Raw genomic sequence first — 124,398 nt, 5'->3', positions numbered from 1 at the left:
ATAAGGGACCCCTGTTCTGGCGATCAGTGATGGTCCCAGCAGTTGGACCTCCACCAATCAGCCAGTTATCCCCTATGCTATGGGGAAATCCTTATAGTCAATGGGGTCAGTTCAGCACAGTTTGGTTCCGTTATGAGACAGATCCATTCATCCAGAGGATTCCGTTTTCCGGCTTCTAAAATAGAACAGGAAAATGTAATCCCCAGTGCACATGTGAATAGAGCCTTACAGACTGAAGCAGAATGGGCAGAATGAAGAGCAGTTACAAAAAGTGTCTCTAGCTCTGGAGGACCTGTCTTGTATTAAACAGACAACCCACTCATTTGAATGGACTTTGTGTAATGCGTTGTTTCCCCTGTGGGGGTGCTGCAGGGTAATTTAGCACTGACTGCCAGGCTTCCCTACATATTACAGCTGACCACTGGAGGTCCCAGCAGGGGAATACTGTGATTAACTTATTAAGGTACCCTACTAACAAGTAGGAATTGTGTAAATCAGACAATCTGTTTTAATATGGAAAAAAAAAAACTTTTAAAGAAATCCCAAAATAATCAACAAATGACAGCATTATAAGTTTTTATTATTTTAAAATTTTATCTTGGAAACAAAGTATTACATATATTATAACCGAAGACCGTGACCCCAATGTCTACGAGGGACTGAATCCAGACACTGGTCTATTAAATAAAAATGTGCAATTATATATATATATATTTTATAAAAAGAGCACAATGTGAGGCTGACACACAAGTGAACACATAGACAGTACATGTATGATACATTCCTCTTCCTGACACACAGACACGGCATCTTCCTCTGAAAATTCACTACTTTTGGTATTTTTTGTAAAACAAGTTTTTGCTGACTCTTGAGCTTTTTTTTTGTTTACATTTTGGCTTTTACCTTAAAATGAGCACCAATGATCTGTATGTGAGAAGGAAGCAGCGTCTCTACACATAGACGTCATTTAATCCTGCAGCTGAAAACAATACATCCCTGTGTCTTGGGTCTTAGTGCTTCTTCCGTTACAATCTGCTAGTAGGCAGAAAGAGTGCAGATATTTCAGATGAAGTGTTCTCGTCACCTACACACAGTGAAGGCCAATGACTTGGAGTCAAACTAATATCTGTACTGTGCTGGACTAATTACATCATCAATGAGCCATGAGGCACTCAGCACCTGCTATCATGAAATAACGGTTTTCACTAGCTTAAGGTGACGGGCCTACAAAAAAAAATGTAATTAAAAAATAATTTAGCAGCTTCTTCAAGTCACACGTTGGATAAATGCACAACTTGAAGCTTCTGGGCCCCAAATCAGTAAACAGACCCCCAACAATCATGTCAACTCACACTATTGGTCTCCTCATTTGAGGCAGTGAGCATAGGTCCTGTGTTTGACTGCAACCACACAACCCACTATAGTTGTGTCTCCCATGATGGATGCCTTGACAAATCATGAAACTGTGGGTCCAGATACCTGGGCCCATGAAAGGCATCTGAGTGGTGCTAAAGTTAGTTCCACACCGATTAATTTACCTCCTACCCACTTTAGGATCTTCTAGAGAGGCTACAATACATGCAAAACTATCCACCAAAATCTACATGCCTCCATGCAGATTTTGATGCAGAATTGAAAATGGCTTAATATCTGCCAGCAATTCCACATCAAATTCTGCATTTAGACATGCGGCTTCTGGTGTGGATTTCCACCACGACAGATTCAGCTGTTTATTGTGCTGTGTGGCCTGTGTGAAAGGTCCCCTACAGTTTTATGCTGTTGGTTAAAAAGGGACGTACAACACAATATCCGTAAACACAAAGGTTGTACCACAATTCAAAGTTATCCCCTATCCACAGAATAGGAGATAACTTGCTGATCAGTCGGGGTCTCACTGCTGAGATCCCTACCGATCCAGAGAACAGGGGTCTCGTGTCCCCTGTTCTCACTGTGGGGTTACTGCACCCCCTGCAGTGAGGAGGAGACTGAATGAAGCGCTGGATAGAGGATAACTTGCAATTATGGTACGACCCTTTTAACTAAATTTTTACATTATTTTCCATGTGCCTGTAGAGAAGGTCCTAGATAACAGTAAAGTTATCACTGGGATAGTAGGAATCATCTGTACTGATCACAAGTGTTTCTTTAAAAAGGGGCCTTTCATACAAGTGGATTATTTCGGCAACACACAGCAGAATTTGTCACGCCACGCATGTGGATTTTGATGTCCCATTTTCAATTCTGTATCAAAATCCGCACATTAGGCACGTGGATTAGGTTGTGAAATTTTCCACACTACAGCGGTGTTGTGGAAATATCCCACCCGTGCGAAAAGTCGAAAGGAGTACAAAAAGTGAATAAATTTCCATAGGTCAGAAAACAGCGTTTTCTACTAAAACACAATTATCGTTAAGAATAAATTTCAATGTGATGATGTGTGTGTAGTTTCTGCCAAAAATCATGAATGGACTCCAGCCAGAGGGAAATTTCAGATTTTTTCCCTTCTTCACATTGCTGGAAACCAATCGTAGCAAAGAAATAAAATGTTTTAAAACGCACTGTATGTAATTGGCCTTGTAAGGGAGTGAGCAAACCGACACAACGGCAGCCAAGTCAACTTTTTATTGGCAATGCCCTTCCTCCTGATCTACTACCTTCAGCAAGTGGCTTTGTGGCCCATGGCAACCAATTTCCAGCTTTTACTTTTCTAGTGCAGTGCAAATGAAACGCAAGCTGAATTCTGATAGGTTGCCATGGTCCCTAAAGCAACCAATCAGCTGAACGAGTCCAAATGTTTAGTATGGTTCCGCTGGTTTAATACACATGGCCATTTGCGTTTCAGCCTTGTCACGGGCCATCATGCTTCATAATACAACATAGCATAAAGAAAAAATATATATACTGTGATAAAATAAATAATTTTTTTCTATGCTTTTGTCAATCTAGAATCTACTTCGGTAGAAAATTACTTGTGTATATTACAGAGAGTGGCATAGTAAATTATATATATATCTATATACTTATCCTGTGAAGATCCATAAAAAATAAAATCAGTTCTTTTCTTATTGTCCTAGATGCTACACAGTCTGCTTACGTCCTCGGGTGAAGTTCCCTCCTACATCACCACCCAGTTTTCGGACGAGGCCAGTAAAATCATTAGCACTGTAAACATTGTTAGAACGCATGACTGTAGCAAGTGTAATGCAAAATGGTCTAGAATGCAGACAGCACCACTGTGTAGTAGACAGCAAGAATGCTATGGGCCAAAGCTTACAATCTTTTTTTGGTTGCTGGAGATTGTAGGAAGTAAAGGTCGTGCTATAGAAAAAAAAAAGAGCAAACAAAAACTTTTTTATTTAAAAAAAGTTTTGCCATCAGGATAGGGTGAAGCTATGGGTAGTCATTACACTACGCACAGTAAGGCCGGTTTCAAGTGGTGATAAAGGGGCAGTAATGTATTAATGCTGCAACACTAGTCCCCTTATAGTTCTACTGAATTGATCTGAGTGGGTCCTATTATACCCAATTCAGTTGGACCACCAGGGGTACTTATGGTGGGCGGTAAGCACGGAGACTAAATGCATCCATATCGTGGCTCTCTGAAGTCGGTTGGTGCCTGACTGAAAAGCTAAATGGTAAAAAAAGGTCCCTCCATATCACAGGCAGCCAATTCTTAGGTCCTACTAAAAGTGTCCGAAGTAACTTCTGGCTGTAAATGAAGGACCATTAGCATTGAGTTATCATCAATATCAAAATCTTCACTTCGGCCTTTTTAGAACATTTAAAACGAGAGTCATTGGTGTTTCCATTTAGGGGTCATCAACAAATTGCTCAATGGGGCCCATGGAACATATCATCCATCAGTCCTGAGACCATGTTGGTTCCCAATCTTTCATATGGTAATCTCTATGGTAATTTTAAGACTTCATTGGCTGCAATGCTATGAATATTAGTGCAGCCTACTAAACGGCCGCCTCCACTGTGACTGGACATTTTAATTTCCGGCAGGGAATAAAGTTAGTTACTAAAAGGGGACTCTAGCAAGAATATATTACAGACCAGTCATATAGTTTAACATGGAGCCTCATGAAAAGTAACCATTGTTCATGGCAACCAATCAGATCTATGCTCTGGATTTCATAAGAAAATAATAAAAGCCTAAATCTGACTGGCTGGGGTGGGCAACGTCTCCATCTTTGTTTGTGCTGGCTTTTATCCGTGAAGCTCATTGTGTTTGCTGAATTGCAGAGTTCCTTATCCATACATCCCTTGCTGTTACAGGGTCTATGCACATCATATTAACCTTGCTTAACATGCAGCTTCCTTTACTGAAAAAGCCTCGTGTGGTGCAGAGTGCTACGACAGCAGAAAAGCAGGCCTAAGCTCTCACTCATGACCTGAAGGTTGTGAGTTAAATCCCTGCATGGTTCAGGTAGCCGGCTCAAGGTCAACTCAGCCTTCCATCATTTCGAGATTGGTAAGAGGGGTACCTAGTTTGGTGGGGGTAATAAATAAATTAGCGCTGCAGAATTAGTTGGCGCTGTACAGGCGCTTTTGTGGTCCTACCTGATAAAAAAAGGCATTATAATAAGTCATAGAATTGTGGAGTTGGAAGTCCAGGGCACTAGTCGTGAAAACCTACATTGGTTAGACACAGTAGATGGCTGATATGGGTCCCCTTGAAAAGAGGGCCACTCTCAAGCTTGCTCAACCCTCCCTTTTGAAGGTTTGGTTTTAAGCTGCTGCACCCCAATGCAAAATATTTACAAGGGAGCCCCGAGACAACACATATGCCATTTGTAGGAGTGCTGTCCTCTTATGTGAGAATTGAGGCCCCTCAGGCACTAGGGTCAAGGGGTTGTTACTACCTCTGGCCCCTTATAACTACTGTACTATCATCTCCAGCTTACTTATCGGTGCTTTGAACTCATGCAATGTTTCCCCATTTTAGACAGGTACCAGGAAGGAGTGAATCAAGGCCCTTATAACCCAAATGGAATTGGAAAAGTGCAATGTTGGGTCCAGTGCCAGGCCTTTCTGCCCACAGGATGAGAGGTCTAGTGCCATAACATCCTAATGCCCCTTATGAAGCAAAATAAAAATCAGGACTTACAAAAAACAGATGCAAATAAAACGTTGTGTTGCCCATAGCGATCAGTCAGATCACAGAAGGCCACCATAACACTGCACATGACAAAATCAGAAGGGAACATGTGGTCAATGGAATTTCTCAGTAGTGCAGCTTCGTGTTTGGGCCTGGAATTTCAAGCAATCAGATCTCAGCCTAGAAGATATCAAAAAACAGTTTCCTATACTGTATACTAAACACGCTTTGACTGGATGCTATGGGCAACTCTCACAATTTTCCGTTGCACTAGTTACCCCCCCCCCCCCCCCATTGGTTACAGAAAAAGGTTAAGCTATGCTCACATCGTGTTCGGAACCTCCATTCGGAGATTAATGTTACAGATCCGCCGTAAAATACTGAACAGTTGAATGGACACCATTATAGTCAACAGGGTCCGTTCGGCTCCATCATAATACAGATCCATTCGACCAGGAGATTCCCCATTCCTGCTCCCGTAAAAGAGTAGGATAACGGAACCCGGAACACACATGTGAACATAGCCGTTTCCAAATGTTATTCTTAGGGTGTCTTTTTAACATATACTGTTGTTGATATGCATGCGGTTTGCCTTCTTCCACTAGAACTCCACTTCAAACATTTATTTAAAAAAAATATTTGCTTTATCGATTATGTAATCCTGTACTTTTCTTCATTCACATGCAAAGCAGCTTTCAAAGTTCTGGCAGTTGTCCTTGGAATTAGATAGCGGCTTAGCTCCACCCTGTTGTCAGTCATGTGATCTAATATCTTCACTCTGTTATCTGAGCTCCCACAATACATTGCTGGTAAGTAGCAGAAAACCTGTTAGACTTCTGAATTTAAAGGGGTATTCCAGGCAAATATGAGTGAGGATTTATCTGAAGGACAGGTCATCACTAGTTTATCAGCTGGGGTCCGCCCCTCGAGACACCGACTGAACAGCTGTTCTAGCTCTTTCCGTCACTAGAAAAATATACAGGGAAGCAGATCACTCTGACCGCTGTGTAGTGGACAGTGCTGGTAATTGCAAGCACAGCTCCGCCGGTCACTACACCGGAGTGGGGAAATCAGCTTCCGCTCCGCACCCTGTGTATTTTGCCAGTGACAGCAGGCGCTGAACACCTGATCAGTCAGGATTCTGCAAACAAGTCATCAGTAGTATTTGCCCAGAAAACCCCTCTAACAATGGATGTGAATGAAGAAGAATAGTCAAAATGAGCACAAGAAAAATATATACTTACTCAATTTAAGTGAATTTTAACAGTGAAACGCTGTAAATGGCAGAATCTTACTTTTCTGACGTTGCATTTTTTTTTTTGATCCCTTTAAATTTGTTTTAGGGAAGCTAGGGACTGCCAGAACTAAAGTACAAATCCAAGCATTTTTTGCTATTCTGGGACCTGTTGTTTCATAGATGGTATAGTCACAGACTAGTCTTAGCAAAGCTGCAGAAGATCACAGAGCGCAAGTAAGCAGAACTCTATTCTAATCCTGTAAAAGCTAAATATTGCAGCAATTTTTTGTTCAATTATTTCAATGCATATGGCAGAACCAGAGAAACCATGAAAGTCATTTATTGAGAACTCCAAAGTTCAACAAATCCCTAGTTTAGGGTGAAAGCCTGAAGCCCGTTTCAGATGCACGGCATCGAAGAAGCGTTCAGATATGTAATAATAAGAAGAATTGGTATTTTTGTCATAACCTACGACATGTAGTTGGTTTTACATTTCAAAAGTGAAATAATACAACACTGAATAGCTTAAAAGTACAACAAAAACCTGAGATATTTCTGTTAAGAACTTTAAGCATATTCACCAGCAAAAGAAAAAAAAAAATCAAATGTCTTGTGAGGACCACAATAACAACATCAGAATGAAAGTCAATGGCATTAGGTGCTGAATTCATCGCCTGTGACCAACGAGATATTAAATGGGAAATTAAAAATAATATTAATGATAAGGCAACTGTCCTTGGAAGCAATTAATCAAGAGCCAAATTCTTCCTTCAGGACTCCTCATTCCTCCATTAACCCATTTGAAGCCAATATCAACAGAGATTTATTGCTGATGGTGGCCAAGTCTAGCACCCTATGAGTTAATAGGAAGAACTTGGAAGTAAAACAAAACCAAAAAAAAATGTACGTAACATAAATGTTTTTTAATGCCTGCTTCTAAATTTGTAGTAAAAAAAAAAAAGTACCCTCCTATATTTTTTAAAAATTTTTGCCATCCCCTCCCCCAAGCAAATCTGTCCTTTATACGCCCGCAATCCTAAATCCCTGCCTGCCCAGCCCACCCCCACCCCCCCCACAAAGAAAAAAAAAATTACAACTGCAACTTTCACAATGGCCACACTACTCTTAAAGTTTGTAAGATATCCAACATTCTCATTAGCACAACATATAGATTTCAGTCATCTGCGCGGAAAGCTGTTGCGTCGCACATTGGACCCTACATCCTTGTTTCTTCAGGCTTCTGTTCAAGCACCAACCAGTCCTCATCTAAACCTCTGGACCTCCCTCCTTGAAGACTGACGTACAAAACACCCCAAAGCTGGTCTGTCTTCTACCTGACAACACCTCGCTTTGCTACGAGTTATCAAGGGTCTGGCAGGTCCGAGGTATCCACTATGACTTTAATAAAAATAGTATCATCTTTAATGTACGTCCCACTCTCTAACACGGCTTGGGCGACAAATACAGGGCACCCAGAGGCGATGTTCATTTCCCCAGTGGGTTTTTTGAAGCTACTGCTGTTTGGGTCTGGCTTGAACGCATCTCCTAAATGTCGTCTTGATAGTCCCTGGTCCATGAGCATGAGACTGACTTTTTGTTTGAAGGGCCAAGGCAGCAGAGCGTCGTACTCTCCTCTCATGATCACAAAGAACAAGGACAAATGCGTGTTCTTCCCCATGCCGTCCCCGTTGAGATATACTCTTGCGCACATCTTATATCCAAAGTATCCAGTGTAAAAGGGCTGACTATACAAAGATAATGTCTTCCCCATAACAGCCTCCTGCTTTCGTCTCTTGTAATCCCGGATTTTCCAGATCAGGACCCCGTTGTAACTTGCTGTCTCCAGTACTTGGAACCGGAGGTCCATATCAGCCAGACGAATATCGTGAACACTCAGCATCTGATCATGTCTGTTAATTTGAGTTTCCAAGACACCTTAGAGAGAGGGGAAAAAAAACACTTATAACTTATTGAACCATGTCCAATGCAATATGGCCATAACATTCGCCCAATAACACACTGGAGCAGATTTACTAATCCTTTCTAATAGTAAGACAGTGTACACATAGACCAGGCAGTCTAAAATTCTGCCAAATTATTCACAGCGGCTCATGCTGGATGATGAATTTGGCACAATTTTAGACACTTTTGTCTCACAACATACCATCTATAGGTTGGCTTATTTAGTGCCTACATTTTGGTCCACTTTGTGGCTTTTAAGCCACGCCCTCTTGTTTTGGTGAATTTTCTTCATAAATATGTCTAAAACTTGATGCAAAATTATGCGCAAGAAATACACATTTTACGACAAGGCGTAGGCGCATTCATATTAGTTGATATGCACTAGTGTGCATATCTCAACTAAACATATCTGAAAGCATAAGTACCTCAAGATACCTTGTTGGGATGAAGTTCCAATTGCCTGCCGCGAGCGGAGAAGCACAATGATTCTCCGCTCGTGGACAGGTGCCAGCGCTTTCCATAGCAATGCTATGGGAAGCGTTGGCCGGCGTGATTCGCCGGTGGTTTACCGCCGGCGAATACACTGACGTGGACAGGGGGCCTTAGTCAAGTTAATCGATGGATAAGCTTCTCACCAGGGTTCCAAGTAACTGAAGTTTTACTGAAGGCTTCCAATTGGCCCAAACGAGTTTTTAATGACTCAAGGCCGCTTCTCACGCCATTATCCTCATCTCCAATTTGCCGCAGGCCCTGAATTTCCCCGTCCAACTCCTTCAGTTTCTCCGCTTGCGCTTCAATTACTCTCTGTACATGGGAGACAAAAAAAAAATTACAATCAGAAAAAGCAAGAAAGATTTCAATGATATAATAACTATCACAGTCCCACTGGTTGTTACTGAAACCAGTCGGTGAACTTGGAGACACCCCTGCACAGCTTAACGGAGCTCTTATATTGCAGAGGAAGATATATGGCTTGCCATAAAGACAATACTTCCCTAGACGAAAATCAACAAAACAAGGTCTGTGTAGACACTGAAGCAGGGAATGCTGGGAGATTTCAGCTCGAAAGCCTGCAAGATTGTAACTGCAGCTCTCTAGTATACAATGAAGGAAATAAGTATTTGATCCCTTGCTGATTTAGTAAGTTTGCCCACTGTCAAAGACATGAACAGTAGAGTTGAGAGAACATACTCTGGCGAGCTTGATGCTCGTTTGAGTATTAGCGTACTCGATGGTGCTTGTTACTCAAAAATTTGTTACAGCAAATCGTGTTCGACCCGCCCCAGCTTTTGGCTCCTCCCCCTGCGACGCAGCGCGCGCCATTTGAAAATTTTTTGTGAGAGAGAGAGAGAAGAAAAAAAAAGCTCAGGACCCTGCGTTCCACATACCAAAATGCTCGAGTCTCCCATTGTAGTCAATGGGGTTCGTTACTTGAGTAGATCTCTCGAATTTTACGAAAAGCTCGACTCGAATAACGCGGACCCAAGCATTTGGGTGCTCGCTCATCTCTAATGAACAGTCTATAATTTTTAGGGTAGGTTCATTTTAACAGTGATAGAATATCCCCCCAAAAATCCAGAAAATCACATTGTCTAAATGATATTTCTCTGTGCAAAATGCTAATAAATATATAAGTATTTGATCCCCTACCAACCAATAAGAGTTCAGGCTCCTCTAGACCAGTTAGACGATCTCGTTAATGAACTCGTTACCTGCATTAAAGACAGCTGACTTAGATGGTCATCTGTATAAAAGACTTCTATCCACAGACTCAATTAATCAGTCAGGCTCTAACCTGTACAACATGGGCAAGACCAAGGAGCTTTCTATGGATGTCAGGGACAAGATCATAGACCTGCACAAGGCTGGAATGGGCTACAAAACCATAAGTAAGGCACTGGGTGAGAAGGAGACAACTGTTGGTGGAATAGTAAGAAAATGGAAGACATACACAATGACTGTCAATCAGCATCAATCTGGGGCTCCATACAAAATCTCACCTCGTGGGGTATCCTTGGTCATGAGGAAGGTGAGAGATCAGCGTAAAACTACATGGGGGGGGACTTGTTAATGATCTCAAGGCAGCTAGGACCACAGTCACCAAGAAAACCATTGCTAACACATTACGCCGTAGTGGATTAAAATCCTGCAGTGCCCGCAAGGTACATGTGCAGGCCCGTCTGAAGTTTGCAAATCAACACCTGGATGATTCTGAGAGTGACTGGGAAAAGTTGCTGTGGTCAGATAAGACAAAAATTTAGCTCTTTGGCACTAACTCAACTCGCCGTGTTTGGAGGAAGAGAAATGCTGCCTATGACCCAAAGAACACCGTCCCCACTATCAAGCATGGAGGTGGAACCACTATGTTTTGGGGGCGTTTCTCTGCTAAGGGCACAGAACTACTTCACCGCATGACTGGGAGAATGGATGGAGCCATGTACCGTAAAATCCTGAGTGACAACCTCCTTCCCCCCACCAGGACATTAAATATGGGTCGTGGCTGGGTCTTCCAGCACGACAATGACCCAAAACATACAACCAAGTCAACAAAGGAGTGGCTCAAAATGAAGCCCATTAAGGTCATGGAGTGTCCTAGCCAGTCTCCAGACCTTAATCCCATAGAAAACATATGGAGGGAGCTGAAGAGCAGAGTTGCCAAGCGACAGCCTCGAAATTTCAATGATTTAGAGAGGATCTGCAAAGAGGAGTGGACCAAAATTCCTTCTGACATGTGCGCTAGCCTCATCATCAACTCCAAAAAACATCTGACTGCTGTGCTTGGCAACAAGGTATTAAGTCTTGTTTGCCAGAGGGATCAAATACTTATTTCTCTGTGCAAATAAATATATATCATTTAGACAATGTGATTTTCTGGATTTTTTTTTGATATTCTATCTCTCACTGGTAAAATTAACCTACCCTAAAAATTATAGACTGTAAGCCATGTACTAAATGATACCACTAGCAGAGTACTGAGTGCAGCTCTTGAGTATAATAGAATATGTAACGCAGGATCAGTACAGGATAAGTAATGTATGTACACTGTGACTCTACTAGCAGAATAGTGAGTGCAGCTCTGGAGTATAAGGGTCCTTTTACAGGGGACAATTATTGGGCGCTACAGCACAAGACCGTCATCCCAGCAACATTTGCTCCAACGCTTTCACAAGGGGACGAGGATTGCTCAGTCGATGGAGGCGGAGCTCCCTGGAGTTTGCTTCTCTCTGCCTGCCTCCATTCACAGTAAGCAGGCAGTCGTTCATCGATACATAGGCCAATCGTCGTTTGATTTTTATGTCTGTAGAAACTGAACAACAAACGTATTATCGTTCATCATTCAGTCACAGCTGGCATTTACAATGACTGATTGTTGTTCAGATTCCTGGGATCAGTACAGGCGAAGTAATGTCATATGTTTGTCTAGATTAATCATACATTATTCTACTGCACTGGTAGACTTGAGACTCCAGATGAACATTATTAAGGTTAAGAACCAAGCACAGCGGTTGGAGTCATCCATCCACAGCCTCTGTTGTAACTAATATTTATAACCTAAGTGCCTGAGAGGTACCAGCACCCAAACCACACTGGGTATTTCCTGCACGTCTGGCAGCCACAAGTAAACCACAGCTAAGCATTGCCAGCTACAAGATGGTGCTGTACAGAACAGCGATGGACCTGTGATACACGTGAAAATACAAAACTGCTCAATAGTATCTCTCGACAAGAAAGGTATCCTTAAATAAACACTCCCTATAGAAGATGAAGCCTTCCAGTAATACAGAAGCATTAATGGTATATACCAAACACTGATAACCATATCTTATTGATTGTTGGGGGGTCCGACTAATGGGATCTGCACCAATACCTAAAAAAGGGCACAATATCAGGATTACAATACAGCGCCATGGATTTGAACAGGGATTTGTTGGCGCTCTGAAAAAGTGCTAGGTCATGTCTGGTGCAGTTTAGCCAGCTGCCACTTTCACTAGCCTCAGTGGAGGTCCCAATGTTTGGACCATTACCAATTGGTAATGGAAGGTCTAATCAATGTGTTTAGGGTTTTCCCACTGCAAAGAATATACTGGCAGTGGGAACATATACTTATTATCTAATTCTGTCCTATGGCTCTTAGCCTGGTGCCAGGAATTACTACGGAAATATCAACCATTGGTTTACCAGGGGAGTGGGATATGGAATTAATTTTGCAGGTAAACTATGGTTTGTATACAGTAGCAATTCTCATACAAAGTAATTGGCCTTTACACAATTGGAGAAATAAAATGTGCCCCCCTACAAAATTAAAGCTCCTTTTAAACAAACACTGCAATACAAACTATGTGGCACGGAGATATGTGTCATAAATTGGGGACCAAGGGTCGGGGAGGTTTCGGCATTTCATATTATTCATCCTATTGAAGACCATTCCAGTCAACCTCTCCCTTGGCTGACAGAAGATTGTATACAACTGCATACACACAGACAATAATTAAGTGTCCTTTTAAGGCAAGATATATACCCCTCAGTATTATCTAGCCAAGCTGAATCCACTTATTAAATTCACATAGGCCTTATATGAAGAAATGCAAATCTTTTCAAAGAAATTGCCCATTTGAGATGCTTGTGAAACTGCTGTGTCAGAACAAGAAATGTTTGAGCCGTGCCTGTTCCTTGTTCTCTCTAATACTTCATCATAATGTTACAGCAAGAAAATGCAGTGAAGTAATAAATATTGTAACATTTCAGTTTTAATACTGAAATGTAAAGTGTTGGGGTTTGCTTTGGTAATACCGAAAAAGTCTATTAATTCTACATGAATGTGACCATTGTGGCTCTGGGATTATCATAAACATCAAACTGTTGGACGATACTTGTACTGCCTTGTTGACCCTGATCTGTCACCAAAACAACAAAGATCTGCATCAATACAAGGTTTACTGAACTAGTGGAAATCCTGGATGAGTGGGTACCAAATTGTAGGAATTCTACTGATTGGTTTCATTTTGTCCCTGGAGTTTCCATTCAAGGCCTTAGGCCTACCTTAAAGCTGCTTCCGAGGAGTGATGATCACCGCTAACTGCTTTGTGTTCAGAGAATGGTGGTGGTCTCAGGACTCCCACCAATCAAAGCTGTTTTGAAATGTCAAACATTTTGTAACAGTGCAGTTACTTTTTGAAGGTAATTTGAAGGGGGATTATATAGGTTTTTTATAGGGGTTTTATAGAGAAGTAATACATTTCCTTAGTGAGAAAACCCCCTTCAAAGATCCAGTCTTAAAGTTGCAATTAAAAGTAAAACTTCCAACAAAACTGTTGACTTGTTTTAACGATCTCCGGAGAAGAGATCTAAAAGATCTTAAAAATAAATACCATTGCTATTTTATATTAGATCCGGCTTTCACCCCAAACTGGATTATCTGTATTGAGATCACCTTCAAAAAGTAACTGCACTGTTACAAAATGTTTGCCATTTCAAAACAGCTTTAATTGGTGGGAGTCCTGAGACCACCACCATTCTCTGAAACAAAGCAGTTAGCGATGATCATCACTCCTCGGAAGCAGCTTTAAGGTAGGCCTAAGGCCTTGAATGGAAACTCCGGGGACAAAATGAAACCAATCCGTATGAGTTAGCTCTGTGTGGCAGTGCGATTTTGGAATTAAATTGTAATCTTATGTGTGGGAACTGTGTGGCAGCATTATGTGAGCTAATTAGGAGAGTATTATTTAAAAACTTCATGGTACTTCAGTACGACCTAGTAGTATTATCTTAGCGTTTTATGGCAATATGTGTTCTGAAATTAGTATAAAAACTATCTAAAATGGCAAACAGGAGGAGTCATCTTTGCTTATTGGTCAGTCCTCAATTTTCGATGAAACTTGTCCAGATTTGGTCATAGAATAATGATGGATCTGCCGGCAAAAAATTATGTCTGTCTTGAGCCAAAGATGTGACTAATGTTAGAAAGACTGGTTGCTAGTACGTGCTACTTGACACTTCATTGAAAAGACTGTGGTTTCTATGCATGGTAGCCAGATTAAACAGACTGATAAGATAAGTGTCGGTTTACACAGGCAAACGATGCCCAACACTTGTCCCTGTATGTCCTCACTCCTGTGCTGTTGCACCGGAGCTAGAAGCGCTGGCTCGCTCACAGAGCGGCCAGCAGGGGGGCGGGGCAGTACAGGAGATTTCACTCCTTGTACTCCCCCGCCCCTCTCCATTGACATAACATAGCGGCCGTTCAATACAAAACCGCTGCTATTTACCCTGAGCGATCAGATCATCATCTATCGTTTATGTTGCAAAAACGATGGACGATGAGCAGATCGCTGATCGCTCAGTGTAAATAGCAGCCGTTCCGTATTGAACGGCCGCTGTGTTAGGTCAATGGAGAGGGGCGGGGGAGCGCGGGGAGAGAACTCACCTCCAGCCTCCCTGCTTGCATCGTTTGCCCGACACTCGGCCCGTCTAAACGGGCCTTTACTCTGCTTTGAGCAGAGTGACATTTGCACATCTTTGTTTTTCATCTTAAAGCTCAAAGACAGCTAAGCACTAATGAAATCATTTTGTTTCACATCTCAACCTGCAGTTTTAAATTATTTGATTGTTTTATTATAAAAAAGACTGAAAAGGAAAAGATGGAAGTTTTAATGTTGGCCTAGTCAGATAGCTGCCACCTCAAAGACTGTACAAAATGTGTGTTATAGCTAGAGATGAGCGAGCGTACTCGGAAAAGCACTACTCGCTCGAGTAATTTGCTTTATCCGAGTATCGCTGTGCTCGTCCCTGAAGATTCGGGTGCCGGCACAGAGCGGGGAGCTGCAGGGGAGAGCGGGGAGGAACGGAGGGGAGATCTTTCTCTCCCTCTCTCCCGCCCGCTCTCCCCTGCTCCCCGCTGCGACCCACCTGTCAGCCGCAGCGGCACCCGAATCTTCAGGGACGAGCACAGCGATACTCGGATAAAGCAAATTACTCGAGCGAGTAGTGCTTTTCCGAGTACGCTCACTCATCTCTAGTTATAGCCAAACCCAAGAAAAAATGTTGCAAAAAGTTACTTTTAAACAATAAGAGCCATAAACGTTTAGATTAAGATTCTTGGACATAAGAATATTGTTTTTCATAAATAAAGTTCATCTCCTCGTCTGACAGATATGATGCATCAAAAACAAAATAAATTCTAGAAATAAATGAGAAAGAGATGCTGTTGCCATATACAGATTTTAGAGATTTTTTTCACAGTATTCATTATAAAAGAAAAAAAAACAGCAATTAAAACTAAATGGGATATTAAAACCAACCCAGGGATAATTACACCACTATGTTTGACTTTTACCTGTAACTGGTGAATCTTGGCTTCATTATTTCTTAACAGCTCTTTATGTCTTTGAATCTCTACTTCAAAATTACACATCTGGTTGTGTAATACATGGATACTTTTATTCTTTTCGGAGCTTTCGTTTTGTAATTTTGACACCTAGAGTAAAAAATACATTTTTTACAAACATTTTAATTTGTGATTTAGGCTGGGTTTACACGGTGCAGATTTGCTGCGGTTTGCCATTGTGTATCCGCACTGTGGCAAAACCGCTGCGTTTGGAGTGCAAACGTGTTTGGCCAAAAAGCTGTTCTCACAGGGCGGAATTTTTCCGCACTGCGGAAATACAGCTGCGGCGCGCTTTTAGAATATGCAGCATGTCAATTCTTTTAGATTTTCCACAGTGCTTTTTTCCCATAGCCTCCATGGACGCAGCAAAATCCGCACTTATATATGCTGCAAAAGTAAGAAAGCGCTGCAGGAAAAAAACGCTTGTGGACTTTCCGAGCTGAAAAAGCGGCCAAAATCCGCAAGCCAAAAAGAACCTTTGAAGCGGTTTTGCTGCAGAAGCGGTTCTTCTGCGGCAAAACCACCCCGGGTGAATCTAGCCTTACAGCTAAAAATCTGAATGTCATCAAGTTGCAACAGTTGGAAAAAAGAAATAGTTCCTTTTTGATGCCTTAAACAAACAGAAAATAGGGCTGTGGTCAGACCGGCAAATCCTGGGATTTCCAGTGATTCACAACTATCAAGTAAAAGGAAGCAGGCCCCATAATAACAAAAAGTCAACAAGGAAACAAAAATAACCTTCAGCGTTACAGTTACTATTCTATTTGTTTAACCTGTTACAAAAAAAACACGGGCAGCATCCATGCACGTCTCTTCTGTTCTATATTATTATTATACTTGGGTTTTTCTGATGCATTTTATGGATCGCTCATTTACTGTAAAGCACAAAGAAAAAAGAAAAATTACCTTGGTTTCCAAAAAACTACTCCAGTCTTTCATTAAATTCACATGCATAACAGCAGAGCTGGCCTCATGTGCTCTAATTTGCTGGTTTGTTCCCTAAAAAACAGGAAAAAAGCAGTAAAAGTTATAATAAAAAAACTAAAAAAAAGTGTTTATGCAGAAATAATGTTTTACACCAAAGTGAATAAGAAAGGCACTTTACTCAAAGTTTAGTTCCAAATGATAGAATAGAAGTAAAATACTAGTTATATTCTTGTACATAGAGTACTCTAGTAGTTATATTCTTGTACATAGGGGGCAGTATTATAGCAGTTATATTCTTGTACATAGGAACAGTATTATAGTAGTTATATTCTTGTACATAGGAGCAGTATTATAGTTGTTATATTCTTGTACATAGGGGGCAGTATTATAGCAGTTATATTCTTGTACATAGGAGGCAGTATTATAGTAGTTATATTCCTGTACATAGGGGCAGTATTATAGTAGTTATATTCTTGTACATAGGGAGCAGTATTATAGTAGTTATATTCTTGTACATAGGAGGTAGTATTATAGTAGTTATATTCTTGTACATAGGGGACAGTATTATAGTAGTTATATTCTTGTACATAGGAGGTAGTATTATAGTAGTTATATTATTGTACATAAGAGGAGTATTATAGTAGTTATATTCTTGTACATAGGGGGACAGTATTATAGTAGTTATATTCTTGTACATAGGGGGCAGCATTATAGTAGTTATATTCTTGTACATAGGAGCAGTATTATAGTAGTTATATTATTGTACATAAGAGGAGTATTATAGTAGTTATATTCTTGTACATAGGGGCAGTATTATAGTAGTTATATTCTTGTACATAGGGAGCAGTATTATAGTAGTTATATTCTTGTACATAGGAGGTAGTATTATAGTAGTTATATTATTGTACATAAGAGGAGTATTATAGTAGTTATATTCTTGTACATAGGGGGACAGTATTATAGTAGTTATATTCTTGTACATAGGGGGCAGCATTATAGTAGTTATATTCTTGTACATAGGAGCAGTATTATAGTAGTTATATTCTTGTACATAAGAGGGGTATTATAGTAGTTATATTCTTGTACATAGGGGGACAGTATTATAGTAGTTATATTCTTGTACATAGGGGGCAGTATTATAGTAGTTATATTCTTGTACATAGGGGGCAGTATTATAGTAGTTATATTCTTGTACATAGGGGGCAGTATTATAGTAGTTATATTCTTTTACATAGGAGCAGTATTATAGTAGTTATATTCTTGTACATAGAGAGTAGTATTATAGTAGTTATATTCTTGTACATAGGAGGTAGTATTATAGTACCGTATATACCGGCGTATAAGGCGACGGGGCGTATAAGACGACCCCCCAACTGTCACCTTATACGCCGGTATACAGTGGAGAAAAAAAAAAAATTTATTACTCACCTCCCACGGCGTTCTGTCGCGCTCCGGCAGGATGTCGCTCGCTCCGGCAGGCTGTCGCTCGCTCCTCGTCCCCGCCGCAGCATAGCTTTCTGAATGCGGGGCTTGAAATCCCCGCTTCCAGAAAGCTAATACACACGCCGGCAGCCATGACATCTTTGAATGGCTGTGATTGGCTAAAGCACACGTGGCTTCAGCCAATCACACTATTCAATGACATCATTGAATGGGTGTGATTGCTAACACGTGCGCCTTCAGCCAATCACAGCCATTCAATGATGTCATTGAATAGTGTGATTGGCTGAAGCCACGTGTGCTTTAGCCAATCACAGCCATTCAATGATGTCATGGCTGCCGGCGTGTGTATTAGCTTTCTGGAAGCGGGGATTTCAAGCCCCGCATTCAGAAAGCTATGCTGCGGCGGGGACGAGGAGCGAGCGACAGCCTGCCGGAGCGAGCGACATCCTGCCGGAGCGCGACAGAACGCCGTGGGAGGTGAGTAATAAATTTTTTTTTTTTACACTTTTTTTTTTTTGTATTACCGGCGCATAAGACGACCCCCGACTGCAGAGCAGATTTTTCGGGGTTCAAAAGTCGTCTTATACGCCGGTATATACGGTAGTTATATTCTTGTACATAGGAGACAGTAATTTAGTAGTTATATTCTTGTACATAGGAGGCAGTAATTTAGTAGTTATATTCTTGTATATAGGGGCCAGTATTATAGTAGTTATATTCTTGTACATAGGAGGTAGTATTATAGTAGTTATATTCTTGTACATAGGGGGGAGGATTATAGTAGTTATATTCTTGTACATAGGAGGCAGTATTATAGTAGTTATATTCTTGTACATAGGGGGCAGTATTATAGTAGTTATATTCTTGTACATAGGAGGCAGTATTATAGTAGTTATATTCTTGTACATAGGAGGCAGTATTATAGTAGTTATATTCTTGTACATAGGAGGCAGTATTATAGTAGTTATATTCTTGTACATAGGAGGCAGTATTATAGTAGTTATATTCTTGTACATAGGAGGCAGTATTATAGTAGTTATATTCTTGTACATAGGGGGGCAGTATTATAGTAGTAATATTCCTGTACATAGGAGCAGTATTATAGTAGTTATATTCTTGTACATAGGAGGCAATATGATAATAGTTATATTCTTGTACATAGGGATCAGTATTATAGTAGTTACATTCTTGTACATAGGGCAGTATTATAGTACTTATTATAGTATTCTTGTACATAGGGGTAGTATTATAATAGTTATATTCTTGTGCATAGAGTACTCTAGTAGTTATATTCTTATACATAGGAGGCAGTATTATAGCAGTTATATTCTTATACATAGGAGGCAGTATTATAGCAGTTATATTCTTGTACATAGGAGGTAGTATTATAGTAGTTATATTCTTGTACATAGGGGGCAGTATTGTAGTTATATTCTTCTACATAGGGGCAAAACTGTAAGACTTACATTTCTGAATTACATTGAAAGTACTATTCTTCATACATATGTTATGAAAACTATTACAAGAAAATACTGAATAACTCCCAGTGCTGCCCCCTGTTCTTTTAGTGTGTGCCGATATTACTGCCCTTCCCCAAGCAGCACAAATCGGTACAAGAAATTGCAGTATACCATGGCTTAATAGGTAAACTATTAATTGCCTATCAGCTCATTGCTATAAATGCAGCTTTGGATGTGACTAGATTATCAGAAAGATGGCAACTAAAGATCAATATTGGTTTCAAATTTTTGTTTCATTTACATTTTAAAATATCTAGCAACTTTAAGGGCCTTTTCGCAGCCTAAATAATGGGCCAGAACGTTCATTTACAAGATTGTCAAAGGGGATTAAGACATCTATATAGGAAATAGTTATTTACTGTTAGAGTAGACAAACTATAGAATGCCCCGACTCCGTAATGGCAGGTACCACCATATGTCAGCAGTTGACGAAGGGCTAGATGCTTATCTAGTAACAAATGCTACTGACTGCTATAATCATGGTAGCGATAAATGATGCATAACTGCTCACAACAGGCCGAACTTGATGTGTCTTGTTTCAGCTTATGCAACTATTATATATGTTCTCTATCTCTGAAACATCACAAACATCTTAAGTTTTGGGAGTATTTTAGGTGATGATTTATGCAAGTAATAGGTGAAAAATTCATTAAGCAGCCTTTAGTCCCAAAATATAAGGAAATGCAAGATTACTTACCTTAAAATTGCAGCCATAGCGTTTAAAACTGCAGGTACTGGGGGCATTCACACATTCTAATAGATGAGAATTCAACTGCAGAGGAAAGAAATTAAAAAATCATTTTGTAAGGAAAACATACAAGTAAGCAAACTAGCAAGCCAGTCGGTGGTTCATGCGGCCCGTACATTAGGGCAGCAGGAATCTACTTATATGTTCGCTATAAACTCAACCAAGTAGAAACGTTGAAAATTAAGCACCACTGTGATCCACTCGTTTACCTGGAGTCACTGCACTAAAGTGAATCAGCCAATTAATAAGTTTAATATACCCAGAAAGAACCTTTAATCAGTGTTTCCAGAAATTAGTATCCCTTTGGCTAGATCTCTACAATGGTTAGTTCTAAATTAAGAAAATATTATTTTTAAACTTGTAATTGCATCTAATGATGCGAGAGGACACTTCTTCATGTCTTAAACATAATGTTCTACAAAGGCTACCTGCAGACGGCCGGGTTGAATCGCGCTGCGAGATCTGACCCGTGCCCCTGCAGTAACCAGTGCAGCTCACCTGCTCCCGCGTCTCCTCCGCTCTTCTATGTGCCAGCGGCGCATGCGCAGAGCGGAGCCGGCGTGTCACTAGGGAGGTTTCGGTGCGGGCCTCTGCGAAACCCGCACAGAAATAGAACATGCCGCGATTTGTTTTCCGTGCTTGTCTTCACACAGACAAATCGCGGCTGTGTGCATAGGATTGCATTATGTAATTCAATCCTATGGCAGCGGGCATGGGTGGAAATTCTGCGAGAAATCCTGCTACGGAATTTCCACCCGTCTACAGGAGGCCAAAGGCTGGTTCTCAGAGGAGTGTGCAGAACATATTTGCTCCAAATCCTGCAAGCTTACAGGCGATTAGTGCATCTGACCATCTGATAAATCCCTTATGTACAGAAAAATGTACCTGTTCAGTGGACAAAATTAGCCACACAAAATATATATTTATTACATATACATTATATCTATTGGTCTGATCTTAATATAATCTCCGCAGGCGCACACCTGTAGTGGGTTTCTGATATAACCTATGCCAGTTTCTGGAGTAAATTATACTTAAAGAGAACCTGTCACCAGGTTCATGCTATCCAAACTACAGGCAGCATGAATCCAGGACAGATATACCCATTCGGCCCATGTAGGTTTTATTCTTAAACACTTCCGTGTTTCAGACAAAACACTTTTAAGTTTGACTGGGAGCTCCATTCCAGCTAAGTTCCGAGTCAAAGAGGCGGACTGCGCCAGGCTCTCTCTCCCACATCCCATACACAATCAGGTAGAGGATTGGTCACTGTTGATGCTGTGGGCGGGGAGCGCTGGTGTGGCCCACCCCTTCAACTTGAGAGCTCACCTGGAACGGAGCTCCCTGTCAAACTTCTAAGTGAGAGTCAAACACTCTCTTGGTGATCCGGTGAAAGAAAAAGAACCCCTATTAGAGCACGCATGACTGATCATGGTGGTGTTAAACAGCCAATTCCTGTTCGAAAAAATGAAGGCAGGAAATATTTGGTGCAAAAACAGCCGGGCATTTAAGAGAGAAAGTCTAAAAAGCAGAATGTAAAGTCGGCTATATTTTAAGCAGTTTGTAGTCTAAATTAACCATTCACATTCTAACATCTTATTAGTAGTTTAGAAAATGTAATCCGATGATTCAGCTAAGCCCTTTCGCTTATAATACCACCACCCTTGTCCATGAGTTGTCACTTCAATAGGGTTGAGCTGCAATATCAGGCACAATCAATGGGAAAGAGTAAAAAAAAAAAAGATCCTTTTTCCTAATGTCAGATAACACCTTCAAATGTCTAAACAGTGAGAATATAAAAGCCAGCTGTTTCTTCATCTTCTCTAAGAGTAGGGGAGGGCAAGAATTAGAGATGAACCCAATTCTGCAGATTTCAGTCAAGGAATGCGTTGACCGACGTGTTCTCATGCTCTCGGCTGCAGACAAGGACGACAGTCAGCTGGAGTGATGCTGCTGAGAATCTTGGATGTTTGCCTTCAGTCTTTTATAGCCCTCCAATGTGTACACAAGTCCATGATATAACACTATGGAAGTCATGCTCTGCATATCAATAGCAATGCACCTACCTCACTTCTCAATAAACTTTTTACACTGCATTTATGAGGACAGGACACTACGACTGATGGACAATCCATGTCTTCATGCTTCTGCAAAAGACAAAAAGCAACATTATATTAGACTACATAGAACAGATAAATTCATGATGAATCTCTCAGAAATCTGTTCTCGCTACTGCAGGCCTCAGACTGCAACTCACTCAAGGGTTTAGTGGAGCCAGGGTGCTGCCATCGCACTTTTTTTGACAGACGGGTCAGGCAGGACCTTTTAAATTGCACCCTAGTTCATTTTTTTAAATAATCCGTGACTGTTATGTTATGTGGTCTGTGGGTGCTAACCGGCCATTTTTCTTTCCATCACAGTCCTGTGACCCTGAAGTTCATAGCAAAGAAAACTCATACATTCTGTAATTCATGACCGATGGATAGTGAGTGTGTGTGTGCATGAAGAGCGCTCTCAATCATCCCTCATCCTTTCTCTTTCAGTTTAGCTGGCCAGTATATATGTGATATACCCAGAAAACTCCTGTACATAGATCTGAAGCAGGATCCGTAACACCCAGAAGGACTTGTCAGAACCTAGAGAACATTGTTATGACTAACAGGATACTTGTAAAAGTGACTTGAGGTGTGACTAACGTTCATAAAGGCACCAATTAATATATGCTTGGATAGTGTAATTGACATGAGCACAATATCAAGCCAAAAAGACATTGAGACTTCTCTGCAATACATAATGAAGTCTGGTGAGGCTGCTTTATTATCTCAGTCTATACAGTGATGGGAATGAGTGGTGCAGTGAAGCTAGAGAGACCCACGATGGCACTTTTCTATGACAAGCAAGATGCTAAAAAGAGGCCCCCTGATTTTTTTTTCTACAAAATTAAGCGGTGTTAAATTATTCTGTTGGTGCCCACAGCCTGTAGAGGGCCACAGGTGCTGATAGGCCAGTTTTAATGGTAGTCTTTAGGGTAAAATGACTATTACATTAGTGTCTCGTCATGGGACCTTAAGACCACCATCAAAAGGCTCTGGGTTATGGTTTGGGCACTGGCTGTGGACAGGTGTTGTCAGCATGGACGGCAAAAGAACCCACGAATGATATTAAGCAGTTATAGTGCACATGGGTGTCACTGGCTGGTAAACCTGCTGGGTTGAGCGCTTAAAGTATACTAACCAGGTACTAACTTGCACTATAAGACTAAATGGTAAGGGGTTCATAGAGGCACAGGCTGGCACTAGTCTTTGAGGGGTATATACGGTAGGTGTGGGGTCTGAATAGGTGTTGCTATAGACACTGAAAATAGCGGCAGAAGCAAGTGTCCAAGGATGTATTGGCAGCAAACTTTATAGTCTTCAGGAGAAATTGTCACAGTAGTCTGGGCTGGATGGAAAAGAAAAAAAATTGAGTGGAACAAGTTACCACAGGAGGTGGTGAGTTCTCTTTCAATGGAAGTGTTCAAACAAAGGCTGGACAAATATCTGTCTGGGATGATTTAGTGATCCTGCACTGAGCAGGGGGTTGGACCCGATGACCCTGGAGGTCCCTTTCAACTCTACCATTCTATGAAGGACAGTGAACATCTACAGTCAGAGAAGATGTTACTGGTGCATCATTGGATTTATTTACACAATGTATTTTGCAGGCTGTGGTATATCCTATTACTTAGCAACTAGTCATATGTGTTAATACATAGCAGCTTTGGGATACACAGATTTGTTTTAGGTTCCTCCTACAGAGCTAACAGGATGTGCAAGAAAGCATACAAACCAAGGAGGAAATGCAGAGGAATAAGAAAGTTCTGTTGTATCAGCAAGAGGAAGACTTGGAAAGCCAAATTATAATAATTGGAGATTGCCCTGGTTATCAAAGCTTAATGGCATTTTTATATAACAACTCTTGTATTGCAGGTCCGCACCGGCTATACCGTATGTGTTAGGTCTTTTTCACATCTGCGTTGGAACCTCCATCTGGAGGTTCCTTCACAGATCCAGACGAAAATACCAAAAGAAAAAAAAAAGCACTGCATGAAGCACATTTTCTTTTGTCCCAAACCCGAGCATCTAGGCGTAAGGCGGGTGGATCCCATTATAGTCAACCGTGGGGATTCCCCCTTCCTGCTCCCCGAACAGAGCAGAGAAAAACAAAAGTTGCAGAAACTAAATTTGTTTGTCTTATGACTTTACCTGCATTTCTACTAGCGGTACTTGACTTTTGCAGTACTGACAGGGAGTTTCTCTGTACTTGCATGTCTTTTCTATGTGGTCACTCAGATCCTTACGAATAACTCTTTCTTTGCAGTCCGCACGAGGACAAGAAAGTTCTTCAAACTGACAATCACTTTTTAAGTGTATCTAAAAAGAAATAAAAATCATGCAAGTAACATTACAAACCAGTTAATTTGACGGATCCTTCAAGTGGCACACAGTTTACCGGCTCTGTAAATGTTATTTTACTTAATTTCTACAAACTACATTAAAAGGGAATTCTCTCTCATTGAGAATGTGACACCTCCATGCCAACCCCAAGAATAAAAACAACACACAACTATACAAGCTGCTCAAATTGTGATTCATGGATCTGCACATGGTATGTAAATATTTTGTCCAAAAGCTTTCTAAAGGGCAGCTGGTTTCACAAAGCCGACCTCCCATTGACTCCATCTTTCCTAAATGCTTATAGAGAAAGGCCAACCAGTGACTCATAAGCTTTTCTAGAACTACAAATTTAGAGAAACCTTGGCAGTTGCTACTTGGCACTGGATGCACAAAATGTCTTGTTTAGTGTTAAATATGTGTGTTAAAAATGTGCTAAAACAATACTTATGTAAGCTCTTCATTAAAATGTATACAGGGGTTGTATGCAGGTCAGGTTGAAGACGTCTCCCATTGACATATCACTAAGCATAGAGTTTTGTGGCCAGACATAAGTTAAAGGAAATGGAAGTCTCCTTGTCTTGAGTGAAACCCTAACCCAGATAGGAGATGTGCAAAAAGCTACACTTGGTAAATCGCCAGTAATGCTACTTCTAAAACACACATGAATCCAAATACGGTGCAGTGTTTCTTTCATTACTTTACATTAATAATTCCTTAGTAATCCCAGATATATGGAAATGACTCATTGTCACATCTATAAATGTAGAAGCCCCAATTCTTGGTAATGTAACGGATCTGATTCTAGGGATAGGCTGATAACATTTGGAAAGGTTTAGGGTGTCATTGCTGTCGCTTAGTGTTTCATTGATGTACATTTACTTCCCTCTCCTGCTATCGAATGGACAGAAGATTGCAGTTTACAGGGTTGGATTCTGTTTGGAGACGGGTATCTGACCGCATATGACATTATGAAAAAAAATGAAAGAAGGAAGGGAGGAAAGTTGGTAGAAAGAAGGGAAAGAAGAGGAGATGGAAACACAGGGCAAGAGTCCAAAAGAAAGGTACTACAGAAGAAAGAAGGAAAGTAATTAAGGAAGAAAAGGGAGTAAAGAAACACAATAAATAAGATAGAGAGTGAGAAAATAAAAAGGAGGGAAAGAGAAAGGAAGGGAAGGACAGAGGAAAACAGAAAGGCTGAGAGGAAGGAAGGGAAGGACACAGGAAAACAGAAAGGCTGAGAGGAAGGAAGGGAAGGACACAGGAAAACAGAAAGGCTGAGAGGAAGGAAGGGAAGGACACAGGAAAACAGAAAGGCTGAGAAGAAGGAAGGGAAGGGAGAGAGGTTGGGAAGAACAGAAGAGAAAAAGAAGGAATTTTCCACCTCTGCGAAGGATTAAACCTTCCCAAAAAGACACCAATATGGTCACATAGGTGCAGGTGAGGGTAACTGAAAGAACCAGTAATACCAAGGCAGCAAGATTTACCGCAAAGCATTGATTTAAAGCTTACCAATAAAGTGCCTAGTGTTATTTGCTCTTTGCAGCCTCGGCTCTCATTCCTGCAATACATCTGAAGTGCAAGCACCTCTCTCCGACAACAGTTATCCTTAAACACCTGAAATTCAAGAGATTATGTTATTTATGTAGAATTCATTTTCTTTTACATGCTTTGTATAATCCGGAACAGTCATGCTTATCCCCTTGGCACTAATATACTTATCACCATGGGAAGTCAACTTGAGCATTTTCCTCAGCCCATCTAGAAATAATTCACTTAAAAAAAATGAAAATTAATTTGACAAATCATGAACCGGGTACTGAGCTGCAGAGGTTGGAGCCAAGAGTGAAACTTTTTTTCCAACTACAGGACAAATCACAACGCAAGACCAGCTTAAAATCTATCACACTGGGCCCCAAATTGAGAGTCAACTTCCACTGTAGAGCACAAAAAATTCCAAGTAGACACAAAACAGTACTAGCTTCCCAACAAATAGCTTTGACCAGTTATAGTCAACACCATATTACCCAGGAGCCACTAAAGTAAACTGTAATTAGTATGGCAACGTGACAGAAGCCATAGAAGGAATAGTCTTGGTGTGGTGTGTTTCTTCTCTTAAAAACAGTTTTTTAAATTTCTTGTTCTCATCGTCAATATTGATCGGACCAAATCAGCTGGGACTGAAACCCCATCTGTGCGAATTGAGGGACCTACCATGGGAATTACATGAACTAGGCTACCAAGAGGTGGTTCAAAAGCAGCTGGGTGTTTCCTCCACTAGCCACTTTCTATTCACTTGCATGTATATAACACATTCGGACGTAGTTCGTCTTTTTGTTGTTAAAATCTCAGGCAATCAAAATTTGGACTTATCAGTCCTTGATTGAAAAGAGATCAGACATGTATCCACCGAAAACAAGCACATGCACTCCTGGTACTGCCATGGAGAAAGCAGTTGTGAGAATCCCTTTGTAGGTAGTATGTATAGTTCGGTTGGCCTTTTCTAGGGAAGGCTCATATTTTAACGCTGACTATCATTATATACGGTCATATTAGAGTCCGGTTGAAAGATAGCTGTATTTATCAGTCAACATCTCTGGCTCAAGGCTCCCTTTGTTCAGAAAGTCTATAGATACATCAACCATACTCCAATGAGCTAAGATCAGATTTCGACAGAAATATCCTGTAGATACACATCCTGTTTCTTGTTTGGGACTTTCCAAACCTTCTCAACTCAAGCTTTTTCATACAAAACAATGCTGAAGATGTGAACTCTGTCTTGATATGCCGGCACTCCTGAATACACCATGTACGTGTTTTCTCAATCATCCACATGCTGTGACTGAAGAGTGAAATGATGGATATCACAAGGAATGATTCATGTATTCTCACCAATTTTTACAGGCAATTGGATGGCCCCATATTTCCTCCTAAATCCACTATGGGAAAATGACACAAACTTGTAGGAGGCCTTTATTAAAAAGTAAGACCTAAATAGTTGACATCATTAGTCATATCCAGGTCCGCTCCAAGGACACTTTTCATGTCCTTAGCAATTTCACTGCACTATTTCCCAGCACAGTCCTTCCTCTTACATTTCCTTGGTAGTTTCCTACTTTTAAACCTTCCTCTTTACCGTCATTTACTGGAACACTTTCCTCTCTTCCTGTTCTATTCCTTGTCAGCATCTTCCCCTTTCACTCCCTTATTTTTTATACTAAAGAGTTTTGCACCTGAAGTTATTTTCTATCAGAGAGCAATGACACAGAATATGAACTTGACCCACAAGGACTCTCATAAAATTGAAAGGGACACAGCAGAAGGTAAAGACAGTCTTAAGGGGAATCTGTTGCTTGAAAATTATGTCCAAACTACAGGCATCATGTTATAGAGCAGGAGCTGAGCAGATCGATCTATTGTTTTATAGGGAGTCTAATGGGCGGAGCTATTAGTGATTGACAGCCTGCTCCATATGTACAGTCATACACAGATAGCGGTCAATCACTGATAGCTCCGCCCATTGGACTATTCAGCTCAGAATGTGCAGAGATACAAAAAAATAAAATACAAGTTATACGGAATCTTGCTCATAAAATGATATATATAAATCTGCTCAGCTCCTTCTGCTCTATAACATCATGCCTACAGTTTGGCAAGCATGTTTGAGTACACAGATGTCCTTTAAAAACTGAAATTTTTAAATCCAACACTAATACAAGGCTCCCTAATCCCCTGCATAGATGTAGAGTTAAAATAACCATTTAGGATGTCTGCAGTCATCATAAGGGGAGCTTAGGACCTTTCTGCATATTGTATTATTATGATACTCAATGTATAAATACTATGTAGAAAACTCCTACGTTCCACCTAATGGTGGCCGAAAGCTGACAGAATTTATCGGGGGCTTAGTAGCTATGCATCAGAGAACTAGAACTCCAATGCTACTTATGACTTCAGTGGTATGCAGTAAACAGATATACCCCCACCCAAGCAGCAATAAGATGCAATCACTAAAAAGGACACATTTCAGGCAACTTGAAGGCTTGATAAATGCCCTTTCTACTTGACCACTGTAGCCGGTGGTTATTAGCACATGATGAAACATTACTGCATTTTTGGCAGTCATGCAAAATACATGTCATATGTCACAGGTGACGTACAAAACTGCTGTGATCCCCTGTAACATACTTTTCCTCACTGAAGAATTGTGTTTGAGGTTTTAGAATGTCTCATACTGTATTTCACTTTGTTAGTTATTCTGAGTCACAGCCTACAACTTGAAATGCATGATCCATTTTGAGACCTCCCAGAATTTACATTTATGTTTGAGGTGCTAATCTTAGCGCTGGAGTTCTAACTTTTTTGGCAACCTCTGTTCAGCCCGTCAGTTCACGCACACGTTTTCATCTCCTGGAACTCCTCTTTAAACTTTGCAAAAAATTGCATCAGCATGCGGTGATTAAAGAGTTAACCGTTCCTGCATAATTGTAGTTCTCCGTTCTACCCAGAGTCTGAATGAGTCGCATTTTCCATTAAACACTCCCACATTGGAGCCAGACACAAAAAAAAAAAATTCTACTACAGAAAAGAGAATAAATTACTTGAGTTGTTCCTAAGCAGTACTGCAGAGGTAAGCTCCACAATCCAAATCCTCAAGTGTCAGCATTTTCTACAATACCAGGGAATAAACATTATTCTTTGTCTATAAGGATTTGGATCCAACTTGAGAAGAGTTCTTCTGCCCATGCTGAGACTCTTTTGGATAGATTTTACTAATGTTCCATGGAAGAGCGATACCTTAATTGATTTTGCAGAATGCACGACCAACTAAATGGATCTGCATTCTGATGTACATCACCCCTTCAAGAAGCGGAAAAGGTGCATGCCCATCTAAATGCCCCATTTCCAAGAGGAGACTTTTAGAATTTGCACTTTGAAGTTGAGCGAGGTGTGGTTGCTGGTACCCACGACCAAACATTATAAGTTGTCATACGCCCTTATGGTAAGTAGGCCACGGCATTAAAGACATTTCCCTTTAAACAATTAGTGGGTCAGACATCAGCTGTTAGAAACTGGGTGGAAGAAATACGTCACAGACAAAGAACATGTTTTTACAATCCTTCATTCACGCAAGCAGAAGTCATGTTGCACAAGAATATTTTCTCGCAGTTTATAGGAAGTATGCAAACTCATTACCCAAACATTATATCTAAGGTTATTTATGAATCATAAGAACATGAAGGCGCTGACGTAATGATACAAGAATTATTCCCTAACCTTTCCAAGGCTTCAGTGGGGGGGAAGTATGGGGTTACTTAGCGTTCATTGATTTCAGTGGTGATGTGGCCATTCAAGGGTGGTAAGCTCTCCACAACCCCCAGAGACAGAATCAGCTCTTGTTTAATATGGACTACAACAATTGATGGATGTGAAAGCTGGACTGCGTAAAAAGCTGATAGAAGAAGGACTGATGCGTTTGAGCTGTGGTGCTGACAAAAGCTGCTGGGTATGCCCTGGACAGCAAAAGTAACTAACAGAGAAGTCCTGAACCGTATAAGACCTGATATATCACTGAAGGTCAAGATGGCCGGACTCAGACTCACATATGTTGGCCATGTAATGCCAGCAGAGTATCAGGTCAGTGGCTAAAGAAGACCTGGCCGCCAAAGGACATGATGGCTGATACTGTCAGAGCTGATACTGGCATGGATATCACACAACTGATAACAGAAGCAGTGCAAAACCAAAAAACATGGAGGGAGCTCGCCTTTAGGGCCGCCGAGGGGTGTAAACGACTAAACGACAATTTACCCATCACACATTATTCTGCTTCCAGAGAAACATTGGTGATGCTTTGTTCTACCCTTGTTTGAAAATTGTCACATGGGTTTTAAAAAAAAAAAACTGAACATGAGGTTTAAGAAGAAAATGATGATGTTCTTACCTTATCTTTAATAATAATTTCTTCACAAGCCGTACATTGTGAACTAGGGGAGCTGAAGGCAAAAACATCATATTAATAGAAGGGAGAAAAAAATTAACACGTTTAACATGATTTAGGCTTCCTACTATCCAGGGGAGACCTCAATGCATACAGACCTGTAATCAACATCATCTGTATGAAAAGGCTGTTCCTACACTGGGACATATAGGGCATGTATATACAAGTAGATGGTGTCCGTGCACCAAAGTGTGCAACTGTACTGAGACATCATCGTGTACTGGAGGAAATGGTGAAACACACCACCAATTCCCTATTCTGTCACTTACACCCCCCCCCCCCCATACAAAAGAAATATTCAATGTTTTAACAGTGTGTAACCTTGCAAGATAAATAATTAGCAACGCCCCCCCAGATATAAAAGGCTTCAAACAAGTCATACAGAAAATTCCCTTTAATCCAGCAGATGCCGGATTATTTTTGGTTTACAATTAAAAAGTACAAACCCTTAATGAAGATTACCAAGAAGAAAATGTAATCTGCTTCTCGTTAATCAGAACATATACTCTCTTCTTGATTACCAGGGATTCTGGACTAAACTAATTATATTGTACACTGTAACCAAATTTTTTGTATCTTCCATCAGTCTTGATCCTGTGCCGAAATCAGGGACTATGATGCTTTGCAGCAGTCCATTCTTCCATGCTAGTGTACGGGGAATGAGAGCTTATAACTGCTCAGAGTATGTTTAGCGCTTAGGCTGGGTTCTCGCAGGGCGAAATTCCGCTGGAAATCTTGCGGTTTTGCCGTGAGATTTCCGCTGGGAAAGCGCAGCTTCAAAACCTGCAGCACTTTGCTGCAGGTTTTGGAGTGGCTTGGCCACATGCTTTTCCGTTGCGGCTGGTGCTTCCATAGAGAGCAGCGAGGCCGCAATGGAAAAAAAAAAAATAGACATACTGCGACCGGGAAATCCGCGCCGCAGCGCCAACATTACCGTGACGGATTGGCTGTCCCATGAGGACGAGATTTTTTGATAAATCTCGTCCACATGCCTTGCAAATTTCGGGATTGGCGGCTGCAGGCGGATTTGCCGGAGTGAAAGTCCAGACGGAATTTCTGCGGCAAATCTGCCCTGTGTGAACCTAGCCTTAGGCTAAAGCAGGTGCACAGGTGTAAGTGGGCCTTCATCAGTAGTGGACACTTTTCTTAAAGCTCCTCCTCAGCTCCTTCTATCATCTATTCTGCATTTTTAATTTCAGCTCACCTTAATAAGGAGGTCATGCAGGTCTCGCAATACCGATGACCACATTCTGTCTGTCGAGGGTTACATAGCACCAGCCTGCACTTTTCACACTTGTACTTCTCTTCCACTAGTTTCAAAAACTTTTCTTTGTACCCTCCTTGCTCTGGCACGTAAATGGTGGTGGCGAGGCTGCGGTCAGGGTTGGCTCTCTGCTGTTGTGTTTGTGGTTCAAACCTTTTGCTGGCTTCCATGATATAACTGCTAAAATCTGGAACAAGGAGGGGGAAAAAAAACACTTTAGGCAATGTGTGAGAAACATCAATAATGCAGGTACATGCCAAGCAGATTGGCATTTTTTACAGCGGTCAACAATAGTCAGTGCCAGCGTCTGCAACAAGATTGTGCCGGAATATGCAGCAGAGTCTGCTGATGTGTGGAAAACTACGCACCAAATACGCATGGCTAACATGTGGATTTTGATGCGGAATTGGAAGTGGCTTAATTCTACCAGTGATTCTGCATCAAAAGTTTCATTTAGGATTATGGTGCAGATTTCCTTGACTGCAAATGGTGGTACGTGTGAAAGAGCCCTTAGATGATTTACTGGGTAGTTTACCAACACAGTTCAACTAGCTTTTATTTGGATACATTTGCCTAAAGCTGCATGTATACATATTTTCATCAACCAGAATGTTTGTAGGAATGATCCCATCAGCAATAAGCCAGACTAACTTGACTTATGAAGTAGAAATAAAAAAAATGCAGCAGAGTGGTATTGCTCAAAGTAGCAAATAATGAGCCAAATTCAGACGATCATGTCACACACTTTTACGCGAAAAAAAACCCAAACATCCTGACAGATCACATTTTTTTGCCAGACAATCTTCTGCATATAATTTTTAAATAATGGTTGGCTGAAATGACCAAAAATCGACCATTTTGCCCAACTTAAGGCCCATTTAGACACAATGATTATCGCTCAAAATTCGCTCAAAAGCTGTCTTTTGAGCGATAATCGTTGTGTGTAACTGCACTGACATTGTGCAGTTTTCGATAAGCCATCGCTCATCATTATCTCTCAGCGAGCTGAAAAACAATGATGAGCCTTATGTGGGATTCACAGCGGGATACAGCTGATACTATTGTTTCAGCTGTATCCTGCTCCCTGATAACAGGCTGGGTATGAAGAACTGAGCGGTCCAGCTGTGTTCTCCATACCCCACACGGAGCGCTCGGCTGTATAACAGCTGGGCGCTCCGTGTAGAAAACAGCTGGATGCAGAAGAGAAGCGGGGACACCCAGCTTGTTTTCTGTATTCTCCATTCCGAGCGCTTGGTTGTATAACAACCGGGCGCTCGGAGCGGAGAACAGCTGGATGTAGAAGAAAAGCGGGGACACCTCGCTTGTCTTCTGCATCCTCCGCTCGCAGCGCAAGGTGATCACCCATTTTGAGTGATCATCTTGCATGATAAATGACACAATGATTATCGCTCAAAAGACATCTTTTGAGCGATAATCTTTGTGTCTAAATGGGCCTTAAAGTGTATGTGCAACTTAATTAATGTGACATACTATATTCTGCAAAGGACGCACTTGTGTGCAACATATCCCAGGCCAAAGCAGGTAGTTTATTTGCCTTCAGTCATAGAAGAGAAAAGAAAATCACACCTTTAATTGTAAAATCATAGAGGTAATGTTGTTATTTCATGTCATTTCTTCTCCCCACCCCCACAACAAGTGCCATCGATAGACTACAAGTACTAAGCAACTTGCATAGTGTTTAGTAAAGGTAAAAATGCAAACATTTCAAAAATATTCCATCTTGCTGCATCATGGCAAAAAAAAATTGGGTTGCAATGACATATAAGTCGCTGACCATGTGACAAAAGTGTACTTCTAGGCCCAGCTAGAAAGGGGCAACCCCAATCCCAGCTAGCTTCACACATTTTCCATTGGTGGAGAATTCACCTGCTACCGATACAAAATATTAATTTACCGACTGATTGTAAACACCAGCTGGGCTGCTTTTGTTCCAGTCTGTGTTCCACTTTTGCGGGTGCAGAAGTAGGAGGACGAGTTTCCCGAGAACTTGCTGTGTGATCGTGTCATCTGGTCTTTCATCACGGTAAGAATGAAGTGATACTTTACATGAATGAACAAGCGTGACGCTACTAATTTCTGTGTAAGATTGTAAAACCTAAACCCGCTTGTCTTTCTCGGAATTCCATGTGCTAAAGTTTTGTCAACCTTGTGAAAATGTCACAGTACTGCGTTTACCCCACAGCCCGCCTCCTTGAAGGGTCCCCTTAATGTCATAGTGACAACAAAGTATCAGACCCGAGCAGGTGAAGAGTCATATCACGGCAATGAAACGTTACGCCATGCCTTGTGATTTCTTGTTTCCCTTTTGACATTTTTATAACGGAGGAAGCAATTTTTTTTTTTAGTCTGACTCAGACATGCAGAGTATATTTTTATTATGTTCATACTGTATGAGACTTATGTGGGCACTGAGGAAAAGATTGCTAATACAAGAAAAAAAATGACATTCAAAAGTCAATGAACTTCAAAAACACTATAGTTTTAGAAGCATGGAGACTTGCAGACTCAAGGAGAGTGAAGCGGGGGGGGGGGGGAACATGCAAGGGCTCGCTTCCACTAGCGTTAGAGTCAATTAATCATTAATATATAAAAATGTACAAGCCATCCCAGGTTAGGATCGGCCTTTTCTGTTCAAATGTCCATGTGAATGAAGAAGAACGGAAGACAACAATACCAGAAGGACAATGAAAACTACTAGAGATAGACAAACACAAGGCTCACTGGAACATTGCAATGTACGAGCCAACGGTTGTGTAAGGACAGGGTCTATCGAGTGGCTAATGCTTTCATCTCACCCCACCCAAACTAAAGATAGTAACCAAAGTCCACAAAATGGAACTATAGTATCATTACGTTACATATGTTGGCAGCAATACGCATACGCTGATAACTCGCCTTCAGCTAATAGCTGACATGACACACCAGGCTCACCCTTGTTTAAGTATAGGGGTGTGCAAACTGCTCAGAAGGGCTCATGCCCTGGAGTGTGTTTTCATCACGTATTACACACGCAATGCATGGCCGGGTGACATGCGGTGAATAAAGTCAATGAAAGCAAATGGACTATCATTGATCCATTCACATGAGCGGCGCAAGGAACAGACCGCAACATGCTTTATTGCTCGGCGTACTACACAACGTGAGCCCTATCCTTTTTTTATGGGCAACGCTGTCCATACGCAATTCATTGCATATGGGTGGCGATCATACACAACCCAGCTATAAAACAGAGCAGGGAATTTTTTAAAAAAAGCCCGTCACACTGTGTCTGACAGCGTGCGTGAGATGCCTATATACACGTGGACCTGAGCCCCAAGGCTGGGTTTACACATTTCTATGTATACCCAGTAGAGATGAGCGAGCATACTCGCTAAGGCAAACTACTCGAGCAAGTAGTGCCTTAGTCGAGTATCTGCCCGCTCGTCTCTAAAGATTCGGCTGCCGGCGCGGGTGACAGGTGGGTTGCGGCAGGGAGCAGGGGGTAGCGGGGGGGGGGGGGGGGGGGGGGGAAAGGGATCTCCTCTCCGTTCCTCCCTGCTCTCCCCCGCTGCTCCCCACCTCCCGCCGGCAGCCGAATCTTTAGAGACGAGCGGGCAGATACTTGACTAAGGCACTACTCGCTCGAGTAGTTAGCCTTAGCGAGTATACTCGCTCATCTCTAATACCCAGCCTTTCCAATACCAGGATCTCACCGCAATTGCAATGAAGGAATTTCCCTGCGAACTTCGCCGCCATTTCTGCAACAAATAGAGCATGGTGGATTTCACAATCTGCAGCGACCTTTCTCTTGCTGTGGATTTTTTCTGCTGTAAGTAAATGCCGTTTGCCAAAACTCCATTCACTTACATTATACTCTTATTACTCTACATTACTACGGCATTTCGACATGAAATCCACAACATATCCGTAATATGTGAACTTAGAGTAGACAATCCTCTGTGAGCTAAACACAGCAGCACAAATCTCCCTCTTTCTGGACTCCGGGATGATAGTTGTTACACTGATACCTTGGAACAAACCCACAGTTGTGAGCAGCATGTGTACAAGAATATTTTCAGTTACTGACAGAAATCAAAGATATGGCAAATAGTGAAGAATTGAGATGAATTGGGGAAGCTTTACTAATTGCATTTTGCCTTGAACAGGCCATAAAATGCTCCAAAATTTGGGGCATCTCTATTGCATAATGTCTCATCAAAAAAAGAATAATCCACTGTGCCTTTCTCAACAAGGGGCACAGCTTCAATGTGACAACCTCCAGTAAACTTTTGGCACAAACTAAGACAACCAATTAGACAAAAGTGTCTAAAGATGTGCCAGACACTGTGATAAATGTGGGGCATTTTTTAAATCAAGATTTATCACTTGCAGCTATCAGGGTTCATTCACAAGGGCTAGTTTGGTTGCTGTAAAGAAATGCACAAAAATCACAGAGAAAATGCAAGAAAATTATAGTAGTTACGGTACAAGAATATAACTATGGCAATACTGCTCCCTGTAAAGTTATTTAAATGTAATTTGGGTGTAGTGATCTGTTTCAGGTAAATTTAGTTGACTTGTTTCAGGTCTATATTCTTTTTCCACTTTCAGATTACACAAACATATAAAAAGAACTTCAGATAACAAATCAATTTCGTAATCCACACCCCCATTGGAAGGAATCATTGTTTCCACTAATGCTCCATTTCCATTAAGGTTCCACCAAAGCTGCATTACCAACATCTCTCTACTAAACAAGAATCTCCACCATTCATTGGCTGTAGTCTCTCGTGATTGATGCAGCCACAGCCAATCAAAAGGAAAACAATTTGGTAGATGTATGGAGGCTCTAGTACCCTGTTCTACCGCCTCTAGCTTGGATACAAGATGTGATACAGACAGGCATAGAGGCTCTAGTACCCTGTTGGGCAACCTCTAGCTTGGATACAAGATGTGATACGGGGGGACATGGAGGCTCTAGTATCCTGTTGTACCGCCTCTAGCTTGGATATAAGATGTGATATGAGAGGACATAAAGGCTCTAGTACCCTGTTGTACCTCCTCTGGCTTGGATACAAGATGTGATACAGGCGGGCATGGAGGCTCTAGTACCCTGTTGGGCCGCCTCTAGCTTGGATACAAGATGTGATATGGGAGGACATGGAGGCTCTAGTACCCTGTTGGGCCACCTCTACCTTGGATACAAAATATGATACAGGCGGGCATGGAGGTTCCAGTACCCTATTGTACCGCCTCTAGCTTGGATATAAGATGTGATACGAGCGGGCATGAAGGCTCTAGTACGCTGTTGTACCACCTCTAGCTTGGATACAAGATGTGATACGGGCAGGCTTGGAGGCATACAGGTTCTGTATGGTATAATGTGGCATAACAGTCCACATTTACTGTAATTGAGCCTCTAGATTGTGCAAACTTGTAGGTTGGCAAAGTTTGTGTCCCAGATGGTCCCATACATGTTTATTGGTGATAAATTTGTTGATTGGGCAGCCACAGAAGTGTGCCAATGTTGTGTGGCATTCCTGTGACCCCCTTGTGTGTGCGGCCGAGCATTATCCTGCTAGGAAATGCCTTTTGGAAGCCGCCATAAGAGGAACACAAGTGGCTGCAGGATGTCCTGAAGATCTTGCTGAGCTGTCATTGTCCCTCGTACCACTAATAGGAGTGACTGACTGTTGTATGTAATGCCCTCCCCAGACCATCACACCAGCAGGGGGCAGTGTGCCGTTCCACAGTAAAGGCAGGATTGAGGCGCTCACCCCGAGGGCTCCAACATGAACACGGTCGTCATCAGCGGCCAAACTGGATTCATCACTGAAGACTACCCGGTTCCACTCCATAGCAGTCCAGATTTGTCGTTCATGAGACCACTGCAAACGGAGGGGACGATGGATGGGTGTCAAAGGCAATACGCATAATGGTGGAATCAGGGATGAAGTACACAGCATAAATTAACATGCTGTGAATTTACAATCCACACTGTGTGTCAATTCTGTGGATTTTGTGTGGAGTTTTTCCACATCATGTAAATGACATTTTTAAAGGTCATCCATGGAGCTTATACTATAAATGATTTGGATGTTCCGTGCAGAAAATCTGCAGCATTTCCATCCTGTGGATTTACCCTTAAGGAGTAAAGCTTGTAGCACTATGAACGCCAAGTGTTTTACAAGTATTAGTAATTGGTGGATGGCAACCTATTACAGCTTGTATTATATTCCAAAACCGCAGCACTCATTCTGCTGCTGGAGTCACTGTGTACATACATTACTTATCATGTAAAGATACTCCAGAGCTGCACTCACTATTCTGCTGGTGGGTTACTGTGTACTTACATTACATTACTTATCCTGTACTGGTCCTGAGTTACATCCTGTATTATACCCCAGAGCTGCACTCACTATTCTGCTGGTGGACTCACTGTGTACTTACATTACATTACTTATCCTGTACTGATCCTGAGTTACATCCTGTGTTATACTCTAGAGCTGCACTCACTATTCTGCTGGTGGCGTCAAATTACATTACTTATCCTGTACCGATGCTGAGTTACATGCTGTATTATATACTCCAGAGCTGCACTCACTATTCTACTGGTAGAGTCACTAGGTGCAGAGAAAAGAAATTGGTCAGCTCACCTCCTCTATAAGGGGAAAATCCAGGGTCATGTGTGCTATTTGTCCGAAGCCTTAGACGCAGCCGTAAGTCCTGATCAGCAATTGTAGACATCATACATGACAGAGTGTCAGCTCTACGTACAAAATCTGCTTTATTTCCGTCATAGACAGGACATCACAGAGCACATAAGATGCATTTCTACCAACAAGCGGTCTTGATCGCATCGGATACACTTAGACCAATACATGGAATTAATAACATTCCAAACCCTAACAATTACCGCCCACTGACTAAACAGATAAACCACTCCTCATAATAGGTGCGTCCGCTGCACAACACAGCCTATTGACAACAGAAGTACATTTTAGAAAAGAACACCACTGTATCACAGTTTTAGGCTGGGTTCACACAGGGCGGATTCCCGTCGGAAATCTCGCGGTTTGGCTGCTTGCTTTTCCGTTGCGGCCGGCGCTCCCATAGAGGAGAGCGCGGCCGCGACGAAAACAAACCAAAAAAAAAGGTAAATAGACATGCTGCATATTCTGAAACCGCAGCCACGGTTTCAGCCGGACTTACCGCAGCGGATTGGCCGTCCCGTGTGGACGAGGTTTCTGAGAAATCCCGTCCACATGGCTGGCTAATCCCGAGATTAGCGGCCGCGGGCGGATTTGCCGCGCAGCAAAGCCGCGGCGAATCCACCCTGTGTGAACCCAGCCTTAGAATTGCAGGCATGGTCATTGTTGCTGGATATAAGAAAGCATGAATTTTGATCTCATGATCAATTTTAGTGATAGCTCATATTTTATAAAAGCTTTATCATATTATTCTTCTAAGGCGGTGGAATTTGCTGCGAAGTGTCTGCACCAGATCCACATCAAAATCCGCACCATTTGCAGCAGATTTTGACCCAGAACTTGGGGTTACATTCACCCTATGATTTGAAGAGGTTGAATCCACAGCATGTAGATTTGTGGCACTGATTCCATTTCTGCAGCGTGTGGATGGATTTTGATAGTCTCATCCTCACTGCGGCTATTGTAAATACTGCGGATTTACTATGCGGAGAGTCCAGATGAAAGGTCCATGGCAAATCCACCCCATGTGAACATAGCCTTTATGAATCCACCCCGTGTGAACATAGCCTTTATGAATCAACCCCGTGTGAACATAGCCTTTATGAATCCACCCCGTGTGAACATAGCCTTTATGAATCAACCCCGTGTGAACATAGCCTTTATGAATCCACCCCATGTGAACATAGCCTTTATGAATCCACCCCGTGTGAACATAGCCTTTATGAATCCACCCCGTGTGAACATAGCCTTTATGAATCCACCCCGTGTGAACATAGCCTTTATGTTCACATATACACTATAGAGAAGGCCTAGAGCAATCATCTCTATCCAGTGCTGTATTGTGGATACAAATATCTCCTTCTCAACTCTGATCCTAAAGTTTCGTGAAAACAAGCGGAGATCATATCTAGCCGTTTACCAGAACACGATTGTATGGGGCTTCCTGTGAAGGATCTTCAATGGAATTTGTGATTGAAAATGGGAAGCCCCAAATTTACTAAGATCTGAGGATGATGTGAATTTCTGTGGTTGTTTTAATCGGCAGTGATTCAGGATCGGAATGATCAAAGTGCAATTAGTGGTTTTGTATTAAGATTGATATAAAACGGTACAAACTCTGAGCTGTCAAGCGGTTCCTTTGCTCCTCCTAGAAACATATGAAGAAATCATGATCTAAGTGAATAGGAGGTGACTTACATACTTTGACCCTGTAAGGGCGGCTTTACACGGGACAATTATTGGCCTAAAAAAAATCAAATGGAGCAATTTTCAGCAGTAGTATTTCAAATCCCCAGATAGCCCTTATAATTCCTGAATGACCAGTGTAAGAATGTGTCAGGAGTCGAGATGAGCGTGCATACTCGTTAAGGGCAGATACTCGAGCGAGTATCGTCTTTTTAGAGTACCTGCCTGCTCGTCAGAAAAGATTCGGGTGCTCTTTAATGAAAAGTGAATACATATGCTAGAACACCCCACTATTAGTGTATCTTGACGCCACCAGGAAGTCCTGGTGGAGACAAGACAGACAGCCAGGTGACGCCCCTTGAAACTCATCGGCTGCAGGTTCTTGCTGGTAAGTATAATAATCATGTGCCCTGTTAATCGAGTGTTATGCTTCTACTTTGTCGTCCCTCGCGCTGTCATCTCTGCTCATGCATCCACTGTATTGCTTGTGGGCTGCCCTGGACGATTAGGGTTAGGGATGATGCACCTTTTAGGCTTCCATTATTCAGTTTGTAACATGGAACTATAAAACAATAATCATGTAAGGCTACAAGGTACATCATCCCTAACCGTCCATGGCAGCCAACAAAAAATGGATAGTGTCAAACCCCTAGTTTCCTGGTGGCGTCAAGATACACTAATACCGGACACCCCTTCATGGAGGATAGAGGAAAGTACTAGTAGCCAGCCAGCTGCCTGCTCCACCACTTCAACACATTTTATGTCATAGTGGCGGTCAAAGGCTTTGTTGTCAAACACCCACCTAACAGCTTAGCTGAGCTCCTCCAATACATCGGATAACAATATAGAGCCTAGTATAAAAAAGACACTTCCCAGAATGCAATTCACCAGAGTAATCCCTGAACAGATACTGGACAAGAGGAGAATACTGGGATATTTCAGCATTGATCAGAATAGTGAGTGCAGCTCTGGAGTATAATACAGGATGTAATTCAGGATTAGGACAAATGATGTACAATGTATGTATACAGTGGTTCCAATTTTTATGTACATTATTTATATCAAATGGAATATGAGATTTAAATACCGCAAAAATGTAAAGTAGACATACATTTGATTTCTAAGAAGTTTAATGAAGCGTTTATTAGTACTTGGGAATCTTTTACAACGCTTGTATGTATTAGGTTTCATTTACTATACGGATGATAAAAGGTTTCACTTTATAAGAAATGAAGTATTCCAGGGGGTGAGGTTACTTTCTGTTTACTAGAGCATGAATTACTAGCATAGTCCGCCCAGCAGTGATGTCAAAGAGGTGTTCCTGTCTTTGGTTTTTCATGTCCAAAAATGGGAAAACCTGGCGCCCTGCTCCCATCATCTGTAGGAAAAAGCCAAGCACGTTGGCCAAGCGCAGTTTCCATAGCTCTCAAAATGAATGGGAGCAACGGAAACAGTGTAGCGAGCTGTGCCACGTAGTTTCTGTAGCTCCCATTCACTTCAATGAAAGTCATGGAAACAATGCTTGGGTCTTTCCATAGGTTCCAGCTAGGTGGCCAGTAGCCACAGCAGCGGTTTCCCATCTCGGTTATGAAATGGTAAAGAGACCCCCCCACAAAAGATGGCTGCACGGCTTCTCTAACTACCTAATACACACTACATGCTGCTCTGAGGGTCCGCTGCGGCTCATGCGAGCCAATCAAAGCAGTGTGTGGTGTCTTAGACAACAATACACTACCAATACTGAGTGAGCTCTTAGAGTAGCTTCACGCACAGCGTAAAAGTTGTGGAACTTCCACAGCAGATTATGCTGAATTAAATCTGCAGCATTTACAGTACAAGCCATGTGGAGAAGATAACATAAGTACAGCACCAGAATCAAGCTCAGTACACAAATACAGGACCATGTCCAAGATCAATGAAGGGATAAACTGCAGTCAAGTCAGCCCCTGCTAGTTAGTAATAGCCATAATGTCCATCTGTAAAATAAATAAAGTCATAATGTCCCCCATATTAGCTGTAATGTCACCTTTCATAATAGCAATAATGTCCCCTTTAGTAGAAATAATGTCCCCTGCACTAACCATAATGACCCCCATGTTAGAATAATAAACTTACCTTCCTCACGGTCCAATGACGCCTTCCGTCCTCTGCTTGGCTTCTCCTGGTTGATATCCTAAGAAACAATACAGATGACACAATGGCATCATCACGCCACCTGCATTACGTAGAAGACGCCAGGCAGCGGTGCAGGGAGTCCAGCGTGGCTTCTGCGCTGATGTTGCAACTGTTAATTGTATCCATAAAGCCCAGACAAACAGAGCGGCCTACTGGGTATCAGTCCAGTCAGGCAGATTGCCAGCCTGGCCTTGTGGCGCCCCCTTCATTACAGTGGAGCGATGCACCCTGTGCAGTCGTACATCCCAAAGACTGGCACTGGGTACAGCCAACTACAGAAATGCAGTATAATAAATTTCTGAAGTCTGTTCTCCAGGCTTCAGAGTTTGAAGGAGCTGTCAGCTGGATAATCCCTTCTTTATAGTAGGGTCCACTAATGATAAGCTTATCACATAGCACTCAGCTCCTCGGACCCCCCAGTGATCAGCTGTAATCTATGTGAGAACCATCAGCAAGTGGTTCATTTTCCTATAGTGCTTCCACAAGGGAAATAAAGTGTTGCACAGTTCTCAGTGACATGAATTGGCTGTAAGGCTGTGTTCACACTTGGCCTTTTTGCCATTTTTTTTTAATGCGTTTCTAAACTGTAATAAAAAAATGCATTAAAAAAAAAACACAAACTGCCTGCATTTTTTTTTATAAACAATAAAATAAGCATCTGGTTTTCTTGATGTTTTTTTGCAGCTGTTCACAAGACCATTGTCATGGTGTATGGCGCATGGGGCAGGAAGTTCTGTACATTGAATTCCTGTGTACGGGAAAAAGTTGAGGTTTTTCCATGAATTCAGACAACACATTCTCCATTCCAATGAAACGTGCAATACGACAAACACAGCTTTGCAATAAATGGGAGACTTCATGTTGCCATGCAACCTTAGTAGAGATGAGTGAGCGTACTCGGCCACACCCCTTTTTCGCCCGAGCGCCGCCATTTTCGAGTACTTCCATACTTGGGCGAAAAGATTCGGGGGGTGCCGTGGGCGAGTGGGGGGGGGGGGAGAGGGAGAGAGAGAGGGCTCCCCCCTGTTCCCCACTGCTACCCCCTGCTCCACCACGCCTCCCCCCGCCCCCCCCCGAATCTTTTCACCCGAGTACGGAAGTACTCGAAAATCGCGGTGCTCGATCAAGTAATTACTCGAAACGAGCAGGTTCGCTCATCTCTAAACCTTAGCCTTATCCCCCAATCCGACTGATAAGTAGCATTGCAGAATTCTAGAAGCCACACACTGCCACTGCTCCTTAATATTGTTTGGCTCCCACTTATAACCAGCATATCAGGGCATTTGAGGGTCCCCATTTCTGTATAAGCCACATTAGGATTAGGAGCCACCATTGAACTCAATAGATTACCCACTGTTTCTAATGGGACTTCATAATCGGCACCTTCCACCTGAAGGGAACCAGAATTCCATGTCAAGCACCCCTACTGATTTTGGACAACCTCTTTAAGACACAAAGGCCCAATGACCAAAAATGAAAGCTATATAAAATGGTCCGATCTCCATTTTAGGCAGGATATAAACTGCAATGAGATAATAAGCCAGGAGACCAGAAGCCTTCTGCTGGCACCGCATATGGAGAAGGATACAAATAGGTTAAGAATCACCGTTCTCAGATGTAATAATTTCTCACTTGCTACTAATTGAGTGCAGCGCTCAAGTACATCCTTATTTAAAACCGTCGCTCTTTAACATATTGAAATGGTTTGTGACTTGAGGCAAGAAAAAAAAAAAAGGAAATTAAGCGGTCTCCATATAAGAGCTGTTGATATGTGCCGCCATTTTCATTCTTTGTAATAGAAGGATTCCATTGCACCAGGTATGGATGCTTCCCTGCTCTGCCAGCTTCTCGCTTACCCCACCTTGAATAGGGGGAAGCACACCACGGAGGCCAAGGAGGTCATGTCTGTAGCGCCAAAGTGTGAAATCCCTGCAATTGTTTTCTTATGGAAAAAGGTTATAGCGCAAAACAAATTCACCGTTGAGTGATCACACCCTCTCCCCCCCCTCCTGCCCCCCCCGATTTTGACACTTCATTTGTTAACGGTGTCCAAAAGGTAGAAGGTGGCTTCATCAGTAAACACTAAAGATCCCATGAAACCATCAGTTTCCATTGGACTTTGCATCCCCTCACAGAAATAACGTCGCCTCGTCACCCGGTTTCAGGGTCTGTAACAAAAGCAGTCGGCAGGGATAACAACGCAACTGCTCTCCACACAGTCGGCCGCGGGACGTCCAGTTCTCTGCTCGCTGCGACGGTGGATTTCTGACGACTTTGTGTGAGACTTGCACGGACGCACTCCGCTGTTTCCACGCTTACTGGTGGACGGTCGGATAATTTTCACTTACAGATGCAACTTTTTTCCTTAAAATTGGAATATCCCTTCTGAATTGTGCGGCTGCTGGGTGGATCTTCACCAAACATTGTTATCAGCGTGCAGCGTCATTTTCGAATAGACTGGTAGACGTGAAAATCACGGACACAAATCTCTCTTCTGCCTTCACTGGCCGCCGTCTCGTCTCATATTCCTCTAGCGACGACTACAGCAGAATAAAACTTTTTGGGCCATGTTTAGCAAAATTGTATAACATAAGATGTCCTTGTTGCCCATAGCAACCAATCAGAGCGCTGCTTTTGTTTTACCTCAGCAGCTTGAGAAGTGAAAGCTGCGCTGTGATTAGTTGCTATGGGCAACAGGAACATTGCATGTTACACAATTTTGCTAAGTGAAAATTTTTGAGTTTCTGTTTCCATACATAGCAAATGTATGTATCATTCCGACAGTTATGGGGGTTTCCAAACGGGAAATTGGTATATTGTACCATCCCTGCTCCCTTCTAACCAAGTCTTTCTTCCTAAATAAATAACCCCTTGAGTTGTATTCTTTGGTTTGGTCAAAAATGTAACTTTGTCCTGTTCCGTTTTTGGACAACCAACAAGGCCGCCGATGCAGTTCAACCTGCGATCATCTACCAGATTCCGGTAAAGCTTGTTGTTCAGCAATGTAGGGAAAAGACATAACTTGGCAGCTTTGACATTCAGGATTCTGAGAAAGTTGGGTGATGACCCCTATAGGAGCTGTAATGGTAGTAGACGATGCCTGCCTCAATGATTACATTTGCTGCGCAGCACTGGGGTCAGGGGTGTAGTTATAGGGGATTAGAGGTAGCAGTCACTACTGGGACCAGTATTATATATGGCACATAGTAGGCTGGTACCCGGTTAGAGATTTTACAGTGGAGCCCAAGAGCTTCTAGTTAAAGAGACTCTGTGACCATCTTTTTGCAGTCCTCTCTGAGAGCACCATAAGGCAGCACCTGTCACACTGATTACAGTGATATGTCTATTGTATGCATCTGTGCAGTCGTTTTGGAGAAACTTGCAGTTTATTAGTAACACCCAGACACAGAACTAGTCCTGCATAGCTGTGGGGTGGGTGAAGCTAACCTGCAGCTCATGGATATCTAGGACTGCTTTAAGTAGTCCTCTATGCATGCGCTGGTACTGATAAATGTCATGTTTCTCCAAAACTGCTGCACAGATCCACACAGCAGACATATCACTGTAATCAGTGTGACAGGCACTACCTCGTGCTGCCCTCAGAGAGGTGGTGACAGTCTCTTTAGGCCTCGGACTGGGGTAAGAAGGTCTTATATAACTTGTAGGCACCAGATATTCTATAAACCAGGTACATACTGTACACGGCACAGTAATCACCATGGACCAAAACCACAATCATTATTAGAACTACCATATAATATTACATATATAAAACGTTTCCATAAAATCTATCTATACAGCAAATGTCTCAGACTCCGGTCTAAACTGAGCACTTACCTACAGGCTAGATGTTTTTCTCTCCCCACACTAGGTAGGTACTTATAGACTGAGGGATCATGCAGCATATCACTTGAGAAGAGAAGCCTACTCACCACATACAGAACATAACCGCAATTTTTGGATTCGCTGTGATCCACAACATTCATCCACCAAGAACACTTTCATTTACAGTCAAAAGGTAAGTCGCCACTTTCCAAGCACCCGAAATGCTGGGCAATCTCCATGTCCCCTGCAACGTGCACAACTGACATGCTCTTCCTCATCCATCTGCAATACTATATGTGAGGTCTAGGGGGATTACCGGAATGAGAGATTACAGTTTATTTCATTTCCTTTGTGTCCATATAAGAAAGACTTCCTCTGCGGAAAGTTTTCAAGAGTTTAATCTGTAATATTAAATGACTAAAGTGTTTTTTTTTCTGTATCAAATTGAAAGCGAAATGCTTATTTCTTTTCAAACTTGCACAATAATAATTTACGGCCGTGAATTGGAAAGTAGCCATAGTGATTTACCTTGTGTGAGCAGCAGAGGGCGCAATATCTGCTTATTCTGTATAAAGTCTCACAATGCAAGTAGCAAATGCTTGCTAGAAAAACCCAGAATTTCTCGCGCTCTGGGAATCATTCTCCTACAGGGCGACTGTTGTTTGATTTCATTAACCGTTGTAGGTATAAATAAATCTGTTGCTTGGCTGAATGAAATTACAGCCAGGGGAACAGCTCCCCTAGTGGCCAAAAGAAATCGCAAACCTGGTCAGAGCACATTTTAAACCATAAAAAAAAGTTTTAATGCAGAATCATTTATTTTACATAATCGGCTTGACTAATTGTCTTACACCAGTATTTCCATGGACAGATTAGTCGTCACTGTACAGGAGGGGCTGGTATTATATTGTATTGCAAGTAATTAGTGTATTTAAGGTCACTTGCACCCGAGTGTATTTTTAATCTTTATTTGGTCCATATTTTGTGGATTGTAATATGGAGCAAATATAAATCTCTGAGTCCATTTAAATGGGCATATGTTTCATAGCTGGGTTTTAAAAAAGCAACATGCACTAGTTTTTTATGAAAAATACACCCATTAAGGCTCCTTCACATGGGCATATACAGTCTGTGAATATAGATCGCATTCACAGGCAGAAACACGGAGTCTCTGCGTATTTCCGTTGATTTCTTGCATACACAGCGAATACACAGTATTTTTGAAAGCCCATTTATGTACCAATATACGATATGCTGTGTTTTTTTCACGTGACCGAAAATCTCGTGAAAGATACACCGCTGTGAACGAACCCATTGAAAATAATGTACGCATGCAATCCCGTAGAAGTACATTATAAGCAGTAAGGCGCTGCACTCGGCCATGAACACACTTGTGTGATAACTGCCCATGATCTATCACCATGGAGTCCTAGCCTATGATAGAATATGATGTCATACAGCAGCACACAGGATGCATACGACTCCATAATACAGAAGCGTAGGGACTATGTGCGCCACAGAACAGGGTCTGCCATGTGCAGGAGCAGTCTGCAAAGCAGCACAACTACTCCACTAGTCAGCAGAATACAACACTTAGGCCTCATGTCCACAGCCGGATCTGATTTATGGAATCTGCAAATCAAGTCGCCCATAGGGATATATGGGTGTCTGCAAATTCATTAAAGCATGCAGATCTGTTATGTGGACTTTTCGGTTCGGAAAACGAACTGCAGCATGCTCTATTTTGCTGCGGATCTCGCACGGATGGCTTCCATTGAAGTAAATGGAAGCCGTCCGATTTGCGGATGGGCTGCAGATACTGCGGGAAAGCAGAGGTTAAAAAGAAAAAAAAAAAATTAGTGTGCGTGCCTTCCGTACAAATCCGAAATTAAAAAGAAAGAAGATCCAGACAGGACGCAGGACACCCGCACAGGTGTTCTCGGCCGCGGGCAGGTGGGGTTCCGCTGTGGGCTCCCGCATGCTGATTCCGGCCCGCCCATGAACATGAGGCTTTGGGCTGCCTTCACATGGGGGCAAGAAAATTGTGTGAGATTTGTGCGTTGTGAGACACACCAATATGAACCCCATTCTTTTGAGGGGAGTCATGCACATGAGTGATGTTTTCCTCTATGGCACCGCGATGCCATGCAGGGAACACATCTCAGTATGTTGTATCTTGCTGTGTGATCGGTGGGGCCGGCAGCAGCACCACACCACGTGCCAGTCGTACACAATATGGGGTCTCTCATTGAAGACAATGGGAGAAACTTCTTCGCCGCGGCTGATCGCTACATCCCCGAAGCGATGCAAGGCTGTTTTGACATAGATATGCCTCACACCCTCAGGGAATTCACATAGTGGTGAGCGATTCATGGCCCATTATCGCCCATGTGAAGTTAGCCCCTCGGCACCATTCCTCCACCAAGCAATGGCCAATATGGCAACTCCCTAATACACTAAATACCACCACTTACATCGCACTTCTAACGACTTCACAAAATAATAGCCAAGTTGTTCTGAATCAAGCAGATTTATAGGAAAATATCCCCAGGACTCTGTACTCGGCTTTTCTTGCATTAATTATAATCAATTATACCTTTATAATATTACCCTGACAACACATTAAGCAGCCAATGGTAGCCAGCAAACGCAAGAACGTTCTGGAACAGGTCCCCTCGCCCACCCTCCAAACACTGCAGCGATTGCGCACCCATTGTGAAGACTATAATAAAGCGTCGCTCAGCCCTCTCTCTGCCTTTCTTTCGAGGTTATTATGAACAAGTGTAATCTGTGGTCTTGACTATCGGCCAAGACATTATGTCACTTTCCTCTTCTGCAAAGTCGATGTGAAAAATAAACATCGTGACAAAATTAATTTAATTTATAAGACATTTTTGGGAACTTTATCAGGACTGTTCCCTACTGCAGTCTTAAAGGGGTTGTCCCACGAAAGCAAGTGGGGTTATACACTTCTGTATGGCCATATTAATGCACTTTGTAATATACATCGTGCATTAAATATGAGCCATACAGAAGTTATTCACTTACCTGTTCCGTTGCTGGCGTCCCCGTCTCCATGGAGCCGTCTAATTTCAGCGTCTAATCGCCCGATTAGACGCGCTTGCGCAGTCCGGTCTTCTCCCTTCTGAATGGGGCCGCTCGTGCCGGAGAGCTGCTCCTCGTAGCTCCGCCCCGTCACGTGTGCCGATTCCAGCCAATCAGGAGGCTGGAATCGGTAATGGAACGCACAGAGCCCACGGTGCACCATGGGAGAAGACCTGCGGTCCACCGTGGGTGAAGATCCCGGCGGCCATCTTTGCAAGGTAAGTAAGAAGTCACCGGAGCGCGGGGATTCGGGTAAGTACTATCCGTTTGTTTTTTTTTTAAACCCCTGCATCGGGTTTGTCTCGCGCCGAACGGGGGGGCTATTGAAAAAAAAACAAAACCGTTTCGGCGCGGGACAACCCCTTTAACGCTTATTTGTGAGGCATGCCTCTTAATAATGTAACCACGTTTCTGGCCAGATGCTTCAAGGTGGCATGAATTTGCCCAATAATTTACACTAGGTGCGGTCATAAATTATAGTAAATTTAGCAGTACTTTGGAGGCCACACCCACCCCTCTAAGACCAGCCCACTAGTCAGGAAAGTGGCACGTAGCAAAGCGTGTGTGTGTCAATATTTGCTACTTTTTACTGACACAATTCTAGCACACAATCAGTGATAAATTCTCCCTATTTGTTTATATATTCACAATTCTACTGAGATACAGTAATGCTGGGCTCCAGGATTAGCGGCCGCAGGCGGATTTGCCACAGCGGAATTCCGTGGTAAATCCGCCCTGTGTAAACCCAGCCTAAAACCGCTACTAGCATTGACTTCTACTATCGCCGATTTCAAGTAAGGCCGTTTTTTTTCATCCCAAATTTTGTCTCTAGTAACATTGGTTGCCTCTAATAACACCGGTGTGCACTGGCCAACGTGACTTTGCTGTTGAACCCACGTGCTCTCCTGTTCAGCATCTCCTCCTCCTACTGCTAATGCAACCCACCTTTCTCCATTGTCGGCGATGGATAATACACTAGTTCAGTACTGTACAATTGCACTCTAATGTAACAGCACAGAGAACACAGTGATAACGCTGAGAATAGATAATGATGTCACCTGCAGTCCTATGTAACACCACAGAGAACATAGTGCCGAGCACAGATGATGTACTGCAGTACAGCAGATGTCACCTTCACTCCAATTGCACTCCAATGTAACAGCACAGAGAACACAGTGATAACGCTGAGGACAGACAATGTACTGTAGTACAGCAGATGTCACCTGCAGTCCTATGTAACAGCACAGAAAACACAGTGATAACGCTGATGACAGATAATGATGTCCCCTGCACTCCAATGTAACAGCACAGAGAACACAGTGATAACGCTGAGAATAGATAATGATGTCACCTGCAGTCCTATGTAACACCACAGAGAACACAGTGCCGAGCACAGATGATGTACTGCAGTACAGCAGATGTCACCTGCACTCCATTGTAACAGGACACAGAGAACACAGTGATAACGCTGAGGACAGATGATGTACTGTAGCACAGCAGATGTCACCTGCAGCCCTATGTAACAGCACAAAGAACACAGTGACAACGCTATGGACAGATAATGATGTCACATGCAGTCCTATGTAACAGCACAGATAACACACAGTAACGTTCAACAACATGTTAAATGTTAATTTATTCTTTACAGTAGTCTTTTATATTCATTTATTATTGTTTTTGGTATTAAAGACCACATTTATTCTCCATTAAATGTGGTTTGGTGTGTTTTTGGATTGTCTAGAACAAATTAATTGGATTTACATTGATTCCTATGGAAATAATTACCTCAAGTAGCAACGGTTTCAGGTAAAGCCGATTGCTTTCGGAAGGGTTACCAACGTTAGTAGAGGTTTTACTGTAATTGCTTCTTCACACTGAATAGCAACATCCTCATTTATATCCAGAGGATGAAAATTAAGACAGACCCAATACATCTCACAGCTGAGGGTTTGCTACAACTGTATCCAGTCCAGACAATTTTCAGTGAGCTAAATACACTCATTGTCAAAAAATAAATAAATTCCCTCCCCAAGAAGGAGTTGTCGAAATGGAATGAAACTTTCTGTGTGATAGTAATATTGATATAAGTGGTTACAAGATCAGAGCAAAGTGTGACTTATCGCTCCACATTTGCTGTAACAGTCTCTAGATCGTACAAACTCATAAGCTGTGGAAGTTGGCATCCCAGACGGTCCCATAATTGTTCTATTGGTGATAAATCTGCTGACTGGGCAGTCTCAGAAGTGTGACAATGTTGTGGAGACATTCCTGTGACCCCCTTGTGTGCGCGGCCGAGCATTATCCTGCTGGGAAATGCCTCTTGGAAGCCGCCATGAGAGGAACACATGTGGCTGTAGGATGTCCTGAACATATCGCTGAGCTGTCATTGTCCCTCATACCGCTACTAGGGGTGACCGACTGTTATATACAATGGCCCACCAGACCATCACACCAGCAGGGAGGGCAGGATTGAGGTGCTCACCCCAACACCTCCTAACAGTCTAGTCAGAATGGCGCAGGTGGCGGCAATTCGTAGATACAACCATCCAGCTTCTCACATCCCAATAATGCGCCCCTCTCAGACTCTGGTAATGGGGTGAAATCTCTGATTGTGTCGTAGAGACGTCTAGTAGTCAACAAGCTCTACACAAGTGGAAGAAGAGGTCACTACACACAAGGAGCCTCCAAGAGCCTTTTTATAGGCCAAGGGTGGAACCGCTTTTAGGGCCTCAGGTGGCAAGACTGTTCATCTAATCACACCACAACTCTAATCATTTGTATATCAGCCTGAGGGCTGTCACACACGGCCGTAGGCGTTTTTACATGCACCTGCCGGCACCGTAAAACAGCGTGAACAGGCACACAAGTCTAACATGTGTGCCCGTTCGGACGACCCAGACCTGGCGCATATACACCGAGGCAGCAATGCCGCTGGGCGGGGAGAGACAGCTTAGCTCTGCTAAGTAGTCTCCTTCCCGGCACACCTCCTCTCTCTCCTCTCCGCCGGCTGTTTGCAATGGTACGGGGGCAGAGCTAAGTTCCCGCCCCTTGTCCACAGCCAGAAACGGGAGGGGGCAGAGTGGGGAGTGGCTTAGCAGTCACGCTGCTAAACTCCCTCCCACCTCCCTTCTCCAGCCGCTGTCATTGGCTCCCATAGGAGCGGGCGACATATTCCAGGCAGAAAGATAGTTCCAGGACTATCTTTGCAGCCCGGCACTATATTGGCTGGCTGGACGCTTTTACGCTGCGTGAAAACACCTATGTGATCTGATGCATTGGAATACAATACATCAGATGGTAGCGTATATTGGCCGACCGTGAAAACGGCGGTCGATATATGCTGGTGTGAATAAGCCCTGAGATGTAACTGCATGCCAAGTTCTGCAGCAAAACAACAACAACAACAAATCTAGGGGCTTGATTTTTTTGGGCAAAGCATATACATCAGCGGTACTTTCTTATAATGTATTAGTATAGAGTCCACAGGGGAACAACTGCTCAGCTATGAGGTATTAGAGTGCATTCACACCGGTTGGAACTTCTGTGGATTTTTGGCATTAGACTCAGATATGGAAAAATGTGTAGCATTCAGAGGCGAGGCTTTGTGGACGGGATTTTAAAGTGTGACTAAACCTTTTAAAACTCCAATATGCAATAGTCAAGAGAGCACAGCACTCAGATGTCACTGCTACTGTACAGACCCCATAGAAGTCAATAGAGCCCTATGCGGCTTGCAATGACAGTGAAAAGGCAGTGCCAAAATGAGTGCTTCTTTCCATTTGTTTTAGCAATCAGTGCGGGTATCAATCCCTGGACCCCACTGATCAAATCTTCTGACATGTGATATGTCAAATATAGCCACCTTTTATTATTACATGCAGTTTTTGGGGGGCAAAAATGCTATTAAAAATTGTGTAAAGAAAGCCTTAGGGGAAATCGGTCACCATACTTATGCCATCCTATATAAACTAGTGAGAGACATCATAATTGAAACGCGGGGTCACTTACTTTGATACACGTAGTCCGCTCTATGTAATACATTAATGTCTGTCCCTACCACTGCGGATTAGCAGCTTTCTTCTACACAGTTTAGGAAGGAAACTTGTCAATCATTTGTGGGTGGACAGGGGCAACTAGAGCTCATGAAAACTGCGGACGAAAACACGAATTTTACAAAACGCATTCGTTCACGTTTCCGATTTGCTACAGATTTTAATGCAGATCAATGGCATGTGACGCACCCAACAAAGTAAGTGACCCCTCACTGCAATCAGTCTTTCTGTCACTAGTTTAATTGGCCCTCAAATAGGGCAGCACAAATTCGCTGTCAGACTGACTTTAAGAACATTTCCAGGAAACAGCCACATATAAAAGGTGCGTTTAGACGTAATGATTATTGTAAAAAAAAAAAAAAAAGGCGTTAAAACAAGCAAAAGTAAACAATAATTGTTCGCTTTAAACACAAATCAACGACCATCGTTCAGTATCAGCAGGACTAAATCATCGGCGGCTCGTTATGTTTGAACACTCCCTGCTCAGTCTGTAACATAGGAATGACCGATTCTCAACGACGATCTGCCTGTCTGAAGAGGCTGCAGGAGTGCTAACGAGTTAGCGGCTCGTCTTAAAGGGGTATTAGGTATATTCCTGCTGGCAGAAGCTGGAGCCTTGCTGTTCAGAATTGCCATAACATCCCAGCATTGGAGTAGCCCTTTAAACATCTTTTGTGACAGTCGTTGGGCAGACTAGAGGATAGTGCACTCCTGTCATATCTGGTTCATTTACCAATGGCCGGACCTTTCCCCGTTTACTCATAAACCTTTGTGCTTCTTTTTAAAAAGCAATGATAACTTTTACCATTGTGCAACTACTAGTTTTGTGTCTCCTACTTAAAGGGATTGTCCAGGACCTTTCCTTTCAGGATAGGGCATCAATAGTTGATCGGCGGGGGTCTGCCGCTAAGGATCCCTACTGAGCTGTGCTTGCAGTACCAAACCAGCCTGCTGCAATAAGGACAGAGCCATCTTTCAGCACCGTCTGTACTGACAGCAGGTTGATCGTAGGTGACCCTGAGCAATGGACCCCCACCGATCGATAGGAAAAGTCCCAAAAGTGTCGGACAACGCCGTTAAGGGACAAAAGAACTTGTAGTTATACAACCCATAGCAATGAAGATACCTAAGCAAGATCCCACCTTGCACCTGAGGTCTGTATTATGATGCTCTGCAGCAGCAGAGGCATGTATTATGTTCTGCAGCACCTTAGGTGTGTATGATGAAGTTCTGCAGCAGCTGAGGCACAGTAGGGTATAACATGGCATTTACACGCCTGAGAAAAATGTGCACGTTTTGTGAGCTTGCGAGGTGCACAGAACTTGTATGCTGTGATAATCCATTTAATGGGCTCATGTACATGCTGCTATTCTTTGATTTTGCTCTATCAATATGAGCAGAAATCGCTCAGGTCCCATATTCATGCAAGAATAGGACTTGCAATATGCGGTCTCCTGCACCTCGCACAACACACGGACGGGGTGCTGTGCAATGCCTTCTGCGCCCGGGAATCTCGGGTACAACTCGCTCTCAGCCGTGTAAATAAGGCCTAATATACAGTGCAGCTGCTGAGAACCTCATCTTAAATAGACAGAGAACGCTACATGTCAGTCAGCGATTACCACAGCAGAAAGGACTCCCCATACAAGTCCGATGAGATCAGCTGCACCGAGGTAGCATCAGTCGCCTCATCAGGGCGGAGGTTTATACAAGTATTTCCATTAATATGCATTATAGTGAGAATTGTAGTATACGTTGTATTATAGTGATTTAATACAGTATGGCATCTACCGGTATTAGGCCAGATTCACATGAGCATATTTGCGCATAAAAAATTTGCGTATGCAATATGTAGAAAATAGAACCCATTGATTACAATGGGTTCATTCACACAAGCATATTTTGCCATGCTCAGTCGCCCAATACAATATGCAGCATGCTCCATTTTCTGTGCATTTGCGCAGGGAAACAGAACATTGGTTTTTCTTTCCAATAATTTTTATTGGGTTTTATAATAAACAGAGAATAAAAGAAAGTCGACATATTGTTGCGTTAGAACTCATGAAACTTCTGTGCAAGTATGCAACACCCATCCCGCTGAAACATGCGCAAATACGCTTAGGCCACTCACACACGTGTTCAGTTAAACACCACTTTCGTGCAGTTGTCAGCTCCGGCAGAACATCACTTTAACGAATGGCTGTGATTGGTTCATCGAGCTCTGGCTCTGATTGGTTCTCAAGTGCCACGGCTCAGCCAATCAAAGCAATCCCTTGCTGGAGGCGGGATTCTCAAACCCTGTTACCAGCAAGTGATGTTCTGTCGGTGCTGACAACTGCACGGAAGCCAGAACAGAACTATGGAGACCAGTGAGAGGGACACGGACGCGCCTGCTAGGTGAAAATTGCCTTTTTTTCACATAATTTGGCTAGGGCTTATATTTCAACCCCCCCACATCTCCCCACCCCAAAAATCAGGGTAGTGTTTAACTTAGGGGTAGGTCTTACTTTTGGGGAAACACATTATTATAGTGCCAGACAGCAGTGTATTATAGCATAGATTACAGTATGTTACATGCGAAATGTAGAGAATCTTCGTGTCCCAGTCTTGGTACAGAATGGAAAAAGATTTTGAACAGGTAAGGTCCCCTGTCCACGGGAGAGGCGGAATAACGCTAGCAATATTCCGATGCCCAGCAGCAGGGGGGGAGAACTGTCAGTTCTCTGCGGTAAGCCTATCTGACACATAGGCTCACCGCAGAGAATCGCGGCACGCGAAGATCTGAGTCCCGTGAGCGGAGAATCGCTATGATTCTCTGCTCGTGGACAGAGGGCTGCGCTTTCCATAACGCCATGGAAAGCGCGCACTGAGTTACCTGCGGTCGGATTATCGCCGCGGGTAACACAATGCACAATCACCCGTGGACAGGAGCCCTAAAGGAACATTTGAGTTGTGTAACTTCATTTTGTTTTTTGTGTACTTTTATAATATTTACACAAAGCCAAAACCAAGGTCTGGCTTCTATCCTGGAGAAATCAGCATTCTTCTACCAAAGGCCAACTCACTTGAGTCAATCCAGGGCCCTCAGATCCGACTCCCGGGTCCTGCAGGCTACAGCATACAATTCACATACTACATAAATAGCAGTCAGCTTTCAGGTAAAAGAGTCCAGGAAGAACCTCAGGTAGTAAAAATGCTCCCATAACAGATTCCCCAATATATTCTGCAGAGGATGCCTTCAGTTTGAATGTTAGATAGGCCTAGTTCTGCATGGAACGAAGGATGTATCACTGTATAAGTAGGTAGCATTTACCTTTCAGGAGTTTGGGAGAGCTGGGTGCCAACATTTGTAAAGGCAGCCATATAGTCCCCCAGCTGTCATAGGAACAAGTAGAACTAAGAATAGTTTTTATGGAATTTCTAATTTAACCTAGGTTAACCTCTGTAGAAAGGTTCATGTTCTGCGCCTGATGTTATATACTCATCACTGTGTACAATAGTTGAAAAGCTTATGCCACTGGTTCTTCTTTACATGGTTTCCCTTGGTAGGGGGAGCTAGATTTCTGGACTTTCCCTTCATAGTCAGAGTCTCATCTTTGTGCTTCTCTGCAGTAGATAACACATTCTCAATTCCGGCCGCTTCTACAAAGACAAGCAGATTCTCAGGCCACAAATATCATCCAAGCATCAAATCTCCAGATTCCCGAATAAGTGTTCAGCGGCCCTTCTCATCCCAGCTAAGCAGCAATACGACAACTGGGTAATGTATTGACGCATACTGGGCTCAATGTGCCGTTCAGCTCTCTAGGAAAGCCGAGTAACAAAGAGTTACATTAGTGTCCAACTTGTTGTCACCCAGCTTTCTTAAAAACAGCTAAAAAGGACAACTTTCTTAAAAAGCCTCCACCAGAATATACCCATAAAAGACCTGTTAGTGTACAATGTGAAGTTTGAAGTAATTATAGAGTTACACTGCACATACATTTACTGCCAATGTTCACAAAGGAAGTTTCCCTTTAAAAAAATACAAAAAAATAAAATAAAAAAAAATAAAAATACACCTGCAGTTTGACCCAAGGCATCAAAAAAAGTCATCTCTGAATATGAAAGGCTTCTATGTACCCATTGTGCCGTGTCACATTCTCCTCTTCCCCGGTTATTCCCATTTACTTATTGCTCTACCTGGGTGGAAGACTTCCACGAAGCTCTGTCAGGCCAGTTTTAGACCAGCCCATTGTAACACGTCCAGGACATCGGTGTGTAATACAGGTGTGTTACAGGTGACACTGCAGCCCGTATGTCATCATTACTTGGTCTGTAGTGGTCTCAGTACTTGCTGGTGTTGGTTTTATTCTTTTACTGGACCAATAATTATCTGCATTTGCCCGCTAGAAAATAATACCAATGAATGCAAATACAAAAGTAGAACATACTACATTTTTACATCCCAACCGTGGAAAACTGCGGCTATGTGAATAGACAAATATGGAACTAATGGAAACCTATTAAGGTGTGTAAACGATGGACCAAATACAGTGTAAAGATATGCTCATCTGAATGCGGCCTCATTCTATTCACACCCGTTAAAATGCCAGGTTTTGGTCATGCTGAAGAAAAAATAATCAAAGATGGAACATTTCAGACATTTTTCTACCTTCAATGTGACCGATTATCTGTACAATTCCAATGAAAAACAAACTCAAAATCTTTTTAAGGGTGGTGGGAAAAAAACCAAACTCAAAACTACAATAATGTGGTTGCATAAATATACACACCCTAAAACTAAATACTTTTTGATGTACCCTTCATGGCAGCATTCAGTGTTTTGGGTCGGCGTCTATCAGCATGGCACATCTTGATTTGGCAATCTTTGCCCACTCTTTCTTGCAAAAGTGCTCCAAATCTATGAGATTGCGAGGGTATCACATGTGTAGCGCACTCTGCAGGTCACCCACAGATCTTCAATGTGAATCAGGTCTGGGCTCCAGTTGGACCATTCTAAAACTGCAATATTCGTTTGACGAAGCCATTATTTTGGTGGTTTGGGCGTATACTTTGGGTTGTTGTCATGTGGAAGGTGAAACCGATCTTCAGCTTTTTAGCCGAGGCCTGAAGGTTTTGTGCCAAAATGGCCTGATATTTGAAACTGTTCATAATCCCCTCCACCTTGACTAAAGCCCCAGTTCCAGTAGCAGAGAAACAGCCTCAAAGCCTAACGCTGCCCCCACCATCCTCAATACGGTTTGGAGGTCTTATGGTGATGCGCAGCGTTGGCTTTGTGATAAACATACCTTTTGGCCAAGAAGTCCAACCTTGGTCTCATCAGACCATAACCTGTGCTCCCGCATACTTCTGGCAGACCTGATGGAGGTTTTGGCACAACATAGCCGGGGCTTGGATGTCTTTGTTAGAGAAGGCTTCCATCTTGCCCCCCTCCCCCACAGCCCAGACATATGAAGAATACAGGAGATGGTTGTCACATGCACTACACAACCAGTACTTGTCAGGAACTCCTGCAGCTCCTTTACTGTTGCTGTAGGCCTCTTGGCAGCCTCCCGCATCAATTTTCTTCTGGTCTTTTTAGCAATTTTTGAGGGACGACCAGTTCTTGGTAATGTCTCTGTTGTGCTGAATGTAATCCACTTCTTGATGACGTCTTCACTGTGTCCCATGATATATGTAATGTCTTGGACATGTTTTAGTCCCCTTCTCCTGACTGTTACCTTTAAACAATCATCCCTTTGATGCGCTATAAGCTCTTTACGGCCTTTGCTGAAAAATGCAACTAAAGCCCAATTTAAAAGCAAAGATGATCGCTCATAATTCGTTAAAAAGATAATTTAATTGACAGTTTGAGCAACCATTTTGCATAAACTTCTAATGGGCACTAATGCCCATTAGTAGCTTAAAACCTTCATTTGCATGTAAATAATGCTTCCTTCGCTGTATGCATATAACAGCAGGTGGTATGGTATCTGCATACTGCGCCATTGTTCTGCCACAGGACTGCAGCTGAATACAATGTTATCAGCGCTCCTGTGGAGAAAAACAGTGTGTGGTTCCTGCTATCAGTTCTCCAGCCCAACAATGGATTTTAAATAACATAAAATCATTGTTCATCCATAAAATCAAAAGATGGTAGCATTTACATGCAACGATTATTGCTCAAAAGCCATCCTTTGAGCGAATCATTGTGTCAAAATGGGGCTTAAGAAAATTTCAGGAAAATCCTATTAGAAGAACTGCACCTTATACACGGTAAATCAGAATCACTGTAAGGCCAGCAGCACACAGGTGAGCCCGATTCCGCATGCGAGATACCACAGCAGAATCTGGCTGTGACCCCGGCCGGCAACCCTGCGTACCTGCATTATGTGTAAAGCAGACAGCCGTGGAGGCTCGCAGGCGATAATGCGCAGTACAATTTTTTTTTTTAACAAATATTTGTATTTCCCGTGTCGTTCCTAGTCGATGACGGGGGTACCCACGGCCCATACACAATGCTATTTGCGTACGGGCTGCGGGTTGGACGGTCTCCATTGACTTCAAAGTAGGCTGTCCACACGGAGTCCGCAGCAAAATAGAACATGCTGCAATTCCTCCACTCACGGAATACGCAATTGGTATCTGTGAGTGTGGAGGAAAAAGCGAAAGTACATCCCTTTCAATACGTGCGATTTGCTGTGGATACTCTGTGCGGATTCCATAATAAGAATCCGGTCGTGTGAAGCCGGCCTAAATAATGGCAGCGGAGTGCTGACTACTGTTTAACATGAGTTTAAATGTAACATAGTAACATAGTAACATAGTATGTAAGGCCGAATGAAGACATTGTCCATCTAGTCCAGCCTGTCTATCCTACTGTGTTGATCCAGAGGAAGGCAAAAAACCCCAAGGCCAGAAGTCAATTAGCCCTTTTGGGGAAAAAAATTCCTTCCCGACTCCCTAATGGCAATCAGACTGTTCCCTGGATCAACCCCTAATAGTTCCTACCTGCCTATATACCAGGATTGACACTTAACCTAATATTTATATCCTGTAATATCCTTCTTCTCCAGAAAGACATCAAGTCCCCTTTTAAACTCCTCTATGGATTTTGCCACCACCACTTCCTCCGGTAGAGAGTTCCACAGTCTAACTGCTCTTACAGTAAAGAACCCCTTTCTGTGTTGGTGATGAAACCTACTTTCCTCTAATCGTAGCGGATGTCCTCTTGTTACCGTCGTGGTCCTGGGTGTAAACAGATCGCGGGAGAGATCCATGTGTTGTCCCCTCATGTACTTATACATGGTTATTTGGTCGCCTCTTAACCTTCTTTTTTCTAGAGTAAATAGTCCCAATTTGGATAGCCTCTCTGGGTATTCCAGTCCCGTCATTCCATGTATTAGTTTAGTCGCTCTTCTTTGAACCCCCTCAAGCACTGTGACATCTTTCCTGAGCACCGGTGTCCAGAATTGTACGCAGTATTCCATGTGAGGTCTGACAAGTGCCTTATATAGTGGGAGGATAATGTTCTCGTCCTTCGCCCCTATTCCTCTTTTGATGCACCCCAAGACTTTATTTGCCTTTGCAGCGGCTGACTGGCATTGGTTACTCCAGTTTAGTCTATTATCCACTAATACCCCCAGATCCTTTTCCATATCACTTTTCCCTAGTGGTACCCCATTAAGTGAATATTCGTGACATCCGTTCCTCTTGCCCATGTGCATAGTCTTACATTTTTCAACATTGAACTTCATTTGCCATTTTCCTGCCCAAGCCCCCAGCTTATCCAGGTCCGTTTGTAGCCGCACATTGTCCTTCGTTGCATTAATTACATTGTATAATTTTGTGTCATCTGCAAATATTGATATTTTGCTGTGCAGCCCCTCTATCAGGTCATTAATAAATATGTTGAACAGAGTGGGGCCTAATACTGAACCCTGTGATTGGCTAATCCTGAACACAACCACATCCCCAGATATAAGAGGGTGCGAACACTTATACAACCACATTATTTTAGTTTATTTTTATTTTTCTACCCTAAAAAAATTTCAGTTTGTTTTCCAGTGGAATTATACAGGTAACGGGTCACACTGAGGGTGGGAATACATCTGAAATTATATATTTTTGTCGGATTTTTCAACATGACAAAAACCTGGCATTATAACAGGGGTGTGTAGACTTTTTATATCCGCTGTACCTGTAAGGATAGGGAAAGGATATGACTAGTTTATTTGTGGTAAGGCTTATACAGGTACACATTTAGGGAAGAGGGTTTCTGTGTGGTCAGAAAAAAAGAAAATTCTGCACACAAGGCGCTCCGAGAAGGGAATTCCCCAGAAAATTACAAGTAAAATGTTCCTTGAAATTCAGCAAATCTTAAGGAAGAAAAAAAATAAATAAAATTCTCCTACCTTAACAAAAAACACCTAAAACTTGGGACAATCACCAGTAAATAATACAAGATTACTAGGATCTCAGTATTCCCTAAGGCTGGATTCAAACAAACAGATGCATATTTGCGCCTCTCAATGCAGAATGGGCATTGTGTATTGGCACTAACAACTGCATGCAAATACGGTTGTGTGAAACTGGCCTAAAGCAAAAAAATTCAAGACATGTTGGTAGAGACTACATTCACCTGCCATTGAGGAGCCTGATAAAGGAGAAGGTAACGCATAATAAAAATTTCCATGTACTCTGATTGCCATTAGTGTTTCTTCTGTTTTCCTCACCAACTCCAATGGAATTGCATTGACTCATCTGATCCACACTCCGACCCATGTAACCCCTAGTCTAAAAGACATCACTGCATCCATTCAATGATCAAGAACAAAGTAATAAAGCAGAAGATCAAGTCTAGAATTACCTGTGTAGAAGGTACCTCTACCCTCAGAACACCATCCCCTCCACTTAAAAGGATAGAAACTGTGATGTGGTTCACCAAAGTTGGCAATACATAGCTCCATGAAAAAGTTAGGCTGAGAATCGTACACACATGGGGGGGTGGGTAGAAAAGCTTCTCAAATTGGAAGCGATGGACATCCAACAAGAACATTTGTTGATATTTCCATGGGTAATATCAAGTGCTTCCAATTACCAAGGTAGAACAATTTAAACCACTTTCATAAAGGTTTCAATGTCTGAATTGGGCCAGGTTCACTATTAAACAAGCTTTAACAGAACTGTCCACTTAGTACCATCCTATAAGGTACATAGAGGTAACAGAGCAGGGTTTTAAGAGCAGAGGTGGCTACATAAAGTGGTCACATTCTGGAAGATTGCTACAGTCCATGCAGCACACTAATGGTTGATTTCAGTGGACACCAAGATCATTGTAATGAGGTTGTCCAAAGTGGCCACAGACCTTGATCAGCTATAGAAGGGGGATGGTGTCTACTTCTGGTACCCATACAGAGATCAAAGATGTTGGACCATATATACCACCCATATAAGGTGTAAAGATGAGTAGCATGAAATAAGTGGGCAGGGCAGCTGAAGGGAAATCAAACTCATCATTTGCTGCCCTGGCAAGATCATCACAAAATGCAGACTGTACTCCGCCTATGGTACAGCAGACACAGGACATCCTGAAATAGCCAATGCTGCAGGTAGACTGCAGGGGGACAGGTGAGATGTGCTCTATTACTGGATCATTCCTGCTTGTACAAAGGACGATTGCCTAATACACTTCTACTATGAGTCTATGACAGTTTCTTCATATGAAGATGCAGGTTCATGTTTAGTCCGTCTTTAGAGGAAGCTTTTGTAGCCATATAGTTATTCTGGCCACAGAAAGGTTTTACAGCTTCATCAAGGGAATTGTAACAATCATAACTGTGTTTATCAAGTCTGGCTAAAAGTAAAAAAGTGTCATAATTGCAACCAGATTCCTTCTTTACTTTCCACAATGCCTCTGAAGAATGAAAGCTGGAATGTGACTGCATGCTTTGTGGAATAATTCCCCCTCCCAAAAAGTTGAAATACGAAAGCAATCCCATTTTTTTTTTGTTCCCATCTAGCCAAAGAGTTCGGACCAACTTCCCAATATGGTCTTTTGTGCCAAATCCAGCCTTGCATGGCACATCAAAGTTACGGGATGGCTCCATACAACTACAGATATTACACAGAGCCATAATACAGAAGCGATGGAGGGTATGGGGCTATAGTATACCAGCATGTGCCGCCATTTCCACACTCAGGTTTTAATTTGGATTTGAAAGGAATTCAACAAAATAATTGTGCTGTATTATGGAGTTGTACTTCGTTTTTAGGGGAGAATATCTCCATAATATGATGTCGCATACAGGTACCATATAGCAGCAATTGCTCCATATTACAAGGATCTAGTAACTATGTTCAGGACTAGAGATAAGCGAGCATACTCGCTAAGGACAATTACTCGAGCGAGCATTGTCCTTGGCGAGTACCTGCCCACTCGGAAGAAAAGGTTCGGGTGACGGCGGGGGGCGGGAGCGGCGGGGGAGAGCAGGGGGGAACGGAGGGGAGATCTCTCCCCCTCTCTCCGCCTTGCTCACTCCCACAACTCACCGCTCACCCGCGCCGGCACCCGAACCTTTTCTTCCGAGCTGGCAGGTACTCGCTAAGGTCAATGCTCGATCGAGTAATTGTCCTTAGCGAGTATGCTCGCTCATCTCTACTCAAAAGCCATCTTTTGAGTGATCATCTTTGTATCTAAATTCACCTTTATATTCCAAGACATCCTAGACTTTCGGGTGCTGACGGGGAGCGGCGGGGGAGAGCAGGGGGGAACAGAGGGGAGTTCTCCCTCTCCCCCACCCCGCTCACTCCCGCAACTCACCGCTCACCCGCATCTTTTCTTCCGAGCGGGCAGGTACTCGCTAAGGGCAATGCTCGCTCGAGTAATTGTCCTTAGGGAGTATGCTCGCTCATCTCTATTCAGGACCCATTCACACAACTCCACTGCGCGTTAACCCCAAGACTCCCTTAAAAAAGCCGTATTCAAAATCCATGGGCACCACTTGAATGCTTAGAATGTTACAAGGATGTGATGTTCCTTTGCATGCCCATTACTTAGGTATTCTCCATCCTCAATAGCTTCCAAACAAATGTCTTAGGCTACCTATACAGAGGTGAGCACCATACCTGGCTGAAAAACTCGGCCAGATATCGCACTTGGCAAACTGCGTTTTACCCACAGATGTGAGGGGATTTACATACAAAAACGCCTCGCATCCCTCCTGTGAAATTCCGATCCTCATGCGCGATAGAGGTCTCAATTAGAAACCTCGAATCGCACACGCAAGCACATCGAACGGCATGCAAGAGCCATGCAATGCATGGAAGGTCCTATTGAGATCAATGGCCGAGGCATTCCGAGGAACGGGAAAAGATAGAGTATGTCACAACTTTTTCCCCTCACCGGATCGCTCGTGTATGTGACTCCGTTCAAAAGAATGAAGTCCATATTCACGCTAGATATGTGAATCTCGCAACGCACAAATCTCGCACGAGTTTCTCGGCCGTGTGAAACCGGCTTTAGTCCCTGAATAAGGTGCTGTGGCAGCTTCACACATTGCAGATTTTGGTGCAGATCTACAGTAGATTCAGCCTTTTAATTGAAATGGTGAAATCTGCTGCCGATCTGCCCTAAACCTGTGACTTGTGAACACACCCCACTCAAAATTCCCTAAGAAATCCACAGTATGTAGAATTACTCTAGAATGCGTCCCTTCAGTTAAGAACATTCACATGTCAAGTCTGTTTATCACAAAAGACAGTTTTAATGCAGCTAAAGTCCACTGACGTCTTCGGCTTGTTGACTCGAACTGTTTCCCTCTTTAAGTGCTACTGCTCCTTTAATAAAAATCCCCTAACATTTCTGTGAGGCACATGTCCATTGCAACAGAGTAATCCCAGCCAGAGAGCACGAAAAGGAAGCTAAACCTTCTTGCAGGCTAGAAACGATCAGCAGTAGGTGCCAGAAATTCTACGGGTGGCAATTTTAAACTGCACCCCCCCCCCCCCCCAGTCACACCCAAGGGGGATCACAGGAGGGACCCCCGCCAGCTTTCTGGTGTCACCCCCAAATAAATAACAGTTCAAAACACACACCTTTCAACAATTAAGTTTTAGGGCTAATGCCCACGGACGGATTATGACCGCGGAATTCACGGCCAAATGCCCGTTGCAAATTCAGCAGCAATTACCTCCATAGGCATGCTGTGGTAAATGATTCTCCCCTGCCTACGAGCGGAAATCAACGGTAATTTTCCGCTTGCTGGGGAGAATCGCAGTATGTTCTATTCTGTGCGGAAAATCGCACAAACAGGTTCCATTGCAGTAAATGGAAGCCGCTCGTTACACGCGATTCTACGCAGTGGGCACTGCGGAAGTACCGTGACAATCCGTGTCACAGCCCAGCTCCGGCGCATCATGCCCCGCACTGCATGGCTGAGACGCTTGCGGCAGATCTAGAGAGGTGAGTATGGGGTCTCTGTGGGGCGCCAGGTCTGATTCTGCTGCAAGATTTCGCAGTCAGCATCAAACCCGGCCGTGGGCCTGAGCGTTTAAAGGACATTTCACACAAAATGGAATATGCAGTCCTGACCACAATCCACCCTGCAGATCATGATGCGGTATTGCTGGCAGGATCAATTCTGCAGGTTAGCAGTGCGGATTGTGGTGCTGAATACTGCACAGGAGGGCATAATTCCGTAACGCAGGTTTTAAGCCATTTTCAATTCCACATCAAAATTTGCAGGTAGCCGGCAAATTTCAGGTATCTAAGCCCTCTAGGGTGCCTTCACACTTGTGAAGAAATCGTGTGATTCTAGAGTGAGTGAAGACGCAGAATTATGGAACCAATGATTTTCAACGGTTTCATTCCCATTTGCGATGTTTTCACTCCTGCGATATGGCGTTAAAAAATGTTTAAAAAATAAATAAAAATTGTAGCATGTCTTATCTTTCTGAGTTTTGCTCTTTTTTATCTCCCATTTTTCCTATGAAGCCTCCTTTTTATCGCATCGCAAATTACAAACCTGCGATTTTTGTTTGATGCGAGTTAACATTAGAAACTCCGACTGTCTATCGCGAGAAAATCGCAAGCGGCAGCGATGCGTTCACAAGAAAAAGCATTGCTGATAAATTGCATTTTTGGCGTGATTTTCCTGCGGCGATATCACGATCGCCAGTGTGAAGGAGCCCTTAAAGGGAATCCGTGAGCTCGGAGCAGCACCATAAACTGAGATATGGCGCTGTGCGGTGATGATGAGCTAGGCAATGTATCTTTTATACTTACCTGCTCCTCTGTTCCTGCGCTGTTCCCCAAATCTTTGTTTTCAGAGCACAGTGCGTGCACGCTCTCCCTCCCCTTGAGTTCAATGGTAGAGCGTGAGCACAGCGGTCCAAAAAAAAGGAAAAAAATCAGTTATATTTTCAGACGACGCGCAATCTTCACTGGAGGACAGCGTGGGGGTACATATATAAAAATAACACCCTCTTCCACTAAATCGTCTTCACAAACAGCACCAGAACTGAGTTTAGTAAGTAGCAGGTTCCCTTTAAGGATTAAGATTTTAGTTGGCCGCACATGGAAACATTTTATTGCTACATTAATCACTTGCTACAATAGTTTACAGGTGAATTGCACCTTTAAAATGTCATCCATGGACAGGTGTGGTTATTGTGCGCCAAATCCTGGTAAGCACCTTTAGGGTGTGGGCAGACGAGCGTAGGCGTATTTACGTTCGCACGAGCGCAACGTATAATCGCCCGAGCGATCGTTTTTCACCGATCACGACCAGAGCTAGAAAGCGTATTTTCGTTTGTTCCTACTTTGCAAACGGTCTTTTCGGCGATCGAATATGCGTTGGCGCGTATTTCGGTCGCATATGTTCCGTTTTTTTTCGAATTGCCGTTTTTACGCGCCGTAAAATCGCCCATGTGAACGAATACATTCGAAACCATTGCCTCAGATGGTCACGTATATACGTTTGGTCGCAAAAACGCGCCGTTTATGCGCTCGTCTGCCCGCACCCTTACTTTGAAGTGGTCAGGAGTTGGAGGTCCAGGACCTCATCTAAAGGTAATGAGAGATGGAGTTCCCCTTTAAGTATCCAATGACTGGTATAAAGACAACTTCCATGAAATCCAGGATCCAGTATTAAAAAATGTAAAAATTAACCATTAAAATCTTTCCCACCCTCATCTGAATATGTCTTTAGAATGATATGAATGGCTATATATATCTACACATACATATAAACAAGTGTGATAGCAAGTCTGCAAAAATGGCAGAAAAATAGAATAATCTGGTCTCTATTTAAGGCGCTTTCAAACAGGTGTATTTGCAAGTGCAATTCACAGAGAATAGAACCAATAGGTTCGTCCTCATGCGCATATTTTCCTGCGCATTTTGGTCGTGCAAAAAATGCAACATGCTCCGTTTTCCTGCGTATTTGTGCACAAAAAGTCCCCATAGAAGTCATTGGGGATGTTCAGATGCGCGCGCAATACGCTAGGAGATACGTGAAAAATAACACATCTGGAACTCAGACTAATTAGCCATTTCTATTGGTTCGCCTTTGTTTGCAGCGTGCAAACGAACATGCTTTGCGGGCACAAAGAGAACAGTAAAATACACTGATATGCATGCAAAAAGCACTGTTCATTACGCAAATACACATGCGCTTATGTGAAAGGGGTCTTAGTGCGTTTTGTGCGTCTCGCAATGCATAGGAAAATAGGCCATGTAAATACATCCTTACTTTATCAGAAAGGGGGAGAGAGAGGCCCATAGGAGTGCTCGTTCACCACTGCAGCGCCCCCAGAGGACTCTGAGGTACTGCACACCTCTAGATCAGTACTTGGTTTTTCCCAGAAAGAAAGCCCTGTAATTTAGTTTAATTTACTTCTTGTTGCATTTTCATATACGTCTTTTTTTTCAATAAAGGCCTTTTAATGACTGTCTTCATACTTTGTCTATATAGTACTTGTTCTGTATAATACTAGGTATTCTATACAATGCTTAGGGAAAGTATAGAACATATTTGTACTCACATTCTATAGATTGCCTAGAAATTCTATACAAAGAAAACCTCCAGAAAATGGCAACAGAACATCAGACAGGCAGAGGTGCCATGCAGCTTCCTAGTCCTCTATGGGGGGATCCGTACAGGTCTGGGTATACGAGCCCACAGACTTCGTAAAAAAAAATATAGACCACCACTACCCAGACTAAAGTTTGCCCATTGAGCACAGGCTCAAGACCAATGATGCCAAACCTTGCCCTGCCCCGGCAGAAGGCAACTATACACACCTTAATGAATGAAGCAGCTCTGTGAATGTTTCCCAACAATAGGTGCAACGCTTCCAAGGAGCAGACTCCATGTTCACAGTAGAGACCAAAGGGGAAAAAAAAGTAATGCAGTAAACCAAGGGGCGATCAACCCTGCACATCTTATTGAGGATATTGGAGTGCTGCTTTTATCCCTAGTCGGTATATATGGTGAAGATGTCCGTTTCAATCATTGGCTGACCACAGAGGAGCGCCCTATTTTAGAAAAGTTATAACTTTTTACAAACTTGGCAAAAAAAACCCAAAACACATGGAAGAAATAAAGACCACACAATGGTAGATGTCCCGACCTTGAATGTGACATGTGGCCCTTTGATGTAGTCAAAAGCCATAGTAGAGGCTCCTATAGCATCTAGCTGACCACCGCAGATGATCAATACACGCAGAGTTAGGCCTCATGTCCACGGGGAAAATAAGAATTAAAATCCGCAGCGTTTTTTCCGCACGCGGATCCGCGCCCCATAGGAATGCATTGACCACCCGCGGGTAAATACCCGCGGATGGTAATTAAAAAATTTCTGCAGCATAAAAAAATGGCCATGCTCCATTTTAGTGCGGATCACGCGTGCGGGAGCTCATAGAGCAATTAGCTGAATTGATCTCCCGCATGAAAAATAAAAGACAATTACAATGCATCCGCAGCCCAAATCCGCGTTACAAATCCGCAGCGGATCTGATTTTCCCCGTGGACATGAGGCCTAAGGCCTGCTCACACGAGCCTTATTTCATTGCATATTACGCACGCAATATCGCAATATACGCAGTTAATGGAGTCAATGAAAGTACATTGATTTTCATTGATCCATTCAGACTTGCGTATATACATTGCATATAAAGCGTGCGTAAAAAAAAGAATGTAGCATGTTCTATTTACAATATATTACGCGAGATATAGAGAACAGTAGGATTCTAGGTGCGTATGAAACGCTGTACATACACAATTACATTTTATTCGCAAAGTCACTAAGTGGCAAAGTGAGAAATTAAAAAAAATATATGAACCCAGTAAGCCTGCGCAAGAAAACGTGCGTAAGATACACTGCCATGCGCACTCCAAAATCGCAGCCATACCAGCTCACACAGTGGTAAACCGCTGCGTTCTACGTATTTGTATCAGAGGCCGGTGTAAAGAATGTGGAGGCAAAAATTCCAGAAGATCTAAAAAGAAACATCCGGACAAACGTTACTCAAGACGAGGGAACAGTCTGTAGGTCTGACGAAGGTTACGGAGAATGACACAATGCTGGTAGTAAGCATTGCGCAAGAGCAGCAGGAACGCGCGATCATGGAATTACCTCACATGGTCAGCACATGACGTCTGGAGAGACGTACGCAGCTGACAGGCCTCCAGTGACCTCAGACATTCAGAAGCCTATGTGAGGCCAGCAACAATCTGCAGCTGTGCGAGCACCACAATAGTGTCATGCAACAGTTCAAGCACCCAAACAATGCCAATCATAATACACAGGTATAGGTGTGTTCTATATTACAGGTTCACTCAACAGCTTTGGGGCAGAATCAGAGAAAACTTCACAATGCAATGAATAAAAATAAACAAGTTTAAATCTCAATGTAGCATATTCTAGACAACACGTTTATCGAGGGTGGGTCAGGAAGACGGTATGAATCACAAAGTAGCAATTATGTTACAGTATGTCTTTATGTGTAATATGTGTGTTTATAGAAGTGGAGGAATCTATGTAGTTGGATATGGGTGTGTGTATAAATGCAGGCATGTATGGGTAGGTGTGTATGAGCGCAGGACTATACAAATATAGGTGTGGATGGATATACATATAGAAGATATGTGTGAGTGCATGAATATATACCAATAGAGGGGAGTGTGGATGAATGCATGTATAAACATCGGTATATATATATTTAGGAGTATAAGGGCCGGCTCACAGGAGCGTATGCATGTTCTACCGCTGCGTATGGAAGTGATTTTGCACTGTGCATGAACGTGTATCTCACGCACGTTGCGCAGTCTGACTTTTTTTTTTAATCTCCCGCTCTACATTACATATAGGTATGAGTACAGATGTGTGCAAGCATGTATGCAGATATACGTAGGTACGTGTGCAGATTTGCATGAGTACAGATGTGTAAGCATGTGTGCAGATATTACATATAGGTATGAGTATAAATATGTGTAAGCATGTAAGAGATATTACATATGGGTATGTGTGCAGATATACATAAGTACAGATATGTAAGCATGTGTGCAGATATTACATATAGGCATTAGTACAGCTGTGTGCAAGCATGTATGCAGATATTACATATAGGTATGAGTACAGATGTGTGTAAGCAGATATTACATATAGGTATGTGTGCAGATATGCATAAGTACAGATATATAAGATATCTGCTTACACACATCTGTACTAATGCCTATATGCAATATCTGCATACACACATCTGTACTAATGCCTATATGCAATATTACATATAGGTATGTGTGCAGATATGCATAAGTACAGATATACAAGATATTACATATAGGCATTAGTACAGATATGTGTGCAAGCATGTATGCAGATATTACATATAGGTATGTGTGCAGATATGCATAAGTACAGATATGCAAGCATGTGTGCAGATATTACATATAGGCATAAGTACAGATGTGTGCAAGCATGTATGTAGATATTACATCTAGGTATGTGTGCAGATATGCATAAGTACAGATATATAAGCACGTGTGCAGATATTACATATAGGCATTAGTACAGTTATGTGTGCAAGCATGTATGCAGATATTACATATACAGATATGCAATCATGTGTGCAGATATTACATACAGGTATGAGTACAGATGTGTCAAAGCATGTAAGCAGATATTACATATAGGTATGTGTGCAGATATGCAGGAGTACAGATATGTAAGCATGTGTGCAGATATTACATAAAGGCATAAGTACAGATGTGTGCAGACAGTATAGATTACATGCAGAAGTTTGTGATGCCTATAGATGACTTCTGCAGGTGCCATAGAACCCCGATCACCGGACGGGTAGATACTGTGATGAGAGGATACGAATGACCTCGGTGTGCATGAGGAGTATACTGGTGGCGAGTACTGAGCTGCAGGAGTACAGCGGAGAGTCCACTGTCCTCCATTACATCAGCCATACTGAGCAGACAAACTTCTGCTTCCCCCCTAGGCCCGCTCAGCCGGCGCTGGCCCTTTAAGCCCTTGGTCCTCCCACACCAGCAGGCAGAGAACGGGGTGCTAGCGGGGGAGGGGAGCCCGGACCCCTGAAGTACTTACTAGTATTCACCCGCCGCTGCCAGGAGGAGAAGGAGCACGCCCGGCTCTCTGCTCACAGCAAATGGACTAGAGCCGACATTGGGGAGGTGAATCGGGCCCGGCATGAGGCGAGGAAAGCCCCTCACGAGGCGTCCTCCGAGCGCCGCCCCGCTTCTGGAAAGTCCCTACCAGCACTTCCTCTGCCGCATGGAAATCCCCGAGTGAGCGAGTGTGAAAGAGCAGCTCTGCCGTGCCACCCCGCCATGTGTGCGGCCGGGAGGTACACAGCACCGCTGCTGGCCAATGTGCGGCTCACACAGGGTTAATCTACAGGAGTCAGGGGGCTTTAAATCTACAGTGTGAGATCAAAACAATCACAATCTGCCCGATTATTGGCAATTATTGCATTGTTTTCTATGAAAAAAAAATTGCATCCAAGTTTGATGTTTCTTTAATGTAAAGTATTGCAGCAGCCTGATTCTTATTCCTCCTGGTGTGGCGATCCCGTGTACAGCGATGTGCCGCGCTGCGGTTACCGCTCGGGACACGAGACCATTGCAGAAGAAGTAGGCGGTGTACAAGCGGGATATTGGCCCGATGTTCGCGATATCGCACTCGCCTGTGTGAACGCTGCCATGGGGTGCGTGCACCGGACCAGAGGCCCAATGTCCACGGGCGGATCTGATTTGCGGAATCCGCGCCCGTCACCCGCACGGAAGATCCGCAAATCAAGCTGCCCATTGGGATACATGGGTGTCCCCAAATAAAATAAAGCATGCGGATTTGATTTGCGGACCTTTTGGTCCGGAAAAAAAAAAATTGCAGCACGCTCCAATTCAGTGGAAGAACTGCACAGACAGCTTCCATTGAAGTCAATGGGATCCGTCTGATCCGCAGCCCGTCCACAACTGAATTGCGGATCCCATGGGAAAGCAGGGGTTTAAAAAAAAAACAAAAAAAAACTCCACTGCGGCCGACACATCCGCAGTGAAGAAGAGAGGAGCGGACGGGTAAGTAGAATCCCGCAGGGTCCGTGGCCATGGCGCCTTACAGCCCGAAAAATAAGACAAAAATGGCACTTGTTCATTTGAATGGACGCAGGCACATGTTTGACTGTTGGACCTGTGCGGGGTCCCTACATCGGACCGCTCCGGACGTCCATGTGCTATCTAGTGAAAGTCGCTCCTGATAGTAATGCTCAACTTTAAATCCCTCCATGTGTCTGGAGTTATGGCCCTTTTACATGGGCTGCGAATCTCCTGATCCGACGGTATGAGCTTAGCGACATCACCACCAACTCGGCGAGCCCATATAGACCGCGCGATTCTCGTGCACAGGTCGTTCAGCGTATGACAATCCTACCTGAAACGCTGAACGATCACTGCTTACACCACATGAGCCGCCGCTGATTCCTATCATCAAAAGGTTTGCATGGATGATAAATGGTAACATAAAAAATGCGACGACTCCTGCAAAAAAAACTCCATCCATTCACAGCAATGTTGACAAAAAAAGATAAGTTAATGGCATTGCAGAAGGGCCCACACAGCCGATCGGTCGGGCAGCGGACCCCGGCTGATCAACTATTGATGACCTATCCCGAGGATAGGTCATCAATAGTATTTCCATGGAAAACCCCTTTAAGGCAGACAGGCCTCGTCACTAAGGGGTTAAAGACCTATTCTCTATATGTACTGAATAGCTTCAGTGGGCTCTCTAAAGCCCCCCCCCCCCCCCCCCCCCCCCGCCTGTGCTATAATGTATGAGCTGCTTTATCTGTAATGTATACAGGGCAATTCAATAAGTAACTGTGCCACCTGAGCTGCTGCTGTCCATATATAATGTATAGGCACTTACATCAATAATGCACATCATGAAGCCTTTTTTTGGAGATTTATTTCCTATACCTTTTTTTTTTTTTTTTGTTCCAAAGTTAAAGAAATCTAGTCAAGTACATTTACTGAGGTGAGTGTTCATGGAATCCTAGAAGGGTAGCGTTGGAAGGGACCTCCATCTGGTCCATATAATGATCCTGCACTGGTCCGGGGGCTCAGTGTATATTACTAACACCACAGGTAAAATAAATGGTATTCGATTTGTGAATCTAAAATGTAACCGATCCTGTATTATATTCCAGAGCTGCACTCACTATTCTGCTGATGAAGTACATGTATGATGTATCCTGTAATGTTGTGATAACAGCCAGTATTATGGCCCTTTTCCATGGGACGATTATCAGATTCCTGCGCTCCTGCAAATCTGCAGATTTCACCTCTTTAATTTGAATTAAATTGGAAATGAGAAATCTGCTGAAGACCTGCACCAAGTTAATGACTTGTGAATATACCACTCCAGAGCTGCACTCGCTATTCTGTTGTTGGAATCACTGTGCACAAACATTACTTATCCAGTACTGTACTTCAGAGCTGTACTCCTTATTCTGCTGGTGGAATTGCTGCATTCATACATTATTATCCTATAGTTATGGTAAGTTACATCCTGTCTTAGGCTGCATTCCCACGAACGTATATCGGCTCAGTTTTCACGCCGAGCCAATATACGTCGTCCTCATCTGCAGGAGGGGGAGGATGGAAGAGCCAGGAGTAGGAACTGAGCTCCCGCCTCCTCTTTGCCTCCTCTCCGCCCCTCTGCACTATTTGCAATAAAAGGAGGCAGGATGGGGGTGGGGCTAAGTGCTGAGAATTAGCCCCGCCCTGCCTCTCCCCATTGCACATAGTGCAGAGGGGTGGAGAGGAGGCAGAGAGGGGGCGGGAGCTCAGTTCCTGCTCCTGGCTCTTCCAGCCTCCTCCCCCCCCCCCCTGCACATGAGGACGACGTATATCGGCTCAGCGTGAAAACCGTGCCGCTATACGTTCGTGGGAATGCAGCCTTAAGGGTGGTTTAGATGGAAGGATAATCACTCAAGAGATGTCTATCAAGTGACTTTTGAGCGATCACCGTTGTGTAATTTACAGCGCAAGATGATCGCTCAAGATGAGCGATCACCTTGCGCTGCCAGTGGAGGCTGCAGAAGACAAGCGGGGTGTCCCTGCTTGTCTTCTGCATCCAGATGTTTTCTGGATGGGTGAGTGCGATATCGGGCCGTGAAACTCATGCGATGTCTCCGCAGAAGCGAGGTGTTTTGGTCTTAAAACCGCCTTGCATGACTCTGGAAAGTAGCAATTCTCTGCTGTGGCCGAAGAGGGTCGTGAAGTATTTCCCATTGTTTTCAATGGGTACATATCACATCACACTATCGTGCACCTCGCATGCCGTGCCCGCCGTGCCCCATGGAAAACAATGATGCAAGGGAATGCCCAAAGATAGGACAGGACGTGATTTTTTTTTTCTTGTACCGCGTTGCGGGAAAGCAAAAGAAAAATTGCTCATGTACATGACCCCATATGGCGGTTCACAGTCATATGAGATTTGTGCGTCTCGCAAGGCACAAAGTTCAAGCAATTTTCTCATGTGTGAAAACGGCCTGAATATTCTGGCATCACAAAAAAATCCACCCCTGAATTCTCATGTCTAATTGTTGGGTATTTGCAATTGTAACAAATGTTAGATATGTGGATTTTGGTGTAGAATTTGTCACTTATGTGAAAGCCCCCGACGTATCCTGTGCTACGCCTGTATTATATCCCAGAGCTGCACTCACTATTGTGTTTCCCCCAAAATAAGACAGTGTCTTATATTAATTTTTGTTCAAAAAGATTTAACTTTTTTATATGTATAGCTGCCTGGACACTATTTAAATTGACTTTTTTAATTAAGTGTTAGCAAGGCTTAATTTTGGAGTAGGGCTTATATTTCAAGCATCCTGAAAAAGCCTGAAAAATCATTTTGCATCCTCAAAAATTCTGGAAAATCATGCTATTTGCTGGAGCCACTGGGGAGTTGCTAATTTTATTTCACACATTTTAGGCGCACAAATATGCAATTTTTTTCTTATTATACGCCACAATTGCCAATTTTTTAAAAAGTGAGCAGACCCTTAATGTAAGGGTGCCTTTAGACGACCGTATATCGGCCGGGTGCTGATATACGGTGTCCCTCTCTGCAGGGGGAGGAGGCTGGAAGAGCTGGGAGCAGTGCACTGAGCTCCCACCCCCTCTCCACCCCTCGCCACTATTTGCAATTGGAGGGGGTGGGACGGGGATGGAGCTAAGTTCCTGAACTTAGCTCCGCCCTGTCTCGCCCCTCCTGTTGCAAATAGTGGAGAGGGGGCGGGAGCTCAGTGCACTCCTTCCGGCTCTTCCAGCCTCCTCCGCTGCAGAGAGGGACGCCGTATATCGGCACCCGGCCGATATACGGTCGTCTGAAGGCGCCCTAAGGGTCAGGTCCTCTAGCAAAAGTAAGCCCACAGTTGGCATAATTTCATTTTCTGGCACACGGACAACCAAAGACATGCCAAATTTATTAAGGTATGCACCTCTTAAATGTGCCCATCTTAAGGGGCTTTTATTGGAACAATTATTGTTCGGATTCCTGTGAGACTCTGGATGATTATCGTTCAGTATCAATGAATGTAGAGAACTGAACGACGGATCATTCCATGTAAATAGGCGGTAGTTCACTTATGAATGACTGCCTGTTTACTGCGCATGGGGGCGGGCGGGCCAGAACGATCCCCGCCCGCTACACCTCCATTCAGCAGTGATGATCCCCTCGGTGTAAAAGCACGAGAACAATTATTGCTGGGACGACGTGTGGGTTATCTGTTACCCGACAGATCGCCCGTGTAAAAGCATTCTTACTGACATATGCTTCCAATTAAGTCTGGCGTATAAATGGAGTATTCCCACCTCCGCGGATTATTCCCTATCCACAGGGGGTCCAACCACTGGAACCGCCAATGATCCCGTGATATTGCCCCCAGCATGTCCTGAAGTTTAGGCAGCTTTGGCCAGGCATGCGTGCCTCACTCCATTCATCTCAATGGGGTGGCTGGAGATTGCCTAGTGCTTGAACTCAGCTGTCTCTGCATGCCCCATTGAAATGGGTGGAGCGGTGGTCTGCATGTGCAACCACAGCTGTCAATACTTTGGAATGGCTGTGGTAATTTTTCTGAATTGGTGGGGGTTAGAGAAGTTAGACTCCAACCAACCAGCAAGTTAGCCCATCTAACTTGCTTAGATGGGACAACCCCCTTAATAAATCATTCCACCGTGTTTATACTGTACACTATATATATCACCTTGTACGGCTCGTCAGAGACAAGCCATATTATAATGTATTCACCAATCTGCAGCTTCAGAACTGAAATCTCCCAGTATTCCCTGCTTGTTCAGTATCTGCACAAAAGTTACTACGATGATTTGCCTCGTGGGAAATGTCAACTTTACCCCAGGCCCTACACAATCCTACATAGGAAAAACTTACTGCCTCTCTGTATTGTAGGACCTCAGGTTGTGGTGACATAACATATATGATGTGTGTGGAGCATATGCCACTGTACCTATATTATTTCATTGGCTAGTAATGGCAAATATATGCATATAGGTGGGAACCAGAAAAATTGTGATTATTTTTTGTTTTTTATTTAAAAAGTGATCTGGCTGCTTTGTCAGGCTGCATTAGATTCACTTCCCGCTTATTTTGGAACCCTTCAGTCACTGCAAAGCATTTTTTCTATGACAACATTAATCATGTATTTCTCCGGAAATGAAAATGATGGGATCAATGACAAGGAATCACAAGAACAGCCCCAGTCAGCAGAGTAATTCTGGGGTAAAATATGAATCCGTTTCCCACATGTAAAATGTATAGGTTTCTGAATAGCTCAGGGGTCAACAAAGTTGTCAGACTTTGACCCGGTTTAAAAACATTCAGGCTTTGTCATATAAAAGATTCTCCTGGATCTAGTAAGGCCGCCTTCACACACTGAAGATTCTAATACCTATAAAAAAAAAACTGGAAAGACATTTATGTCTACTTCATGGATAGAAACCCAGATGTGGCTAAAGATAACGCATATATATACTACAGAGTGTAAAACAGGACCTTTAGGTGTTTTAGATGGAATGATAACACCGGGCAACAATTTTGAACAAAATTTTTGTTGACTTTGGTTTTTCAGGTGATTTAGACTAAAATAGGCATGCCGATTTCAAAAATCCAGTTAGTTTTCTTCTATCACGCCAGTTTTTCTCTACAGCTTATCTTAATGTGATTACTCAAGCCTGGGTCAAGTGGAGCACTAGTGTTTAGAGATGAGCGAGCATACTCGCTAAGGGCAATTACTCGATCGAGCATTGTCCTTAGCGAGTACCTGCCCGCTCGGAAGAAAAGGTTCGGGTTCTGACGCGGATGAAAAGTGAGTTGTGGCAGTGAGCGGGGGGGGGGGGGGGGGGGAGAGGGAGAGAGAGATCTCCCTGCTCTACCCCGCCGGCAGCCGAATCTTTTCTTCCGAGTGGGCAGGTACTCGCTAAGGGCAATGTTCGATCGAGTAATTGTCCTTAGCGAATATGCTCGCTCATCTCTTCTAGTGTTCTATTGGCCAAGAGCGAACCTCCCTCAAGTGGGGAGCGGTGGAGGATGACCTTGGCGACAGGTTATTTGTCTAGGCTATTCAGTTACACATCTGATGGTGTGGTGAAGAGTTGTGTGCCGCTCTATATAGTGAATTAGCTAAATTATTTTTATTATTTCCTTACCCTCAGTTGGCTGCATCTGCTGTTTCTCACCTAAGTGCCTAAACAGCCCCGATTCCTTTTGCTATATTTATGGCAATTTCATTATTCCAAGCCAAAGGGCAAACGCTGCATTTGTCAAGAAAGCCTATTCTGCATATTAGATAAGTCTTGGGCCCTCACAAGGTGTGCAAGCAGTGTGTTGAGAATTTATGCATGTGGACGAAAGGAAGATGTGATACGTTGCCATTTGGTATACCTATGGTTTGGCAAGAGCTAAGAGAGAATTCCAGTGACTGTTACTTTTGTATAGTGAAAACTTCAGGATATAACAAAAAAAATAAAATCGAGTATCCTAGTCTACCATCAGCTATATGTTCAGTGTCTCATTCAGATGAAAGCACAGTGCCAGTTTTCGTTTAAATACCCTCTCTAGAAGAACATGATTATGGTGAAGAACAAAGTGACAGCAATGATGAAGATTTTGAAATTGAAGATGACTTAGTTCATAGGGGATCAAAAAAAGGCTTCAGAACTTCTAGCATCAAGACTGCATGAGACAAACTTGCTTGAAAAAGGAGCGAAGGTATCCTGCCATAGCATACATGGTTTAATGGAGGAATTGGGGAATCCAATCTATAGCTCAACTGAATAGCAACTCTACATCAATAGCTGAAAGCGGAGCTTAAAGTGTGTCCTCCTCCACAATGGCAATTTAGTCCCGATTGTCCATTCAGTTTCTCTTTGTGAAGAATATGGAGACATAAGCAGAGTCATTAAGTTGCTACAATATCACAAACACCATTGGATCATCTGTGATGACCCTAACAGTATGCTTCCTTATTGGCCAGCAACATGGATACACCAAGTATCCCTGTTATCTGTACATGTGGGACTGCAGACCTCATGAAATACATTGGGTGGAAAGGTATTGGCCTCCAAGATCTGACCTCAAACCTGGTGATTCAAACATTCTTCATGAGCCACTTGTTGACAGAAAGAACATTGTATTCCCACCCCTGCACATGAAACCGGGTCTGGTGAAACAATTTGTTAAATCTTTGCCAATTTGGCATTTTTCTAACCTGTCATGTGAAAATAATAAAAGCCGGTGTGCTGGATGGTCCACAAATTCGCCAACTCAAAGATGAACATTTCATCGGGACAATGTCAGAGCTCCAAAATAATGCTTGGTTATCATTCAAAGACATTGTCAAGGAATTTCTTGAAACTGAACCAGCAAAAAATTGCATAAAAATTGTCAAAAAAAACTCTTGAAGAGCTAAAAAATGCTTGGTTGCAGCATGAGCATCAAGGTGCATTTTCTGCACAGTCATCTTGATAACTTCCTGGAAAACCTTGGAGCGGTCAGTGATGAGCAAGGTGAATAATTCCACCAAGATTTGAAGGTCATGGAGGGAAGGTATCAGGGTAGATGGGATGTACATATGATGGCCGACTATTGTTGGAGCATCAGGTGAGACTGACCACAGATTGAACACTGCACGAAAAGCTATAAGCGTAAATTTGTACCTTAACTGCTACTACTTGCACATAATTTGACGTACAAAAACAATCTATCCTTTGTATGGACAAGATGACTTTAAACATTACATTCAGGTAACTTTTTGATTTTCCACTGTATGTACATTTTGTATGGTTTGAGAAAGTTGGAAGGTATCCTGTACCTTTAACAAGTTGATGTTATGAAAAAAAAACATTTTGAGATTCAGAAGCCAAAAGTTAGTAACAAAAACAAATTTAAGATCCAAGTCAATGAAAATTGTGTTCCCCAGTGTAATCATTCGGTCTAAACGCAAGCCAAGGATTGAACGATGCATGATAATCGTTCACTTTTCATTCATCATTCATTTTATACAGGCGTCAAAATCATCGTTGGCTCATTCACTTATTGTTCAGTCTTTCTCATTCAGTTATACAGAAAATGTGAAAAACTGAAGGATTCTCGTTTGAACAAGCCAACGATGTATCTGTCTGTATAAATAGGCTGCATGAGAGCGAACAAGCTAGCGATGATGTCACTTGCTCGTTCAAACGGGAATTGGCTCGTCTGAAAGGAGCCTTACTCTTAAACTGAGAACTTTGTTCCTGCATTCTTGCTACAGGACAGGAGGTCAGCCAGCCAGAGCAAACCAAGATATACAGTATATTTGAGAGTGTGTGCTTCATTTAACCCTTTGCAGTCCAATTTTGGATTCAGGGTTTCCTAGGGGGCTTTCTCTTTCTGCCATTATACAATGGCGCCATCTGCTGGCTAGAGCTAGTACTGCTTTATGGGACATGCTGGAGAGGCCCCGACAACAGAGTTGCCAGTAATATAAAGTAAGAATACCCTGCCGGATGTCTTCCAACATCGGAGCTGTACAGGCTATAATCAGAATGTCTTCAGATGTCAGACAGTGGATTGGAAAGGGTTAACCCCCCTCTTGACTACGGTATTTCAAATATTATCAGAGCAAAATGTAAGGCCAATGAGACATTTAGGAGCAGAGGCCACATGGGATTTAGTTGTTAATATGGCTGTTTTTTCCTGCTATTAAGAGGGTGCTGGTGTTACTCATCTATTCTGAGAAGTCATTTAAGGCTAGAGCACTTTCCAGAACATTTGCCGGGGGAATCGGGTGACTTGGAGACAGCTCTGGATTGGCTGGCGGGAAGATCTGGAGCACCTAAGTGGAGAAGCAGGACCCCTGCATCCAGAAATTTATTGAAGATTGGATGTTTCCCCACCCTTACTTCCCCAAAGTAGGCTTCAGTTGCAGTATTGGTTTAAGCAGGTTGTCGCCCGCTTCACATAGGTGAGCATTGATTCAATATGACTAATTGTCTGGATATGTTTTATATGCTACTGATTTATATTTACTGAATGCTAATTAAGGTTGGGTAACCCTTTAAATAAATACTGACGCCTTTTGTAATCCAAATTATGTGTTTTATTACTGATTGGTATTTTATTAGTATTGTGTCATGATGCATGGGATCCCATGATCCTTGCGTAACACAGACATATATTTCTGTTCTCATTTTGGTGAGCGCCACTTTTTCATCAAGATGCCAAAAATCACAGAACAATTCTAGGCGAGTGGCATCTAAGGATATGTTCATACATGGGTAATTGCCGACAGAAATTCAAGGCTGCAACTATAAGGATCTCAGACCATCAGGAAGAATCCACGTGGGATTATAATCAGCGACATAGAGCTGTCTTTTTTGACTTTTGTTAGGCTTTGGGCTATTTTCCTGCCTAAATTGGGCCTTGCCTTGCCACCTTTCCAAGGCAGAATTGGTGGACAACTAGCAACTCCAGCTGATTGTCTCTGCCCTTTGGCCAATGGGTCATTGTTACTGTGGCAGATCTTTTTTCATCTGCCCAGCGACAAGGGTGTCATGGGTTTGCAGTGATGTTGTCGCAGCTGTTTTGGTATTGACGGGTCAGCTGGAGGGATAATGGGTGTCTGCAGCAAGACTCTGGATTCATCGCTGTGATCACCTGTTTCTTGTGCCCTACTCACCATGGATCGTTTGGTGGCGGAGCTACATCACCGAGCGAAGTGAAGATTGCCTGAAAAACCTAGGAATTGTATCCAGTGACCTGCCATCCTCATTTCCTGTGGTTGTTCCTGTTACCATGTCGACTGCTATTGCTTCCTTTCGTGCCCCTCGGTGTGACCCTGTGGTGTTAACTCCTTAGTGACCGCTCCATAATGTTTTTATGTCTTGGCTAAGTGGACTTTAATCCCCAGGCCTGTAAAAACATGCTCGCCCTGGGGATTAAAGCCGCGGGGCTTGTGGTTGTGACAGCTCCCTGCTGTTGGCTGCTGGAGATAGCCAAGAGGGGAGGCCGCGATATGCGATTGCCGTTATCCAATGGATAATCACATCGGGAGCCATCAAGAAGCCCTAGGTCCAGCAGCTAGTTGACAGGCCTGTCTGGGCTGCCACCTCCTCTGACTCGGGTAAAAGGTTCAGGGTTTTCCTGGCCAGTCTTCCCACCAGCATCCTGTGACGTCTTCTCTGCTTCTGCAGCCTTTAGCGGAGCCACCTTCTGGGTTTCCTTTCGCAGACTGTGGACCACGTGATGTTATCCATTCAGTCGACTCCTGTATTGACATCCTTGTCTCAGGGGCTTTCCTCTTTACAAGCCACTGTGAAGCCTCCTACTGTGTCTGTCCCCATGTTTACGTCTGTCACTGCGCAGCAAGGTATCCTAATGATACCTGGCTGTGGTAGCCCCCAGCTGACCATGGATAGTGACTGTGAGGATTCTTGTTCATTGTGTGCTGCTTCTACAGCTAGAGAGGTGGTGGAGACATGCTACAAGGAGATATTGCCATGTGACATTTCTCCATTTGGGTTTCCACCTGTCTTCATCTGTTAAAGAAAAGATCCAGCTTAGAAACAGTTGTTATAAGCTGGCAACAAAGATGATAAAACAGAGGAAGACAGGAAATGTACATGTACGTTTAATAATGGTTACAGGCGTTTTGTATTTTCAGTAGCGTTATGGGGAAGAAGTTTTCCAAAAAATCTTCAGGACTGTTACAGCATTTATACCTGGCACTAGAAGCTTATAAATATTATGGTGGGTTTGGGTGGTTTACGCGAGTTTCTGCTTTGAACTGTGTTTTGTTTTTTTTTTAACTTTGTTGGGGTGTGAAGGATGCCGGCCGGTGGCTTAACACTGCTGCAGAAGCGTTATGCTTGGAGGACTAAGCCCGCAACGTTGGGTGTTGCTTGCTTTAGTTTTGTTTAAAAAAAAAAAAAAGGCACCTACATTGCGTTTGATGAATCACAATGTCGGTGGCCCAACTTGTGTAAATACAAGCATGAATGCTTCTTTTAAGAAGGGACCTACCCCCTGGCTAAGTCTTACGAAAAAGCAAGCATGCTAAAAGCATCGACTCCAATAAACCTGGAGAGAATGCAGCCCTACCTGGGCAAATATCCAAACAAGGGAGATGGCGGAACTTCTGAGTAAGGCTTTGGGGGTTGGTCTCTCTATTCCTCCACTAACTGGATATGGTTGTAAATGGGTGGAGAATCTGTTATGTGTGTCTTTGCATTTGCACGTGGTTGGAGAGAAAGTTGGTAAAGAATTGGCACTTGACAGGATTGCTGGTCCTTTTCCAGGAACCAGCTTTAGGGATTTCCAATTATCCTCTTTGTGTATGGTGCTGAAAAAAGTCTTATAGATAAACTGATCATCTTTCTTTTCCTCTTAACAATGAGATTGATAGCTCCTTATCGTCTGTCAAGTATGCTAGTTTTGATCAGACAGCGTCATTGGTTTAGAGTTTTGGTGTGGGTGCGCTGATGACTAAAACCGATATTCAGTCGGCTTCTCGTTTGTTGCCTATTCACCCCTTAATGGTTACTATTATTTTGACAAATGTTTGCCTATGAGCTGTTCATGGTCTTGTTTTATGTCGAAGCTTTTCCCTCTTTTCTCGAGTGGGTGGTCTCAGTTCTACGTATGCGTGGAGCTGTAACTACTATCTGGATGATTTCTTGTTTGTTGGTCCTGGTGATTCTTCGGTTTGTTCTGAGTTGTTAGATATGTTTGCCTCTGAGTCTTTTGGTGCTCCTCTGGCGCAGGATAAGGCGGATGCTCCTACTTGTATGGAGTACCTAGCTTTAACGATTGATTCAGTAGCCCGTAAGTTTCACCTTCCTATTGAAAGAGTTCAAAAAGTTAAGTCATCCATTGCTAGTGTTTTGGGGAAGCGGAAGATGTGCATGAAATTCAGTCAGTTTTATGTTTGCTTGCCTTTTGTGCTAGAATCATGCCTATGGGTAGGATTTTCTGCAGGCGGTTGTCTGGTTTAGTAGCAAGGGACTAGGAATCCTTCTTTTCATGTCCGGCTATGTAAAGATAGCAGAGAAGACTTGTTGGTGCGGTTGGAAATCTTTGCTAAATGTAATGGTAGATTATATTGGCAAGAGGAATTTAGTTCTGCGGATCAGCTTCCCTTGTTTGCTGATGCTGCTGGTTCTCGTTGCTGCAGAGGGATTTGGGATAAACATTGGTGTGCTGCCGGTGGCATCCTTCATGGGTGGCTAATGGGGTCACTTCTAACCTGGTGTTATTAGAGCGGTTTCCAATTGTCCTGGCTCTAGGTCTCTGGGGTCAGGCTTCTGCCATTAAGCACATTCATTGTGTTCAATGTTAACTGCTTGTCTTCCAAGAGTGACATGGGGTGAAATTGCTTAAGCATTTGGTCTTGCTGTACTTAAATCTCAATATTTTAGCTCAAAGTGAAACACCTTCTTAGTTGGGCTAACACGATTGCCAATTTTCTCCCACTATTTCAGTTTGTGAATTTCCAGGAGGGGGCGCCTTGGGGAGATTTGGAAGGAGAGGAGTGTCCAGAGCACCTCGGGGGCATAATCTGGTTTTAGGAATGGAATAGTTTCAGTGGTCCGCAGCTGCTTCTACTTGGACAGGCTATGTGGCGACCTGGTCTAGTTGATGGGATTTTGTATATGACAATGGATGGCCTCCTTTTGTTGGCACAGAGCCATATACACTCGCCTTTGTTTGCAATTATTTAGAGAGCGCCTGACTTATGCATCTGTGCCAAAGGTGCTTGCGGGTGTTTTTCTTTCTGAAGCTTTGTAATGTTCAGCCTTTTACTGATTCTTTTTTGATTAAACAGATGTTGAAGGGTTATCGGAAGGGTAATCATTTCCCTGATGCAAGGTGCCCAATCTAACCTCCTCTGCTATTACAGCTTTGCAGAGTGCCAAGTGGGGTTTGTAAGAACTCGTTTAAAGACATGTTCTCTGTGGCATTCTGATGCGTGTTTCATGGGGCATTTAGAATTAGTGAGCTTCTTTCCAAAAACAAGTGGGTTCAGGGTGCCTGTCCACGGGCGTGAATCACGCCGTCTGAAGCTTTCCATAGCATTGCTATGGAAAGCGCCGGCCCTTTGTCCACAAGTGGGGAATCATTGCGATTCTCCGCTCGCGGTGGGCAATTCGCAGCATGCTGCGAATTGCCCCGATTCTCCACAGTCAACCTATCTATTAGATTAGGCTGACCGGCGGAGATTCGCCTGCAGCTCCTGCTCACGGGCAGCGGCTCCCGTGGGATACCGCAACGCCCGTGGACAGGGGGCCTAAGTCGGGCCTTGTATTGTCTCATTTGCACCTTCATTCTAAATATGTTTATTTTCCATCCCAACTCCAAGACAGATAGGGCTGGTAGAGGCACGTGGCTGCGGATAGGTGAGGTGATGGGCCGTGAGATTTGTCTGGTATGTATGATGTCCAAGAATTTAGGGGTGAGACCAGTAAGCGGTTATCATTTCTTAGTTCATGAAGATTTGTCTCCTTTTAATGCAATACCAATTTAGGGTAGTGTTGTCTAGATGGCTCAATTATTTGGGTCTGTTTTTCTGGATTGGGGCTGCCACTACAGCCTCTGGGGCAGGTTTGACTGCAGCAATGATCAGAAGATGGGTAGATGGTCCGCTTGCCAATATAAACTGTATGCTAGACCTGATCTGCTCTGTTACTCATATTTTCCCCATTTGTGTCAGTTTACAGGTAGCACCATATGGATCCTTGGCCATTCCTTCATCCACTGGGCACAATGGAGGGCTGATGAAAGACTGTATGCTGTCATCTTGTATCTGGATGTGGTCGCAGTCCGAATTTTTAATTTTGTTACATTTTTTGGTCTGGTATCAGAGGGCTTCGCTATGAAGGTTTGCTGGAAGCAGTTTTACAAATGAGTGATATGTGTCATTATTTTTCATTTAGGAGGAAATGAAATAGAAAAATGGGCACCATCGCTCTAGTATTTAAGCTTAAGAAGATCTTGGTCCACATCCGCCTTGTCTTCTCTGAAATCGTAACTAGGTGAATTTGGTTATCCTGCCTCACATTGAATTATTTGGACTGTATGAGGAAAAAGGTCAACAGATTAATGTCCAGATTTCTGTCACCTATTTGGGGACTTTCTTTTAGACATGTGGATTTGGGGGGGGGGGGGGGGGGTGAGCCCTGCCTGTACATAAGGATGGCGTGCATTTATCTGCCATTGGTTTGGATAGATTTAGCTGGATCTTCAAGCCCTGATTGTTTGCTATTTATCTGAGCTTTAATAAAGGGCTGTGGCCAATACTACCTCCATTTATGTTCCGTTTTATTTTTATAGGTCCAAGGTTCGGTTTATTTAGCTGTGTATGATCTATAACCAGCAGATGTACAGTTTGAAGGGCTACGGATCCACAGAAGGATTAATCCCATTCTCATTCAAGAGGGCTAATCCTCAGCTTTTCTATTTGAAACTCATAGAAATTAGGGGCATTCTCCTTATTTCTAAGTTAGCTACTAATATCAAAATACATACACCTGATTATACCATAATGATTAGATTACCATATAAAGAACATTCTGAACACTGTAATGCCTCCTGCTCACAGGCAGATATTTGCTGCGGAATTCGCTGTGGGCATCCGTATCGCCGATCCGCAGCAAATACCACCCATAGTATACTATGGGAAATTGATTCTTCCTGCACACTTGCGGAAACCAATTGCAGTTTCCGCAATCGGAGGAAAAATCGTAGTATGATGCAAGAAAAGCAGAGGTTTAAAAAGAAAAATCTGTACTGCGCATGTCTGACGGCGAGCCGTGTGGACCATCCTTAGTACAGCTGAAAACTAAAAGTAACAGGTACACGCGGACACTGGTGCGCACAGGGCCGGGTCCTGCGTGCGAGCTCCGGCTCTGCTGTGTACAGGAGGCCGTAATGACATATTCAGCACACATAATGGTGTACAGTTTACTTCACAAATCCTCCCTTGAATGCAACATCCTCAGATAAAAACCTTTTTGTATGCTTTTGGACATCTGATCCTGTGATCTTATGGATTGATGCCATAAGGATATATATTTCGCCATCTGATGAATCAGAATGTTCATTTACTGTAATTAGACATGTTGGGGATTTTCAGAATGCAACAAAGATGTAATTAGTAATTACTGATTATCTAACCTGAACAATCAGATATCTAATCATTTATTGTGTTTGTCTGGGAACTCGGTACTTCAGTCCTTGTATTTCTACTCTGGGAAGAAATTAACAATGTTTCTTTTAAAATTACAGTAAATGGGACTGAGGCCGAATAGTGAGGCTTGTGTAGTGTCACGTAATCCTGCCCGAGTCAGACTTGGCAGAATCCAGTCAAAGACACAGATTCTGCGGAAGTCCCAAGTCAACAAGTGACACAACCCCGACTCTTCACCCATCACATAGTGTTGGGGAAAGACATCTCTGAAACGTTTGTGCTAATGATCCAGGACTGGATCAGCGGAAACTGCTTTATACTGACTTGTCTATGAGGTGTACTGGACTGCGCCTTTGTTTATCCGCTGCAGTCAGATGGATGCTGGGGCACATCCATGATTATATATATATAATTATACACACGCCAGTCTTCTGGCATAAAGTCACACTTATGGTGCATATGCCAAAATTGTGACTTTTTAGACTTTTTTTTTTTTTTAATGCCAGATTCCGACACTTTTCCAAACCGTGGACAGGGCTAGCTTTCGGGGGTGTAGCTGTTCACAGCCCATCATATTTCTACAGCTGAAAGCACTGCGGATTTGTTGCAGAAAAGTTCTGCCACATGTGAAGGAGATTTTAGAAATCACATATGGTAATGTAAAGAGTTAAATTCGAGGCAAAGCCACTCAAGTTTAGATATTGCTATTATGGATTTTCCCTTCTCTGATCATACCCTGAGGGTGTTGAAGGGACGCTCTCGCCAGGTTCATGCTGACTCAGCCACGGGCAGCATGATCCCCAGCCAGATATATACATTGTACCCATATATGTGTTCTTTTGAAACGTTGCAGCATTTCAGAATAAACATACTTTGAAGATGCAGTCAGAACGGAGCGTCAGGTACCAGGGACAACACCTCGCTGACCTCTCCCCGCCTGGATCGTGTAAAATGACAGCTCACTGCTATAGATAAAAGGGGGGATTGCCAACCCTCTATATGGTCCAGGGGGGAGAGGCTGCTGCAGCACCCCATGACTTGGCGCTCAGTTCTGACTGTATCTTCCCAGGATGCTTGTTCTGAAATGCTGCAGCATTCTTCCCATAGTTTGGGCAACGAGAACCTGATGATATGTTCCCTTTAATGAGCCAATCAGTACTTGAAAGTGATTTCTGAGTTATTACTTTTATATAGTTTTGGGTCACTAAATTTAAGAACTTGTTCAAATCTGGACTAACGCTTTAGGCCAGTTTTAGACATCGTGAACGAGTTGCAGAGTTTTTGCGCATCAAAAGTGCACACCGTGTAAAGGAAAATCTCAGTGACTTTGGGTCTTTACAAACCCTATTCACAAGGCTGAGATTCTCACTCGAGATTTGTGAATTGCAAGACGCACAAATCTCGCATGAATATGAACCCCATTCTTTTGAATGGGGTCATACACAGGAGTCATTATTTTTTCTGCATCACGATGCGGGGAAAAAAAATCATGGTAGTCCTATATTTCGGCGTGCCCTCACACTGCATCTCCCGTAGTTTTCAATGGGGTCGGAGGCAGCATAGCACCACATACTAGCTGCACGCGGTGTAATGCAAAGTTTCCCTATTGAAAAAAAAAGCAAGAAACTCTGTGATCCTCCGCCACGGCTTACATATACTTTGATGCAAAAACTCCTTACGTCCGCAGCGAGCGCGATATTGGGCCTTGATTCTTGACTCAATATCACACTTGTCAGTATGAAGTAAACCTAACAGTGGAAAATCCACAGCTAAAACCATATCAACTCCGCACCAAAATCACTGCAGAAATGCAGCTGATTTACTCCTGCTGTAGGTGAAGGTAGCCTGCAGGACCTAGGGACTTGTGGGTTGGCAAAAGTCACCTGCAGCACATAAACAGCCGGTAGGGCGAGACCGGCGGACAAACACGGGAATCTGGGAACCTGATAGCTGACATAGTAGAAGTCAAGACTCCTTCCCAAACTATCGCTATCCTTCCATAGCTCAGGGAGGTGGGGGCCTAACCTGCTGGCGCCAATTCTGGGTTCCTCAGATCACTTTTATTCTCATGAGTGCACTTATCTGAAACAATAATTGAGGCTGGATTAAGGGTTGTAATTAGAGCCGGTTCCCCGATCACACCATCTCCGTGTTATTTAAAGAAATATGTTTCTATTAAACTTACAACTGTCTGTGAGGAGGAACGACTAAAATAACAGCAAGCAATACCAGGCACACTGTATCCCGTGTCACACTGCACATATATAACACACACTTAGGGCTCACTCACACCAGAATATCTGGATCCCAGTCCATTAAATATGCAGTGTGTGTGTGTGTGTGTGTGTGTGTGTGTGTGTGTGTGTGTGTATAAAAAAGAGATATAATATATGTGTGTGTATATAATATAATGCATGTTTGATATATAATAATAATAATCTTTATTTGTATAGCGCCAACATATTCCGCAGCGCTTACACAGACATGGGGGATACAGAAAGACAAAAGTACAAATATTACAGAACCACAGTTACATAGTAATCAGTTGGTGGAAACAGTAGGGGTCAGGGTCCAGCTTCACAGAGCTTACATACTACAAGTAATGGGGGGATACAGAAGCGATTGCAGTCAATAGGTCAGGGAGCATGTTAGGTGGAGTACAGAGCGGTTTGTTTAGGAAATGCGGTATGCCTCCCTGAAGAGGTGCGGTTTTAGGGCACGCCTGAAGTTCTGCGAGTTCTGGATTGCTCGGGTAGCCTTTGGTAGTGCATTCCAGAGGACCGGTGCTGCTCTGGAGAAGTCTTGGAGGCGGGAATGAGAAGTTCGAGTTAAAGGGATGCGCAGTCTAGTTTCGTTAGCAGAGCGGAGAGCCCGGGCTGGGTGATGGATTGAGATGAGGGAGGCAATATAGGGGGGCACTGTGCTGTGGAGGGCTTTGTGGATGAAGGTAGCGAGTTTGAATTGAATTCTGTATTTAACGGGCAGCCAGTGCAGTGACTGGCACAGGGCAGAGGTGTCCGATCAGCGGCTGGACAGGAAGATGAGCCTGGCTGCCGCATTCAGGATGGATTGGAGAGGGTAGAGTCTGGTGCAGGGGAGGCCGATCAGCAACGAGTTGCAATAATCGAGCCGTGAGTGGATGAGGGCAATAATAAGCGTTTTTAGCATGTCTACAGTGAGAAAAGAGTGGATTCTTGCGATATTCTTGAGTGGCAGCTGACCTGTTCGGGCAAGAGATTGGATGTAGGGGGTAAATGATAGATCAGAGTTGAATATGACCCCAAGGCAGCGGGCATGCTGTCTGGGAGTTATGGTGGCACCACACACTGAGATGGAGATGTCAGGATGAGGTCGGTTAGTGGAGGGTGGAAATACCAGTAGGTCAGTTTTAGAGAGGTTCAGTTTTAGGTAGAGAGCGGACATAGTGTTAGAGACAGCGGACAGACAGTTGGTGATGTTTTGGAGTAAAGGTGCAGAGATGTCACGGGAAGAGGTGTATAGCTGGGTGTCGTCAGCATACAGGTGGTATTGGAGGCCAAATCTCCTGATGGTTCGTCCAATAGGGGCTGTGTAGATGAAGAAGAGGAGGGGGCCAAGGACCAAGCCCTGGGGTACGCCCCCTCCTTTAAATTTCACCCCCCCCCCTCCTTTTGGTCACTAGGTTTGCAATGCTAAAGTCAGCTGGCTAGTCAATTGGAACCTGATTAGCCACTCCCAGCTGTTTCCTAGTCGTACCTTTAACTTTCACTATAATATCAGTGTAAGCGTGTATGCCATGCGTGTGGCTGCCACGCGAATATGTGCTGTATTAAGTGTGGGCTGGATGAAGTGTGATGCAGTTTGACCATGGCAGTTCGATAGGGTAGGAGACAGGTAGGCTACAAACTCTGCCTAAAAACTACTAGAGTGCCTAGTTTACTCCCGCCTTGTAAGCTATCTATCAGAGAACTCTCTCCTCAACCCCCTACAGTCCGGCTTCCGACCCCAACACTCGACAGAAACTGCCCTTACAAGGGTATCCAATGACCTGCTGACAGCCAAATCGAGGGGCGATTACTCCCTACTGATCCTCCTCAACCTCTGTGCAGCATTTCACACTGTTGACCACAAACTCCTTCTCGGTATGCTTCGCTCCATCGGCCTAAAGGACACTGCTCTCTCCGGGTTCTCCTCCTACCTCTCTGACCGCTCTTTCAGCGTCTCCTTTGCTGGCTCTACCTCTCCTCCTCTTCCTCTTGCTGTTGGAGTATTGTACATAGGAGCAGTATTATAGTAGTTATATTCTTGTACATAAGGGGCAGTATTATAGTAGTTATATTCTTGTACATAAGGGGCAGTATTATAGTAGTTATATTCTTGTACATAGGGGGCAGTATTATAGTAGTTATATTCTTGTACATAGGGGGCAGTATTATACTAGTTATATTCTTGTACATAGAAGGCAGTATTATAGTAGTTATATTCTTGTACATAGGGGCAGTATTATAGTAGTTATATTCTTGTACTTAGGGGGCAGTATTATAGTAGTTATATTCTTGTACTTAGGGGGCAGTATTATAGTAGTTATATTTTTGTACATAGGGGGCAGTATTATAGTAGTTATATTCTTGTACATAGGGGGCAGTATTATAGTAGTTATATTCTTGTACTTAGGAGGCAGTATTATAGTAGTTATATTCTTGTACATAGGAGCAGTATTATAGTAGTTATATTCTTGTACATAGGGGGCAGTATTAGAGTAGTTAAATTCTTGTACATACGGGGGGCAGTATTCTAGTAGTTATATTCTTGTACGTAGGGGGCAGTATTATAGCAGTTATATTCTTGTACATAGGAGGCAGTATTATAGTAGTTATATTCTTGTACATAGGAGGCAGGGTTATAGTAGTTATATTCTTGTACATAGGAGGCAGGGTTATAGTAGTTATATTCTTGTACATAGGAGGCAGGGTTATAGTAGTTATATTCTTGTACATAGGAGGCAGGGTTATAGTAGTTATATTCTTGTACATAGGAGGCAGGGTTATAGTAGTTATATTCTTGTACATAGGAGGCAGGGTTATAGTAGTTATATTCTTGTACATAGGAGGCAGGGTTATAGTAGTTATATTCTTGTACATAGGAGGCAGGGTTATAGTAGTTATATTCTTGTACATAGGAGGCAGGGTTATAGTAGTTATATTCTTGTACATAGGAGGCAGGGTTATAGTAGTTATATTCTTGTACATAGGAGGCAGGGTTATAGTAGTTATATTCTTGTACATAGGAAGCAGTATTTATAGTAGTTATATTCTTGTACATAGGGGGCAGTATTATAGTAGTTATATTCTTGTGCATAGGGGGCAGTATTATAGTAGTTATATTCTTGTACATAGGGGCAGTATTCTCGTAGTTATATTCTTGTACGTAGGGGGCAGTATTATAGTAGTTATATTCTTGTACGTAGGGGGCAGTATTATAGTAGTTATATTCTTGTACGTAGGCGGCAGTATTATAGTAGTTATATTCTTGTACATAGGGGGCAGTATTATAGTAGTTATATTCTTTTACATAGATGGCAGTATTATTGTAGTTATATTCTTGTACATAGGGGGCAGTAATATAGTAGTTATATTCTTGTACGTAGGCGGCAGTATTATAGTAGTTATATTCTTGTACATAGGGAGCAATATTATAGTAGTTATATTCTTGTACATAGGGGGCAGTATTATAGTAGTTATTCTTGTACATAGGGGGCAGTATTATAGTAGTTATATTCTTGTACATAGGGGGCAGTATTATAGTAGTTGTATTCTTGTACACAGGAGGCAGGATTATACTAGTTATATTCTTGTACATAGGGAGCAGTATTATACTAGTTATATTCTTGTACATAGGGAGCAGTATTATAGTAGTTATATTCTTGTACATAGAGGGCAGTATTATACTAGTTATATTCTTGTACATAGAGGGCAGTATTATACTAGTTATATTCTTGTACATAGAGGGCAGTATTATACTAGTTATATTCTTGTACATAGAGGGCAGTATTATACTAGTTATATTCTTGTACATAGAAGGCAGTATTATACTAGTTATATTCTTGAACATAGGGTCAGTATTATAGTAGTTATATTCTTGTACATAGGGGCAGTATTATAGTAGTTATGTTCTTGTACATAGTGAACAGTATTATAGTAGTTATATTCTTGTACATAGGGGGCAGTATTATAGTAGTTATATTCTTGTACACAGGAGGTAGTATTATAGTAGTTATATTCCTGTACATAGGGTGCAGTATTATAGTAGTTATATTCTTGTACATAGAGGGCAGTATTATAGTAGTTATATTCTTGTACATAGAGGGCAGTATTATAGTAGTTATATTCTTGTACATAGAGGGCAGTATTATAGTAGTTATATTCTTGTACATAGAGGGCAGTATTATACTAGTTATATTCTTGTACATAGGGGGCAGTATTATAGTAGTTATGTTCTTGTACATAGGGGGCAGTGTTATAGTAGTTATATTCTTATACACAGGAGGCAGTATTATAGTAGTTATATTCTTGTACATAGGGGGGCAGGATTATAGTAGTTATATTCTTGTACTAATACTTTACAGTACATAAAGTATTACAATAATCGTTTCATTGTTTTACCTTTCCATTTCTATAATTCATTTACTCGCTTCAGATCGTCTATATGTATTGCAAAGGAAGCAAGAAATATGTGGTATAACCCTTTGCAATCCAGTGTCAGACCTCTTCCGACATTGAGATTTCCCTGTATAACTCCCATGTCGGAGTTATGTCCGAGCTCTCTTCTGCACAGCGTAATATTCATATGCAGAAGAGAACTACATCGGAGCTGTCTTCTGCATAGTGTTAAAAATGTTTGTTATACACATTGTATGCAGTTATGGAATGCCTCTGTATGGCACTGTATAACAGAAATAGATAGAATTCTCTAATTAGAGAAATTAGAAATGAATCGTCTTATTATATAAATGTATGCTATATCAGTATACACATATTTAAAGGATTATTACATATGTGTATCTTCCTGATGTGAAACACTTATAACTCATGTTGTTTAATTTTCAAAAATTGCTTATAAAGTCCTCGTTACAGTTAATTTTTATGTGTTTCTGTTGAGCAATTCCAAGGAATCCACAACATGCTGTCCCGCCCAAAATAAATAGGAACTGGGGGAGTGTGTGGGTTGTAGAGAAATTGGATCGAAAAGGGTTAATTCTAGGAATTCAAGGCCAAATAGTCCAGAAATCATGATCAGTTTGTAATGTGCCAAAATATGCTGAATATCTGATTAGTAGGAAATTGTCTTTGGGGGTGAGCAGCACTGGATCATTGGTGTTTTGTGACAAATCAATATACAGAACTAGAAGTAGTCAGACAACATTAGAGAAGGGCAGAGGATTACAGCTCTGTGGTTAAAGCTGTTCTCTGATAAGCCGGTTTCCTATCTTCCTTCCTTCGTCCTTACGGTGCACATTTCGCAGCACTTTATTGACTAATAATCCCCTGACGTTGCCTTCTATTAGGGGAATTCCGTTAATTGCCATTTTATTCCTTCCCAAACACTTAACTCTCGGGTAAATAAACGGATGGGGTGAAATCTGTGGCAAGTAACGTCTCTTATTAATAGTAAACATTATTTTGGGTATAAGAGGCTCCAAGGAATTTGCTGTGATCTTCACTCTCATGGAGTCCGTGGAGTTCCCCTCGCACTCACACATACAAGATTAGATGGCAACAAGTGAAGTACAGTTAAAGCATTATGGGTAAAACCATGCAGCAAGTTATCTATGTGTTGCCCTTTTTATAGAACAGAAGATACAGTAAAAGCTGACGTTTGATAATCCAGAAAGTCTGATTATCCAGAACAGAACTGCAATATCATATAAATGCTAACTGAAGATCATAGGCGAGTTTTGCTCACGCATCTCGGGCAGTTTTCATATGACCCAGAAAATCCTGCATGAATATAACCCCAATCTTTTGAATGCTGTCATACACATGAGCGATGTTTTTCCGCATTGCGGGAAACTGACCGTGAGGCCTCCTATCTTTGGACTTGCTCTCGCATTGCATCTCCCTATGTTTTCAATGGTGCTAGTGGCAGAATCGCACCACCTGCTAGGTGCACACGCTGCGATGTGAGGTCTCCCCATTGGAAACCATGGGAGACACTCTCTATGATCCTCTGCCGCGATTGACAGCTGCGGCGGGGGATCGCTACTTCCCTGAAGTGATGAGAGGCGGTTTTTATATTAATCAGAAATGGCATGTTGGTGAGCCTTAGATCCAGCCATGATTCACGGCCCGATATCGCACTTGCCCGTGTGAAGTTAGCCCTATGCAGGCTCAATAAAAATAGGTCCTGCAAAAGTGCTATACAAGTCTATGGCAGGTGCAAAAATACGTAAGGGGAAGCATGTGACATTGCGCAAAAAGCACAAAAAAGAGGACAGCTGGTCATTATTAGGCTTAAATAACCATGAATCCATTCAAAAGAATTGCATCGCACAAAACACGTGTGAGAATATCCGCCGTGTGAATGAGCCCTTAGAGACACAAATTCAGTATTTCCTTATGGGAAACAGGAATGCAGAAGAAGGAACATCTCAGAATGTTAGACCGGGTTGTGACCTTTTGTGCTATCGGGTAACATTGTGGTGGAGTTTATTCTAATCTTGCAATTTCACCACAATTCGTAGATGATCACATGTCTTCGTGTAGTCATAATCGAAATGGGGTTTTCTAATTTTAAGAAGTTCTGCAGTCTTTGAACATACTTTCCTCTCCATTCTCTGCAAGTCTGGGCTCATGACTGATATGTTTTATCTGCGCTGCGGAGTAAGTTGGCGCTATACAAATGAAGATTATTATTATTGCACTGATACATTGTAGCAAACAGGATAGATCTGTTAATTATATATTTGGCTCACAGAGGATTGTCTGGGCTGGATAGAATTGTAAGAAACCCTCAGCTGTGAGATGTATTAGGTCTTTTCAGGCTTTGGTGATAAACAAGAATGTTCTCATTCACTGACAACAAGCACGGTTTTTAAACAATGAAATACAAAATATATAGATCTTTTCATTATATACTGATTGGGTTTCACACCCAAAGCGATTTGGGAACACAGCCCCATGTCCACAGGCAGGTCGGATTCCACGTGCGGGAACCCAAAGTGTAACCCCACACTGCCCGCGGCTGAGGACCCTGTATACCTGTGCGGGCAGGCAGCGGTGCCCACGTGGACCTCTCTTCTGCAGGGACATCTGTACTGCGGATGGTCCGCACGGCTCACTGAGAGACATGCGAAGTACAGATTTTTTTTTTCAATCTCCTGCTTTCACATGGGATCCATGGTGGGTTCGCATTGTCAGCTGCGAGCGGGCTCTGGATCTGACGGCTTCCATTAACTTTAATGGAAGCCATCCGTGTGCGATCTGCACTGAAATGGAGCATGCTGCGATTTGTTTTCCGGACCAAAAGGTCTGCAAAACAAATCCGCATGCTTTAATTCCAGTGCGGACGCCCATGTGGATGAAATCTGCCAATGGAGATCCAGTAAAGGTATATCGTATGTGAGCCTATAAAGTTACAGCAGAGTTAAGTCAGTAAATACCAGTAACCACCCAGGAATGAGGGGCGCTCCACCTTGCTTTATGACTGGGTCTGGGCTGCTTTCGCCTTCAGTGTTGCCTTCTTCTGTCGCTTGGAGCTAGACGCATTTATGCTTGCATTTATACTTAATCTCCCAACCATGTAATAAAGAAAAGGGGGAGTCCCGGTAGATAACAAACACGCACCGTCCTGGACTAAAGTGCAGAAGATCATATCAGATCATCAAATGTGTATTAATATTGTTATGTAAGGGTCATTCACACGACCGTATGCGTAAATTGCTGAGTGGGTCACGCAGCAGTTCACCGGTCTGTGTGAGCCATCATAGACCATGTATGGCAGCGAGTGTACTGTGCATGTCTGTATCTCACGTACACCGTCATGCGGTGTGCCGCTTGTCTTGTATTTTTTTTTAATTCCCCACTCCGCCTCCTAGCGGGGTTGCCTATGAATCGTCACCTATTTGCAATGTATTGTGATGCGAGGTTTCCTCATTGCAAACAATGGGAGACACTCCATGATATTCTGCCGCGACTGACAGCTGCGGCGGAAGATTGCTACTTCACCCGGAGTGACAAGAAGCGGTTTTGATAAAAATCGCATATTGGCGAGAGCTAGATCAGTCACCCGTGTGAAGTTAGCCTTATGCAAGCACAAAAAAAAAGGTCCTGCTCTATTTTCCTGAGTACCCATTAGCAAATAACCATTAAGTTCCTTGTGTAAATGAATCCATTCAAAAGAATCACATCCCACAAAACACGTGTGAGCAGGGGCGTAACTATAGTGGGTGCAGGGGATGCGGTCGCACCCAGGCCCAGGAGCTTTAGGGGGCCCATAAGGCCTCTCTTCTCCATATAGAAAGCCCAATACTATGAATAAAGCATTATAATTAGGCGCCCTACTACACATTTTGTATTGGGGCCCAGGAGCTTTAAGTTACGCCTCTGCGTGTGAGAATATCGCCCGTGCGAATGAGCCCTTAGAGACACAAATTCAGTATTTCCTTATGGGTAACGGGATTGCAGAAGAAGGAACATCTCAGAATGTTAGACCGGGTTGTGACCTTTTGTGCTACCGGGCAGCATGGTGGTGGAGTTCATCCTTATCCTGCGATTTCACCATAATTCCTAAATAATCACATCTCGGTGTAAATGTAGATAACGAACAACAACATTATCTCTGACTAAAGTGCAAAAGATCGTATCAGATCATCAAATATGTGTTCATATTGTTATGTAAGGGTCATTCACAGGACCGTATGTGGAAAACTCTGAGTGGGTCACACAGCGGTCTACCGGTCTGTGTGAGCTGTCAGAGACGCACTAACTTCACACCGGTGAGCGCGATATATAGGGGTGGGATTCACGGCCCTATCACTTCGGGGATGCAGGGGTCCTCTGGCGCAGCTGTCAGCCGTGGCAGAGGAGGATGGCGGAGTTTCCACTGTCTTCAATGGTAGACCTCACATCACATGGCGTGCCCCTAGCACGTGGAGCGATGCTGCCACCGGCCCCATTGAAAACAGCGTGCGCTGTGATGCCAGAGCACACACGATAGTACATGCCATGATTTGTATCCTGCCGCACATCGCAGTGCCTTGCAGCAAATCATCACTCATGTGTAGGCCCCTATTCAAAAGATAGGGTTCATATTTGTACATCTCGCAAATCTCACGAACTTTTCTCGCCCGTGTGAAACTGGCCTTGTTTGAAAACAATGGGAAACATTTGCTGATCCTCCAATCGCAACTGTAGTGGAGTGATGGGAGGCTGAGTTTCACATCCCGATATTGCGGTTAGCCGTATGAAACTAGCCTTACTTTTTTTTGCATGCATGAAAAACACAGTGATAACGGATGAAACATGAATGTAAAAAACATGGACACGCACCAAAAACACACATGCCATGAACTGGTGTAGACTAGCTGAGCCCTACAGCAGATGGAGCTGGCGCAGCTTTCAGTCCAGCGCACAGAGGTTGCGTCAGATGCGACTGACATAGTAAGAGCAGCAAGTCTCTTAAACACTTGGCACAATTAGCGGGGCTCAAAAGTTTACTTAGACGATTATTGTGGAAGGGCCGCGGGTCAGATGGCTTTCATTGACTTCAATGGGAGCTGTCTGCGCGGAATCCATCTCAAAATAGAGCATGCTGCTATTTTTTTCCTCTGTGAGCAGAAAATCGCAATTAATTTCCGCTCATGGGCAGGAAAAAGCGTTTTTTACATAGCATGCTATGGCAGGTATTTGCTGTTGAATCTGGAGGTTGACGCCTGCTCTGGATTCCACAATGCAAATACGCCCATGTGCAGGCGGCCTTAGGCCTCTTTCACACATGCGTGAAAATCACGCCAAAGTTACTTGTGCAAAAAAATTGTGTCTAACTGCACAAAAAATAGCGTGACTGGACGATTTCCCGTAATCAAGTCCCAAGCTTAATTTGTGGTGAAATTGCCCATTGACACATGTTGCAGGAAAAATGCACTGCTGTTCGGAATTCCCTCGGTCAGTAGAAATCCTCCTAATGACTTCTAATGTAAGCAACAGGCACCCATCTTCTTATCCAAGCCTTGTATGCAGCTAAACTCCCTCCCCCTACCTTTTTGTCCTGCTCCCATAGGAGTCTATGGAAGCTCCAGCGCAGCACGCACTAAAGATAGGTCAGGCCCTAACTTTTCACCCAGCAGGGAATTTTAGCTGCAGGATTTCAGTCACGTAAGTCCTATTATTTTAGTTGCGATCTTTTTTTTTCTTTTTTACACGCTTAATTCTTTTGCCTGAATGTTTCCATAGGAATCCATTGATTGTAATAACAGCGCAAACACGCTGAGAAGGACGGCCACTTTTACCGTAAAGTGTACAATCCAGACAATCCCATGCTGGGTCCCGGTGGAGGAGTCAGGTGCCAGTAGACAGGCTATAATAAATGGTAACCAGAGAATACTGTCCTCTTTCATCAGCCACATAAAAGGAAAAACAAAATTAGAGCTGGGTCATCTGAAATTAAATGATGTCAAGCTGAGTGACCTTTTAAGTGGAAATCATGTGAGCCGCTTTATTGAAGCCAAAAAACAGAAGAAATATTCTAAAACCAGACACAGAGGTTTTAGGAAAGCCCCATGTATGTATTTTAAGGCTGGGAGTCTAAAAAGACACAGAACACTCATTGCTGGAGCTTCATTTCCAGGATGTGGCAGAAAAAGCTGAAATATTTGTAATATTTTCACTATTAGGAAGCAGAGAGGAGCGGATTATATTTCTAAGAGGGGCACTTACTATTCTATGCACTAAAGTGAAATTAGATCAGGGACGCCGGGTGTATGAAAGTATGAATATTCTGGTACAAATAGAGGCAGGGCTCATTAACACGGCCGGATGGGAGGTTCCAGCATGTAAATACGCTGCATATTTATGTGACCACGAACCTGCATCACCCTGCGGATTTCGGCCCTTCCTATGGTTTTATATGCGTGTAACTATGCGGCGCATTTACGCACACTAAAAAATACAAATACGCAGGGAATGCGCAGGTTTCTGGCTTATTTGCTCTGGACCATCTACTTCTATGGCCTATTTCGGTGCAATGGGTTCTGTTTACTGCAAATTACGAGCATTAAAAAATGTGCATCATACACGGCATAAATATGGCTGTGTGAATGACCCCGTAGCCCCTTAGTGACCATGCTATCATGTTTTTACGTCCTGCCAATGCAGGACATGTATGGAGGGAGATCGGGAGAGCTGTGCGGGTGTCATGGCAGCCAGCGTCCTTCTGAAGACCCTCAGGGCTGTCATAGCAGAATGCCTATCAAGCCATCCCCGTGGATGGGCTGCCTGTCAGAATGCAGTATGATGTAATGCTATGGAAAGAAAGGACTGAAAGGAAAAGTAAAAATAAGAACAATAAAGTTGTATTAATAATTTTTTTTTAAAAGTTCAAAAAAAAAAAACCTTTTGCCAATAAAAAAATCTAATTAATAAAACAAAAATACATATTTGGTATCGCTGCGTTCGTAAAAGTCCGATCTATCAAAGTAATGCACTATTTACCATGCACGGTGACCGTTGTCCAAAAAAAAAAAGACGACAGAAATGCACTTTTTTTAGTCACCCTGTTGCCAAGAAAAAATCTAATAAAAAGCGATCAAAAAGTCCTATGTATTCCAAAAGAGTACCATTGGAAACGACAGGACGTACCGCACAAAATGAGCCCTCACACAACTATATCGACGGAAAAATTAAAAAGTTATCGTGAGCAGAAAATGGAGACAGAAAATAATTTTAAAAAAATTAAATATCTTAAAAAATATATATAAGTAAGTATACAGCAAAAAAAAAAACAACAACAATACAAGTTTGGTATCGTAGTAATCGTACTGACCCATAGAATAAAGTTATTATGTCACTTTTCTTGCATTTTGTGCGCCATAGAAACAAGACGCACTGAAAGATGGCGGAATGTTTTTCAGTACATTATATGGTACATTAAAAAGTACCATGGAAAAATACAACTCATCCTGCAAAAAGCCCTCATATGGCTACGTCGATGGATAAATAAAGGAGTTACGATTTTTTTAAAGGGCGGGGGGGGGCGAAAATGGAAAAAGCAAAAAAGTGTGGTCACTAAGGGGTTAAAATGATAAAATGTTGTCTGCCTGTAGCCACCACTAGGAGGAGCTCACTGCATACAATTCCCATTGAACCCATATAATCTGTATGCAGTGAGCTCCCACTAGTGGCAGCTCTTGGTAAACAAAATATATCACGTTTTTTTGTAAGCGCTGCGGAATATGTTGGCGCTATACAAATAAAGATTATTATTATTATTATCACAAAATGAGTATGCGAAAGTAAAGCATCAAGACCAGTTTAGGGGTGGGCCCCATAACACTTGCGTGGTCTGCCTCTGTGCTAGGTATACTACTAGGCTGGCTTGTACGCTGCACTTGGATTCAAACCCATGACCATGACTGACATGAACCTCCAATTGGCTCATCAGAAAGAGGTTCTGTAGCAGGTGAAGTGTGTATTCTAAAGAACAATGCATCCCCTAATATAAAATTACAAGAATATAAGAAGTTTCCTCAAGCTTTTGCACATTTTTATGCAAACAGAGCCCCAGTAAGGCTGCATGTCCACGGGAGTGATTCCGCCCGCGATAAATCGCTGGTGTATCACGCAGCGGTGTCCACGAGCAGAAAATCATAGCGATTCCTCGCTCGCGGGATTCAAATGCGAGGGTTTGCAGTGATTCTCCGCGGTGAGCCCATCTGTCAGATAGGCTCACTGCGGAGAACCGCCAGCTGTCTCCTGCTCCCTGGCAGCGGCTTGCACGGCGGAAATCTGCCGCGGGATATCGCTACGCCTGTGACAGGCAGCCTAACACAGGTGAGAGAACACCCCTCTAGACTCTCCACGTATATCCATTGATATGAATGATTCCGTGTCGCTTCAGCACTTGCTGTGTTTTTCTCTTCTGTAGTCATCCACCGGAATCCAAAGAGAAGGTTTGTGTCATACATAAAGCTGACCACAGACATTAGATCTTGATCAGCAGGGGTCATGGATTTGGATGGGATTCTCCATCAATCTATGGGTGCCTCCATGCAGTCATGTCTGCTGCCTGGAGAAACTAGGATCTGGCTCTACCAAATATACCATGCCCACTGCATAACATCTTAGTTAAAGAGGACCTGTCACATTCCCTGATCAGCAAGGCCAGCAGCCTTACGACCATGTCTTATCTGACTCTCTTTCAGTTTATCTCCACCCTCCCAACCCCAAAGCTTTCCTGCATCAGCTCCTTTTAGATTTAAAGCTCAGCAGTAGTATTCAGTCAAGAAGGCCATCTCCACCGCTCATTGTCCATGAATGATGTCGGTTGTGATTGACAATGAGCAATGGTGACCACCCACTTGACTGAATACTAATTATATCTAACTGAGAACTGTGCAGGAGAACGGAGGAGGGGGATTGTAGAAAAAAAAAACCTTAGAAAACTAGTGATAGACTCAGAAGACATAGATGTAAAGCTATGCAGCCACTCCCACTGACCAGTGAATGTGACAAGTTTTGTTTAAATGATCAAATTTTGCTTGTCTACAGTCACCACTAGGGGGAGTTAGTGGCTAGTATTGGACAAAGTGGGATTTGTGTAAATCTGTATGCAGTGAGTGCCCCCTAATGGAAACTGCAGGCAAACTATGTAACAAGAAGCAAGATTCAAGATTCATTCTTACCACCGCCTGCCTCTATGATAGCTATGTCAAGACATTTAGTTAACCCAGTTCTTCCTTTAACAGGGTTTAGGATGATAGCAGTCAGTGAAAATAAAATCAGGGACACATGCTTTAAAGGGATATTCCAATCTTGTCTTTCCACAGCCAAGATGGCAAACCGCTGCTATAATTATGATCACATGGCCGAAGTCTATGAAGACAGCGGCGTGCTCCAGCCCACCGCTGTTTCCATAGCCCTCAATGAAGTAAATGAGAGCTATGGAAACATCGCTGGGCTGAAGAGCTCAAATCTTTCCCATAGGTGGTTAGAAACTGAGCGCCAGGTTTTCCCTATCTTTGCCATGAAAAGCTAAGATGGGAATACCCCTTTAAGGAAGCAGTCTGCAACTTGAAGACTCCTTAGTGAATACAAAGCTACAACTCCTAGTATGCCTCTAAGGCCTCTTTCATATGGACCATTTTCTACAGCTAAGTTACATACGTCAAAACTTCGTGACTAATAGAACCAATGGTTTCCCATGGAAACCTTCAGATGAACGACTTGTAGCTGCGTCAAAAAATTGCAACAAAAAAGATAGGACATCAGCAGCGGAATTCAGCGACTGCAATTCCCTGCAGCGTCAAAGTAGATGTTGACCTATCTCTTGGCAGAAAACCGCAGAAGCCTCCATGGACTCCTCCTGCAGGGGAACCCCTCTCTCTTTGCTATTGGTGAATGCCTCCATCTCCCCTGCAGGGGAATCCCTCCATCCCCACTGAGATGAAGAGAGTCCCCAGGGAAGCTTTTCTTCATCTCTCTCTTTCTCCTCCCAAAGCAGCAGCATTTTTTTCTGCAACACGCAGCTACCAATTGTGTGAATGGGCAATTTCAGCTTACAGGTGTCTCTATATAGGCACTGGAAAGCATCCTGAGGATTTTGGCAGAGCGAGGGTTTTCCAGGGTGCGGCGTATTTTGTGTGAATGGATGAGAAAACGCTGGCCGTGATTGCGGAGCAATGCCCATTCAGGCGCTTATACACAGCGGGCGTGAAAACATAAAAACGCAGTCGCTGTATATCCGCTCGTGAGAAAGAGCCCTGAGACTGTAAAGGCCTTATAAAGCAGAGCTCTAGAAGCAAGAATCCCCATTAGAAAGGAAGGTTCTTTCAGGTCTTGGTTGTTGTTACAATACAAAGGTCATTGCACAGACTTGTTTTCTGCATGTGTACTTAGGTTACCTACAGGGAGAGCTACATTTATTGCAGGGAGGTAGAAGGAAAACCTTCCAATTCAGGTGTGACTGCTAGACTGTTGAAACATGACTTTCCGTAGGCAGACCGCAATCCTATCTCTTGCTGTAGCCTTTAAGGGACCCCAAGAACTTTCTTACAAAAGTCTTTAGGATACATTCACACTTGTCTGAGCGCGTTCAGTTAGAATTCCAGCTCTCTTTTATTTTGGTTTTTAATTTAGTTTCTCTGCTCCAAAAACAAAACAGCGTCCGTTTTTTCCACATTTGAATGTGGAAAAAACTGACACTTATTTCCATTTTAATTCTGCTTCTTCACTCCAAAAATGAAATTCTAATTGAAAGACCTAACCCAAGTGTGAATATACCCCATTCCTCCTACGGCCGGCTTCACATGGCCGTATTTGCCCATGTAAAGTTTACGGTACACGCGTAATACGCGGAGAAGAGAACCCAATCATGTCTATGGGTTTGTACACATTTCCCCAATTTTGCGTATAAAAAAAATAGAACTTTCTCTTTCTTCACACCAAAGGTCCCCATAAAAGTCTGCATGGGTTACGCAAACGCACACGCAATACACAAGGGGATTCACAAAAGAGTGCGCAATTCAATGAAAAAAACACATCTGGAACTTATTAGGCGTAATAGCTATTTAAATCAGGCTGTATTCATCTGCCATGCACAAATGAACACACCCTGCGTGCGCAAAACAGAGTGAAATGCACTAATACGTGTACAAAAAAGACTTGTTCAAAGTGCAAATACGTTGCGCTGAGTTGCGCACAATAACGCATACACCCTTGTGAAGCTGCCCTAAGCCCAGAGAGCACTTCAAGGGGCAGCAAGAAAAGACAACTGCTGCAAGAACCGTGGTGGTCATTTCCCATCACCACATGACTACCCACTGCCCTGATCCTGAATGTAACGACTATGAAGTGGTTCAAGGGGGTTGTCCGATGAACGATAATGTCATTCATAAATGAACGACTGCCTGTTTACTGTGAATGGAGGCCAGCGTGTTGGAACGATCATCCAGTGTAAATGGCCCATAAGACTAAAGCTAAAGCGCTTGTTTTTTTATGTAATGAAAAGTTTTGAAACTTTGTAATAGACTTTGTGTTTCAATTTCTAATTATCTTCTAGATCTCTGCTTGCTGTCACAAAAGACATTCTTGATTACATCTAAAGGCTAAAAAGCTCTTCTTCTCATGGTTAAGGGCAATGCCCACAGCCAGATTTCTGCCGCTTTGTACATGGCGGAAATCCGTGGCGTTCTATTGAAGTTAATAGCTCAATGTTCACGCTGCGGAATTCCACCGCGTGAAATAAACTGCGGTATGCTCTAAATGCCGTGGGAATACGCGCAGTCGGCTTCCATTGTAGTCAATGGAAGCCGGCCGTCATGCTATACTTCCGCTGTAGCACAGTGGAAGTATAGCGTGAATACGTGGCCCCGCCCACCATGTCATCTGACTGCCGACGCGTCATGCACTGCACTGCGCATGCGCGCCAGCCCTCCATGTGGTACGCGTACGGAGGATTCGGAGTGGTAAGTATGGGGGTTTTGGGGGGGGTGCCATGGCGGACCCCGCTGCGATACTCCGTTGGCGGAGTCCGTCACGGCCGTGGGTATGAGCCCTAAAAGTTTGCTACAATTGTATGCAGTCTAGACAGACCGCTGTAAGCTGAACACATCAGCAGCACCGAACCCTTTCCTGTCCTGATAGTTTGCTACAATGTATCAGTGTAGGCGAGACTATGTTCACACTGCAGAGGCTCAATTTGGAGCCACTGTCAGCCGCCCAATTAGATCTGACAACTGAAATCAGGATGGGCGCTGGTGGAGTCCATTGTGCAATGCATTTACATGGCACTAGTATGAACATAACCTAAAACGTATCAGTCTGGAGATAAGAGATCGTTTAGACTGGATATACCATAATTTTAGCAAACCCTCAGTTGTTTCGATCGGTTCATATTAGTCCTTCAGAGGCTAAAAAATCTGTCCAGACCTAATACTACAGCTGAGGATATACTACAATTAGAGATGAGCGAGCACGCTCGTTTAAGGCAGATACTCGAGCAAGCATCGGTCTTCTCGAGTAACTGATTACTCGCCCGAGCAAATGTGGGAGGGACGGGGGAGGGGAGAGATCTCTCTCACCCCCCCCCACCGCCCCCCCCACATTTGCTCGGATGACTAATCAGTTACTCGAGAAGACCGATGCTTGCTCGAGTATCTGCCTTAAACGAGCGTGCTCGCTCATCTCTAACTACAACGTATAAAAGCAACCTGCCTGGAGTCCAGAACAGGAAAAAGATTTGTTACTAGTGTCATGTTTAACTCACAGAGGATTGCCTACATTGTAATGAGCTATACGTTATATCCACCCCACACCATTCTTCCTTGTATTCTTATAGCCCACAATGACCCCTTCAAACAGGTAAATCAATCCTGTCTATACTTAACATCAATCTTTCTTCCTTTTACACACTTCTAATTTAATTTGCGCTTTCAATAACTGGCCTTGAGCGTATGTGTGCCTGTGGCATTGAAAATACAATATAAGGTTAGTTGGATAATGAAAATTAATGAAAATTGATACAGTCATTACAATGAAGTGAAAATGCCAGTGCTTTATAAACAACAGACAATGAGAATCCGTTCCTACTACAGTCAAACCTCTAGTTTCATTGGTAATCCATCCGAAAGCAATCGGCTAAACTTGAAACCAATGAAACTAGAGGTAATTATTTCCATAGGAATCAATGTAAATCCAATTAATTCATTCTAGACATTCCAAAAAACACACCAAACCACATTTTTGTACAGCGTTTAGCGCTGTTTTTTCAGCACAGCGCTATACGCTGTACAACGCTCCCATTCATTTCAAGTGTTTTCAGCCCTATGTCGCCCATTGAAATGAATGGGTAGCGGTTTCAGTGCTGCTGAAAATGCGGCACAACTTGGTACCATGTTTTTGGCAACGCTAAACGCCCTAGCTACACTTCCTGGGGAAAAAAAAAATCAATACTCGCCTTTCAAGTGCTGTCGGGGTCCCCACCGTTGCTTTCAGAGCTTCTGGTCAGCTCCTGCCTCCCAGCAAGAGATTGCTCTGATTGGCTGAGTGACAGCCTGCTCAGCCAATCACAGCCAGCGCTTAATGCTTCAATCACAGCCATTCATCCATGAATATCTGTGATTGGAGCAATCCATGAATGGCTGTGATTGGACAGCGATGTCACGTGGGCCACCGACGAAACTAGAAGCAGGCAAAGTAAGTAAAGGCGCAATTCTGCGCTGAAGAATCAGCGAAACTGGAAACCAGCAAAAGAAGAAGGCGATGAAAGTAGAGGTATGACTGTATATAGAGTTTTACACAGAGGTATACACCATGTCCACCAGATGGAGCTGCAGATATCCTACATGTTGAATTTGCAAGATGGCAGGAAGAGAGATATTCCTGGGACCCATGGTCCATGTAAAAGAGAAGAAAAAAATGGCAGCATGCTCTATTCATTGATGAGAGTAGGACATGCAGCATCGGCTCGCCCACACATTGGGCAGCACATTGATGAGGTGTTCATATGCTGTTTGATGGGTTTGATGCAAGTTGCTCGGTGAAGCTCTCACTTGGCCATCAAAATGCAGCCTTAGGGCCACAACTGTGTTATCACTGCGTACTATGCATGTATTGCAAGGCCGCATTATACGCAGTCAAAGGAGTGAATGAAAGTCAATGCACATGAGTGTGTAGACACTGCGTATCAATATGCATGAGAAATAGATCATAGCATGCTCTATTTCTCTATGTACCGCGCAGCGTTAGCCCTATATATTGGTATAGGCAGCGTATGAAATGCTGTCCATATGCAATACATTAAAAAAAAGTCACACCGCGCGTGACAGCTTTAAAAAGAAAAAACAAACAAAAAAAACGGCAGAAATACCGTTTTTACATAATCGGTAAGACTGCGGAAAGACCCACAGCGGTTTATCAATACGTTTATGGGCATGAGACCCTATAGTTACGCCCCTGCGTCTCACATACACAAACCATGAGGAGGTGCAGCTACAACCCCCTCCTCACTAGTTAGTATGTATTGTATATTACTAGATGGATTCTCTGGGGTGATTAAGAAGGTTTCTGAACATTTAGGCCTCCCTCACACAGGCGTTTGCAGAAACGCAGCGTTTTTAAACTCTGTGTTTACTGCAGTTTCAGCAGCGCTGTCATGCATTTTTGACAATGTTTTGGCAGCAATTTCAGCACAGCTGAAAACGCAGCCAGGGATGCTGAAAAAAAAATCAATACTCCCCTACCTGGCGCCATCCGGGTCCTTGCCGCTGTTCACCGGAGCTCCCTGCACTTGTCATCACTGACAGGGCATCTTTTGCTAGTGACAGGTTTGAAGACCCCACCTCAAGCAAGAGATTGTTCTAATTGGCTGAGCTCATGGACTCAGCCAATCACAGGCAGCGCTGGGTGCACTAATCAGAGCCATTCATTGAATGGCTGTGATTGGTTCGTCAAGCGCTGCCTCTGATTGGCTCAGCCAGTGCTTGAGGAACCAATCAGAGCAATCTCTTGCTGGAGAAGGGGGTCTTCAAACCCAGTCACTAGTAAAAGATGCCCTGTCAGCAATGACAAGTGCCCGGCAGCCTGCCCAGAGCTTCGGAGAGCAACCGTTGGCAGCTAGGTGAGTATTTTAATTTTTTTAGCTCGTGCAGATAGGGCTTGCATTTAGCACTACCAAAAACGTGGTACCAAGTTGTGTTACGTTTTTAGTAGCACTGAAACCGGGGGGGGGGGGGGGGGATGGAAGAGCCAAGAGCAGGAACTGAGCTCCCGCCCCCTCTCTGCTTCCTCTCCACCCCACTGCACTATTTGCAATGAGGAGAGGCGGGACAGGGGTGGGGCTAATTCTTGAAACTTAGCCCCACCTCATCCCACCTCTCCCCATTGCAAATAGTGCAGAGGGGCGGAGAGGAGGCAGAGAGGGGGCGGGAGCTCAGTTCCTGCTCCTGGCTCTTCCATCCTCTCCCCCCTGCAGATGAGGACGACGTATATCGGCTCGGCGTGAAAACCGAGCCGATATACGTTCGTGTGAATGTAGCCTAAGGGTGCATTCACACGGACAAGTGGGATATTGATTGGAGAAATTCTGACAGACATCGCAATTGCAATCCTGCAAGTGTAATGTGTTTTGCAAGAAAAATGCATTGCATCGCTGCAACACATGATTTTCACGCACATGAAAATTGCATGTTTTAATAGGAAAAAATTTTTTAAAACGCATTGCACGCGCATACAAATTGCATCAACATGCCACTGCAATGCAATTTTTTTTAACAACTTCCATAGAAAATAAATGTGCCCTTTTTTTAATTTATTCAAAAGAAGAAGAGAAAATTAAATGAATTGCTCCTGTAAATTAAATCATTAAATCCATTGGTCCTTTACCCAGGCGATATCGGACCATATTTCTATCATTCAGATATTACACATCAAGATCAACCATGTGAGTACATGCAGGCAGGTGAAGGAAATTACTGGCTGCAGCAAGCTGAGGAAGATGCCACTTCTTCCTATTAAGGTATATTAAAATGTTCAATATATTTATGTGAAATACTGATTTATGCAAATACAAAAAAAGGGTTGGTACGGCTTAAAATGACTCCGCGCATGGTTGTCTTTCAGCACTGGGGTTCTGACCAGGGGCAATACCAGCATGGAGTTTGTATACCCTCCACATGGATGTGGCTCTCCTCTCAGTCCAAGTAATTATATTGCCATCTTCCTTCCCAATACGGTCAGGGACTTATGTGAGGACCCGTTCCCATGGACAGATTCTTTCTGTCCGTATTTTTTAGGGATGTAATAAGGGCAGCGTACAACACCATCGATTTATTTGCACTGGTGTATTCAAAAATGTTTTTTCAAACACGTACAAAAAAAATGCAGCATGTCCCAATTTCATCCGTATTGATGGACCAAAATCATCCATGGAAATCATGATGTAAAAATGCAGCAAATATGCAGTTGCATGCACATTCACTGCGGTTTTTACACACGGTGCCAGGAGACAGTGGGAAAAACGGACATTAGTTCGGCCTTCTTGCATTTTTTTTAAATGTGCAAGTGTGAAAAATGCAGCGAATACGGATGCGACAAGGGACGTTAAAAAAAACACGCATCAAAAATGCCCCTACACCCGCTGTGAAATCAGTCCGTTTTTCCCAAACCAAAATTGCGTCTGCCCGTGTGAACGCGCTCTAAGGGGTTACGGCGGCTGGACAGCACTGCAGAATATGTTGCAGCTATATAAATGATGAGAAGTGAATTTTTCTCCAATCCAGAAGTGCAGAATGTTCCTCCTACCATAAAGTAGAGACCTCTAGCTTCCAGAAGAATTACTGCACACCCAATTACATTCTACAGTCGTTTCATTACTTCATATACTCACACATTAATAGCATGCATCAGGTCTAATGAGACCAAGCTGGGCATTCCATCCATATTTTATTGGGGAAGATAAAGAGCAAATTCCTCTGTCATTATCAGAGTGAACAGCCTCATTGCAACAAACCCAAACCATCAAGAAGCCCTTCTCTACAATGTGAGACAGTAAATTGATAAACGGTAACACGAATATAAAGGATTTTAATATTCCAGCCCCATATTTCCAGCGATCTGTAGGAAATAAGAAAATTTACAAAAAAACCCCCAAAAGTTAAATAAAAAATATATAAATTTAAAAAAAGGAAAATATTGAACAGAAAGGCTACAGATATTTACACACATTGGGGTTTCAAAGACACATTGTAGCTATTTTGGAGTGATGGGAGCTATAATTAGCAGCCATTGCACAACTAGCCCTTATATTAATATTGATACATTGTTGACCCCCTCCATTCTCAATTTCCTTTTTTCCCTCGGATGACACAGCATCCGGATAGCGGAGTGTTACTAGCATACCATTTCAGGAAGAGAGTCATGAATATTTGTACTATGATCATTCCCTGCATGGCACATACCTGACGAATAGCTCCGAAACACTCAGTCATGTATTTATCCATGCAGTCATCATACTGACTAATCCGTATACTCGCACACTTCCTTTTCCTAAATCCAATTCTCCAGCACAGGCTCAGCTATTGAGGATCTGCTTTCCTGCATGGATCAGACATACAGTGCATATCTCAATGATCTTTCCCCACATATAACACTGCAGTATCATTAGCCAGGTGGGATTAGAGGGCACATATTTCATGATCTATGGATTTCTCTGCATGGCTTCATCATATAGTCTCAAATCATTGCCAATAGTCTCTTCTATGCAGACAGAAAAGGAAGCAATTAATCACCATTTCACCTGCCCCATAGCTGGCATAGAGTGTAACCTCCTTTGCAGCACTCCTCATCTCTGCATACAGTGTGCCAACATGGGCACAAGGGAAGCAAAAGAGTGCATTTAGCAGCCGCACTCCATGTGAAATCCAAGTGGCCAAGGTGGAATGGGAAAAACATGCAGTTCTTTTCCCCCATCTCCCCAGAATCTTAGCCAGGGCATTAAGGTCAATTGCACATTACAAGAATAAGAGATCCGACTCACCTTTTCCTCACTTTATTGAATTCTGCGCTGGCACTTAGCACCAGGTCCCTAGATTCCATTGTAAAAAAAAAATGAAAATGAATGATTGCAAATTAAAAAAGTAGACAAGGCTGCCCAATATGTGATGGGATACAGGTAAGTGACCAGGTAGGCATGGGCTGAGTGGGCATCTGGCATATACTAGTTGCACAGGAGATGGTAGCATGTTATCTGCAGGCGGCTTGGAGGAATGAGGCCATTGCAGTGGTGAGGGGTCAGGGGAGGAACAGATGCTGCAGCTGCAGATTCTATAGCAGACAGCATAGCGCCCATAGACTGCTGTACTCCGGCTGGGTGCCACCAGTGCACAGGGGTATTGCTTGTTTAAAGGATTTCCTGAAAGAATGAAAAGGAGAGTATAGGCACAGCTCACCCCTTTTGCAATTGGTATTGGTTGAGCCCAGGAAAAAAAAAAGAAGCTCAGGCTGGGCAGTATTGCACAGCAGTCTACGGATGACAGAAGAGAGATTGTAAAATTGACATTTAAATATAAGGTGAATGTAACAGCGCAGCATTCTATACAATGTAGCTGATAATACAGAGTCTGCCTCACTGGAGCTGTCAGTAAATCCTCAATGCAATCAAATAATGAAATGATTAGGATCTGACAGCTAATTGCTAGTATTAGAACAGCCGTCCGTCCGTATAAAGGGGGGGGGGGGGCCAACTTTTGCTCGATTTCCCGTTCACGATTTAACAGCAATAAGATGTAACTAGAGAAACAATTCAATATAAGATCATCAGGAGCGAATATCAAACCTCAGGAATCCTAATGGTCGGCGAGATGGGAATCATTTTACGAAGAATGTATCCCTGCGCAACAATTTTTTATATCTCAAATGCATCTAAAAATAAAAAAAACTAAGCAGCGTTGCAGTTTTGCTCCTGTTTTGTGTATACAGCTCCGATGCAGTTTTAGGTGTCTCCATTTGTACCCTAAGGGCACCTTCACACTTGCGTGAAAATTGCGCAGGAACACAGGATTATGAAAACAATGATTTTCAATGGTTTCACTCATGTGATGTTGAGGGCAAAAAAGCTAAAAATCGCAGCATTTTGCTATTTTTTTTTAACCTCCTATGTTTCCCTATGGAGACTCCTGTTTCTCGCATCGCACAAACTTGTGATTTTCATGCGATGCGATTTTAACATTAGAAAGTTCTATTGAGCTTCTCGTTAAAAAAATCACGGCAAAATCGTGTGAAAAAAAAAACGTGCAAGAAAATCACAAATGGCGGTGATGTTTTTGCGAGAAAAAGCAGCTCTGTCGCTCAAAAATCGTAGGAAAAAGTTGCGATTTTTATGCGGTGATATCGCAATTGCCAGTGTGCAGGAGCCCTTAGGGTATGTTCACATGGCAGATTCCATAGCGGTATTTTCCATGTGGAATCCACATTGCAAACCACAGCCATGCTGTTGCTTATCCGCACGCAGATTTAGCCCCGGCAATGGGCAAGATCCGCTTGCGGAATTTCCAATATATTTTCATGCGGATCTGCGATAAGTGACACCTCAGAGGTTCTGCACATGGATTTTGCCCATTGACAGGGCTATAGCCTCTTGTGAATTCGCAGCAAATACTGTGGCAGAACAGCCATGGATTTCAGCTACTCGCTAATGCCGCGACAGAATCCGCCGTGTGATCATACCTTAAGGACACAGCGTTATCCCAATGGATTTTTTTGTGTGAGTTGGGCATTGAAAAAAGTGGCTAAATCCACAGCTTTCTGACGCAGACCCGCACTTGGTTTTTTTGCCCTGTCGGTGGGCAAATTCTGTGTGCGGAATTCCAATGCGAAAATTAAATAGCCCAATCTATAGCTATGGAGAGATATGTCTGCATAGGAGCTGTGTACGCAAAATCATAGGAGTTATTTCCTCCATCTTTCCACCTTAAAGTGTATATAATATAGATTATTACCCAGCAGTGGTGACTGAAGATGCTGCCCACCAACAAGTAAACCCCACATAGCATATATGTGTCATCTGCTAGCAGTCATTTACCAATAATCTACATACTAAATAGCAGCATTGTAACACGCTGCCCTTATAAGGATACAATCACATCAGCAGACACAGGTAGTTCAATTAACCCTGCAGATCACCAACTAAGAAGATAGCACTACATAATACCAACATACCTATTTAGTGAACTGCACTCCGCCACCAAACACCCCAACACGCGTTTCAGATTACGTCCTCAGGGGGATATGCGTCTCACTATCCTGAGCTCCCTTATATAGTAATTAATATGCAGCAGGTGGACTCCATTACTAAACAGCACATATACTCCGGAGACCAGAAGCACATGATCCCGATAGCAGCAATCACGTGACATACACGTCAGAGATACGTGACGTCATCGGATCCTGGACCTGTGAAATACCAATACTGATGCCGCCATCGGAGCGCTGAGCCCCAACAGTGCGCAGAACACGCATAACACGGCGATCGCACTAACGATAAACAAATCGTAAAGAAGCGATCTAATAATAATCGGAATATCAATCATTACACAATATAACACTAGAGAAGAATAAAATATCCACTCCATAAAGATCTGCCTCCTTATTCTTTATATATAAATACTGGAATCTTCCGCCTTATGGGACAGCAGGATAGTCCAGGAATGCAAGTACCTACATGTAAAAGGAAAACACACAAAAAAGATACAAAAGGAATACAATCACTAGATACCAGAAAAATCACAAAAATGGAACAAAGCTTTATTATTCATTTTAACCCACCAAGAGCCATAGAGCCCAGCAGCAATGCAATCTTGACAACATCTACTTCACATTTCCCACCCTGACACCACAGAATACTCGGGCAATCCCCCCAACCATAAAACCCATTGGATCGGCTTGAGACCGTCATCATCTTCCTGCTTCGCTGCAACAATGTCCTGGACATGTTCCCTCATCCTGATCCGGCGCTCTCTAGTAGTACACACTACATAAATCTTATTACATGAGCAGGTGGCATAATATGGCAGCATATGCCTGTAGCATGCAATAATGTGTCTGAAATGTTTTACTACCATCAATACATAGTCTACATGGATAACATCCTTGCTTCACCTTACTAGTAGTTTTTAATTAGGGGCACATAATGCCTTTCAACCAAAATGTCTTTAAGATTTCTGCCGATATCTTCTGCCATCATTAGTGGAACGTTAAAGACACATGAAGCTGAACCAGTTATCAAAATCGGCCAATGCTTCCATCCGCATATCCTCCCATCTGCTATTGTAGGTAGAAATACATCTTACTTTATGATCGTCCTCATATTTTCTATTAGATGGTCGAAGAAGAGCATCACGATTCAATCATAGTGCACAAACCTAACCATTCCTTCTTGATCTACTACTATAACCTCCCTCTTTAACGCTCTCCTTAAGATCAGTTTGAACATACCCCTGATCATCCACAGTCAGCCCAATGTCCATGAATTCTAACACCGTCCTATTATAAATGTGTCAGATGGATTTTATATTCATTCTGATTTAAAGCCAACAAACTCATGTAGTGGTTACTCGTTACCCTGCCATACGATGAGTAGGTCATCAATATAGAGTATCCAGTAACTGCATATGGCCAGCATTCTGTCCACCGCCGTCATACAAAATTTGCCTCTCCCAAAAAGCAAGAAAAAGGTTTACATGTGATGGTGCCCACGCCTCCCCCATTGCGGTGCCACACACTTGTAAGTAGTACTTAACCTTCAAGACAAGAAGATAATGTGTCAAAACATACTGGAGTAACTCCAATACTAATTCCCAAATGGAGTCATCCCAGCTACTCGTCCTAAAAAAATATCTCATCGCCCTAAGGCCATGCTGATGAGCAATGTCGCTGTATAGGGACTCCACATCCACGGTCACTAAAACATATCTGTCTCAGGAGATAATGCATTGGCCCTATTCAAAATATCGGTGGTATCTTTAACATATGAAGGTCGCGTTTCCACCAAAAGCATCAAATAATGGTCAAATTTACATACTCGATCACACAGACCCCATTACGCCCAAAACAATGGGGCACTCTGGAGGATTCCTTGTGTATTTTCGGTAAAAAACGGTGTTGGAATATTTGGCCATTCACCCACTTAGGCATCATATGTTTTCTTAGGAGTAATCCTGTGTGTAAATGTATCATCCAGAAGACCAATCAGCATCTGAGAGAATTTACTCGAAGGGCAAGAATCTGGTTTCCGATATGCGTTAGTGAAGGCCTCCTTTTCGTACCCATCAGATAGACAGATCACTAGGTTCCCACTCTTGTCCGCTACATCAGTATGGCAGCGATGTTTTATCTTTTGGCGTTCACTCGGAACGCCTCGCCTATTGTAGTCAATGGAACCTTTAAAGACATTGCATGGCACTGGCAAGCCTTGCGATGTGTAAGCGAGTGCAAAGCCATATTTCCTATTGAAGTCAATGGGAAACATTTGCAATCTGTTCACAGGAGCAATGTGATTGTTAATCAAAAACACTTTGCATTGCTGTGAAAATTGCACATTGGTGAGCGTGATTATCAGGCCGAATTGGTGAAAAGGAAAGGCCCAAATGCAATCCTTCCAGTTGTGTGTCGGAGAGGGACTGCAAAGACAGATTAATGACCTCTAAAGCATTCTCCCATATTTGGATCTGTTGGTGGGCAGCGCTTCCAGTCACCACTGCCGTGTAATATTCTGTATTGTACGAGTATACACTTTGAGATGGAAAGATGGAGGAAATATCCTTTTGAGTGGTTTGGCTGGATGCATGCGGCTCCTTTACTTGCATGCGACAATCCTATTTATGGTATTTCTACTAATACTGCCAGTTTACATGCATGCGGTGGGATCCACTCATGTGGGGCTCGCATGGATGTGTCTGTGGGCCACATATTCTGGCATCACTTTACTGCTGTGATGTATAGTTTGTGTATTCTAACACATTCTGGGATACACGGTGATGCCTTTTATGCACCAGCCACATTTATAATGGCTGTATACTTATGTGTAATTAACCATCGATGTCCTTTCCCATTGGTGACCTGGGGTCTGTATATGTATAGGCGTCGCTTTGTAACTTATTTGAATGTCTTTTTTGGAAAAATAATTTTTATACATTTTGTAATAAAGATATTTCCCCTTTAATGGATGACGAATGACTCCGTTTCGTATTTTGGTTTCTAGATGAATGGGAGCTGCTGCAAAACAATTTGAAGAGGTGATTCATTGATGCACCTAGCCATGTTATACAATCTCATGTCTTTGAGTCTGTTGGTGATCATAATTGTCTGATAGGTGCAGATCCTGGAGGCGAGATCCACATCTGTCTGCACATTTGCTCGTCTCTCCATTCACTTCTATGGGAGTCTCAGGAACAGGTGTGCTCGGTTGTTTCTGTCACTCCCAATGAAGTGAATGGAGAGAACCATGCTCATTCTCTGCCAGGACACAGTAACCTGCTCACAAGTGGGTCGAGGGATCCCTGTACTCCTCGAACCCGCAGTTATGTGAGGTGCGGCCCACAGCTATCAGATCTGTCTAAAATGAGAATAACTCTTTGAAGGCAACCGGTCATCACATTTGGGCCCCATAAACTTCGTTATATGGTTCAAATGTGAGGGAACGGGAGTCTGGAACGTGGTATTTGATACTTACTGGACACCCTGTTCCAGCGCTGACAGCGCAACTCATTTCAGCCAGCTATGTATACGTGCTATCCCATTCATCTCTCTGAAAAAGAGTCACACTGTGTGCATGTGACAACTCAAAGAGGGCATACTTCTATTTTGTCATGGCAGCAGAAAAAACGGAAAGCAGAATATGTCCTGTGATGGAACCGACTGACACCAGCCGGACCCCATTGACTAGAACAAGGTCTGTCCAGCCACAGTCACACCCTCCACCTTTTTGGTATTTCGTCCGGTATTTTGGGACAGGGCTGCACCGGTGGCTCTTACTGGAGTCTAGAGTTGTGCAGGAGGCCCTAAATGTAAAAGCATTACCCTCATCACCAAAAGTGAATGTCTTCATGGGGTGAAGGTTTGCACATCTGTACTCACCAGAACCATCTCCACATTTTATTATTGGGGGAGATTTTTTATTTGTACAGATATATACGACTTTTGGGAAATCTCTAAAATATTAAACAATATTTTCCAGGATGTTCTGCAAGCCGCAGGATACCCGAGCCCTGGTATTGCTACAGCATATAATCCCAATAAAATCCACAGGGACAATGCAAAAAGTGAAAACAGAATAAACAGCATGTCAAAAATCACAAAAAGTTTCACCCATAAAGTCTGAGGGGGTTAAAACTTTATAGATAAAAATCAGACTTAAAGGGGTTGTCTCGCGGCGAAAGCGAAAAAATTTTTTTTTCACTTACCCCCGCATTCTGCCCTGTTAAAAAGAAAGCATAGGTTAGTTTTTAAAAAGCACATTGCACTTACCTGCATCAGCGTTCTGCAGCTTCTTCTTTTAAAGATGGCGCCGCTGGTCTTCTCCCACGGTGGACCGCGGGTCTTCTCCCATGGTGCACCGTGGATTTTCTTCTCCTTCCTTGCGTTCCATCGCCGATTCCAGCCTCCTGATTGGCTGGAATCGGCACACGTGACGGGGCGGAGCTACGATGACGACGCGGTGAGCAGCTCTCCGGCACGAGCGGCCCCATTCACCAGGCAGAAGACCGCACAGCGCAAGCGCGTCTAAAAAAGCAAGAAGCCAGCGAAATTAGACGGAGCCATGGAGACGGGGACGCTAGCAACGGAGCAGGTAAGTGAATAACTTCTGTATGGCTCATATTTAATGCACGATGTATATTACAAAGTGCATTAATATGGCCATACAGAAGTGTATAACCCCACTTGCTTTCGCGAGACAACCCCTTTAAGGTCAACTGGTCATATTGAATGCAGTCCCTATGGGCAGCATGGCACAGAGCAGGAGGTCCTGAACAGAATAATATATGATACTTTGTGGGGACGTATTCAGTAGAAGTTGTAGTTTGTGTTTAGCAGTCCAGTGGGCGGCCTCACCAGTGATTGGTTACATCTCTACCCACACTCTTAGGGACCTCGTGCAAATAATTATTAGATTGAGTGGTTTGCATGCTAATCTTTAGATGTAAACACATGTAGCAGCTGAACTATCAGCAATAAATTGTTGTGTTATCGCCGATTAGATCTTCTATGGCTCATGTGTCAAGCACAAGGCCCGCGGGCTGAATCCTGCCCGCTGCCTCGAGTTATGTGGCCCGCGGCGTGCCGACGCCGCTCACCACTGCAGCGATTACCAGCTGGTAGTCGCGCTGTTACCGGTGATCCCAGCGCACACTGACGTCAGTGTGCAGACGGGATCCTCCTCCCCTAAGTCCCCTGCTCATCAGTTCCACAGGAGAGGACTCAGGGAGGAAGCGTGCCGGGTGCACATACTGACGTCAGTGTGCATTCAGGCTCAGCGCGAGCAGAAGGGGAGCAGCGCTGACAGCTAGGAGGAGGTAAATGTATGCGTTGGGGGGGCGGACTAGTATTACTGAGAAGGGCTTATTACTGAGCGGGGCTTATTACTGAGGGGGGATAATGTTGCTATAGGGTTATTACTACTGAGGGGGTTAATATTACTAATTGGGCCACTGTGGGGGTCGTTATTTTCACTGGGGCCACTATCAGGGTCACTTTTAGGGCTCGTTCACATGGGTGTAATTGTATTTCGGCCGCACAAATACGCTGCGTATTTGCGCAATTGAAAATCGCTTATGCCTGCATATTTGCGTATGCAAAAAACAACCCAGATCAGCCCATTGAGATGGTGCGCAAATATGCAGTAAATACACAGGTTTCCTGCGCATTCACCACATATTTGCGCGGTCTATTCACTTCAATGGCCTATTGGGGTGCGTCATATGCAACAAAATAGGTCATGCTGTGTAAAAATATACATCATGTGAATGAACGCATTGAAATCAATGGCTTCTATTCACTGCATATTATGTACGCAAATACGCTTGTGTGAAGAAGCCCTTACTATACAGTCTTAGGCCCCCTGCACACAGGCAGAAATTCCGTGGCGGCATTTTCCGCAGAATTTTCGCCCGTGGAAGTTGCCATAGGATTGCATTAGCAAATGCAATCCTATGGAGACGCCCACAATTTGTCCGCGCAAAATCTCGCCCGGAAAACAAATCGCGGCATGCTCTATTTCTGTGCGGGGCTCACAGAGCCCCGCACAAAAATGTCACTTCCCGGCTGCCGGCCCCGCTCTGCGCATGCGCCGGATAAGCGGCAGCCGGCACATCACAGAGCCAGAGCCGCGGGATCAGGTGAGTGCCACGCTGTTCCCTGCAGGGGCTCGGGTCAGGTCCCGCTGCGAGAATTCTGGCAGCGGGATCCCACCTGGCCATCTGCAGGCGCCTTACAATTGGCCCTTTGAAGGTCACCATAAGCCTGATGTGGCCCTCGGTAAAAATGAGTTTGACATCCCTGTTATATGGGGACTTAAAATCATTGTTTGTCTGCTGCACATCCTTTTCTGTAAACAGGCATTGTAATGATTTGCTGAAAAAGAAAGCAATGGGGTTGATTAGAGGTGCGGTTATGATACAATGAGCGAACCTACCCAATTATTCTTTAGTGTAAATGCATGCCAAGTAAACGATAAAAGAACGCCGGTTACATGCTCATTCCAATTTATCTCCATCGGAGCTCTGTCCTGCATACTGTAACATACATATATAGCAGTCTCCGACATTGGAGCTCTGTCCTGCATACTGTAACATACATATACATAGCAGCCTCCGACATCGGAGCTCTGTTCTGTATACTCTAGCATACATATACATAGCAGCCTCCGATATCAGAGCTCTGTCCTGCATACTGTAGCATACATATACATAGCAGCCTCTGACATCGGAGCTCTGTCCTGCATACTGAAGCATACATATACATAGCAGCCTCTGACATCGGAGCTCTGTCCTGTATACTCTAGCATACATATACATAGCAGCCTCCGATATCAGAGCTCTGTCCTGCATACTATCAGGGAGCACGTGTCAGCCCTTGTCAGACATCGGAGCTATGCAGAGAAATCTTAACACTGGATTGCAAAGACTTAAAGGGGTGGGTTGGAAATATGCAGACTTGAAAGCTTTCTGTTCCAGGGAAACAAAAATATTCATTCCGCGATTGCTAATATAGTTGACAGAAGCAGCTACTACTTGCATTAGGTGTAGTCTGGAGCACAAATTACCGGGACTGGAGCAAAGGTAAAGTTGGATTGGGAAGGCTTAATTTTCAAAAAAATTGCTAATAAAATTATCAAGAGGCCATTTTTATGTGTTTCGATTGAGTAATTCCAAGAAATCCACAATGTGCTTTCTCACCCCAAATAGATAAGAGCTGGGGAGGATGCAGGTGGCAGGGAAACTGAATTGGAAAGGGTTAAGAGTATACATTACAAGTGTGTATCATGTCTGTTACTCATCTCCACTACAAAACACTGTGACTAAACAATATGATCACCGGATACTTCCCTACCAGTCATGATGTGATCATGTGCCCACAACAGCCAGAACCTTGGTTTAGCACACATTACAGGGTACAAAGGGGCAACGTTTTATAATTATGTATTAATCGGGTTGTTTCATCTGAAGAACCCCTTTCTGGATAAACCCCTTTAGTGCATATTGATGTTATACAGAAGCAACCCCAGGAAGAGTGCCGAAACTGAGAAAAGTAGCTTTAGTCTAAAGGTACCTTTACACAGCCCTGAATAATTGCAATTATGAGTGACTGTCGGCCCGTGGGCAGAAATGGAACTACTGAGTGACTTTTGCTCAATGTAAACAGGAGTAATTCTGTTTTTGAGCAACTGCCCCTTTACTGTAAGTGGAGGTGGGCAGCCAGAAAGGATCCATTATCTAAACAACTCCTGTACAAGAGCAGCAGGATGACTGTTGGCCCCAAGGCTACATTCACACAGGCAAGCTCAATATTGGATCGAGAGACTCGGCCCAAAATTGCATTTGCCAATGTGTTATATTAAATTAATTAAAAATCGTATCGCTTTTGTGAAATTGCGTATTTCATGTACCTGAAAGGATCGCATAGACTGCAATACTATGCAATTTTTCCCAAGGTCTCATAGGAAACAATGGGCAACTCCTGCTGCTGGAACACCCGAAAATAGAACATGGTGCGAGAACAGACTTCATATTTGTGTGAGTTTCTCGTGCGTGTGAATAAGCCTTAACAGTTGGACTGTCTATAGACACCCTTATGATAGGCCATCAATGTTTTATTAGTGAGAGCTTCAAAATATAGGCTTTGCGGATTGTTTTGCATAAACTGCTAATGGACACTAATGTTCATTAGCAGTTTATCACCTTCATTTGCATGTAAATGATCCTCCAGAGCTGTATGCAGAAAAACAGTAGAGGGTCTATTCTCTGCATACAGCTCCTTTGTTCTGCCTGGTGGCTGCAAGCTGAATACAATGTAATCAGCGCTACCGTGGAGAATACAGAAGGATGGACAGCAAATACAGTGGTCTGTGTTTTTGCTGTCACTCAGCTTTCCCGGAATAGTTTGTAAAATCCTGACTGAAGAGGATGAGAGAGGAATCTATATGTAGTGGAATTAAGTTGTATGTGCAGTAACAATGGAGGGTGTACAGAAATTGTTCACATTAAGACAATTCATAAAAAATGAACCAGTATAAATAAAAAGAAACCGTGTTTTTTCAAGTTGGCAACCTTGATAGCGCCAGCAATCATTGCAAGAAAAAGGCAACAATCGCAGAAATGGTGATCTGCATACTTTAGTTGAGGAGAATCCATTCCGTCTCATCAGTCACCTGACCTTGTTCACATCACCAGCATTGCCCATGTTGAATTGTACCGACATTCAATAATATAAAAGCAACTCAAATTTTTTATTTTTTTTATAAGATACAGAGGACATTTATGTCAGAGTCAGGAGGGCGGTGGCATATTCTACAGCCCCAGCTCTGCTGACGCTGTCGCCATTTTTTTTAAATACTTGACTCTGTTCAACTATATGGACTATGCTTAGATCTGTCAAGTGGGCGGTCCCCACTGGTCATTATCAACAGGTGGTGTCCAACATGATTGAGAGGCTGAGGTTACCCATTGACAGTGAGCAGTGGAGGACGTCTCACTTGAATGATACACAGCATCGGGAACCTGATCAAAGAGCCCATATGGGAGATCAGGGGTGAATATGAAGAAGTTATGTGATAGGCAACAGGGCCATGGGTGTAGAGCGATTGGTTTCTTTATCTATACAGTTTCATTTTTTGACATTTCTTAAAGGGTTATTAATTTCCAGACACCTTGTATATAACCCTACCAATGGAGAAGGTGTAGCTATAAGGACTGAAAAATACATTGGCAACTATTTTAGAGAACTATCTAGTAGAGCATTGGGCCTCCTTTAGCCTTCAGACCACAGCGATTTATCATGGTGTCCATCCGCAGAGAACAAGGCAGTGTCAAATACATTGCAAACACCAATACTCCAGCTCCACTAGCCTAAATTGTTAACAGCTGACAGGAAGGACTCATCAATTCATGCTGTTTGCACCAGATTCTGAACGTCCCATTAGCACAGTGCAACAGAAATCTGACTCTCTCCGACCAGACAATATTATACCATTGCCCAGTTGACCCAATTTTTTAAGACCGGAAATGCGCTTGAACAGATTTCCTGTAGTTTTAACACAACCATGCTATGAAGTAAAGAGTTGTAGAAGGTCAGACATGTTAGTTGGAGCACCACCTACTCATCAGAACATCCA

At 43.2% G+C, this 124,398-nt stretch overlaps 1 protein-coding gene across 1 annotated transcript; it reads right to left on the bottom strand.

Moving 5' to 3' along the window:
- Positions 1 to 7,417: 7,417 nt before the first annotated feature.
- Positions 7,418 to 72,451, bottom strand: TRAF3 (TNF receptor associated factor 3). Its single transcript, XM_066607487.1, has 11 exons — positions 72,177 to 72,451; positions 31,964 to 32,210; positions 30,703 to 30,754; positions 26,271 to 26,375; positions 24,570 to 24,737; positions 22,392 to 22,472; positions 20,275 to 20,349; positions 16,594 to 16,686; positions 15,637 to 15,777; positions 8,939 to 9,107; positions 7,418 to 8,276 (listed from the first exon to the last, which is right to left on the bottom strand). The coding sequence occupies exons 2-11, from the start codon at positions 32,191 to 32,193 to the stop codon at positions 7,705 to 7,707; spliced, it is 1,686 nt and encodes a 561-aa protein (XP_066463584.1). The 5' UTR covers positions 32,194 to 32,210; positions 72,177 to 72,451; the 3' UTR covers positions 7,418 to 7,704.
- Positions 72,452 to 124,398: the final 51,947 nt, after the last annotated feature.

The sequence above is a fragment of the Eleutherodactylus coqui genome, chromosome 6 (genome assembly GCF_035609145.1).
Source record: "Eleutherodactylus coqui strain aEleCoq1 chromosome 6, aEleCoq1.hap1, whole genome shotgun sequence".
Lineage (NCBI taxonomy): Eukaryota > Metazoa > Chordata > Amphibia > Anura > Eleutherodactylidae > Eleutherodactylus > Eleutherodactylus coqui.
This window is presented reverse-complemented; position numbering and strand designations above follow the sequence as displayed.

Excerpts from the sequence above, each read along its gene's own strand:
- TRAF3 (XM_066607487.1), bottom strand. The coding sequence starts at position 32,193 with ATGGAAGCCAGCAAAAGGTTTGAACCACAAACACAACAGCAGAGAGCC. Across the intron at positions 30,755-31,963 it reads TGCATGACCTCCTTATTAAG|CTCCCCTAGTTCACAATGTA; the intron begins GTGAGCTGAAAT and ends TTTTGCCTTCAG. Across the intron at positions 8,277-8,938 it reads TTCAGTTACTTGGAACCCTG|GTGTCTTGGAAACTCAAATT; the intron begins GTGAGAAGCTTA and ends CCTCTCTCTAAG.